The sequence below is a fragment of the Panicum hallii genome, chromosome 1 (genome assembly GCF_002211085.1).
Source record: "Panicum hallii strain FIL2 chromosome 1, PHallii_v3.1, whole genome shotgun sequence".
NCBI lineage: Eukaryota > Viridiplantae > Streptophyta > Magnoliopsida > Poales > Poaceae > Panicum > Panicum hallii.
In genome coordinates, this window is record NC_038042.1 from 4987109 (window position 1) to 5116291 (window position 129183).

At 46.1% G+C, this 129183-nt stretch overlaps 15 protein-coding genes across 25 annotated transcripts in view; 6 read left to right on the forward strand and 9 right to left on the reverse strand.

The window, feature by feature from the left end:
• The window catches only part of LOC112878766 (zinc finger A20 and AN1 domain-containing stress-associated protein 8), a 1775-nt gene extending 1381 nt beyond the window's left edge, over positions 1-394 (reverse strand). Inside the window, exon 1 of one of the 2 annotated variants that reach the window (XM_025942983.1) lies at positions 258-394. The gene's annotated coding sequence lies outside the window, so the exon portion shown is untranslated. Of the gene's footprint in view, positions 1-19; positions 232-257 lie in introns of those variants that run through there. The other variant, XM_025942984.1, reaches the window with a different exon arrangement.
• An 18554-nt stretch (positions 395-18948) lies between these two features.
• Positions 18949-28960, forward strand: LOC112885270. Its single transcript, XM_025950928.1, has 21 exons — positions 18949-19257; positions 20603-20701; positions 20786-20887; positions 20997-21056; positions 21145-21251; positions 21370-21452; positions 21632-21722; positions 21826-22023; positions 22840-23092; positions 23814-24078; positions 24743-24801; positions 24887-24979; positions 25062-25151; positions 25264-25345; positions 25553-25608; positions 26556-26612; positions 27260-27300; positions 27614-27681; positions 27806-27862; positions 27946-28063; positions 28573-28960. The coding sequence occupies exons 1-21, from the start codon at positions 19135-19137 to the stop codon at positions 28616-28618; spliced, it is 2148 nt and encodes a 715-aa protein (XP_025806713.1). The 5' UTR covers positions 18949-19134; the 3' UTR covers positions 28619-28960.
• Positions 28961-29268: 308 nt separating this feature from the next.
• On the reverse strand, positions 29269-33608 carry LOC112885708 (pentatricopeptide repeat-containing protein At4g14850). 4 transcript variants are annotated; one of them, XM_025951326.1, is made up of 4 exons: positions 31987-33608; positions 31336-31877; positions 30275-30686; positions 29269-29998 (listed from the first exon to the last, which is right to left on the reverse strand). In XM_025951326.1, exons 1-2 carry the CDS (start codon positions 33606-33608, stop codon positions 31412-31414), a joined length of 2088 nt encoding a protein of 695 aa, XP_025807111.1. In that variant the 3' UTR covers positions 29269-29998; positions 30275-30686; positions 31336-31411. The 4 variants fall into 4 exon arrangements, with proteins under 4 accessions (XP_025807111.1, XP_025807129.1, XP_025807102.1 ...); XM_025951344.1 differs by lacking the exon at positions 29269-29998 and having other exon boundaries at positions 30011-30467; XM_025951317.1 differs by lacking the exon at positions 29269-29998 and having other exon boundaries at positions 30011-30686.
• Positions 33609-38613: 5005 nt separating this feature from the next.
• On the reverse strand, positions 38614-45782 carry LOC112874975 (outer envelope protein 80, chloroplastic). The gene is made up of 16 exons (XM_025938624.1): positions 45129-45782; positions 44941-45034; positions 44767-44849; positions 44294-44391; positions 44110-44179; positions 43457-43550; positions 43282-43363; positions 42562-42597; positions 41251-41404; positions 41027-41170; positions 40885-40955; positions 40705-40783; positions 40466-40581; positions 40185-40332; positions 39359-39428; positions 38614-39138 (listed from the first exon to the last, which is right to left on the reverse strand). Exons 1-16 carry the CDS (start codon positions 45618-45620, stop codon positions 38984-38986), a joined length of 1986 nt encoding a protein of 661 aa, XP_025794409.1. The 5' UTR covers positions 45621-45782; the 3' UTR covers positions 38614-38983.
• Positions 45783-52836: 7054 nt separating this feature from the next.
• On the forward strand, positions 52837-58309 carry LOC112900820 (copper-transporting ATPase HMA4). The gene is made up of 9 exons (XM_025969617.1): positions 52837-53311; positions 53849-54102; positions 54450-55195; positions 55289-55760; positions 55844-56011; positions 56491-56745; positions 56881-57003; positions 57108-57593; positions 57677-58309. The coding sequence occupies exons 2-9, from the start codon at positions 53851-53853 to the stop codon at positions 58097-58099; spliced, it is 2925 nt and encodes a 974-aa protein (XP_025825402.1). The 5' UTR covers positions 52837-53311; positions 53849-53850; the 3' UTR covers positions 58100-58309.
• Positions 58310-58961: 652 nt separating this feature from the next.
• On the forward strand, positions 58962-60512 carry LOC112874824 (exopolygalacturonase-like). Its single transcript, XM_025938379.1, has 2 exons — positions 58962-59469; positions 59563-60512. Exons 1-2 carry the CDS (start codon positions 58969-58971, stop codon positions 60307-60309), a joined length of 1248 nt encoding a protein of 415 aa, XP_025794164.1. The 5' UTR covers positions 58962-58968; the 3' UTR covers positions 60310-60512.
• A 307-nt stretch (positions 60513-60819) lies between these two features.
• LOC112878894 (fumarylacetoacetase) lies at positions 60820-64451 on the reverse strand. Its single transcript, XM_025943151.1, has 14 exons — positions 64104-64451; positions 63842-63920; positions 63588-63646; positions 63372-63496; positions 62922-62996; positions 62732-62807; positions 62431-62530; positions 62282-62341; positions 62039-62109; positions 61876-61938; positions 61722-61786; positions 61496-61592; positions 61276-61401; positions 60820-61180 (listed from the first exon to the last, which is right to left on the reverse strand). The coding sequence occupies exons 1-14, from the start codon at positions 64320-64322 to the stop codon at positions 61118-61120; spliced, it is 1278 nt and encodes a 425-aa protein (XP_025798936.1). The 5' UTR covers positions 64323-64451; the 3' UTR covers positions 60820-61117.
• A 725-nt stretch (positions 64452-65176) lies between these two features.
• Positions 65177-69469, reverse strand: LOC112878935 (3-oxoacyl-[acyl-carrier-protein] synthase, mitochondrial). 2 transcript variants are annotated; one of them, XM_025943207.1, is made up of 13 exons: positions 69051-69469; positions 68357-68461; positions 68203-68274; positions 67538-67624; positions 67304-67455; positions 66927-67007; positions 66799-66832; positions 66541-66607; positions 66387-66463; positions 66198-66258; positions 65961-66043; positions 65808-65857; positions 65177-65727 (listed from the first exon to the last, which is right to left on the reverse strand). In XM_025943207.1, the coding sequence occupies exons 1-12, from the start codon at positions 69405-69407 to the stop codon at positions 65819-65821; spliced, it is 1215 nt and encodes a 404-aa protein (XP_025798992.1). In that variant the 5' UTR covers positions 69408-69469; the 3' UTR covers positions 65177-65727; positions 65808-65818. The 2 variants fall into 2 exon arrangements, with proteins under 2 accessions (XP_025798992.1, XP_025798991.1); XM_025943206.1 differs by having other exon boundaries at positions 65808-65879.
• Positions 69470-69970: 501 nt separating this feature from the next.
• On the reverse strand, positions 69971-75635 carry LOC112885280 (protein MONOCULM 1). The gene is made up of 2 exons (XM_025950937.1): positions 73957-75635; positions 69971-70322 (listed from the first exon to the last, which is right to left on the reverse strand). The coding sequence occupies exon 1, from the start codon at positions 75633-75635 to the stop codon at positions 74409-74411; it is 1227 nt and encodes a 408-aa protein (XP_025806722.1). The 3' UTR covers positions 69971-70322; positions 73957-74408.
• A 1638-nt stretch (positions 75636-77273) lies between these two features.
• LOC112877123 lies at positions 77274-80650 on the reverse strand. 3 transcript variants are annotated; one of them, XR_003225447.1, is made up of 3 exons: positions 80520-80650; positions 79110-79307; positions 77274-78002 (listed from the first exon to the last, which is right to left on the reverse strand). XR_003225447.1 is itself a non-coding variant. In XM_025941335.1 (3 exons), exons 1-3 carry the CDS (start codon positions 79161-79163, stop codon positions 77339-77341), a joined length of 456 nt encoding a protein of 151 aa, XP_025797120.1. In that variant the 5' UTR covers positions 79164-79413; the 3' UTR covers positions 77274-77338. The 3 variants fall into 3 exon arrangements, 1 of the variants encoding a protein (XP_025797120.1); XM_025941335.1 differs by lacking the exon at positions 80520-80650 and having other exon boundaries at positions 77274-77652; positions 77915-78002; positions 79110-79413; XR_003225449.1 differs by lacking the exons at positions 79110-79307; positions 80520-80650 and adding an exon at positions 78461-78768.
• A 3421-nt stretch (positions 80651-84071) lies between these two features.
• On the reverse strand, positions 84072-84889 carry LOC112901059. The gene is made up of 2 exons (XM_025969887.1): positions 84683-84889; positions 84072-84560 (listed from the first exon to the last, which is right to left on the reverse strand). The coding sequence occupies exons 1-2, from the start codon at positions 84762-84764 to the stop codon at positions 84451-84453; spliced, it is 192 nt and encodes a 63-aa protein (XP_025825672.1). The 5' UTR covers positions 84765-84889; the 3' UTR covers positions 84072-84450.
• A 205-nt stretch (positions 84890-85094) lies between these two features.
• LOC112901044 (ultraviolet-B receptor UVR8) lies at positions 85095-88124 on the reverse strand. 2 transcript variants are annotated; one of them, XM_025969875.1, is made up of 4 exons: positions 87775-88124; positions 86667-86883; positions 86289-86562; positions 85095-85871 (listed from the first exon to the last, which is right to left on the reverse strand). In XM_025969875.1, exons 1-4 carry the CDS (start codon positions 88092-88094, stop codon positions 85387-85389), a joined length of 1296 nt encoding a protein of 431 aa, XP_025825660.1. In that variant the 5' UTR covers positions 88095-88124; the 3' UTR covers positions 85095-85386. The 2 variants fall into 2 exon arrangements, with proteins under 2 accessions (XP_025825660.1, XP_025825651.1); XM_025969866.1 differs by having other exon boundaries at positions 86289-86601.
• An 8542-nt stretch (positions 88125-96666) lies between these two features.
• LOC112878981 lies at positions 96667-102398 on the forward strand. Of its 3 annotated transcripts, XM_025943276.1 has the most exons (14): positions 96667-96991; positions 98003-98084; positions 98202-98305; positions 98564-98690; positions 98784-98878; positions 99136-99259; positions 99634-99714; positions 100353-100451; positions 100601-100774; positions 100882-100969; positions 101054-101124; positions 101210-101278; positions 101568-101702; positions 101875-102398. In XM_025943276.1, exons 1-14 carry the CDS (start codon positions 96951-96953, stop codon positions 102088-102090), a joined length of 1506 nt encoding a protein of 501 aa, XP_025799061.1. In that variant the 5' UTR covers positions 96667-96950; the 3' UTR covers positions 102091-102398. The 3 variants fall into 3 exon arrangements, with proteins under 3 accessions (XP_025799061.1, XP_025799062.1, XP_025799063.1); XM_025943277.1 differs by lacking the exon at positions 96667-96991 and having other exon boundaries at positions 98015-98109; positions 98650-98690; XM_025943278.1 differs by lacking the exon at positions 96667-96991 and having other exon boundaries at positions 98026-98088; positions 98650-98690.
• A 652-nt stretch (positions 102399-103050) lies between these two features.
• On the forward strand, positions 103051-106334 carry LOC112877087 (probable calcium-binding protein CML21). Its single transcript, XM_025941295.1, has 5 exons — positions 103051-103252; positions 103694-103930; positions 104681-104880; positions 105299-105473; positions 106004-106334. Exons 2-5 carry the CDS (start codon positions 103738-103740, stop codon positions 106114-106116), a joined length of 681 nt encoding a protein of 226 aa, XP_025797080.1. The 5' UTR covers positions 103051-103252; positions 103694-103737; the 3' UTR covers positions 106117-106334.
• Positions 106335-109724: 3390 nt separating this feature from the next.
• Positions 109725-111110, forward strand: LOC112885290. The gene is made up of 3 exons (XM_025950942.1): positions 109725-109986; positions 110075-110392; positions 110591-111110. Exons 1-3 carry the CDS (start codon positions 109727-109729, stop codon positions 111108-111110), a joined length of 1098 nt encoding a protein of 365 aa, XP_025806727.1. The 5' UTR covers positions 109725-109726.
• Positions 111111-129183: the final 18073 nt, after the last annotated feature.

The window sequence follows — 129183 nt, forward strand, 5'->3', positions numbered from 1 at the left end:
AACAGAAGAAACCACCAACCTTAGACCAAATCAACCCACGAACCCTGGAAGCGCCAGTCCCCTTCGCGATTCCACGGGCCGTAGAATCCCCCGCACCAACGAATCAACACCCAAAAAACAATCACAAAAAAACCGCGCAGATCGATCAAGGGACGTCGAATCAGGCCCCGGAGGACACAGATCAAGCCTTCCCTAACAAATCGCACATGAAAAAAGAAGGGCAGAGCACGAGATGGGTGAGCAGAGCAAACCCTAACCCTGAGCGAGGCGGACGCGGAGGCGAAGGAGGCGTGCGGGGATTGGAATCGCAAGGAGGAGCCTCGAAATGGGGGCGTCGTCGGGCCAGGGGAAGGTGGGGGAGCCAGATAAAAAGGGCGGACGCGAGGGGAAGTTACCTGCGTGCCCCTGGCGTTTCGAATTATTTGCGGTCGGTGGCGTGGAGTGGCCTGGGCGAGGTGGGGTAGGCGCCGTCCGATCGCGGGGGCGTGAGCTGACGGACGGACGGGATGGGTGCGGCTGCGGATCATTTAGTGAGGTCCTTTTCTTTCTTGATGGGGAAGAAGGCGCGGCGTGGCGTCCTTTTTCTTCTCCTAAATGGTGTGAACTTGGCCGTTAATGCTGGAGTAATCGGTTTCAAATCTTCAATCTTATCGCGGGGCAAGATTTGGCATCGATTGAATTTTGAATGACCGTCCTGTATGACTCGGATGAGTTCACAAGCCCCTACCGCGTAACAATATGATGACGTATCAAAGTTATTATAACTCCTCCTCCTCTCAAATTTATATGTATTATCGTTAGATAACAGACATTCCTTTTCTTTTAAAATTTGGTGTTTCCATTTAATATCATGTTTGCTGGAACTATTCTTTTACGAACTCTCACTCAAATTTCTAGTTGATTGGTCCTTTGAGCTCTTGCTTATTCAAAAATACATTATCATGCATGTAAAACTCAAAATGACACTATGGATTCTGATATTGCTGTGTAGCATTGCTGCACAACAACCATAAGTTAAGGTAGTTCCCTGAACAGAACATCAAAGTAAAATGCCTGGGTTATCTTAAAATTATATTGTCTCGTTTAAGGGCTATAAGAGCATGCTGCCACTTGCCACCTTGGAGTCGTCTTGGAATTTAAATACTGAGCAATTTGTCAAGACCAAAAGGGTACCTATGGAAAAGGCGGGGAGATAATGCGTGGACACGTATTGCCGTGTGAAAGAGAGTGGAAAGGGAAGCAGATGGTGATGGTAGGCAGCCGGTTGCCTGGTTGCGGCACGGTTCGGTCCACTGACGCTTCTCTGGCGCTGCAAGGCCCACACACAGGCCACGATTTTTTGCACTTTCGAAACGAAGTTTAACGCTAGTCGGTGGCGGCAACTTTAACGCGTCCGGCAAAGGACATAGAAAATAATAGTACGCGTATAATGTTACTAGTGTAAAACACGAGTATGATCTGAATTCAACTAGTGATGTTGGACCTGTAGTATGTTTTGCAATGCATAGATCTTTAGGGTAAGAATCTTTTGCTATATTTTAGAGAAAGTTTGATAACCTCGAGTTAGAAAATTGTTTTAGGTTATGTTCGGTTTCATCTAATTCTATTATCTTTTTTCCTTGGTATTTGATATCTGACCTAGAGCTCATGGATTCTTCATGCAAACCATCATTTTTTTCTTGAGCAAGTATATTAACAAATCTTATAGATTAGCGAAGTCATCACAGCCACATGTATCATGCTGGTGACAGGCATATTATCTACCACTAGATAAAATAAACGTATTAATAAGATATACATGATGTCAGACTTGAAGTTTGATCTTTAGTGGGTACAGAGTGCAACCAGCCATGCTAAATTATGAAAGCGGTTACTTGGTTTTTCCACAAGTTAGGGTGTTTGTTGTTCGTTTCTATAAGATTTTTTTGGGAAGATATATATTTTTAGGGTTGGGTTTTATATCAAATATTTGCAGTTCGAACCCACCTTATGCATTAGTGGGGTTCGACGTCCCATGATCAGATTTGAGAATGATATGATGTAATTCCAGTCACATTTATCCTTAAAACTGTGATGCGTACAGCCATTGCTCTGACTATGAGGCCTTGTCCAACGGTAAGAGCCAGCAGCTAGGAAACTTCCCCCCGCATCGCTCCCACGTGGGCGACACGGGCGGGTGGAACGCCGCCGCCGCTGCCCCTTCCTCCCACGTTTCCCTCCGCCGCACCGCCGCTCGAGCCAGCCGCCGGAAGACCCTGCGGCTCGCAAGGACAGTGGCGGCGGGGTGGCGATCCTCTCCCTTGGATCCAGGCGGGTACGGCCGCCTCGATCGTTGGACATGGCAGCTCGTGGCGGCGTCGGCGTGGGTGGTCGGATCTAGCGCCGGCAAGCGCGGATTCGGTGTCCCCGCGGCTGGATCTGCCGACGGGCGCGGTGGCAACGGCGTCAAGCAGGAGCCGGGAGCGGGTGCGGAGGCGTCGTGTGCGTGCGAGCATGGCCGACGAGGCCCAGTGTGCAGGTGCTCGACAAGTAGGCCGCGCGTGATGCAGAGCTGCGTCGTCCTCAACGAGGTGGGCGCGCGGCTACCGCGGGAGGCCAGGCGGGAGCGATGTTGCGGGTGGAGGCCAGGCGGGAACAATACTCTAGCGGCCGGCGTGGTCGGATCTGGGGCCCTGGCAGCTGGATCCGGTGGCGGCAGGACTGGATCCGTAACCTCTCGCGGTAGAGGTGGAGTGGCAACGACGTTTAGCCATGCTGCGGCGGGCTAGTGCCGAGGAGGAGCGGGAGCGGTGATCTGTCATGCGCTGCAGGGGCACTGCGGAAGGACTGGCGGCGGCGTGGTGCTACAGCCGGGGGTTGGCCTGTGCATGGCCTCGCCAGCGGCGCTATGGAGGCACGACTGGCGGCGGCCTGCTTGGGCGTGCTAGTGGCGCCATGGTGGCGTGGTTGGCAATGTCGAGCCACCTACTGCGTTCGCTTGCTCCGGCGGGGCGCGCCGGCCGAGCCAGTTGAAAGTGCATCTAGGTCCCTAGTAGGTTTTGGTGAATAGAATGATACCGCAATTAAAGAACTAATGATCTTGTTGAGTATATGAGCAGGAATTGATTGTTATATCGATGCAATATTTATGATGAAAGATATTGAAAGTAAAGATAAAAGACTCATATGATAAGATATTTGACTAGACTATAATTAAAGTGACAATATTGATAAGCAAAGAATATTATATGGATTGAGTCATGTGTTTGATGACAACTATTTATTCTCATATCCAAATGAAGCATGTTGACAAAGTCATAACACTAGAAGGGAATTTCTTGTGAAGAAATGAACAATCTATCAATAGAAGATATAAGTTGCAAAGAATTATAAAGAATAGATTTGATTGATGATTTAATTATGATACAAACCTATATGGAACTTTATGTGATGCAAGGATGAATAGTTGGAATTCGGGATAGTGCTTCGAGGGACTAAGCTTGGTGAAGGACAATTAGTTTGTGCCGAAGTATCAATGCTAGAGCGAAGAAACTTTCTTTAGATTCAAGTTGAAGATTCTTAGTCATGTATGATGTTCATAGTAGCAAGTAAGTATCAATCTTTCTAGAATCTTATGTGAAGATTGTGGTTTGAATTAGAAGTGAATTTTATTCAAAGATAATGGTTCAAGTTACTAGCTCAAGAAAGTTGTGCTCAAATTATAGAAACCAAGTTGGATGCACTCCTCAGATTGAGAATGATCAAGCCACAACATGGTACACTTTTAAAAACTCAAATGGTTGAAATGTAATCTATCTTTAATCTTGAGTATATGTGTGCCGTACTATTAAGAGGGATGCATCATATTATGTTTTGGTTTAGTCTCAATGCTCGAGTAGCTCAAGTAAGTTGAGAGAGTCATAAAAGCCTCAAGTGCACGTTGGGTGGAATTAACAGGGACAACCTAAAAGTTCCGAGTTTCCCAACTCGGAAGTTCCGGGTTTTGCATACGTGGCACTAACGGCTATTAGGTTTGAAAATCTAAAAGTTCCGAGTACGAGAATCCGGAAGTTCTGAATTCTAACTGTCATATGATGGCTAGTTTCGTTGGACCTAGCTATTTATACCCTTGAGCCTCCTCCTTGGTGGGCTGTTGTTCCATGCATTTTTCTGCTGCTTGCTGGTCGTCCTAAGAAAGCTTAGTAGCCTTGCTGAGCTCTCCCAAACCTCTCTTTGTGAGATTGTACGATTCTTGTAATATCTTTAAGTTGGGTTTGAGAGAGTGAAAGCTTGAAAATACTAGAGAGCATAGCAAACCTTGAGCACTTGAGTTTGGCCCAAATCATATATTTGCATTTTTTACTCTTGGAGCTTTGGCTCCTAGACGGACGGCTAGGTGTTGTTCGGTGAGCACCCAATTATGTGGGCTGTCGCAGGAAGTTTGTCAAGGTCGGTTTCCACCTCTGTAAGGGAAGGGAATCAAGATAGTGGAAGACCAAGGTGTGCTTGTGTAGCGCCTTGGCAGGGAGGCTTCGCGGAGCTCCTCAACGGAGAGTAGGATTCACTGAGTTTGTGTAGTACATGCAGTGAATTCGAACTTCGGTAAAAATCCTTATGTCAATTGTGTTCAATTTTATCTTGTGGATTTGAGGAGCTCTCCATTGAACACTTGTGTTCTTGGAGAGATTGTTATTTTGTAATTACAGGGACTGTGTGGACCTACTCTAGAAACTCCACTTAGCCTACTCTACAGCTGGGGTTTGAACTTGTATCCATTTACTCGCACTAGATTTATTGTCTTCACTCTGCTCTGGGTGAACCCGGAAGTTCCGATTTGTAGAACCTAGAAATTCCGAGTTTATCTATTGCCTTGCGTAAATTTGGAAGTTCCGAATTTGATAACTCGGAAGTTCCGGGTTTGACAGGCAGTGAATTTTATCCGCTGCTTTGGAGTGAAATTTTGCAGGTACGCCTATTCACCCCCCCTCTAGACGACATCATGGTCCTTTCACTAGCACGGGGGCGTGTGGCCAGCGCTTCTAAGCAACGAGCGTAGCGGAGGTGGAGGTCAGCAGCATGGTGCGTAGAGGCGCAGCGGCGAAGCCGCTCCGGATGGGCTACTGTGGCTGTGGTCCAGGAGTGCCAAGCCGTGAGCGTGTAGCAAGGGGTTGGAATGCTCCGGCGAAAGTCCTTGCTAGCATTCTTGCTTGTAGAGTTGACGGCAGCACCCTAGGGCATCGCTTTTCCCGTTGGGGGCGTCATCTTGGAGCTAAAATCTTGTTGCACGGGGCTCTCTGGTGAAAACCCTATCCAAATTCGGGACGAGCAACGGTGGTGCCTTTTGGCGTCGTGTCCTCCTTGGAGGTGTCGTCTTTAGAGACCCATCTAGCTTGATGTATTTCTTGTCCATTGGTCATCTACGGCATCGAGTGGTTTGGCTATTCCACCGCATGGCAAGCTAAACTGGTGTTGTTGAGCCCTCGTGATGGCGTTCATAGCAATGGTGGCGGCCGGAGGTTGTTGCATGTCTGTTGATTGTGCCTGCTTGCGCGGACCGCGGCGGCTGGCGTTGCTTGGTATCTGTCAGTGCGACGCGGGACTGCATCGAAGGACGGCGCTTGCAGCATCGGCATCTTGGGGCGACTTGGCTTCTAGCGGACCGTGGCGGGTTGCTGTAACGCCCGCGTTTTTATCTTATTTAAATTGCATTAGCAATCACTCGCTTAAAAATATTTTAAACCTTTTCCGCCGCTCGAGCTGCCGAAACCCACCCCCGATTTTCCGCCATCCCGACAATCGCGCAGTCCTCTTTTTCTGCGGAGCCACCCGTCCCTTTTCCTTTTCCACCGGCCCCGCCATCCCGTCGCATCACCATCATGTCGCAGTCGGCCGCGTGCGCCTGCCCGGCCGTGATCGTCGGTGCCGCGCGCGTGTCCCCTCTTTTCTTTTCTCATATTTTGTTTAAATCTATTTTATTTCTCTCTTCTAACTCTTTTTTTCATACTTTTTTTCCTTCCTTTTCTTTCTTTCTTTCTCTTCTCCTTTCTTGTTTTCTCCCGGTGGTGGCTTCCTCTTTCTTTTTCTCCCCTGTGCTGCCTCGCCTTGCTACTTGCGCTAGCGTTGCTGCTCCCTGCTCCAGCGCTTAGCACTGCATCTCCTTCACGCAGGCACGCACGTGCTGCCTGCTCGAGCTGTAGCCCGCTCCTTGCGCGCACGCGTGGGCCACCGCCCGACTCGCCGCTGCCCCCGTTGCTGGCTGTGCACGCGCGCTCGCATCGCGCCGCCCGCGTCACGCCACGTCCGCTGCTGCTCGCTGTGCCGCTGCGTGCTTGCTGCCCGTGCACGCCAAGCCGGCGTGCGACCCGCTGCTGCGCCGGCCCGTCTCCATCCAGTCCCCTCGCCCTCGCAGCTTGCGCCTTGTCCTCGAGCATCCCGACCGCCATTAATGGCAAGGTTCCTGTACTGCCCGTGACCCTCCCATGCCGGTCATCTCCCCTCTCCCTCTCAGCCTATAAATCGGCCCCCGAGCCGACCCTCACACCGCCCACGCCGCCCCAGCACCTCCCCTCCTCCACCTCGCGCTGCATCTCGCCGCCGCCGCTCACCATTGCCGGCCACCACCCATCTCCGTGAACAGCCCTCCGTAGACCGTCTATGCACGAGGTGAGGGCCGGAATCGGACCCCCTCGGCCTCCTCTCCTTTTCCCCTCCTCCCCGGGCGTCGCCATGCACCAGGGGACCGGCGCCCATGGCTTGGCCGCCCCCCCCCCCACATCCTACTGTTCCCCTCCCCCTCCTATTCTGTCTCGAGGAAGAAGAAAGGCAGACTTGTGCATAACCCCCTCCACTTTTCCTTCTTATGCAGTCCGCAGCCCTCCACCTCCCTCTCTCAAATATTTAATCAGAGCTCCTTCTATCTCTTTATTTCATTACAAATAGATCCTCGTCCTTTTAAACTACTCCCTAAATGACCTTTAACTCATCAGTTCATGCGATATTTTGTTCCGAATCGATTCCAAACTCCACCACGCATCATCTCAAAATATTTTCTCCAAGTCTCAGGATCCACATCCGACAAATATAATAGTCTTCTCTATATTTAATCGAAGCTCCCTATTTCCCTCTCTTTTTTTAAGCTCGTCGGCGTACTTTGTTTTTATTATGTGATTGTTTGTGTGTCGTGGCCGACGGTGTGACTGAGGAGGAGCAGTACCGCGAGCCGGAGCCCGAAGACCCGTACCTCGAGAAGGAGCTTCCGGAAGGCTTTGAGGATGGCAAGTCCAATCCCATCCTTTGATGCATATTTATCCCAGTTTTATAAACACAACCTATTGGCCTGTTTTATAAAATGCATTGTCTTATTGCAAGACATGGTTGGATAGCCACCCCTTGATTGCTATGACTATTCCTTGATGACCTTGGTTAATGTCTATATAGGATTTGCTCTGTCGGACGTTAACTACTGCTCGAGATGCTTAGGAACTTTTATTCCCTTTATTATATTTTAATCATGATCACAACGCACTTTATCGAAAATAAAGGTGTGAGTGTTTTAAAAGATAAAATGGGATTTTGGGAAAATAAAAGAAAGATATAACCTGATGAGATGGACGGTGTTTCCTGTGTGAAATGCCACTAGTGAGTTTGTACCTTTGTGGTTGAGCATGGTTGGGAGATGTCCGTCTTGTTAATGTAAGGATGAACTGAGGTGTCATCTTTGTAAGCATCTAGGCCCTCAAGGTATGTTTCGATGATTAATGACAACCATTATTGTGACTAATGAGTTTGTGCAGCTTAATAGATCATTATCGCTCATTTGGTCATATGTCAAAAGAGGCCTCTAATTTTCGTTATTCAAAAAGGCGATCTCGGCATTCAACTCAAAAATATGTCAAGACTAAGGATCTTTCTAGTCCTAAGTGTCATAAGGTTGAGAAGGACACTTAGGTTAGTATAGGTTTTATAGTTTTGTGGTGATCGCACTATTAAGAGGGGTTAAGGCTAAGTAACTTGAGCATGGACATGGTCATTTGAAAATGGATGCACACAATGGTCACTCAGGTTTCTAGAAGTTCAAATAAGTGGTTCTCAACTCATATCTCAAGAATATTTGGATTTCATTCAAGACTCAAATCAGAAAAGGCAAAATCAGGAAAAATCTTTAACACCGGATCAACCGACGATCTAAATTTTCTATACGTCGGATAAATGAAGTCAGCAGGTCTGGACAAGTCAATACACCGGTTAAACCGACGATGTTTGAAATGGGACGTCGGTGCAATTGACCAGTAAGATAGTTTTTCCAAGGATTTCAGCAGTTGTACTCACCGGTTAAACCGACGACTGGCTTGAGTTAACGTCGGTGCAGTTGTCCAGAGACTTGGTTTTTCAGTTGATCAGTGGACAACTACACTCACCGATTAAACCGATGATACATCGGTTAATCTGCCCAAGTTGTAACGGCTAGTTTTCAGAAGGGGCAGTTTACATTCACCGGTTAAACCGACGATGACTATTGGAGGTACGTCGGATTAACCGGCGCTACGCAGTTGTCTGGCAGCTTTTTCTCCAACGGCTCTATTCGTGTGAGCTGCCTATATATACCCCTCCAATGGGTCATTTTGTTACTCTTGACATCAGGCAACATTCAAACACTCATACTATAGTCAAGAGCCACCTTGAGCTTCATCATTTCACATACTTGTTCATTCAATCATCAAAAAGCAAGATTAAGGACTTGAGTAGAGAGAAGTTTGTGTGCATCCGTTCTTGGTGATCGGTTCTTGCTCAAGTGAAGACCTTAGCTTGTTACTCTTGGTGATTGGCATCACCTAGGCGATCTTGGTGATTGATGTGTTTCTCGCGGAGCTTGCCAAGGATTGTGGGAGCCCAGAGAAGAAGATTGTACGTGGCTTGATCTCCACCACACCGGGATGGTGAACGGAGACTCTTAGTGAGCGCCCTCGTCTCGGTGACTTGGGAGGTGACAAGACTCTTTGTGAGTGTCACAACGTGGATTAGGGGTGTGTGCCAACACATCGATACCACGGAAAAAAAAAATCCGGTTGTCTCTTGTCCACTTTCTTTATTCAAGCATTTTTCTTTCATACAATTTATTCATGTGCTTGACTTAGAGATCATCACCTTGCTCTACCTTGCTAGGCTTTACTTCTCTTTTATCTCTCTTAGCTTGTGTAGGTTGCTTTGTTATCCGGTTAAGTGAATTGGTGCCTTACTAGCATTGCATAGGTTAAGGTTGCTTTACTTTGTTTTAAAATTTGAAAAAGGCCCAATTCACCCCCCCCCTTTTGGTCCATCGATCCTTACAATCTTGCCTAACCCACTTATCGTACAACCACTCGACCGTTATGTGGGCAACAGCTTAGTATAAACCCCACTAGTTGTTCTGCTAGCCAAAAGGAAAGCTGGTGAGCAATGGGAGATCATGGAGAAGAAATACGATCTGTGTGAGTTATGTCCCGGTTATGACTTTGTTGATAGGTCATTAACCCCATGGTTGCTTCCGTGTTGGCTAGTTAGATTCAGTTAAGGTGGGTAATGGCTTTGTTAGGATCCGCAGCGATACTAAGGTGTTCGTAGTGCGGTACCCTACTTGTGGGTAAAGTGTACAACCTCTGCAGAGTGTAAAATCTATTCGGATAGCCGTGTAACACCCTAATGTAATTTCCCCTAATTTTAATGAATTTAATTGGGCTCAAATAAAATTTTCAGGGTTTTCTCTAATTTATCTCGCATTTAAAGTAATTTTATAACACAAGGATATAAAATTTATCATAGGATTAAATTGTTTGTGCATTCATGCTGGAGCATTGGTTTTATTTGTGTGGAGTGTATAGAGTTTGAATTCAAATTTATTGAATTCAACTAGATTTGTTTGAATGGTTGGAGTATAGAAAAAGAAAAGGAAAGGAGAAGGAATAAAAGAAGGCAGCCTAAATCTCCTTCTTGGCCCGGCCCAGCTTTCCCTTTCCCTCTCCCTCTTCCCGCATGGGCCACGCCGGCCCACTCTCCTTTCTCCCCCTCGGGCCCCCTTCCTCCTTTCCCCTCCCCGCGTGGGCTGTGCGGCCCAGCACGCTCCCAGCCCGTTCCCCTCTACTTCCCCATTCTCCTCTCTCTCCGACACCTGGGGCTCACGCGTCAGCCCTTTCCCCCTCCTTCCTTTCCCCCTCCTCTGTTCCTCCTCCGCCGGCTGGCAGCTCGGCCACTGCCCGTGGCCCCGCCCCGCCGCACCCCTGGGCTCCCTCCCCCGCGCTCGCAAGGCCCCACTGGCCAGCACTCGGGCTTTCTCTCCCTTCTAGAAGCTCGCCCGCGCTTGGGTTAGGCCGAGCCGCAACGACCCGTGGGAAGCGCGGCATCCGTTGCCGGGCGATCCGCACGCCGAGGCAGCCAATTCCCCCCCTTCTTAGCCGCGACAGCTTCCTCGCGCTCTCCCTCAGACGCCTCTGCCCATCCCAGTTTTCCCCGTGCCCTTGCGCTCGCCGAATTGGGGCCCGAACCGTCGCCGCCGGTGAGCCGCCTCCGCGCAATTGCCAGCCACCAGTGCCTCTCAGGCCGTGCTGACCTCTCCATCCCCTTCACAGGACCTCCACGCGTCGGTTTCCGTTGAACAGGAGCCCGGAGACCCTCGGCGGCCGCTACTCCCACGAACCCCGACCTCCTCCGCCGCCGGTCGTCGTTGTCGTCCTCCTTCCGCCGCAGCTCCGGCCTCCGCAAGCCCCTGGTGAGCATCGCATCAAACCCCCGAAGCGTATGTGCTAAATGTCTAAGCTCAGGACCCTTCCTAGCTCCCGGAACGCGCGCGCCGTCGTTGCGCCGCCGCGCCGAGCCGCCCCCGCCGTCGTGCTCGTCACTCGAACCCCTCCCGTGCCTCGCTTTAGCCCTAGGTAGCTCGCGCGTGTCACGCGGATCACGCCCGACCCAAGCCCGAGTCGATTTGACCCCCGGAGCGGCGGGAACGCCGAGCTCCGGCGAGCCCGAGCCGCGCGCCACCACGGAACTGGTCACCGACGACCAGCACCGCCGCCCCGAGCGCTCGAGAGATCCCAGTCGTCCGATCTAGAGCCAACGCCCACGATTAGATCGAGCCGGGGAAGATCTGAGCCGTGAGATCGAGATCCAAGGGATCCAAGCAACGCGTACCGTTTCGCCCTTGTTTTAAATCTGAGCCGTCCATCTTAGATCCGGCGCGCGGTATTAGATCTGTTTAAGTTTGGATGCTGTCCGTTGGATCCAGATCTGTGGGTCGTTATTCGTGCGTACGCTTTCGCTTAGTGAGTCTAATCTCAGCCGCCCGATCCAGATCCGAGCGTCGAGGATAGAAGGTACCGGTTCAGCCTTGATGTTTTGATAAAGAGTCCCTGCCCTTTCGGGAAATCAACCCGCAGTCCACCCGTAGTTCAAAAATAATTACGGTTAGGTCCTATTTTATGCTTTTAGGCCCCTGAGCTTCCTGGAATTAGTGGCCGCAGTCCATGCCTTGGGTTTTCACGTGCTAGCCCCTGTGTCTACCCTTTATTTGCGTTTAGACCCTCGGTTTTTTGCGCAGAACCCCTTAGAACCTCCAGTTTTCTTACAAATAGGTCCCTGGATCTTGTTTCAAGCATAGTTTTCGCGTCTTAGCTTCGTTTTAGGTGTTCTTTATGTCCACGCGATCGTTGTAACGCGTAGAATAGTTCTAGGCCAGTTTTGTGTGCTGTTCTATTATATTGGTGTACTGTTTTCTTATAATTTGCTATTGTCTTTGCATGTGTGTATGTGTGGACCATGCTTGATGATCGTGAGTAGACGCGGAGCCTTTGGACGAGTACCAGGAGCCACCATCTTCTGAAGCTTTTGAGCAGCAGCAAGAGAACTTTGAGGAAGGCAAGTATAACATGAACATCCTACCACTTTTAAATACAATTTCATACTGTATTTTAATACTGTATGCCTATAAGAACTTTCCTAGCCACTTTATATCCTATATATATATATATCCTTTGGGTTGCATTATGGTTAGTTGTGCTAGGTTGCTGCGCTATAACAAACTTGGTCCTTTTTAATTAAATTTGATTAATGGTTTATGCAACTTAATCCTGAGCGTGGCCCTCCATGCTGTGTGCTTGAGTGGCTCACGTCTCCGTAAAAGATATTTTGTTAGAAACATGGTTTAGGGGGCCAGCACGGTGCTTAGTGCTTGGTTGGCCACTCTCCATAAGGACCGGTTCATAGAGCGACAACCTGGGACTACCGCGCAACCACAAGACTGGAATGGAACGGTCTTGACTTACTAATTAGGTCGTGTTGGTTCAGGAGTAACTTACCTGCGTGGGCAAGAGGGGTGGTAAGCTTCAATGGTCCCTGCTCTTCCGGCTTGGTCTGTGCTGTGTGTCTTGTACCCCCGGAGGTGGGCCCCATCGTTGCTGATCCAGAATTCTTAGCGGTTACACCTTACCAACGTGATCCTTTGTAACGGTCTCGTAGTGTGCTTGCTAGCCATCTCACCTAAGGAAGTGTGATGAACAACTAGCGTAGCTCACGACTTGTGGGTAAAGTTGTGCAACCTCTCGAGAGTGTAAAACTGATATATCAGCTGTGCTCACAGTCATGAGCGGACCAGGTCCTCCTTTTGATTAGTGGGGTTATCAACCTTTGATTAGGGAGATTCCCCGGGTGGTTTCGGTTTGGATGGTTCTCAGTAGTTCTTAACTAATATTGATTAATTTATTATGCAATATGGGTTTATGGTAATTCATCCACTTGTAGTAATAGCTTTAATAAAATTTGCCAAGAAAATGCAGTTGAGTCAGCTAACCTTAGAGCCTCATACTCGTGTTATACTTGTTGAGTACAGGTTGTGTACTCACACTTGCCTTTTCCTCTCTTCTGTTCTATTTCGGATATCTTCGACTGCTACTCAGTACCAGGCGACGTGGAGGACTACACCAGCGGACTCGACGACTTCTAGGCGTTGTCTCCCAGTTGACGTCCCTGTGGTGCCCCGCTCTTCATGTATTTATTTTACGCTTCCGCATTCCTTGAACTGATTCTTGATTCAGTTGTAATAAAGATATTCCTTTTATAATTTATACGCTTTTATTCGTGACATGTGTTGTGATATCTTGATAATCTGTTGTATATATGCGTGACTTGATCCTGGCGCATATATGATTGCTCGATTCATGTTCTTATAAATCGGGTGTGACAGCCGTGTCCACGGTATTGGACGAGTTATGGCATGGTCACTTCAATAGATATTTTGGGATGGTTGGTTTTGTGGCGTGAGTTGTTTTGAAAGTGTCCGGCAGTTGTGGCGTGAGATACTGTGGATGTGGAGTCCGGTAGCATTAAAACTTGGATCCTTTGTGTAGGATCAACCCCACTTATTATTCGATTACTACAGAAATATTTTAAGAAAACTCTTTTATTAAATGAACCCTTGCATGTGTAAAATCTTGCTCTATCGCCAACGAACCCTAGCCTTATCCTTGATATATCCTGTGCATGATCTTTATTATCCCCCTCAGTGGGTGTGGTTGAACTTGTTGAGTATGTATGTACTCACTTTTGCTTAGTTTTTACAGAGGAGGATCCGAACTTCGTTCCTGAAGACGTCGAGTAAGTCGTCGTCCTGCAGCCAACCTTGCCTGTGGTTTAGGGTCTCCACAAGAAGCTTACCATGGCGCAAAACTCTGATGTTATTTTAGATTTTGTTGGCACTTTAGTTTAGCTTTTAGTCCTTATGTTGTCCCTCAAGATAGTGGTGCTTCAGTGCCCGCTACCTCGACAGTTTGTATGGTAATGAACCATCTGATGTAATAAATGTGTTATCAGCCTCCTGGGACTGATATTTGTATCACATTTGGTCACCTCTGATGAGGGAACGTTTCAGCTGCTCAGCTTGGCTGGCTTTCTGGTGCGGTACATCGTCGGAAGACGGCAAGCATGTAGGTGAGGTCATGTGCACGAGTGAAGCATGTAGCTGAGGTTGGCCTTGAAAGGATCTTTATAATGCCTAAGGGGGGTGAATAGGCGTTTCTGAAAATTCCTGAAAATTTTCACAGCGGTTAAATCTGTCGGAACTTCCGACACAGTTTAGGAAGTTAAGATGGGTCGGAACTTCCGGCACTGAGTCAAAACTTCCGACAATAGGAAAGTTATTAAACGAAATTCAAAAAGAAACTTGAAACTGCTGAACCTGTTTGAATCAAAAGTTGTGCGATGATACTAGGAGACTTCTGCAAGTGATCTTTGCAAGTAAAACAATATGAGAGAGTAGATCGGCACAAAACGAACTCTAGATCAATAAGAGTCAGTAAATACAATAAGTATGAAACACAAGAGATTTATTACCCAAATTTATTTGCACTAAGGAAGCTACGTTTCCGTTGAGGAGTTCACAAAGAGCAGGGTGTGCACTAACCCTTTCCTCCCTCAATCAACCGCAAAGAAGGATTGACTCACTTACTATGAAATCCACAAAGTATAAGGTAATACAAACTTCCCGAGGCACACACACGAGAGGATGCTCACCGGGTGAAACCAAACCGTCCAGAAGCAAACTTCAAGAGTAATAAATGTGAATCGACAGATGGAGATGCTTCAAGTGCTCTTAAGATGAACTTAGCTGCCCTCACACTCAAATGGTTAAGTCTCGCACCTCAATCTTGCTCTCACCTAAGCCCTAGCTCAAATCAACTCAAGAATTAGGTCAAGGAAGGAATTGGGGAGTGGAATGAGTGTTCTTGGAGGTGTTCTTGCGTGTGAAGTCAGCAACAAATGAAGGAGGAGGTGTGGGGGTAAAAATACTCGATCCTCCAAAACTAGCCGTTAGTGCCTAAAATAAGTGATTGTCGGAACTTCCGACACAGGGTCGGAACTTCCAACCCAGCTAAAATCAGCTAGCCGAGAAACCCCTGTCGGAAGTTATTGGTGTTGGAACTTCCGACATAGGGTTGGAACTTCCGACCCAACTAAAATCAGCTAGCCGAGAACCCCTTATTGGAAGTTACTGGAAACTTCCAAGGGAAGTTCTGACCCCTAAACCCCTTGTTGGAACTTCCGACACACACTGGAACAGTCAGAAAACTAGGTACACAAGTGTGTGATTTTGTGTCTCTCTTTAATGGTTAGCATCTCAAATAAGCACTTTGATACCTTCATGCTATCCATTCGCATCCCTCTTAATTGTACGGTATTTTCTATACTCAAATTTAAAATAGAAAATATTAAAAGATCTTCTTTTAAGCCCAACACCGTTCTTTAAGCAAATTTGGTGTCTTTTCTTACTCTTTTTTATTTCATTAAATTATAACCTGTCCATAGCTCGATACACATATTAGCTCTTAATTATGCATGTCATCAACACCAAAACCCACTTAGGGGCCAAATACACTTTCAGGTCTGCAGCGGTGGCTCGGCATTGATGTAGATCTAGGGATGTGGGGCAACATTGCTCACCACCCCGACGGTGACAAAAGAAATGGAACCGTGGCATGGAGTAGTGTGGCAGGCATGGTGAGGCCCCGCGCGTAGTGATTCTTTGAGGCGACGAGAGCGAGGTCCAACGGCGGAAGTGGTGAGGCCCCCGCGCGTTGTGTTAGCGTGGTGGCGACTGCGAGGCAGCCTTCATGAGTTTGGTTTCGGTGGTAGCACTCTGTCAGGTGGAGGGTGGTGTTGCTGTGGTACGGCGGCAGAGGGTCGCACATGACGGTGGTCTTCCCGGTGCGGTGCGGTCTACATCTTTCGGTTCCCTATCGACGCAGGGTCATGCCTGGCGGTTCTTAGCGACTACATGAGTGTGGATGTTTTGGTGGGTGCTGCGAGCTCCAGTTTGTGCTGTTGTTGTCGCGTGGAGTATTCCCCGACTAGGCAGAGTTGCCTTTGGAGACAAGTTGTGCGGCTTGTGTTGATGCCCCCATCCAACCGGTCTAAGTTGTTGAGTAGTATTGAGTTCAGCGCGTATTGATGCCCCAATCCAACCCGCCGGTGTTGTTTCTGTAGTTTTATTTTTTCTTTTTGTTGCCTGATTATGGTCTCCGAGGGATATAACCTTGTATTTTCTGCTATATCAATAGAAACGCACTCGTCAAGTGTTCTTCGTTCAAAGAAAAAAACATTTATCCTTAAATTATGCAAGATTTTGTGTGAGGTGTTTTGGTTGCTCTGTTGATGTAAAAATACTCGAGATACAAGTGTGTATTGATGAGCCGATATGATTACCATGTTGATGCGGAAAAATATCTAGTGTACAGGAAGTATTGATGTGAGATACATACAAATTTTTATGTGTATTTTGTCCAACCCATTTAGTAAAACTTTGAATGGAAGTCACCAACCTCTCATATACGTGTCTTTTTATTTTGCCATGTTAAATTTGACAGAAAGCGTCTATAAAGGATTAATTATCTGCCTTTTTTCATGTATATCGAAATTATAGGTATTGTCGCATCAATCGATGGTAGCTCAGCCTGTAAACCTCGTTGTTTCTTATATGCATTGAACGTGTGCTTGTGTTTAGACTGTTTTATGCATGGTGCCATCTATCCACTTAGATTCAAGTCATTTTAACAACTGACGATGCTAGTCTTTCAATGGTAGATTTGGAAGGTGTTGTTTCCATCCACGAATCCATACATACCGAGGCACTGTGTGCGTGTATACATGTGCCCTACAAAGATTATATTATATTCTCTCCATCCTAAATTACAATTTATTTTAATTTTTTCTATATATCTAGACATTATGTATATCTAGATGCATAGCAAAATATATCTCTCTAAAAAAATTAAAATAAATTATAATTTAGAACGAAAGTAGTATTATCTAGCCCTATGAGTTAGTTTTCTTTTGATTTTCTATTATCTTGTTCCGGCCCCAAGGATGAAGGTACGTGAAGAATCCAAGAAAAAATGGCAAGTCAATATGACAAATATAGATGAGATAGAGATCTAGAGAGCCAGGGGCGAAGCTACGTGGTCTTTGCCCATGCACCATGGTTCCCCCCCCCCCCCCCCCCAACACCCCCCGCCCAAGTAGTTAACTAAATTTTACCATATAAAGTATACTAGCTTCCTTGTTATTTGCAACGAAGAGTGCACCAGGGTCTAGATCTTGGCTTCGCCCCTGTAGACAGCTATAGTCAAATGCTTAAGGGAGAAGATAAATTCCCGTATTTTTTTAAATGGATAAACTCTCAGTTTATTAGACATGCTGCTAGTAAAATCACTAGCAACAAGAGTTATGTATAGAGTCTGGAGCTACATGAGACATGCGTAAATAAATAAATAATATTTGCATCATCAACCGCACCACCATGCGCTGGTACAACATGAGCTATGCTATTACCGCCTCCTGGACAATATAAGACTTCAAAGGAATTAAAGTTCACAGAACCATGATACCATCTAATTAAGATGGTGTAACCGTGCTTTGATAGTAGAAATAGACGAGTCCCTATGGTCAAGCCAGCTTGGAGAAGTGGTTAAACTAAACCAAAAATTCCATTGATGGCTAAACTAAATCAAAAAATTTCCTTTCTCTCCGTCACAGTGGTCCTATACTAAACGCATTCCATGAAAAGTCCATGACTCTAGCTGATGCTTCGAGTCATATGTGAGAAAGAGGAGTGATTTCAAACCAAAAAGAAAACATTGAATTCAGTGACCATGAACCAAATAAAATAACATAATACTTCCTTCATTTAAAATTATAAAGACTATTTCATTTCAATGGATAAGTCTTTAAACAACGGTCACTCTACTAGTACATAATCTTTGAGACATATAAAAGTGATACCGCTAAAGTCGTATTGAAATATTTTCTTATAAATAGTCCCAACATTCTAAATTACAATTCAGTTCGCCTTTGTTCCGAGTTAAGTCTTTTTAACTTTAATCAAATTTATAAAAATATAAACATCTACAACATCAAATTAGTTTTATTAAATCCACTATGAAATATCTCATAATAGTATATTTATTTTATCTATAAATGTTATTAAATTGAGGGAAATTTGCTATAAATTTGATTAAAGTTAAACGCATTTAACTTAGAATTTAAGTAAAAAATAATAAAACGGATGGAGTATGCTTTACATGACGAATGAAATATTTGAAAAAATTTATCATACCTAGAGATGAATATAAAACTATGAATATCCACCGTGGCAAACTTTTTCGCCCAGCTAGCCTGCCTCCATCCCGTCATTGCGGTTTAAAAAGATGGCAACGGGCATAAAGTGCCCGCGTACCCGCGGGTTCGTAACCCAATAGGTGCGGATTTGGGCGCCAATTTGTGCCCGCGGGCAAGAATCCGGGTACAACTCTATACTCGACGGATATTTGATAACGGGCGCGAAAGATCGATATCCTCACCCGTAAACTCACCAAACCCGCTCCATCACAAGTTAGGGTTTTCTCATCCCGTCGTCCACTCCCCGAACCCCACCCAGCCGCCCCTGCCCCCTCCCTCTCCCTCGCACACGCCACCGCCTCCAGCCCTCTCCCTCACGCTGTTGTCCCCAGCTCTTTTCCTGCCTCCCGCTACCCCTCCTCCCTCGCGACATTGCCCGTCCTCCTCTCTCGCGACGCCGCATCCTTCTCCCACATCCTGCCGCCCCTCTTCCCTCGCGCTGCCGCCCGTGTCCTCCTTTCTCGCGCCGTCACACCACCGGCGGTGATCCTCCTCCCTCCTCCCACTGCCCCTTGTCCTCCTCTCGCGCCGAGGGCACGAGCAGTGCCCCTCGAGCCCGACGTGGCGGAGCTCCGTTCGGCCCACCCTCTTGCTCGCCGGGCACACATGTACGTCCGCGGCATGTAATACCCGCGGATGGAGGATACGGGCATAGCTTACCGCCTATGACGGGTGATAGCCGTGGGCACGGGTAAAAAATTTAGCTCGCGGATGTGGGGTGACAATCCTGTATTTGCGGGTATTTTACCCGTTGCCATCTCGATTTGTTCGACTGATCGACTCCGACGAGAAGCTACCAAATTTCCTCCCAGCGCGCGACACCCAAAAGGGCGGGAAAAATTCCGCGTACCCGCGCTGCCTTCCCCTGTATAAAGCCCCCAATCGCCTCCACCATTCTTTCCGGTTCCCCAATCCCCCATTCCTCACCGCCCCAGCTACCGATCCACCACCGCCTACCGTCAGATGGGCCGCAAGGGCAGCAGGGCTAGGGTTTCGCGCGACGCCGACGCCGACGCCGACGCCGACGCCAGCGAGGAGGGGAGGGCCGCCGCTCCGGCGGCCACCGGGAGCAAGAGCCTCTACGAGGTAAGGCGCCCTCAGAACCATAGCTGGGATCTCGGCCAAGCGCGGGGCGGAAGGTTGCGTGCTGGGTCGGGGTTTAGTTGCGGCGGTTTAGTTGCGGCGTTGGTGCGGCGCGCGAAGCCCGTGAGGGAGGTTTAGGGTTCGAGGATGAGAGGGCCCTCCCTGTGTTTGTTCGGTCAGAAGGCTTAGGATTAGTCTGGTTAGATGTTCGTGAATTTGGTGGATCTTGCGGATTTGCTCATTTTGGTGATGGCATCTGAGGACTTGGGGACAAATTGTTTGCGGATTGCAAACTATTGATTGCAATCGTCGGGGGGTTGTTTCTGTTAATTCGATTGGATTGTTTTTGTACATGGTACGCCTGCTGGTAATTTGTGGAGTGTTAGCTCGGCATGAGCAATTGAAATGTACACATGTGCCACTGCTTATAATTGAAATAATGTTTAAGCATTCGGGGTTCAGCAAAGACAGGTGAAGATTAATATGTAGGGAAGCTGTAGGAGTGCCAAGAGAGAATTACACTCACTGGGATTTTCTTCTCTCTTTATCCCGTGCTATGTTGTCATGCTTTAGTTAGCTCGTTGGTATATGCTTGTCTTCGAGCTGTTTCTGTATGACTATCCAGTACCCTGCTTTGGGGGAAGGAAGAGGAAGGTATGCAGGCACGTTTGAGTATTAATGCAAACAATTACCACAAGAAGTGTTAGAACTGTCAAGTGGTTATGTGCCTGTATGTGAACAGGCTGACATTTTCTCACATGCCTTTATTTGTATGCTACTATGTTAATTCAGGGGCGAGTACTCTTCATTAATACGCTGTAGTTAAGTTCAAAGTGCTTGTTGTTTGCCAGGTGAACTGTTTTTCTTCCAATAAAAAAAGTCTGCTCATCTGGTGGACCACACAAGGCCCTGGCTATTTGTGGTTCATGCCTAGCAAATTCACCCTTTTGTTTAGACCAAGAATAATAGAGCTTGCAATCTACATTTACTTGTATCTGCTGAGTGCTTTCACTGCTTTTTTTTCTTGGCCTGCACTGTCACTTTAGGCCTGCAGCTAACTAATGCTTACTACTTGATTGCACTTAACTATGCCTTAACATGCAGCTCAAAATATGATGAAGCATACTCATTGCAAACATCCTGTTTGATTGCTGGGGACTCTTTTGGTACCCGTTTAAGGTGTATTTGCAAACATAAGTCTGTCAGCGATCTCAAATGAGATAAAGTCTGAACTTGTCCAAGTGTAAATGTGGAGATTATTATGACATATTCAATTTCTCATTGTTCTCTTTGCAGATCAGAAATTACTAATTTGATGTCTTGTTTCCTTTCCTTTCTTCGTTTGAAGATCCTAGGGGTCGAGAAGACTGCTTCACAACAAGAAATAAAGAAGGCATATTACAAATTAGCTCTTCGTCTTCACCCAGATAAGAATCCTGGCGATGAGGTAGGATCTCAACCCTAAACCATGGATATTATCCTACAGTAATTTAGTGTATTGTTTCTCAAGTGGAATGTTATGCGATGCCAGGAAGCCAAAGAGAAATTTCAGCAGCTGCAGAAGGTGATCTCCATTCTCGGAGATGCAGAAAAGAGGGCATTATATGATGAAACAGGCATCACTGATGATGATGTGAGCACCTCTTTCCTAGTACTTAACTTTCTACTTTTGAGATTGAAGCAATATTTTCTGAAAGGAAATCCTTCGGGTTGGATTGCTCGTACCTTTTCTATCCTATTAGGCACTGGTTGGAGAAGCTGCAGATAATCTCCAAGAGTACTTTAGAACAATGTACAAGAAGGTATGTTTCCTTCTATATCAATCACATGCTAATGTTGTCTATGCATTTGCAATGGCTAACAAATCAATCGTTTAATCATATTTCCCAGGTCACTGAGGCTGACATTGAAGAATTCGAAGCTAAATACAGAGGGTCAGATTCTGAGAAAAAGGACCTGAAGGATCTTTATACAAAATACAAGGGCAACATGAACAGGTGATTTCTGTGAACTAATGTCCTTTTAAGCTTGATCAAACCATTACCCCGAAGGTTGTGGACCAGTGTCAAACACCTTTGTTTATTTTCTATCTTGACATAGTTCCCTTCTATGCAGGCTTTTCTGCTCAATGATTTGCTCAGAACCAAAGCTTGACTCCCACCGCTTCAAGGATATAATTGATGAGGCAATTGCTGAAGGTAAAACACTTAGTTGTAGATGCTGCTCTGTATTTTCCATTATCATGGATCAATTTCACTCTGTTCCGTTGATACAACAATGCCAGCTAATTGCCCTGTTTATGCATGTTTAGTTGTTTACTGAACCTGCTGATTGAAATATCTTTCTAAAACCATTCACTATTTCCTTTCTATACCAGGTGAGCTAAAATCAACTAAATCGTATGAGAAATGGGCTAAAAAGATCTCCGAGATGGAGCCACCAACAAATCCATTAGAGAGGAGAGTGAAGTAAGTTTTTCCTCACAGAACATTCACCTGTTGCCTGGCACGCTTGCATGTTGCATGTAGCTACCGTTTCCTCCCAACTCATTATTGTTGAGCTTCGTGGCAGGAAAAAGAGGAAAAGCGAGGAGAACGATCTGATCCTAGCCATCTCGCAGCGCAGGGCGGAGCGGAAAAACCAGTTCAATTCCATCCTTTCATCCATCATGTCCAAGTGCGACCCCAAGGCGAGCAGCTCGGAGCCCACGGAAGAGGAGTTTGAGCAGGCGCGGCAGAGGCTGGAGAGCAAGAGGGCCAAGAAACGCAAGTGATGCTGCTGCCAGCCTTCTTGCCCTGTGCGGCTGCGCCGAACCATCATCTGGTTATAGCATCAGGAATTCAGGATGTAGCCCAACTGATTGCAAAAGGATAGGGTAGATTACCGTCTGGGTGTCTTCTCGTCTCCTCCTGCCTAGTACAGTAGGTTTGTATGTTTATCGCCATTGCCGGCAGGGAAGCTTAGCTGGAATCTGTTAGTCCGAATTTCGCAGCATCTGGCAATTGGATAGGTTATTTTGTACCGAGCTGCGTGCAAGTCGTCTGTTATGAATGTCATGCTTGACACTGACAAGTTGGTCCCACGTGGTGGCCTCAAAGCCCTCAATGAATAGCAATTGTGATTTGTGAGCATGCAATTTATCGATTCGCCATGGATTCGCGAGCGCACAATGAACCGTGACACGATGGTCACGCAAATGATGGGCCCGCATGTGGCCAAGATCAAGCATGTCCTCCCTCCAGTCTCCAGGTGCCACAGGCCACGCCACTGGTGATTGGTGAATCATCCTCCCACACCCGCTGCGCACAGCAAAGCTGCCACGCCATGGCCACCCCCCCAAAAATGGCAAACCAACCAGCTGATCACCCGCCGCCGCTAACCGCGCGCGCCACCCTATTCCCGGCAATCCACACGGCCCGCCCGCCCGCCCGCCAACCGCCGCCCTGGCTTCGCTCGCGGCCGCTCGCGCCCGCGCCGCGGAGCTCGTATAAATCGGCGCCCCGCTCCGGGGCGGCAGAAGCAATTGAGAGATCTCTCACGCCGATCGTCGAGCGAGCAGTCTCCCAATTCCCCCCCAATAAAAAGACCACCTCGAGCGCCGAGGCAAGGAGGGCTCCGTTCGATCCAGCGGCAAGCAAGCGAACCAGCGATGGAGATGAAGAAGGTCCTCTGCGCCGCGCTCGTCGCCGCCGCCTCGGCCACCGCCGTGCTGGCCTCGGCCTCCGAGGCGCCCTCCGAGGCGCCGGCCGGCGCGGTCGGCGGCGCGGCCGGGCCCTCCGCCAGCGGCGCCGCCGCCGGCGCCGTGCCCGCCGCGGGGGCGCTCATCGCCTCCTTCCTCGCCTACTACCTGCACTGAGCGCGGAGGGCGCTGCCGGCCGCGCGGGCGGGCGGGAAACCGTCGTGATGCGATTTGTGTTTGGTTCATCTCATAAGTTGATTTTGCTTGTTCTTTTTTACGATTGGTTACTTGTGTGTTTGGTTGTTGGTTGTTTGTTTGTGGTCGTTTGAATTGTTCAAGGGCTTTGTTCTGTAATTGTGCCTGATCGATGCTAATAATATATGATCCCAATTTGATTTGTGATTCATTCTAACATTGTTTATGCTTGCATTGTTTCAAATATCACCACCGTGAGCCCGTGGCACGGTCCTAGCAGGTACACCAGCACATCGCGCCATGATTCATGCCGCAGATCTTGACAACTACTCCTCGTGACCGTCCCAAACTCCCAATCCGTCGGTTCTTCGGCTTGGAGTTGAGCACTAAGATTGCAACCTGTACGCAGCATTACTTTTAACTTTAAGCGCCTTTTTTTCTTTGCCTCTTCAGTGATTTAGGCGATCTACCGAAGACATCTTAAGGTTAGGGGCTGGATTCTCATAGGGTTCGCACTTCCAAGCATATCTCGCGTTGCTTGGACGGTGGGATCATCAAAGCCGGAAAAAAAATTACGCGAAGTATCCAAGCATGCGATGCCAGCAAGAGGGATTAGGAAAAGTTAAAAGTCCCCCACCTTTTTTTTTCTTGAGAATAAAATTCCCCACTTGTCTCGTGACGGCAGCATAAGTACGCGACCGCCGCCTCCCCTTTCTCCTCCAACGATTTTCAGTTCAGTTCAATCACTCCCCCAGCCATCGCCTCGCGCAGGCGCACGCCGAGCTCGCCCTCCTCCCTCATTTCCCTTCCGCGCCCCGGCCTCGGTTCCCCCAAGGCCCAAACCCTAGCGAAGGAGGAGGGAGCTGGGCGGGGGGCGAATGGACCGGCAGGTGTTCCACAGGGCGCTCGGGCTCTCGCTCGTCGGCGGCCTCAGCACCGCCATCGGTACGGTACCCCCCGCCTCCCGGCTCCTCGGTCGCTGACTCCCCGCCTGCTTGCCGCCGTGGGGGTGGTGCGTTGCGGTTCCTAGGGTTGGTGGAGCTCTAGCGGGAAGTCACTTGCTGAATTTTGGTTCAAGTCCGATTTCCTAGCTTGGGCTGCGGCATGAAGCAGTGTACTCGATGCAATTGGGTGTTCCGCGTTCGCAGGGGTTTCTCGCGTGGATGGGTTCTAGCCTGTAGGTACTGTGGGCGAGTAACTGGTTGTTCTGGCATAAGCTTACGTCCGGTGTCTATCAAGCAAATAAACCCCTGTTTTGTCTGTTGAGATACAGGAAATCGCAGAGCATTTTAGTGTATAGTTTGAACCACACTGCACCAAGTGATGGGAATTGTGCCTCAACATGGGAAAAATGACTAATTTTCAAATTTAGAACTAGACCCCAGGCCCAGGTAGCGTAATTGCATAAGTTAGGACTAGCCTTACTTGGTTAAACCATGCATATAGCTAAAATTGGTCCACATTGTACTTTATTTTGATTGATCTGGTGAGCTACCCCAAGATGCCCAGCCTCACTTTTTGTCGGTCAAATCGTGATGGTGACTCGTCGTGTATAGTGGAGTTTTTTTTAAGTAACTTCACCAACTTCAACTAAGTTTGGATTCTCTGTTTCAGGTGCGCTGTTTGTGGTTTTGAATCCAGCCCCTAACCTTAAGATGCTTGGGCTTCTACAGGTAAAAAATTATCACTAACTTCACTATCTCTTTTAGTAAGTTGTTTGATTGCTAATGTTCTATATGTTGCTCATGCTGACTACAGGGTTTTGCTGCTGGGCTTATGCTGAGCATCTCCTTTCTGGATCTGGCACACAATGCAATAAATTCTATTGGCTTCTTGAAGGGCAACCTCTGGGTGAGTCATGTCGTGCTTACAATTCTAGAATGCATGCTCATGCAATGCTGATATGTCTCTTATAACAAGGAGCAACCTGCAGTTTTTTGCAGGAGTTCTTTTCTTTGGTTTCATTGTCAAGTTTATTCCAGAGCCAGCCTTTTCACCACAAGCTGATCCAAGCGAGAAAAAGGTTGGAATGAACTGCCCTTAATGATTTATTTGGAGCACCATATCTTGTTTCCTTGCTAAAATAGGAAAACTGAATAGAATTTAGTTCTCTTTGTTTGGTTTGAGGAGAGCAGGCTGATGATGGTGGGTCGGGCAAAGATATGATGAGAAAACATCGCCGGCAAGTGTTATTCAGTGGTATTATTACTGCTGTTGGTAAGAAATTTAAAACGCTTCTAAATTATTCAATGCCCTTATTTAACTAGTAAACAGCACATGCACTCCCTTGAATTTCTTTCAGAATTCTGATAATGTAAATATTTGGACTGTATCATGTCATGAGTATCTTGGTGCCATATCTTTTCTGCAGCTTTGCTTCCTTGAAGCTACAGTGATTTGAATTGGCAAATATTCTGATTGCAGGAATTAGCTTGCACAATTTTCCAGAGGGAATGGCTGTATTTCTTGGGTCTGTGAAGGTAAGTATTCCCTTAGTATAATTATGTCGGTATAAAAGCTCAAATCACTGAGTTGTGGTGCCATTCCTGTTATTTAGTTGTTAAATTATCGAACTAGTGAAACTAGCTCCATTCATCGCAGTGCTAATTAAACTGTATTTTAGAATGTTTCAGATTCTATATTTATGTTAGTAAGTATAATAGGCTCAAACGAGTAAGCTGTAGTTGAATTATCTCAATGACTTAACAATCCATTTAATAACTGAAGCAACATTTGTTTGTTCCTGTAGCATGTTGTCCAATTAATTGGTTCTTAGACAGTTTAATTAGTGATACTTTCTGAGTTTCTGTCATTCATTACTATTCAGATTCAAATGTGTGCTAGAATGTTCAATTAATACTGCATGACTTTAAGTCTTAGTTTAGTTTGTAAAAGAGTGCTGTGGCAAAGCATTCCTGCATTTCTATTGGTCAGTGATTCCCTGTGGTATTTTGGTACTTACTGATGATCAGCTCAGCATCATCCGACATTTTAACCACCCATTCTAGTATGTATATCTGTTGTGATTTTGTACCATCATCAATCCTTGCAAAATTTATAGTCTGACATAGTCAATGTTCTATACCTGCATTTTTCAAGGATGGTTTTTGAACAATCGAGCATCATATCAATATTGTTGAAGTTACAGCACCCGTTGGCTATAGCCTGTAGGCTACTTTCAGAACTACCTGATCTTGCTTCCTTTGATGCTTGCTTGTCTTATTTTCTTTTCCATGTTCCATTTTTCGTTCGCAGTGGCAAAAAGTGGGATTTGATGTTCTTCTAATAGAACACTGTTTTACTAGTGCGTACCTTTGTTAGTTCTGGAAGGGCTCTGCCTGAAACCTCACGTTGTGTTTTAAAGTTCTTTTTTGTAATGACTGGTTTTGTGCTTGAATTGATTGCTCTTTGTTGCACTAAACTGCAGGGTCTTCATGTGGGTCTGAACTTGGCTGTTGCTATCGCTTTACATAACATACCAGAGGTACAGAAAACAACAATTTGGCCTTTCTTGTTAAATGAGAGTTATCATCTATAATTTGATATGAATTATTGCCACCAATGATAACACTTGGATGCTTTTGCGCAATGCTTTAAATGCCACAAAATTTGTTTCTTTTAAAGCTTAAAAAATTCCGTAGTCTATGAATGCCCAATTTATGGTTACCTTTGTATGTGCAAATTAACGTGTAGAATGATAAAGGGTTCATGATGATTTTTTAAGTTCTGTGTAATGTCTATCAATAGCTATCCTCTTAAATTTTGCTAGGTATCAGCAGTAATCAAAGTATATTCCTTGTACCCATCTCTCTCAGTTTGCCAGAATCGGGTAGTCTCAAAAGATACCAGTCTAAAGAAGAGTATGTTTGCAAATAGCATTAACAGAGTATAGTGTAAAAAAAAATAGCACCTAGGATTTTTCTTTTTAATTCCATGGAGAGAATATATGCAATGTACATAGAAATCATATAATTTATAAGTGGGGATACATGGCATATTAGTGATATCATTCAGGGTATATTCTTCCGTGTATTTGTATCTTTCCTTTGGATCAGTTTTGAGTTTTATTCAGTATGCTTCATTTTCCTCAGTTCAATATACTAACTACTCACCACTTTGTTACCTCTTCAGGGGGTTGCTGTAGCTCTTCCAATCTATTTTGCTACCAAGAGGTACATGTTCTCTCATGTAGATATTCATGATGAATAAAGTTTATATTTCCCAGCAGCCTTTAGAAATGAATCCAGTGTCAAATATATATGATTTACAGGAAAAAATTTCCTCTAAAAAAAAATCCAAAAATGGTATCCGTTCAAATCCATGTTTTATATGTCTGATATATCCATGCATGATGTATGAGTTGAGAACTTGAACTTATTATAGATGGTGAAAAAAAATCCAAAATGGTTGTTCATTCCTTTATTTTTTCCAATCTTTATTTTTATTCAGATGATTTATCAGTCCATGTTTATTTTTGTGTCACAGCAAATGGCAGGCATTTTATATGGCAGCAGGATCTGGTTTGGCTGAGCCAGTAGGAGTAATTGCTGTAGGTATGCTTTTTCATGAACCCTCCTTTCGAAATGATGTTCATTCGATGGAAACTATACTAAAATCTATCTGTTTTCTGTCTGTTACTCTGCCATCCTATTTAGCGCTGATATGATTTTACTGCAGCTTACTTGTTCCCAAGCAGCTTGAATCCTGACATTCTTGAAGGCCTACTTGGATCTGGTTAGTTTGTTGAGTAAATTGAATACTAGTTTTGAACTTTTGATATTGAGTACTCTGTTGACTTCCTGTGTGTCTCTATGCAGTTGGTGGTGTTATGGCTTTCCTCACTCTGCATGAAATGCTGCCTCTTGCGTTTGACTATTGTGGCCAGAAGCGAGCTGTCAAAGCAGTATTTTTGGGAATGGCATGCATGTCTGCAAGGTTTGTTGATTCTTCGAATTGAATAAACATGTTCTCATAGTGACAAGTATGGATTTGCTTTTGGCAGGAGACTTTCTGTGTGGTAATGTGGTTTTTTAGAACACCTGCAATATGAGAATATGAATTAGTATTTATCCTCGTAGGGTGTTTTATTGAGTTTTCACAAGGTATGAGTAGGGTTTGAACTCATATGTTGTTAGCGTCAGGGCGCTAAACAAAAGAATAGCCTACCAATGCCATAGTTCATCATCTATGAAAGTTGACCATCCTGCAATAGCACAGATAAAGACTGACTATGTTGAAACATACTGGCCTAAGTTTATGCAGCCATCGTCAATATTCACATTTGTAAAGTGCATCCACTGGGGCCTTTGTAGTGTTGTCCAGTAGGGTTGTGAAAGTGGTGAATTTGATATTAGACAAGATCTTGTATCGTTGTACACACCTTTATACATCACTTCATTCTATTCATTACAAACCTAATTGATTTTCATTTTTCGTATTGACAGCTTGTACTTCTTGGAGATCAGCCTACCAAAGGAAATAAGCTTGTAGCATCACATCTGTAGCGCCACAAGTGGTCCACAATGTCATCTGAATTCTGGAGCTGAGAGTTTGTCAGTAGATCCTGATTTCCGGCAGGGGAACGTTTGTTCCTGGAGGATTCATCGATCATATGACCATATGTTTAAACAGTAGGCATCACACCAAAACATCAGAACGAAAGCAAGAACAATGGCTAGATGTGTCGGAGGAGGGGAAAACTGCATTTCCCCAGGATGTGAAAGCCAGATTAGTTGTTCAGAAGATGCGTAGCAACTGAAAACAATCGAGAAATTGTATCCGTTGGTCGACAATGAAAGCTTCAAAAGTACACCAATCACACTATTTCTTCCAAAAAAAAGGGACCATTAACGTCGACCTTTTGAATCTTTGGTTGCCAACCACGTAAGTTTTTTGCTCCACATACGTCATGCAAATCCTAAAGTCATCAATATCTCAAAGAGAAACTGAGATGTTGTCATTGGACTAAGTTTTGAGACTGGAGATGGATCTGGGGTGGGATTTACCTCTCCCGAACGGGTCGGTGGATCTCATCTTTGCAATTTGCATGCATGGGGACAATTCCATCATCGTACGGCATTACAATGGTATGGGCAGACATAAGCAGCATCTCTCTTCGTAGCACGGTAGCAGCATGGGGTTCCTGTCTCTATGGTTGGCTGCGAGGCTTGATGTTTCATGCTTGTGAACCATCTTTGCTCTATACTTCTATCAAGGTTAGGAAAGTTTGGGTATTGAATTGTACATGTGGTTGTAGAATCGTGGTTGTACCCATGTTGGGTCTATTTGGCGCTACCGCCGAATCGTTCACGAAGGACGGCGTGTGAGCCACTCCGTTGAAGCTTAGCTACTCAGGAAGAACAGGGAGACCTAGCTCAACGTTGAAAACCAACTACTAGCAATACTGATAGCAGGAGGTAGGCGAAGGGAAGTAATAAGCATCAACGACAACCATTGTAGAGCTATGGTCCCCAGAATCTGTGTAGACACTTTCAAACTTAGCTAGCAGCGCATCATCATAAGCATTTCCACTGCAATGCAATGAGATAAACATCAGGTAGAAATCTTAACTCGACAATTATATTGATTGTGTGCCTGGACATATAGGATCTTTCATGTGAAATCCAAGAAGGAAATAAGACAATCGGAATGGAGACCTGGCTGTTACAAAAATCTCTTATGCCAATGCCAGGATTGCCTTTGTCATGACGAGCACCAGCAGGCTGTGCAGAGTGCAGACACAAAAGCTCAGCGCCATATCATGTGGCTAATCCTAAAACGACAAGCAGCAAACAAAAACTAATCCAGGCTGTGGATTCAGCATGTAATGGAACCTTTTTCTTCCTATTAATACAATGACATGCAGCTCTCCTGCGTGTTCGAGAAAAATAAAATTGTAAGCAGCGGAATATTTACCTGAAAAATTAAGCTGATGATTGTAGTCGTACTTCCTAAACATAATGTGTCACTGTAGTACATTGTGCATTTACAAGCTTCAAAAGTCAGTAAATTTCCTATTAGCATTTCTACAGGTTAGAACTATGTCACCCAGCACCCTCAATCATCAGTGTTTCAACACCAAGCAACCTCAGTCGTCCGTGTTTCAAGACCCGAGGAACATCATGGGTGGCTGAGATGAGACAGTACCCGTGCAGCATTCCAACACCGTGGAACATCATGGAAGGCGGAGCTGAGAAAGTACCACAGTGTTTGAACATTGGAGGAATATCATGGATTTCTGAGCTGAGCCGAAAGCACCCCTCTTGTCCCAGAGTATGAATACACTGAGCATGATGTGCGCTTCATTTCTTCGAAACTGCTCTCCAAGATACCTGCAAGGCTGCAATAAATATGCTGGGCGTTAGTGCTCCACAGCCAATGATTGCACTTCCTCCCTCCACCATGCCAAATGTTGGAACCGAGGATATTGCTAGTCCCTTGTTCTGATTTGCCAGTCTATTTTTCTGTGGTCCTATTTCCCATCCTGATAGCATTCGCCAACCACAGCTGAAGCTGAAACCTGAATAAATTTGGCCAGTTGGTCTATTTCCATCTGATTCTGCATTTTACATGTTTGATGTCACACTCTGCGCGAACTGAGCAACCAAAATAACTAAGTGAAGATAAATTTTAACCAATACTGCGCTTATAAACAATTTCTAGAATAACTATGGAGTGTCTAAACTGGAGAAACTGACAATACATTTAAATCTAAGTAAACCACCAGTTTCTATCGTGGAATAACTGAGGTACCAAATCCATTTCCACGATGAAATATAGAAAAACATATTATCAGAAGATAGATTGATGAGAATTGTAGTTATCAATTGAATTTGCTCTGTTTGATCCAGTGGATATCACCATTAATGAACAAACAATATGGAAAAAAATATCTACTGCAAGTATTGTACCTTTACAATTGAAAATTAATAGGGTAACCAAATTAATACAGGATATTTAAAAATAAATGTAATTATCTGAACCGTTATGATTATTATAACAGAAATATCATATTCTCTGGGAATAGGCACTCTGTAGCTTCCAGCTGAACTAATCTCTCTAACATCATAGTAATCAGTTACCGGTACCTTTTTTCAAATTTTAGAAGATCAAGTCAATGGTCACAACAGCTAAAGAAGTTGACTAGAACAAAATCCATGCTGGCGTGTGATAGAATACAAATCATACACAGGAACTAAAACAGATACCTTCTTCTATATTTGCAGAAGCGGTTCCAGAAATGCCCAAAGAAGCATGCATCACTAGATCCTGCAGATAAAACTTTCACCAATAATCCTTGCATAAGCACTCATAATCTTTGAAGTGATGAAACCTATTGTTGTCTCGCACAATTATCTCCCTACCAACAATACCAGATATGAATTTAAAAGCTCGGTGACAATCTACACAAATTCGCAAATTCTTCATGATCCTTATAGGTACACCAGGTGGTATACAGATCAATCCAAAAGCCAGAGCAAGCTTTTCGCTGTGTTGAAACACCTCCGATTCCTTCTCTTCTTCCTCAAGATCATAGAGAGCGTATTGTGTGTCTGGCATGTATCCAGCAGCTTGCATTTGACTTTTGAGCTTGGCCAGTAACGCCTGGATCTCATTATTCATCTCATGTTTTGTGTCCTTAGCCTGGAAAACATGTACAACATTTTTCCAGGTAATCCAGCTGCGCCCTGGGTCTTTCTTGATTCCAACATTTTTCATCTCCTTCCTCACGTCTGTTGCTTCTGTCCATCTGGAGAATTAAAAAAGATACAGTAAATCCACAGCACAATTAATGAGCGAGTGTAATTTGATTGCAAGGCATTTTTTTGTAAGAAAACACATTTTTAAGTTATTTTTACCTGCCAGCAGATGCTAACATGTTAGAGAGCAAAACATGATTGCCAGAGTCCTGAGGATCAAGTTCAAACAACTTCTCAGCAGCAATCTTTCCTAGCTCTGTTTTACCATGCATCTTGCATGCCCCAAGTAGCGCTCCCCAGACAGAAATGGAAGGCCTCATTGGCATACCCTGTATGATCTCATAAGCTTGTTCTTCCATTCCTGCACGACCAAGCAAGTCCACCACACAAGCATAATGCTCAATTCGCGGCTTAATCCCAAACCTATCGTTCATTGTCTTGAACAGCTCATATCCTTCTTTTGTCAAACCTCCTCTGCTGCATGCTGCGAGGACATTGACAAGTGTGATGTAATTGGGTGCTGTTTCTCCACACTTTATCATATCATCAAACACTGCAAGTGCATTCCGAGCGTCACCAATATGGGCATAACCTCCTACCATTGCATTCCATGTAACAAGATTCCTCTGCGGCATATCAAGAAAGACCTGTTCAGCATCTTCGATACCCCCACACTTCCCATACATGTCAACCAAAGCACTTGCAACAAAAATGTTTGCATCAATGCAAGAACGGACAGCAACTGCATGCAGAGCACGCCCTTGGTCAAGGCCTAGCAGTCCCGCACACGTGGTGAGCACACTGGAAACCATGAAATCTGTTGGCTCTTCCCCAGCTCTTCTTGCACCCAGGTAGGCCGAGAAAGCTTCCTCCTCTCCACCGTTCTGCGCATATGCAACAACCATACAACACCAGGACACGCTGTTCCGAACTCCCATGCCATCAAACACCGCCTTGGCCTTCTCTACACATCGACACTTCCCATAAAAATCGACCATAGAATTGGAGACGGAGACATCCATCTCAAACCCACACTTCACTACGAAGCCATGGAACTGCTCCCCAAGGGATAGATATGTCGCCCCAGCGCACGCGTTGAAGAATGCACAGACCGAGACCACATTCGGCATACCACCAGCCTCCCGGAGCCCAAAGTACGCCTCCACCGTCTCAACGGGCCTTCCGTCAAGCACCGCGTTGGTCATCACGGCGTTCCAGGCGACCACGTTCCTGTAGGGCATTTCCTCAAACAGGCGGCGTGCCAGCGCGAGGCGGCCAGTCTTGAAGTACATGTCCAGCGCCCCACACGCCACGAAGGCGTCGTCGGGGAGGTACCCGAACCTGAGCGCGAGGGCGTGTACCTGGGGCCCGATGGTTGACCGCGACGGCGCGGACGCGGCGGCCTTGAATGCGGATGGGAAGGTGAAGTCGTTGGGGTGGAGGCCGAGCCGGAGCATGGCGGCGAAGGCCGAGAGCGCCTGGGCAGGGCGCCCGTGCTGCGCTGCGCCAGAGATGAACGCCGTGTACGACACGACGGTGGGGCTCGGGTCGGATGCCAGGGCGGCGGCAGCGGGCCCCGGGAGGTCGAGCTTGGAGTAGAGGTTGACGAGGTGGGCGCAGATGAAGGGCGGGATGGCCGGGGCGAGTAGCCTCAGGGCACGCGCGTGCGCCGCGCGTCCGAGTCGCGGAGAGCGGGAGGCGATCGCCGCCTCGACCGCCGCCGCCAGGAGCTGCGGGTCCGTCGCCAGTGGCGCCGCCACGGCGGCGGCGGCGCGGCGCATTTGGGCTGGGTTGATTTGCGATTTTTGGCGCGACCGCGGAGATGGTTAAATTGGGGCCACGTGTACATGGAAAGTGGGCCGGGCTGGTATTGACTAATCCTGGGCTTGACTCGTAACCTTTTAAAGCCCAGTTGCTCACGTGCATACCTTTTCTCTTGGGAAGCAGATGCGATTTTTTTTAAAAAAAGGGTTTAAAAAAAATTAAAATTCGAAAAAGGGGTGGCAGTTGAGAAAAATTTGAAAAATGGGTGCCTCCCGCCCGATCATCGGGCGGGAGGCGTGGGGCCGGGGACATCCCGCCCAACCAGCGGGCGGGATCCTCAAAAAACTTTTTCCAGGCCCCCCCGAGGGCCCCTTCGCGAATAAGAAACTTTTCTTATTCGCGAACGGGTCCCTGAGGGAGCATCCCGCCCGGCCAGAGGGCGGGAGGCATCCCGCCCGGCCAGTGGGCGGGATGTTTAGCGCCATTTTTTTTTGTTATTTTCCTTTGGAATTTATGATTTACAATCTATTATTTTCCTTTGGAATTTATGATTTACAATCTATTTGAAATTCAGACTGTTTTCAAATGCAATATTGATTCGCCATATTCTTTTGTGTACATATAAAATTTTAATTCAATTTTACGAAGAATATTGCTCTATCTAAAATTCGTATGAAGATGGTTAAACGATAACGTTTTGCAACGTAGAATCCGAATATTACGACAGTACGATAGATCAACCGATTAAAAAGAAAATAGTATCATACAAAAACAGTTCAAATATAAAAAGTTCACCAAATCAGGAGTATCTACTCCGCATGTCCCGGACCTCGCGCTCTCTTGGGCCTCCCGCCCCTAGTCCTAGGCCGTCGGCGTATGTGGTCCTCCGAGTACGTAAATGCATCTGGAGCACGGTGAGGACGAGGCGGAGGAGGTGCAGGTGTGAAGGGGTCATCCTGGGACTGTGCACCTGGAGCGTCATATGTCTGGGATGGACCAATGATGTCAGGCTCGGCGCCGCCGCCCACCAGCTCTGACCAAGTGGCGGAGCCGCCCTCCCAGTCGTCCCAGTCCGGCACACCGAATGGACCACCGTATGCAGGAGCTCCCGTCGACCATGCATGCTGAGCATAGCCATAAGAGTACGGTGCAGCTGGCCTCGAGCCTGACGGGAGAGACGTTCCTGGAGCATAGGCGCCAAACGTCTGAGGCTCCATTCTTGCAGGAGGAGGTCCCATTGCCGTCGAGTGCATGACTACAAAAAGAAATGAAATTAGTCGTGTAAATCATAGGTGATTGAAATGGCAATTATGAAGAACTTACAGCTTGAACTAGCGGCAGTACCGCTGGACGCTGCGTGCGGTGCTGTAGAGGTCGACGGGCCAGCTGTGTACACGTGGGCGGACGCATGAGATGAACTGGAGGTCCCCACGTCATCTCTGCCGCGACACGTCAGTGCACGTAACGCTCGCGTCAAGCTGTCTTGAATCTTACGGAAGCTGTCCTTGTACTGTGCCTCCGGTACACGCACTCCACGTTCAATCAACGTGATCTGAGATGTAGCTTCGACCTCCGCGAAGTTGATCAGATCGATCTGCATACGTAATGGGATGCAGATTACTATTGGTATCGATCTTTTAGAAAAAATATTTAATAATTCAAGTTGCGAAACACGTACCGCGCCACGGTGGTCCTGATCACGGTACGAGGGATACGTGTCAGAAATGGTCGGCTGGTGCTGATCCTCCGCGTCATGAATACGTGAATGAGTGACGTACGGACGCGTACGAAGGAGATACCAGCGGAGGTATGCGCTGTAAGACGCCTCTGTGTGTGGCTGCGGCTCGTCCCACACATCGTCAGGTGCGTCTAGCCACCCTTGCACGTACTCCTGCATCTTGACGACCCAGTTCACCTCGTTGGCATGATATCCCCTGCGCGAATATCTGTTGCGAACATTTGAAATTCAACATTGCTTTATGATAACGAATATATAAGTCATACAAAACGTGTTATCACAAACTTACTCGTGTACGTTGCGCGGCACGGCCTGGAACGCTCGAGGTACGAGAGGAAACTGCTGTCGTCGCCCGAACTGTCTCATCACACGCTCGACGCAGTACGGCTCGACGAGAATATCGAACACTAGGTTCGCCTTTGTCAGCCAGTACTCCTCGTCACGCGTGCAGAGGGAAGACAACCCATGCGGCGCACGTGTCTGGATAGCCGCAGCGGTGTACGGTGTCCAGATGACATCCTGTGGCCGCATCCGATCAAATTCGGACACGAACTGAGGGTATGCTTTTCGGACCTGCCGATGTGCCCAGCTCATCTGAAAAAATTACACAACTGCATCGGTACTCCTCGTATACAGAAATGTACAACAGTAAATTAAATAGCTTAAAAGAACTTACCCGTCGATCGGTCCAAAGCGAACCCATCGTGGGGCTATCCTCGTCCCACATCCCGTACATCTCGGGTGGATAAGGCTCTTCGCTGATTAGGGGACGTGCTATGGCGAATCGCTCGTACGACCATAGCTGCAGCAGAAGTGGGCAGCCTGTGATGACGGCAGTCCTCTCCGTCTTCAAACAGGCCTGGCAAAGACCTCGGTACGTCGCAGCAAGCACTGCCGATCCCCAGCTCCACCCAGGTACCTGGCCCGGCTCCGCATCCGCAATCGCGCGCGCGTATTGCATGAGCACCTTGTCCACGTAATTGCCGGTAGAGTTGCAGAAAAGAGTCCAGCCGAACAACCATAACAGATACGCCTCCAGGTATCGTGACACCTCGTACTGCCCAGCCAGAGGGTGCAGATCCTGAGCCTGTAATATATTTGTTCAAAACATAGAGGTACTCACATATGATTCAATTAAATTAAATAAAAAATAACTGGACGTACCCTAAATTGTATTACCCAACTCTTGGCGGGGCCGGGCAAATCAGGTACGTTCACAACAAGTGGCGGGTTCGCTGGACCAAACCGCTCCTGCAGCTGCACCCTCCAGAAAGGTGGCACGGCAACCGGGCCAACAGCTTCACCCGCAATGGGAAGCCCGAGCAGGTACGACACGTCCTGCAACGTGGGGGCCATCTCCCCGCACGGCAAGTGGAACGTGTGCGTCTCCGGACGCCACCTGTCCGCCAACGCTGCAAGTAGAGAGCGGTCCAGCTGCATCCGCTTCTTCGCGCCACCGTCTTGGCCGTCGCCGGCCTGAAGCATACGTGCGAGTGGCAGCAAACCAGCCTCACGTAACCTGTATATTTTGCATTGTGGTTACAATTATCTTACACGCTATACATTAGTTTCGTAAAAAAATATAAAGTATCACCTGTCAAGCCAGCGGTCGTCCAGGTGCAACAACTCCTTTGCTACACGAGGGCGCAACTCGTGAAGCTCCTGCCCCTCCACCGCAGCCAGGTACGACCTGTGCCGTTCATCGATGTGCGCGTCAAGGAGCTCTGGTGTCTGCGCCATATCTGCATGAAAAATATAAGTACCGTAAGACACATTCCTACGAACAATTGAAAATATTATAAACTATTTATAATAGAACTAACCTAACATATATTTGTAAAAGCTATTCAAAATACTGAAACCTATTCAAAATATAACTACCCTAAAAAATATATCTAAAAACTACTGCAATTATAAAAACTATTCAAAATATAATTACCCTAAGAAGTATATCTAAAAACCACTGCAATTATAAAAACTATTCAAAATATAACTACCCTAAGAAATATTTCTAAAAGCTATTCAAAATACCGAAACCTATTCGAAATATAACTACCCTAAAAAATATATCTAAAAACCACTGCAATTATAAAAACTATTCAAAATATAACTACCCTAAGAAATATTTCTAAAAGCTATTCAAAATACCGAAACCTATTCGAAATATAACTACCCTAAAAAATATATCTAAAAACTACTGCAATTATAAAAACTATTCAAAATATAACTACCCTAAGAAATATTTCTAAAACCTATTCAAAATACCGAAACCTATTCGAAATATAACTACCCTAAAAAATATATCTAAAAACTACTGCAATTATAAAAACTATTTAAAATATAACTAGCCTAAGAAATATATCTACCAACTATTAAAATACTCAAAACTATTTAAAATAGAACTATCCTAACAAATATTTCTAAAAACTATTGAAAATACTGAATTCTACGTATAACTACCCTAACAAATATTCGTAAAAATAATTAATAATTATACGATTATAATACCTCCAAACCGACGTGTGGACAGGGCTTCGCCGCTTCGTCTCCTCTCTTCCTCTCCTCTACTCCTTTTCTTTTTTCTGATTTTTGATGAATTTTATGAGAATTAGGGGGTGGGTGGGGGCTTAAATAGTGGGGGGGGGGGGGGGACATCCCGCCTGTTGGGAGGGCGGGACGTGGGCCTCCCGCCCGTTGGGGGGGGCGGGATGCCCCTCACCAGAACGCCAACGGGCGTGAGGCCCACGTCCCGCCCTCCCAACGGGCGGGAGGCCCCTCGGAGGACATCCCGCCCGTTGGAAGGGCGGGATGTCGCCTGACTTTTCGCAAACAGGCCCCTGCGAAGAGGTTTTCCTCCCCCCGCCGACCCCCCGCCCGTTGGATGGGCGGGATGCGTCATCCCGCCCTTTCATTGGGCGGGAGGTACCCATTTTTCGAAATTTCCCAAACCGGCACCCTTTTTTTGAATTTAAATTTATTTTTAACCCTTTTTTAAAAAAAATTCAAGCAGATGCTGCCAAAGATCATTCAAGTTTTGGTACTGGATCGATTTTGTCCTCAAAAGAATACAAAGATCATTGTTCCATGGATATTTTGTCTCCAGTAAGCAGTTGTGGCCATAATGATTAACATGAGGATAGAAACTCAGTTACCCAGAATGTAACAGCTACATTTGTTGTTAGATCCGTGAGCATGTAAATTTAAAAAAGGGACTCTGCGAACCATTCGCTGCCACCAAGAAACCTTTTTGTATTGTCCGGATATATCATCTGTCATCCATGTGATAAAATAAATAAATCAACTACTCAGATAATCAAGTTGTGCATAAATACGCAAGGAATGTGCAATGCTATAACTGCGTATTCATCCCTCGTTCTTCGCATCTTCTGTTTCACCGCCGGGCATTTCAGAATTCAGATACCAGAGGCAGGATGAATTTGCCAGATGAGTCTAGGGTCAACTTTAAAGTTCTCTAGCACGAGAATGCTTACAACAGGAGAAAGGAACTATATGTTACAAAACGAAACCTGATCTAAACAAAGCTTTCTCCAAAAACTTGCGTCAACGTCGCCAAAAAATGGGAAGGTATGTACCACCTCTCCTACCAGCCAAAAATGCTAAGAACGAAGCAGATGAACGTGACGAATATACATGTTAATTTCTGTAGCCAACAGCAAAGTGAAATCTCCTCGCTTGTTTATCGTTGAAGGCGTATTCAAGTCGCAGAGGTCCCAATGGGGAGTCCACACGAACGCCAACACCATAGCCGTACCCGCTACCTGGTTTCCCACGAGCTCCTGCTGGGTCACCTGAACAGCGAAATACCATGGATGGCTCATGTAAGAACTGTGTATATTGCCTAACAGAAAAAAAAATGCCGACATGTATTGATGATGTAATGATTGCATAAGTGCAAGATCCCCAGCTGTATTAGACTTTCATTGTGTCAAATGTATCCTACAAAAGTATAAGACGGGACTGCTCACTTTACTTTCATGTTGGGTAAAATGTGAGTAGAATGTGAATTACCAGGAACTTTAGGACCAGAACCGAGATCACTACCATAGTCGCCAAAGACAACACCTTCCAGTGGCCCAAACTGCATGCAGAGCAATACCAGTAATTAATCACACTATCACAGTGCTGATTGAATACCTTCATTTATTTATTTAAGAGACCACAGAGTAGGTATAATATGATATGAATTTCTTCAAACACATGATGACATTTGCAGAGGACAGCACTCAAGCTGTCAATCTATTCAGACATGGGAACAGGGCTCCAGATTCTCAGTGCAAAGAAAAAATAGCCAGGAACAGCTGCTGTACCTCTCAGCAAATATTCTATAAAAAAAAAACGTCACAGCATCCATCTATAACAGTACTGCTACTTGGGCTAAATATGAAAGTAGAGCAGTGAAAAAGTAAAGCAAGCAGGCCTCAGTTAAGCTACAGCAGCCAATCACTAGGTGATGATCCATCCAAAGAATACTCATTTGAGCAAAAACAATACAAGACTGGTCCTAGTAGTAGCAATAATGTTGTAAATGCATATTGATACTGGTTTTGCTAAAATATTCGTTGCGAGATATTCATATAGGTATTCCAGGAATGTGTTTTGAACAGAGAATTCTGGGCCCTATTCCAGGGTCCGGCACCTATAAGGCTATAAATGGTTATAAGTTTTTTTTTGTTAATTATGTAGATATGTAGAACCCTTGTTGCCAACACAGTATTCTGAAGTTACCATACCATTGTGTCTGGATTTTTGTCAGACTAGTGTCACATAATTCCATGTGGAGTTGATTTGACAAAGATAAGAGGCCTATAAGGTTCAGGAGGAGGAGGAAGCCTACCATGCGGCACGAGACTTCTCCACTTCCTACAGCGTAAGAACGCCCGGAACCAACAGCACCCTCTTCGTATCCTCTTACACTATTTGTCCCACCAATTGCAAATGCTTCATGAGGTGGAAAGTTTCCCTCCACGTGACCTCCAGAAGCACTACATCAAACAAAAAATTATACAGAAAATAACAGAAATGGAAACAACTATCAGTGCAAGTTAATATGCAGGGCTTTCAGTTCATAACAGTTTTTTGCTACAGGCCCAGTACAAGAATTTGATAAAAGCAAACCTCAAAAGAAGCCGAGCAGGACCAATTTCATAGCCCTGCCTCAAACGTGTTGTCACTCTGTTGAAGCTTAGCCACTCAGGAAGAACAGGGAGACCTTGCTCAACATTGAAAACAAACTACAAGCAACAATGATAGCAGGAGATAAGGGTCTTTCAAAAAAAAAAGAAAACCGGATAGCAGGAGATAAGCAATTATGGCTGTGAATATTGCTCGGGGAAGGAATAAGCATTAATGCCAACCATTGTAGAGCTATGGTCCCCAGAATCGGTGTAGACGCTTTCAAACTTAGCAAGCAGCGTATCATCATAATTATTTCCACTGCAATGCAATGTAATAAATATAAGGAAGAAATCTTAACTACATTGATTGTGTGCCTGAACATGTGAAAACCAAGGAAATAAGACAATGAGAATGGAGACCTGGCAGTTAATTGGCTGTTATAGAAATCCCTGATGATAGGAATGCTTTTGTCATCACGAGCACCAGCATGCTGTGCAGAGAGAAAAGGTCAGCGCCATACCTTGTGGCTAGTCCTAAAAGGATAAGAAGCAGAATATTTACCTGAAAAATTAAGCCAAGCGTCCCACTCCATTTTGGCCTAAATGGCCTGCTGTACTCCACACCGGCAGTAACACGTCCAATCGTTATAGGCCCATGGTCAGGATGATCGCCACCATGGACAAGTGTTCCAGGAGTCCTTGAGTTCTGGTAAGAGAAATAACTATAAACATATGTATGAAGCTAACTAGCGGAAATAAAAAGCGATTCATATTAAAGCTAAATACCTGAACCATAACAGTTCTAGAGGTTCTCTTGTTGTCGCCATCGATCCATGGGTCAGTAAAGTTCAATCTAAAAATCGAATCTATTTGCCCCCTCTCCAGTGAGAGGTTCAATTTCTTGTTCCTCCCAAAAACGTTCCGGTGTGAATATGCAAAGCTGCACTCAAGTGATAAAATTTTTAGACTATGTGCATCTTCAATATATCCAGATAAAGATGTAGGAGCTGGTAAGAAGTTGCAAGCCTGCAACAAAATGATTTATTCTAGACATACTACCACAAGTTCAGAAATCAGAATGTTGGTTTTAGTTCGAAAAAACTTGTCACTTTGTTCTTGAGGCGGCATTTTCTCAAAAATGGAACCATATCTTGTCAATAGGGCAGTGTCTTTAGAGCGAAGGCTACACAATCCTAGAGAGGATTCATGTAAAAAATGAAACTAGTGACTCTTCCCTGTTCCATATACATGGAGCTAAAACAACAATTAATGTGCTCCTTATAACGATACTCCAAATTACAGATTATTATGGTCATAAGAATTTCAGTGTAAGATTAGTTGACCATTGAAGTTTCAAGACAACTAGCAAGCAGATTCATACCCAAATGCTATAAGTGTTGGCAAACAATTGCTAAAGGAATTTTGTGAAGCGGGCACATGCTTGTAGCCAACTAGTAAACAGCTGGTCTGGGGTTTGAAGCTATATACATCTGATAATAAAACAAAAAGATCATCAACATGTTCAAATTAAATAATTGACGGATTCTACAATACAAAATGATAACTCTAAATTTCTCGGTCCATATGGCCTGCTCGGGCTTTGGAGGATAAGCTCTTTATGCTAAGCTGCTCCAGATGTTGTAGCTGCAGGGCAATTTTAATGATAACCATAGAAGTCTATCCATAATAGTGGATTTTTGTTTCAGCCCTCCAAACATTTATTAGAACCCAGATAATGAGGCTTCGTGATAATGTTAAGCCCAACAAAATTAGGGGAAAAGGCCATTGGGGGCCTCTTTGGAAGAGGGGTATAACTCCAGATATTTTCAGGACTTAACTCAAATTTGAATTTAGTCCCTAAGGATTTGGAACACAATACACCCTTTCAAAACAGATCCTAGTTTTGAGCGCAGGGCCACACAACTAATATACAGCAAGAAAAAGTTGCATCTCTGGAACTATTGAAGGACCATGAAATATTGAACCTATGTGGAGAGTAGGAACTCACAGGCAGGAATAAGCATTATATAGCACTAGAAACAGAAACACAGTAGCTGTATATATACATCTTATCCTGTGAAAGAATAACATACCAACCTGCCAATAAGTCCAGAAAGGGGTCCATTGGTTATCCTGCAGAAAAACAGCATGTCATATAATAAGCATTGAAGAATAGCAAGTTCAACTGCACTTTGTGCATGTGCACAACTGGAGATTAAAAGAGAAAAAAAAAACAGTGCATCTACAGTTTTTTCAGCAGTAGTGAATCAGAACAGAATTTCTTAAAGCATGCAGGTACTAGCTACGCCCACAGTTCTTAAGACCGGACTGGACTAGCGGTCTGACTGGAAAAACCAGAGCCTCCGGTGGCCCGGTCCAGCTAAAAGACCGCCTGAGCAATCGAACCGGTATAAACAGGTGAAAACTGGTTTACTGCCTGGTTTTTAGAGGAAAAGCATTAGGAAAACCGGCACCAAACCGCTGGTGACTGCTCTGTGTTGGGGCACATGCGTGCGGAAGGGGAAAAATGGGAGGCGGGAAGGGTAAGATGAGAGGAAAGGAGCTGAGCATGGGGTTCGAACACAGGAGACGCATGAGACTGAACTATCACCACCAGGCCATGCTTTGCCTTGTGTTAGTAGTGTATCAATATCTATTTAAGAGACATTGAACCGCTTTGAACCACTGGTCCAACTAGTCAAACCAGTGAACCAAAGACTTTGCCTGTTCAATTGCCGATCCGTTCCTAATAACTATGGCTACGCCGTTTTATACAATCTTACACAGCTCAGCTTACAAAGCACCATTTGTACTCACCCACTTGAAATGCCACCACCAGCAGAGAAACCACCCGAAGGGCGTTCAACAAGATTCATGACAAGATCAACTTTATTTGAATCTGCAGATAATTACAAAGCACATGAACACTAGCACCTAACAAGAGAATGGATCAGCTTCAAAAATAATGATAGAGAACTTAAAGTTAGCTTACCTCCAACTGGCTGTGGAATTATAGTAACATCCTCCATGATTCCCATGGTAAGTATTGTTTCAACATCCCTTTTGACTTGTGCCCTATTGTAAGCCTGTTTTCACCATTAGTAGTTTAACTAGCTACGATCAGTGCCAAGTTTAAACTGACAAGTAAGTGTGAAGTTTAAACATACAACATTAATGTCACAGCATAAGGCAACAGGACATGAGTAACAAGGTAAGAAAAGCACCAGCCCCCCCCCCCCCCCCCCAAATCTACATATTATTGATATTTTTATAGATGATTGCTAATATTTAGTTATTTATGTCGCAGTGCTCCTTTCATAATGTTTTAAATCAGAACCACCCAACCGGACTTCAAATATTACTGTGAATAGAGCCAGAATTTACACAATAAAGAACAAAGAAAGAGGGGCTTAGTTCTATGTGCTCAAGTCTCCAACCAAATACACCTCTATTGTAACAAAAGCTGGTGACTTTGGTATAAGCCTTTGCCTGAAGACGAAAGAATGAGCATTTCATGCAACATCTAGAAGAACATAACTGAAGGATAATATTTGCATTTTAACATATCATCAATAGTCCTCCTGAAGTATATAAAAAATAAATAAAGCAATTGAGAAAGATAACTTTCGAAAAAAATGCTCTGACCTGCCCTTTCTTGGAGGTAAGTTGTCGAAGGATGGTCTCTGGCTGTGTCTTTCCAACAGTTGGTTCACCACTATGACAACACAGAAAGGAAAGAGAAGGGTGGAAACCATAAGAAAACTAGAAACTTACGCAGTCTAAAACAATAATTGATCATGAAAATATCAGAGTAAAGATAGGTCCTTACGTTTTCCTATCTAGAAAGCGGATATTAATGTTATTAACCTCAGCTTCTGAAACTTGCAGCCTCAAAATTCCTCCAGAAAGTATCTCAGCGTATGAAACCTGAATCCAAATCAATGGCTCTTTGTGATTTATTATTTAGCAATGTAGCATTGAGGGTCCTTATTTCTATATGCAATGAACAACAAATGAATCATATGTTGTATGCTGAGTTGGACACATATTTAGCGTTGGTGAGATATATACAATCATTACTGGGTTAGAGAAGAAGGAGCATGACAAACTCAGTTGCTACAGTTGTAGCTACTGGATGGTCAACACATCGCAGAGAATTACTTCAGGATAAATGGCCTTCAAGCACCTAGTTTAGCTAATCATATTAAACATATAATGATAACCCACCAAATACAATAAAATGATAAGCAGAAAGAAAAAAACGAGATCGAGAAACATGAATTCAGATTAATGATGACCTACCAGTCCAGTTAGACCCCGCTCCTGATACCATCCATTAACAGACTTTATCACTTGATCCAGATGTCGAATGTTTATGATTTTTCCTGCACATTGTCACACCAAAAACTCTAATTTAAGACACCACATCATCACATAGCAAAAGCTTAAAACTGTTTGAAAAACTAACACGTTTACCATGGCGATCACGAAATGCATCTTCCAGGAACTTGGAAGGCAGCATGTTGGCGCCCTCGCAGACCAACCCATGGAAGTCCTGATTGGGCTCCACCTAAACCACAAAAGAACCGGAATTGTGCATCCCTCAGTTCCAGAAATAAGCCAGTGGAAGGAAAATGGGGTGAACAAGAGGATAAAACAAGGACCTCGAAGACGAGGCGGATACCGTCGCGGGTGTCGACGGCGACGGGCATGCACGACCGGAACAGCCCGCTCTCCACGACGCGGTGCACGTCCTCCTGCACCTCCCGCACGGTGAGCGCGGCGTTGGGGCGGCACGCGCGCAGCGCCGCGGCGGCCGCGGCCTCCAGCTCGGGCCGCTCCAGGGGCTCCCCGTCCTTGCCCCGCACCGCGACCTCGCTGATCAGCACCCGCTCCTCGCCGCCCCCTCCCGCGTCCTTCCCGTGCCGCCGCACCGGCGGGGGCGCCGCCGTGTCGGCCCGCGCGACCGGGACCCGGGGCAGGCAGGCGCCCAGGCGGCGCGCGGCGGCGTCGAAGGCGCGGCCGATGTGCGCGAACGGGAGCGCCGCGGAGAGAAGCGCGGGCGCGGGCGCCGGGGACGGTGCCGGTACCGAGGCGGAGGCGGACGGGAGCTTGACGCCGGAGGAGACGAAGCGGACATCGCGGCTGCGCCCCATGGCGGCAGGAGCGGAGGGTCCGATTAGGGTCGCGAAATGGAGGCGGGCTAGGGTTTAGGGTTTTGCCGACGAGGCGGAGGAGGAGGGCGCGAGGGATTCGTCCGCCATGGGCGGGGGGAGGAGGCGGAGCGGAGGAGATGGTGGATGGTGGGTCGGGGAACGGGTTCCCTCCCTTTTGTCTCGAGGGACAATGAGAGCCGTTCGATGTGGTCGCGAGCCTGTTCATGAATCTGGTCCGTTGGCTGGTTAACGACGCCTTTTACTTGCTGAGAAATTTCGATATTTAATATTGAATTTGTGCGCCTACTATTGTTGACACGCAAGTCTTTCAAAATATAATACTACATAAATTCTTTTAATTTGGGAATTTCTTCTTTTCTTAATTTGAAATTTTTTTTATTTTCATTTCACAGCGCACGTGAACGGAACTGTTTTACCCATGCTTCCTTCGCTCGTCCCCGTCTCTCTCCTCCGTTCCTCTCAATCGCCGGACTCCTCTGCTCAGTCGGTTCTTGGCCGTTTGCCGCTCGCAGGGTCACTGTGGACAACGACTCCGACATGAGCGTGGAGGCGGAGGAGCAAACCACCATCTGACCAATCTGAAGTTGACCGTCAAGCGGGAACACATTTCCTCCGACGACGTGTGGTTTATGGATGGTGAGTGCCGCCTGCAGCCTGCTTTGCGACCTCCCTGCTATGTATTCATGGACAGCGTGATTGATTTCTGTTTCAGTCCCTGGGAGCGGGATCACTGAACTTCCAGAGGCGTCGGAGCGACCCGTCGGTCAGCTCAGAGGCGGAGGAGGAGGAGACCACCAACGAGCTGATCGGGCGCGACCGGCCGAGCATGCTGTTTAGGTGTTCGCGGTGCTCACAAACCTACAGTTTTGATGGGATCCAATCAATATGGATGGATAAGCTAAGAGGAAAAACCGTCAGTTCACATGTGCTGAAATAAAAATGAAGAAAAAATCTTGAAATTAGGAAAAGGAGAAGAAATCCTCCGAATCAAAAGAATTCGCGGATGAAGGGTTATATTTTGAAAGGTTTACAAATTGGATGTCAAAAAGAGTAAGGCACGCGGATTTAATGTCAAATATCGAAATTTCTTATATGTTGTACTTAATTGACCATCTTCCGCTACTCACTGGACCCGAGATAAGAATCAGCAATTTTACTAAATTGATACTATTATTTCTAAAAATATTATTGTCGTGCAATTGTTCAATCCTTCTACTTAATCACCATGTCACCCTATCATCTCCATGTATTATCCTTCTTTTCCTGCAGTTGGCATGCCACATTACATTAGCTAAGTTCGGAAAAGTTCTAAATCAGTAAAAGCTGCAGGAGAAGCCGACTGGGGTTAATGGGTTATTGGGGTAGCAGAAATTGGGTTTGTTTGGTTAGATCATTAGACACAGTGCCAGCAGATCGAATCCCAGCCCGAGAGGTTTTGAGCCCAAAACTGGAAATATCACGGGCCAATTTAGGCCTAAAAGGGCCCATCTGAGATTTTGGCTAGGAAACTCGAGTAAAAAATCATGTGCGATTAGATTAGTTAGCGATCTGAAACTCGAGTAAGAAATCATGTGAGATGAGCAAATTTCCTCCTATCCCCTCTTTTGAAGTAAATTTCAGGATCACGTTGGCAGAAGTCCAAACTGCTGTCTGATCTTTCTTCTGTTTACGAAAGGGAAAGTCTTTGTGTGGTTTCGATCGTTGTTTTCAAGATCGCTTGTGATTTGAATCCTTGTTCCTGCTATATTGACTGGGATCTTGAGCTACCTGATCAGACCGTAAGTAACCGAGAGAATTCTAACTGGAAATTAACCATCCATCTCAAGCCTGTCTGGGTGAGTGAATTATCGATATTTATCGGGCCATCAGCATATTTTCATTTACACTTGGCTTCTTTTACAGGTTTTCTTTTCTTGTCTCTTGAGAGTAAGCTGCCAAATTAAAAGGATTAATCTTGCGGTAGATCAAAGTAAATAGTAAACACCGTAATTGCCAAGGATTCAAAGTCAAACGTGACAAAAATTCACCGTGGTGGTTACGGCACGGTGACAGAAGACCGATGAATATTAATTTTCTTTACACGTCTTTTGGAACCTAAAGAGATAACGATATGATATGCGAGACCACATTGGTGGCATATTTAGAAGAGGAACATACAATACAAGTCTTGAAACATCTCCTTTGTTTTGTGAAAAGGTCGTCGTGCGTTATACTCCATCTATTTTTTTATAAGAAATGTCATAATTCGAGAAGATCAAGCTTATAGAGTTCGATTCATCATAATTATTTATTTTGTGCAAAAACACAATACAAATGCAAACGCTCACATAGAACACGAGTACGCACAAGCTATTCTTCTGAGTAAAACATATGACAACTCTTAAGATTATAAAGTCACCACGAGCGCTTCCCTAGCTAGAGACGGGCGGCACATCGTCATCAACAGGCGCATCTCCTACTACCGAAACAAAACAACGTTTGTGTATTTCTGGAATAAATGTAGAAACATGCGAGCACGAGCTCGTGTTAAGACAATAATTATTTAAATTATATGCGAGATTTGAATCACGGATCTTTTCAGCGTATTCATATTTCAAAAATTCACTCCAAATTTGACTGAAAATTAGGTGTATTTCAGCATATTCATATTTAGCAAACCTTTTAGTTCAACATTGATTACACATGGCTGCTGCTAATGGAATTTGAATTGAAAGTGTCACCCACAAGAAAACGAGTGTGGCATAATTGGACCTGCCACCTGTTTGAAGTACCTTTGCGCAGCTTTTTCTCAAGTCCCCCGTGTCCCACAACCTTTTCTCTTTAAAGACGAAAGGAAGCAATAATGTAGTGGATATGTGACGAGGAATGGTGCCATCCCTAGTGCTTGGATGTTGTCCGGAGATAATGATCGGTTTTGATACTGTTTCTTGTGAGCGCCAAACCGGACAACTCACTAGTCTTTTTCCTTGAGAAGACATAAATTTGGGCCCCTACTTTTCTTGGTGGAGACTGCTTGATGTCCCAGTTTTCCTTGTACGGGCATGTGGATTATGGCCCCTTCTTCAAATTTAGGGAAGCAGTCAATCACAGTATTACCTGAGAGCAAAGACAAGAAGCTAGCAGTCAGCAATCTTCCATGACCCTTCTTCAAATGCCATTGGTGCTGTTCGAAGGTAGCCAATGGATTCAGAAGGGGGAAGAGGGGTTTACGGTCGCTAACCACGCTTCTGTGACTCTCAGAACTTGTGCTTTCTTGTACTATAGCGCTTCTGTTGTTTGCAGTGTGGCTGCTTGAACTCGCGATCCAATTCGATTCACTCGGACTGTGATTGTTGCAAGTCGCACTCTATTCTCCCTTTTAATGAAACACTGCCAAGGCACATCTGCAAAAAAGAAAATGAAATCAGCAATCTTCCTTCGTCCAGTCTATTATCAATGAAATGATGGCCAAACTATGGAGGTCGAATTGATTGTCTAAGACCATTCCTAGTGCAAGTTTTCATTAAGTTCTTATCAAAATGCAGTGGCGGAGGACGCGACAAAATCAAGGTATTGCCGAGAACGGAGGCAGGATGGCGGCAGGGCGCTGGCACTCAGCAAGACGGCAAGGACGGCGGCCGGAGTGGCGCCAATGTGCGGAGGCGGGCTGGAGCCGGACTTGCAGACGAAGGCGCGGACGCTCCTGGGAGGCTGGGCTCCTGCCCTCAACCCTCAGCCCTCCGCCGCCGTAGCCCGCAGTCCCGCAGGCCGCAGAGGCGCAGACGAGGCCGCGTGGACCAGGGACCGCAGCAGCGCAGCTCCTGCTGTAGCCACCGCCGCCTCTGCTCCGGGTCGGCGGGTCCTCGAGGTCCACAGGCGCGGCCACGCGGGCGTGCCACCGGGCACCGCGCGGGCGGCGGCGTCGTAGCCTCATAGGCCTGGCCTCCGCCGGCGGCATTGCTCCGGAGGACCGGAGTAGAGGCGGGCGGCGGGCGGCGGCGTCGTAGGCCCGGCCTCCGCCGGCGGCGTTGCTCCGGACTCCGGAGACTGGAGCAGAGGCGGGCAGCAGGCGGCGATGGCGTAGGCCCGGCCTCCGCCTGCGGCGTTGCTCCGGAGATCGGAGCAGAGGCGGGCGGCGGCGTGCGAGCCTGCGAGGTCGGGATTGGCCGAACTCGGGAGCAGCCAGCAGGAGTCACGGTGGGGATTGGGGAATTGGATAGGGTTAAGTTTTTTTTAGTTGGGCTGGGCCAAGCCGAGGTATTGCCCGAGCAATACCGGGCCCTTCGCCACTGTCAAAATGTATGGCACGCCAGCATTTTCTATGACATGATAGGGTATCACCATTTCCAACAAAAATTGATCTCGATAAAATCAGCATCGGGTTTCGTTCATCCTCGCATGGTTTTGTCGATCAAGTGTGGCGTATGATCATGATTCATGCATCTTCTTATTCTAACTTAAACAATTGGATGGGACTACATAATTCATGCGGTACATAAATTCCTAAATCATGCAAGGATTATGTGTTGTGGCTAACTTATGAAACCATGCAAAAAGATCTTGCACCAATAGACCTTGTTTTGTTAATAAACAAAATATCCTCAGATGATGTGTCCGTCCATTTGAGTTGCCTGAGTTGCCTTCGAGGAAGTATGGACGGATATGGCTCTCGGAATCTCTTTAGCACAGCAGGGATGGTTCTCTTTACGATCTAACTTAGCTCTTAATCATTCTTACCTCGAAACATATAGAACACGAGTCTAAATTTTTTAAAACCGATTCTTAAAATTCATACACTAAATTTGTAGATATTCTATTACCACCTCTAGCCATAGCATCAAACGGAAGGCCGCAGCAATTGGCAACCGGCCAATCACAATGAGCCCTGACACCCGGCACCGCCACCTCGGCGGTCGGACACCGCTCGCATCCGTACGCTCTCCTGACAAAAGCTCAGCACCTCCACCCACCGCCGGTCCACCCGCCGCCGCAGCGAGTGCGCCACGCGCCTCCCGTGCCCCCGCGGTGGCGGGCGCGCGTCGGGACGCGAGCCGCTTTTGGCCGCGGCACCGGCACCGAGTGGCGCGACCCCTGCAGCTGCAGCCCGCGCCCTGCGGTGGCGCTCGACGTGCGCGTGCAAGCGACAAAGCAAGAGATGCCGCCGAGGCTACCGAACCACCCGTCCCTTTCCTCGCTGGATCATTGGAGATTCGGAGTGGAGCGGAGCTGCAGCTGCTGGCCTTTCGCCTTTCGACGACCCCCCAACCCCCACCCCCCCCACCCCGGCCCTGTCGCCACCGCACGCGCCGCGCCGCAGCGACTGCGCCGGGGTCCCGCTCGCCGCAGGCGCGACGTGGTAGGCACGTCCGGCCGTTACGTTCGTGCCGTTCCATCCCGTGTTCTCATGTCGCCTCTGCATCTCATCCAGGAGTAGCTCCCTCGATCCGCTCCGTCCTCGCTCCAGGCACACGGTGGAGGCCGGTAGGTACCAGCAGTCTCGGAGCAGACCGGAGCGGCTCGGCGATGCGTTCCCCACGTGCGCGTCCGCCTCGCCGCCGACGGCGTCGGGCGGCGAGCCGCTTTGGGGCGGAGCTAGCCAGCACGTCAAGTCGTGGGCAGTGGAGCGGCAGGGCCAAACCGCCAGTGGCCACGCCGCACCGCACCAGCGACCCTTTTCCGCTCTCATCTCGACCTGTTCGCGTCGCAAGCAAAGCAGGCCGTGCCCACCGTGGGCCGGGGCCCCGGCCACCCCACCCCACGCACCCACGCACGCGCGTCTCGCAGGGACTCCCGGTGTACCGGGCCTAGTACCGTCCCGTCCCGTCTTTGTGCCGAGCTACGCTCTGGACGCTGGCATCGTCAACGTCAGCTCGTGGAGTAGGATGCGGCTCCAAAGGCTACTGTACTGGGATGCCGCGACCCGGCTAGTCCGTGGACCTGGTCCACGGGTGCCGTGGTGGCATGGCCTTCTCTCGTGCTAAACTGGCTGGTTTGCACACCAGAGCGTGTCAGGAATACACTACCCTCTCCGCTTCAAAAATCTTTAACATTAAACAAATTTATAGAAAAATATATGAATTTTCTCTCTTTGGAACAGTACATATTTCATGTTAGATTTTATGAAACTAATACGATGCTGCAAAAGTTGGTGCTCTTTTATATAAATTGGATAATAATTAGATAAAGTTGACTTAGGATAGAACTAAATTGACAAGTAATTTGGAACCGATGGAATATCAAGCTTAGGTCGTCAATCTATATAGAGTCTTACATATTAAGATTAAAATTATGCGTTTTCAAATAGGCTCACTCGACCTCAGGAAAATTATAATCTCAACACAGTAGCGACAATGTATGTAAGGGAATGCGAAACAAAGGATCATCGATATATCATAAAGAGCCATCGATCTGATGCAGGAGCATCGGGTTCCTACGGTGGAGCCAGTTCACTCGGATTTAAGTCCTCGAATGCTTTAAGTGTGCATGGACTGGTGGCGATGTCGATGTGAATGTGTTTTGTTTAACTATGTCAAGTCAAGCATTTTTTGGAGGTGGTAATAGATGTAAAATAGCCATGCATTTCACTCCAGTTTTGTGAAACTGACATGCACAACTCGCATTGTTTCATCAGGCATTCAAGCACAACATTTGTGTAGCTAATACGTGGGTACCAACAACAGCGAGCAAAAACCGTCTAATTTCCTTTTCTTACTCCTAGAAATATGTGCCTCTAAAACATTGGGTAAAAGATGTGCAGCCTTCTCAGCGTAAAGTCAGCTTCAACGTACCGTATCGGGTAACGTAGTACAATAGATTTCGTTAGATGTCGGAATCAAGTCCCAGTCAACAGTTCTTAATCGCAAACTTTTTTTTTTGAAAAGGAATCGCAAAGTGTTTGGCCTGCAGTACGTGACACGCGCAAATGGTTCAAAAGTCAAAACTGTCTCCAAACAAGTTTGAATTTTAAAACCGGCTATGGCTATTAAATCCACGACGTCCCAACTTCGATGATCCATGTCTACGAGAATCGAATAAATTTAGGTGAAATTTGCGGCTCATTTGGTTGCACACGTTTGGAGCACGCGTGGAAAACTCTAGAACCATGGAGGCCGTAAAAGAGGTCCAAAAATTCGAGCGGAGAAAGCGAGCGCGCACCGGGCGGCCGCCGCACTAGGGGGGAGGAGGAAGGGGAGGGAAGGGCGAGGGAATCCAAACTCAAATCAAACTCGTCCGAATTTTCAAAAGGCACCCGACAAAATCCGTCGCATTCCCTTCCAAATGCGCACCGAATTCCCCACGAAATATAAACAAACCCGCCGCAACGCGACCTCGCCGTCTCCACCCCCCGCCCGCCCGCCCGCTCCGCGCCGCACCGCCCCGAGGCGGCCCGCTTCACGCCGCCCCTCCCCTCCGCATCGTCCTCTTAGTCTACTACTACGCCGCCCGACGAGGCACCCACCCCTCCTCCTCGTCCGTCTCAAAACCCCCCCGCAGCCCGCGCAGGCGCCGCCACCGCCACCGCCACCGCCACCGCCACCCTCGCGCGCTCAGTGGAAAGCCGAAGAGGAGGCGGGGCGCGCGAGCTCATCGCCGAGGCCTGGGACCGAGGTGAGCGCCCGCCTCCGCCGGCTCGCGTGCTTCCGCCCGCCGCGTCCCCGTTCCCGGCTGGATTGATTGATCAGAGGTTTCAGGTTTGTGTTTGTCCCCCCTGTATTTTCCAGTCCCTCTTCGTGGCGTTTGGAGTAATGGAGTCGTTCGTTGGCTGATTGATCGGCGATTGGTGCGCGGGGTTCTCGTTAGCAACGGCGCACGAAGCTGCCTTTTCTGGTGTTCCTCTATTGCTTTCTGTTTGAAAATTTTAATTGGGGGAAACGCTCGCTGTCGTGGTGTCGTACGTTGTTCCGTGCGTCAGTGGTGGTTGAGTGTGCCTTTTCCGGGCTTGTGGCCTCATTAGTGATTGTCTCTGATGCTGCCGTTGCATGTTTCCATCATTGCACGATGATTCAGCAGTTAAAGTATGGTTCCTGAATTAGCAATTTAGCGTGACCTTTAACTGTTCAGATAATTGAGGTGTGCTGTTGCCTGCAGTCTGCTCGCGGATCAAGCTCTAGTTGCAATGCAGATACTGCTGCCGAGCTAGTGAATTAGCAGTGATTTTATCCAGTTACTATTAGCTTGTACAGTACAGACATCTAACTTGCAAATGATCTTTGGTGTTCCTGGGACAGGCATGGAGCAGAATGGAGAGAGCCACCTCAAGGAGCCGCTTCTCCCGGCGTCTTCTGGAGCTTCTCCAGCCAGGGCATCTCCAAAGAAGGAGAGGAAGACGAGGAAGGTCATGTTCAGTGTCCGCGGCATCTCCTGCGCTTCCTGTGCCGTGTCGATAGAGACCGTCGTTGCGGGCTTGAAAGGGGTGGAGAGCATCCAGGTCTCCCCGCTTCAGGGCCAGGCTGTGGTTCAGTATAGGCCGGAGGAAACTGATGTAAGATTGTCATGGCCTGCTATCTTTGCTCCCTTTTTTTCCCATTCAGTGTAGCATGAAATGTTTTTAATTGTGCGGGCCAGTCTATTGATGACAACATATAGGACACCTTGTACATGTTGCTGTATCTGTGTTTTACATGCTAGGGAGATTGTTAGAAGTTGTGTCCACAAATGAATTGTGAGGTAGATAGAAAAGGAACTATGCATCTGTCACCTAGCAATCCGTTCTGAAGTAATTTCCGATTCTTGTCATTAATTCATAAAAGTAATGAAGTAATGACAAATTTGTAGCGCATGAGGGTGTTATTTGCAATATTTTCTCAGTTGTGATTCTTATTCTCCCAGGCAAGAACCATAAAGGAGGTTATCGAGGAGCTCAACTTTGAGGTAGATGAACTTCAAGAACAAGAAATTGCCGTCTGCAGGCTTCGGATAAAAGGAATGGCTTGTACAAGCTGTTCTGAATCTGTTGAACGGGCACTTCAAATGGTACCTGGAGTTAAAAAAGCTGCGGTAGGTCTTGCTCTAGAGGAAGCTAAAGTCCACTATGATCCAAATGTCACTAGTCGTGATCTTATAATTGAGGCTGTTGAAGATGCTGGATTTGGGGCTGATCTCATTAGTTCTGGGGATGATGTGAACAAGGTGCATCTAAAGCTAGAGGGTGTGAATTCTCAAGAAGACACCAAACTCATTCAGTCGGTTCTGGAAACTGCAGAAGGGGTGAACCATGTTGAATGGGACACAGTAGAGCAGACGATAAAAGTTGCATATGACCCTGATATCACTGGTCCAAGATTACTTATCGAGTGCATTCAGAATGCTGCACAGCCCCCTAAATGCTTTAATGCTACCTTGCACTCACCACCAAAGCAAAGAGAAGCAGAGCGCAATCATGAAATTAGGAATTACAGGAACCAATTTCTCTGGAGCTGCTTGTTTACGGTTCCTGTGTTCCTGTTCTCCATGGTTCTTCCTATGATTTCTCCTTTCGGGGATTGGTTGTCTTATAGGATCTGCAACAACATGACAATAGGCATGCTATTACGGTGGTTGCTATGTTCCCCAGTTCAGTTTATTGTTGGTTGGAGGTACACTCTCAAGTCTCCAGCAACTATGCTTGTTTTATCAATTCCTTAATTGCATTACACCTTCTAATTTTCTGTGATTTGTTTTACCTGCAGATTTTACATTGGAGCCTATCATGCACTGAAACGAGGATACACAAACATGGATGTGCTGGTTGCTTTGGGAACAAATGCTGCCTACTTCTATTCTGTGTATATTGTTCTGAAAGCGCTAACATCAGCCTCATTTGAAGGACAGGACTTTTTTGAAACTAGTGCTATGTTGGTATCTTTTATATTGCTGGGAAAATATCTGGAGGTGGTGGCAAAGGGAAAGACATCAGATGCATTGTCAAAATTGACAGAGCTTGCACCAGAAACAGCTTGTCTTCTTTCTTTTGACAAGGATGGAAATGCCATTTCAGAAACAGAGATCAGCACTCAGTTACTTCAAAGAAATGATGTCATCAAGATTGTGCCTGGCACAAAAGTCCCTGTTGATGGTGTTGTCGTCAAAGGTCAAAGCCATGTCAATGAAAGTATGATAACTGGGGAAGCGAGGCCTATTGCAAAGAAACCAGGAGACAGGGTAAATTTTTTTTTATTGTGATTGTATTTTTTTGGGTTTGTGTATAATCTATTTGTTCTGATGCTTTAATTTGTTTTTAACAGGTTATTGGGGGAACTGTAAACGATAACGGTTGCATAATTGTTAAGGCCACCCATGTTGGGTCAGAAACAGCTTTGTCGCAAATAGTTCAGTTGGTTGAAGCTGCTCAACTTGCAAGAGCTCCAGTGCAGAAGTTGGCTGACAAAATTTCACGTTTTTTTGTTCCAACTGTAAGTTACCTGTTATTTTCTCCTGCAAATTTCTTTCCTGTTATGTTTTATCAATTTTTTCTCATTCAAAATTGGAACAAGGCCTGATCATCCTACATGCACAGGGTCTCATAATTGGATCACCACAGTGAACTTATCACATTAAAGTTCTGAACATGATAAATATGAGTAGGTGTCCGATACTTGGGCAGAGTTCAGCTCGAAACTGTCTAGAGGCTACTGCATAGCCATTTTATTTTCTAAACTGGTGGGGACTTTTTTCCCTGTTCGGTTAATGAGGGCTGCTAGCATCTGGGAATACCCTCTGAACTAACTCAATTAGTTCAGGGTTCATTCCTACTCATTATTTGACCAGTTTCCAGCAGTAACTGATGGATTAATTATGGGAAGCTGGACATGCAGATGTTCTGATGTATGCCTCCTATGAGGCTTTCTTTATAAGTTTATTTTTGTCTCATATTGTCCCTTCTCATTTTAAGGTGGTGGTGGCTGCATTTCTTACATGGCTTGGCTGGTTCATACCCGGACAATTTCACCTCTACCCAAAGCAATGGATTCCAAAGGCCATGGATAGTTTTGAGCTTGCTTTGCAGTTTGGAATTTCCGTCCTAGTTGTTGCATGCCCATGTGCTTTGGGGCTTGCTACACCAACTGCTGTTATGGTTGCCACTGGGAAAGGTGCTTCTCAAGGTGTTCTCATTAAGGGCGGAAATGCACTCGAGAAAGCTCATAAGGTAATGCAAGACATGGTTTCTTTTCCAGAAGACTGTAGTGCAAAAGGCACATTATTTCCTTTCCAAATGAACTCTGCTGTTCAAATTTGCATACTGAACTAATCTCTCATTTTTCTTTCATCTATCTTATTGCAGATTAAAGCTATCATATTTGATAAAACTGGAACACTGACTGTTGGTAAACCTTCTGTCATTCAAACAAAGATCTTCTCGAAGATACCGCTTCTAGAACTCTGTGATTTGGCTGCTGGTGCTGAGGTTGGTTTCTAAACCACAAGATATCTTCCCACACAAATGTTATACTGAACAGTGAGTTTCCTGATATATTAGACCTGTCTCTGATGCGTCTCTACCTTTGTCAGGCGAACAGTGAGCATCCTCTATCAAAAGCTATTTTTGAACACACAAAGAAGCTCAGGGAACAATATGGATCTCACAGTGATCACATGATGGAATCGAGGGACTTTGAGGTGCATCCAGGGGCAGGTGTCAGTGCCAATGTAGAAGGCAAGCTGGTTTTGGTTGGCAACAAAAGGCTCATGCAAGAATTCGAAGTTCCTCTGAGCCCTGAGGTGGAGGCATACATGTCTGAAATGGAAGAGCTTGCTAGGACCTGTGTTCTTGTTGCTATCGACAAGATTATTTGTGGGGCTCTTGCTGTGTCAGATCCTCTAAAGCCTGACGCCGGCCGTGTCATTTTGTACCTCAAGTCAATGGGCATCTCCTGTATCATGGTGACAGGTGATAATTGGGCTACAGCCAAATCCATAGCCAAGGAAGTGGGGATCGACCAGGTGTTTGCCGAGATCGATCCAGTTGGAAAAGCCGAAAAGATCAAGGACTTGCAGGTACAATCTCCTCTCCTTTTGTGCTGGGATTACTTCTGCATTGCACGCTAGTAGTAGTCCTGCTTACATTATTTTGTTCATAGATGCAAGGGTTGACGGTGGCAATGGTCGGTGACGGGATAAACGATTCACCAGCCCTGGCTGCAGCAGACGTGGGCATGGCGATTGGCGCTGGCACAGACGTTGCCATCGAGGCCGCTGACATCGTCCTGATGAAGAGCAGCCTCGAGGACGTGATCACCGCCATCGATCTCTCTCGCAAGACCCTCTCCAGGATCCGGCTCAACTACGTTTGGGCCCTGGGCTACAACGTTCTGGGCATGCCCGTCGCTGCCGGCGTCCTGTTCCCGTTCACTGGCATCCGGCTCCCCCCCTGGCTCGCCGGCGCCTGCATGGCGGCCTCGTCGGTGAGCGTCGTCTGCTCCTCGCTGCTGCTCCAGCTCTACAAGAAGCCGCTGCACGTCGAAGACGTGCCCAGGCCCACGGACAGCTCGGATTTGGTCTGACGACTGATCCCTTGGTCTCCATGTTTGCTGATGTGTAACTGACTAGGGATGAAAGTGGTATTGCTTATTGCAAACGGCCTGTTTGCTGATGCGTTTCACCAATCCTGATTGGTTTGTGCATAGAAAGTAGCCTCGTGCATTGTTTTACCAATAATTCAAGACATGCTCATACTATTCACCGATGAATATATGTGAAACGGAATTCAGGCAGATGTCGACTCACGTCCTGGTAGCATTGCGGTTTTATATTTTCTTTCCAAAAAAATTACGGTCTTACGTTTCCACTCTGAATTTTACTCAGTTAAGAGGGATGGACAAGCGTTTGGTCGTTCATAGTACTTTGGCATTCACACAAGAAGATGACATCTGAAAGATTTTTTAGGGCGACGACATCTCAAAAATCCAAGAGGCATGTTTGGTTCGTATTCATAATAATCTTTCAAATTTGACTAAGATTTGATTCATGATAGTGTGCTGGCAAGATGTCTCGACGCAACTGTGCGGCTTGCAACAAAAGCTGCCTAAGCCGGTGAAATTCGTCTAACCTTAGCCGTTGCAAACTGTAGCAAGTCGCGGCTGCAAACCAAACATACCGAACCTAAATTCGAACGGTGGACAAGCACGCGATTCGAATTTCGCATGCTCAAAATTAGGAGGACTGGAAATCTCTGACCGCCCGGGTGTCTCGTTCGCCTCCACACCCCCCCCCCCCCAAAAAAAAAAGCAGAGGACGCCACGGCTCGCCGGCCGCGGCATGCACGCATGGCCGAACATAGGACGCCTCCCCGTCGCCATTTGCGTGTATATATACCCGAGCTCGCGGCCCACCAATGGCGCCCATCAACCACGCACCGTACCTCGACGACGAAATGGCCCCCAGCAATGTCGCGATGACGGTGGTGGCCGCGGCGGTGGCGCTGCTGCTGCTGGCGCCGGCGCGCGCGACGAAGGCGCCCGAGACGGCGGACACACTGCCTGCTGGAGGGCCGCCGTCGGTGCCCGCGGGCCCGCTGGACATCGTGCAGCTGGGCGCCAAGGGCGACGGCAAGACGGACAGCACGCAGGCGATCCTCAAGGCGTGGAAGAACGCGTGCGACGCGACGGGGACGCAGAAGATCGTGATCCCGCCGGGCAACTACCTGACCGGCGCCATGGAGCTCAAGGGCCCCTGCAAGTCCTCCATCATCATCCGCCTCGACGGCAACCTGCTCGGCACCGGCGACCTCAGCGCGTACAAGAAGAACTGGATCGAGGTCCAGAACGTCGAGAACTTCGCCATCAATGGCCACGGCACCCTGGACGGGCAGGGCCCCCTCGTGTGGAAGCAGAACGAGTGCCAGAAATCCTATAACTGCAAGATCCTCCCCAACGTACGTACATGAGTCTCTCTTTCTCCATCTCTCTCTGGAAACCATTGCAATGCAAAGCTTATTTGAAATGTCAACGGCGGATGATGCATGCAGAGCCTGGTGCTAGACTTCGTGAAGAACGCGCAGATCCGCGGCATCACGCTGCTCAACAGCAAGTTCTTCCACATGAACATCTTCGCGAGCGAGAACGTGCTGGTGGACAAGGTGACGATCACGGCGCCCGGCAACAGCCCCAACACGGACGGCATCCACGTCGGCGACTCCACCAACGTGACCATCAGCGGCGCCACCATCGGCACCGGCGACGACTGCGTCTCCATCGGGCCCGGCAGCAAGACCATCCGCATCCACGGCGTGCGGTGCGGGCCCGGCCATGGCATCAGCGTCGGCAGCCTGGGCCGGTACAAGGACGAGAAGGACGTGGAGGACGTGAAGGTCACCGACTGCACGCTCGTCGGCACCAGCAACGGCCTGCGCATCAAGTCCTACGAGGACTCCAAGTCGTCGCCCAAGGCCACCAAGTTCCTCTACGAGGGCGTCACCATGGACAACGTCTCCTTCCCCATCATCATCGACCAGAAGTACTGCCCCAACAACATCTGCGTCAGGTCCGGCGCCTCCAAGGTGGCCGTCTCCGACGTCATCTTCAGGAACATCCACGGCACCTCCAACACGCCGGAGGCCATCACGCTCAACTGCGCCAACAACCTGCCGTGCCAGGGCGTGCAGCTCGTCAACGTCGACATCAAGTACAACAAGTCCAACAACAAGACCATGGCCGTCTGCAAGAACGCCGCCGGCAAGTCCATCGGCCTCGCCAAGGAGCTCGCCTGCCTCTGAACCATCTCAATTGATTGAATCCGTCCGTCCGTCCGTTCCTCCACGCAAGCACCCGTTCATCCGTGCCGTCCATATTACACAAAACTAATCAGTCCGAGGTTTGATTGATTGATCTTCTCTTTATTTTCCCCCTCTTCATTTTTCTTTAAATTTTGGGCTAAGATGAGAGAAACCAATCAAAAAGAGAAAAAAAAAACCAATCAATAGGCACCTGACACAATGTATGATTTTGCTGATTCTACTGTATATCATTCTATATATACATCCTGATATACAAAAAAAAAATCATGTTAAATCTGTGACACCCATGTACTTGTTTACCAGCACTGCTGTGGTTGTGTTACCAGATAGCTAGCTACCACTAGCCAGAATCCTTGTGCAATCTGGACAGCGTGATGCTCTCAACTGACAAAACCAGATCACTCAGCTCCATGATCAGGTACCACGGTTAGGCAATCATTCGGACTGTCGTAGAACAAATTTAGCACATACTTTGGACTGCCCGGCACGTCACGCACAATGGTTTGCTTTCGGTTTCGTAATTAGCATAACACAATCCTCGTCGCACAGGGCATTACAAGTTTAAAACAACTCCCAGAGGGAAAAAGATGTATAAAAAGATGACTTAGCATCAATTTTATTGCACTAGATACTACAGAGAGGGACCAGTTTCCTCTTCCGCATTCAAGAAGCACAATACCTAATATCCAATTACCATCACTAGGCTTTAAACAGACTAAGGAGCTTGCTAGATTCAGCGCATCAACTCCTTTGTGATCATTGAGAACTGAAGTGAAGATATGTTGGCTCAAGGAAGCGCCGGCAGAACCTTCCCTGTGCAGGTTCCAAATCCAATGTTGTAGCCTTCACCCTGCAAAACCAGTAGAAGGGATCAGAATACTGCGGCATCTTCATACATATCTAAATACTGAATTAGATTGATCAGGAAAGATGAGTTCACAGTACCTTGCAACAGCCGGTCAAGATGACTTCATCCCCATCTTCTAGAAACTTGCGGGTCGAATTTCCAACTGGTATCTCCTTCTGCCCATTCCATGTTAGCTCCAGCAGACACCCGAGAGATTCGGGTTCCTGAAATGAGACACATTAGAAGATGAGGATTCATACAGATAGGTATCTCCTAATTGGCATGTATATGATGATAGTTGGAATGTTTTTTCCATACAGGTCCACTGAGTGTGCCGGTTGCAAATATATCCCCTGGTCTCATGTTGCATCCATTGATAGTGTGGTGTGCTAGCTGCTGCGTCAGCGTCCAATACCTATGGGAAATCACAAGAATGTGCCAAGGTCATACACTAAGAGCAATAGATGCAAAACATGGATGAAATATCACATACAACTAAAGACATGAGCATTTCTTGTGACAAAGAAAGAACCAGGGTACTTACAAATGTTTGAAATTAGTCTTTGCGACAATTGAGGCATCACTTTGATCTTTGGGCTTAATCCAAACCTTTCAGAGAAACACAGTACCCCAATTAGTTTGATTTCAATAAAATTAATAATAGCAAAAAATGAAGCTTCAATGCAGCAACTCTGTACTTCAAGAGGAATATCGTAGTTCACGTGATTCTTTTCAGCCAAGTAAGGCAAAGGCTCAGGTTCCTGCAATGCAAATGAAATTAGTTCTCCCTGGATTGAAATACTACAAAATGCTGATAAGAAATATAACGGATTTGATTGGTGCTATACACTATTTCCTCACCTGCTTAGGAGCCTCACAGGTGAAAGGCTTTAAAGCATCCAGAGTGACAATCCATGGCGATATTGTGGTACCTAGAGAAATTGTAAAAGTAAAAGCACATTAAAGTTTCAGGCCGAACCCAAAAGCAAAAATGGAAGCACATATCTTAAGCGAGATATGTGCAAGACTCCCAGTTTTTTATAAGGCATGGCTCAATTTTTCCACCAAAAAACCCCTAAATTTCGAGGGTTTCAGATGCCTTACTGAAGCTTTTTCCAAGGAAAGGTCCAAGAGGTATAGTCTCCCAAGCCTGGATATCTCTGGCTGGTATATTACATGCGGTTCAGTATAATCACATATTCACATCATGAAACATTAGCTATAACAAATGAAAACAGAGAAGAATGCAATACCACTCCAATCATTCATCAAAGCTAGGCCAAAAATATGGTCTTCAGCATTATTAATATCGATAGGTTTGCCCAATTCATTCCCTGGACCAACAATGGCAGCCTGAAAGCAACAAGGATTGTGCTATTATATATTTAATCAAGGAAATTATCACTGATTAATGCACAATTTATCTACACACAATTTTCTCTGATAATTCTATACCAAAAATAACTGAAACTCTGAAAGTGAGTTGACAGCTTAGGAAGGTACATTGATTACAGCCACAATAACAAGTAAATATAAGATTCATAAGAAGCTAACCATCTCAAGTTCAAAATCAAGCTTCTGGGATGGACCGAAATAAGGACCGGAGTTTCCTGTTGGATGTCCCTGTCCTCTAAAAACAGGGAGAAATAATCAATCAAAAGAGCAGAAGATGGCACACAAAATAGAGATTTCAAACTGGAAACAGCAGATAAAACTCTTTCAGCAAGTATTTGGTGATGCACACCTGGGTCGAATGACATCTGTTCCAGACACAACTACAGATGATGCCCGTCCGTTGTAACCTATGGGAAGATGAAACCTGAGAAAACCAAATGTACATTGAAAGATAGTTACATGAGGTCCTCATCTGTGTAGTGCTGAAAGCAGAAGTGTGCAAGCAACAACATGCATCAAAACATCAAGAATTCTAATTATTAGGTATCCATGAAGATTTAGCACAGTAACAACTAACAACCAGTGCTGTGGATGTTCAGAATTTAGTCTTATCAGTCAGATTAATATGATCTTGGCGAGAAAATCCACGGCAAGATGTCTTGCTCCCACTTTACAGATAAGTTAATTGCTACCATTATACAACTTAAAGAAAAAATACACGACAATCTCTACCCAAGCTCATCTGATTAATACTTTTTTCAAATCTCAATGAAGCCCATTGTCTAAGAAAATGCATTACCAATTTGGATTGACTGGAGTCTGCGGCCCACGGAAGATAAACCCGCAATTCCTGGCATGGTGCACGGAACAAAAGAAGTCTGTGTAGCCTCCAACAGTGATTGGCAGAACCATCTCAATATCACTCTGCATTATCAAAACAGAGCATTAGCGATCTGATCAATGATCCTGTTGCTACCCGCAGAAAGAGACAACAGTGCAGGCTCATGAAGCTCACCATTGGAACAAGACACTTGTTCCTGAGGGCCTCGTTGTCACGCAAGACTGGTTCATCAGCTGCAAAGCAACAACAGAAGAAAAGTGAGAACAAGTTTCATCCTGAATTGGTATTTTGCAGGGAACAAACAGTCACTTCTTTTTAAAAAAAATCTTAACAGGAACCTACGTATTATCGCCTAATAAAAACTGCCAATTTTTATAAAAAATTGCAGACCTATTGTGGCGCAAAGAAGCAAGAATAAGAAAAGAAACCTGAGAGGATTTTCTGGAGCGTGGCGCGCGCCTCCTTCCACGCTGGCCGGCCCATCCCCAAGAACATGTTGAGCGTCTCCTGCGCAAAGCATCAAGGGCGCCAATTATTTTCTACTCTACGCACCACCAGAGCTAGTCACTGGAACCGTCTCAGTCGCCTAAATCCTCTCAATCTCCGCTTTCGCGCAGCTAAATCAAGCTGATCAACCCAATCCACCATTGGAGCAACCGAATCCAGGTTCCGAGAGCGTCGCAAGAGCACCTGGTGGAAGCACGGGGAGCCGGCGAGCGCGGGCCCGTCGAAGAGCCCGGCGTCGGCGACGGCGGCGAGGTCGAGCGCGAGGTCCCCGATGGCCACCGCGGGGCGCGGCGGCGCCTGCGACCCGCGCCGGCGGAAGACCCCGAAGGGCAGGTTCTGGATGGGGAAGTGCGAGCCCGCCGGCACCTCCACGAACGACCGCAGCTGCTCCGCCCGCGCCATTGCTCTGCTCCTCCTCCCCTCTGCTCTGGTGTGTGCTCGTGTAGCTAGCAACTCGCTCTCGTTGGGAGTTGAGACAAGGCGGGGGGGACCCAACCGTGTCCGGCCGTATAAATAGACGGGTTGGGATGCCGGAGCCAGGCGTGGCGGCACGGGACACGTTGCTGTTTGGGTTGGAATTAACCTCGGAGAGAAATTCCATCCAAATTCTAAAATCCACGGGCGTCGAGATGAAACCGAAACGAAAAAGGAAGAACAAAGGATTTGATCTAGGATCAAGTTTTGGAGTCTGAGTTTTTCACGTTTTGTTAGAAAAAAGAGCTTCTAACATCCGAGAGCGAAGTCTTCAGCTCATGGTTCTAGAAACGAAGCAGTAAGCAAGTCGTGCTCATCAAGTACTCCGTTGTTTGGAGCGAGTAGTTCTCGTGCTGTGCTGGTGCGAGGAACTCCTTGCGTGCAGAGCACTGACACCTGCGGTTGGAGCTTCGCGCCATGTCTGGGGACTCTGCTTGGTGGTAGCTAGCACGTGAGGTCGACAACCAACCCGCCCCCAATGCGGGCCATGCCTCACTGCCCTCCGCACGGCGCGCCGACCGACCCGCACCGCACGGGTGTCCAGCTGGATGCTGACACGTCGGATTCCAGAAGATCCATGGAAGGATAAAGCAAGTTTAAATTCTGAATTACTCGTACGAGAACAGCAGAGTAGACTGCAACTGTATGCATATACGGTACTCTGTCCGTTCCAAATTATATATCGTTTCTAGATAAATAGATTTTACTAATCACTTAGAATATACGCTATATCTACATACATAGCACAAACTAATATTTAGATTTGTCGAAACAATCAATAATTTGAAACGAATGGAGTAGTTATCTTTTTAATTTCGACCATATTTTTCTCTAAAATATCACCAAACATGTAACCCTAACGGGATCCATCGTGTGGTACAGACAAAACCACGCGTGTGGGTGTGTGGCGATGCAAAATCCAATGGAAGACACGCAACCGCAGGTGCCTCAAGTCTCAACAGTCACCGTTGCTAACCTAGGAATGTTCGGTAGCACAAAGCGGGCACAAGAGAGAGGGGTGGGTTGGTGAACAGAATGAACAGAAGGGTCAGCCAGAAAACATCAGCTTCAGCTCAACGCGAATGGTGCCTTCCGGTGTTTCCTCAGAAGAATCTCTGAATATTCTGGTGCAGCTCTTCAGGCAAAAAAAAGGGCAGTGCTGTTCCGACTAGGGCGGGGACGAGAACAGCAGCGAGGTGTTGGTTCCACCGAACCCGAAGGAGTTGGAGATGGCCGCTCGTATCGGCATCTTCCTTGCTGCAGATAATGGCGTGAACGCGCCTTCAAACAGTGGGTCCGGCTGCTCCAGGTTGAGCGTAGGCGGGGCGACTCCCTGAAAACAGCAGATGATGTTAGGCCCAGGAGTTTTTTTTCCCGAATTGAACTGATGATCGCTAACAGTAGATGGCGTACATGGTGGATCGCTAGCACGGTGAAGATCGCTTCCACTGACCCAGCTGCCCCTAGAAGATGACCAATTGCTCCCTGAGAAAGTCGTGCGTCGGCATAAAGTGGGAAATGAAGGGAATATAGGTAGTTTGGTAGCTGCACGGAGTGGGGAGCTACCTTTGTTGAGGATAATGCAAGATCACCAGATGCTGCGTAATCACGGAAGATGGTTTTGATTGCGTTCGCCTCCACAGCGTCGCCTGATTGTGATTCAGATCCAAATTAAGTATCAATTCTTTTATACTAACTCCATACATATAGCTCACAATCCGAAACGTAAGTTATTCCCACAGAAATCTTCTGAAGCCAGTGTATCCAACCACATGTCTTTGGCAGGTGATTGTGAGTACTTACCGAGAGGAGTTGATGTTGCATGTGCATTCACATAATCAATTTCACTTGCATTAAGTCCTGACTGAAAAAAGGAACAAAATTATATCAGAATTGATGTTAAAAACAGTCATGTAGCTTCCAATTTCTTGACACTAACAGAATACCTAAAATATGCAAAGCAAAATGACAAAGGAACATATGATTTTGCACCTGATCTAAAGCCCGCTTCATGGCTAAGATAGCACCTCTACCATCGTGTTGTGGCTGAGTTATGTGGTGTGCATCACCTGGAAGGAACTGAGCTTCACAATACACACATATTAATGACAGAGGAAACAGTTTACTTTGTGAAATAGGAGGGTACCAGACATTCCGTAGCCTCGAATTTCAGCATAAATTTTTGCACCCCGTTCCTTAGCATGATTCAGTGCCTGCAGATAAGTAAATGTTGATCTGTGAAGTAAACAAGGTGCACTAGGACAATTTTCCAACTGTATAGCGAAGTAAGCAAAATTCAATACATAACATGAGAAGAGCAAGGAAATGCTAAGTCAGTACTGTGCTGTGGGTGTTGCTGGAAGTAATGAGTGGTTTTAGACAACAATACCCAACCCAGACTCACCTCCAAAACCATGACGCCACAGCCTTCACCAATCCTATTGACCATTTTAGAACAAAAGATAAGAATATGGAGAGAAAAGCAAGCCAACTATGGAAACAAAGGCAAAGTCTACTAGTAGCATGACATACACAAATCCATCTCTACCACAATCAAATGGCCTTGAAGCTGAACATGGAGATGAGTTATATTTTGTAGACAATGCCCTTAACCTGCAAACAAATAAAACGGAACCGATAAGGTAATGCTGGGTATACTAATAAGTAAAGGAGCTACATATCAATCAGGAGCAAATATGCCTTCAGAAGATGTAGTCTGCATAGGATATTTATGAGACATGTTTATTTGTGAACATAAAAGTGGATTCTCTATGGCTTCCTACAATCCTCACACTCAACAGTTGCTCCTGATTACGGTACTGAAGCATTCAAGCCATTTTCCAGTCACCAAAGTATACAGACTACTATTTTGGAAGACAAATAAAACAAAGCACCAAGAACATACTTGCCTAGAAAATCCAGCTATAGACAAAGCATCGATACTGGACTCTGTTCCACCAACCACCATCACATCAGCATCTCCAAATTGAATCATCCGTGTAGCATCACCAATAGAGTGAGCACCGGTGGCACAAGCTGTCACAGCAGCATGGTTTGGACCCTAAGTTAGAAGCATAACTATTCCTATTAACATCCATTTGACAATAACCATAGCTATGCCAAATGGTAACAAGGAAGTTCACCTGGAAACCATATCTCATGCTGACGTGGCCTGATGCCATGTTGATCAAAATCTTTGGTATGAAGTATGGGCTGAGGCGACGCAAACGCTGAGATAAAAAGAAAACACAAATTTCACATTTTTGCACCAGAAACAACTGGGGAATGCTGTCATTTTATATTGCAAGGAATGTGTGTCATTGCAAGTCAAACAAAGCATGTCAACGAGATAAAATGTATGTGTGGAATTGCATGTCTCATTATATGAAATCAAATTACCATAGCGAACGGGCCTCTAGCTGAGTTGGTTAGATGGCTCTAGTAGCACTCCTAAGGTCCTCGGTTTGACTCCCCGTGGGAGCGAATTTCAGGCTGATGTTAAAAAAATCCCCTCGTCTGTCCCACACCAAAGCACAGGTCTAAGGCCCAGCCCAAGTCGTTGGTCGTCTCACACGGGCTACGGTGCCGCTATGTAATTGTGGAGCAGGGGTTCGGGGGTTTTCTCAGCTTGCGTGAGAAGGTCTTCTCTTAGCAAATACCCGGGGGCTGTCTTACACCCCCCCCCTCCCCCCCCCCCCCCCCCCCCCCCCGCGTGCAGGTCGAGTTTTTTTTATAGTCACTACAATGAATAGCTACTAAAATAAAATTAGCAATCAGAAAAGATAAATGCAGGAGTAAGGATACAAACATTTTCAATGATCATTTGTGATGCATCTAAAATGTCGGAGATGCTTCCAATCCCTCCACCAATAGAGACTCCCTGATATAGGTTCAATCAGATCCCAGCAGCTCATAAATACATATATAAAAGAAAAATGAGCTTCAACAGAAGGAAATGATACCGTTCTTTCTTTCTTGTCATCTTCTGAAGGCAACCAATTTGCATCTCTCAAAGCCTCATCAGCTGCACAGAGAGCATAGGATATAAATCCTGATATAGATTTCTCCTGGCAACAAGAATGTTCAATCAATGGTTCAGAACACGAAAATGAAAGTTTGACCAGACAAGCATTTAGTATGAGCAATACACATTTATAGTCAGAAACAAATGACTTCTGATTGGATTACAGAGAAACAACAACACAACACAGGAAATATAGAGCACACATCTTTCCTACTTAGACCTACTTCTCAAAGCATGCGCATGTCTAATTGGAGGGAGGTGCAACACACGCTAATTTAGTAAGGACTGCATACATGATGAAGGCAACAAGTCCATAGGAAGACTATTATAGTACTGCATGATGTAAACTGTCACATTTCTCTCATGCAAATTATATAAACTCGAGACAAAACCATGACACCAGGCATGCAATTTATCAATGCCTACGCGTGGTCACCTTGTACATGGCCGTAACATGGTGGTAATTTGTATATGATTTAGAATTGGGGCCAAAATCTGCACTCTTAAATCCTAATGGCAAAGTACATTGCGTAGACATGCCCCGCACAGGGACTAATTCAGCTTCTCATACACGCAATGCTTCACTTCTCGCACATGGTCACAATTAGAAACGATAGGAGTAAGCATCAGACCTTGGTCCACGCCTCCTCGTCGAACTCGTCCTTGCCCTTCCCGCGCGGCACGGCGGCGACGACCCTGGACGGGAGCTGCTCAAGCGTCCTCCCCGCCGTCTCCGCCGGGAGGCGGAGGTCCTCCGCGGCGAGCGAGCGCACCGCGCACCTCCCCGCGACGAGGCGGTCCCAGGTGGCGCCCACGCCGCGCCCCAGTGGCGTGACGGCGCCCAGCCCCGTCACGACCACGCGGCGGCCCGCGGAAGGCCGCGGCGGAGGGAGCGCCTCCGCTCCCACCCCCATCGCCGCCGAGGAGCCAGAGAAGCCCCGGCGGAGGCGGAAGAGGGGGGTGTGGCGAGTGCGGCGGAGGCAGCTCATCAGGCGCCGGGCAGCGGCTTGAGAACGGACGAGACGAGGCGGCAGTAGCAGCCGGTGTAGCAGCAGGGGTCGCGCCGTCGCGGGTGAGTCCGGCGAAGCAATCGGTTTCTAGTTGGGCCGCAGATGGTTGGGTTCGCCAATCTTGTTTCCAAGTGGGCCGAGACGTCGTAGAGGGCCTTTCGGCTTTTGTGCATGTCGGCTTTGTGATGATTGAACGGCCTCTCATCATCACGAAGCCGACATGGAAGGTTGGGCCATGAGCACTTGGAAACTAGATTGGCGACATGTACAAAAGCCCATGGGAGGTTGGGCCATGGGCTGTTGGATCGAGATTGAACGCCCCACAGATTGACTGGCTTACAGCGTTTGCATTTATTTGAGACGCAGCAGCTGATGACGAAGCTCTGCTCAAGGCCGTGCCAGCAGCAGTTAGTGTGTCATGGAGAATTAATATCTCAACTAATTAAGAAACTCATGGTCAATCAAAAAATAATATATGCATATATATCCATGAACAAATGGCAATACTATTATATAAACTAAATTAAAAGAACCGCACCTCCTTGATGACCCCAGTTATTAATTACCCCATTTGAGGAGGGCAACAGTTAAATTAGCCAGTACGCTGTTCCAATTTGCACGGCGATATTTGATGCACACACACAGAAATTCGAGTTCGAGCCATCCATGCCATGGCCGCCATGCATGACATGCCAAATCAATGGGAGAGTGCATGCATGCAGCCTACCAGAACCACCAGAGAAGCCTCTTCTGGCCTTCTTCTTCCGAGGGTTGGCAAGCAGATGTGTCATCACATTCCTCTGCCCGTTCCACCAGGACGTACGCCGCTGCTGTTCGTCGTCAGCTAGATAATGCAGGCATGCCGCTGTACGTTCCTGCAGAATTCGTGTGGCACTGCATAAAAAAGGATCAGTAACTCAAGCACGGTACCTTTATTTGTCAAGCATGCATAAAATCCAATAAGCCGTATGCATTCGATGATGCAAAAGGTCGGATTTTTATCCTTTTTCTAAAGAAAAATCTAAAAAAATCCAATAAGTTGCCTGCATATATATTTTTGGGCGAAAGTTGATTCACACTTGTGACAGTGTGAGCGAAAACCGTACCAACAGTTCAGAAAAAGAAAATCTTTTAGAGCAGTTGCCATCCAAATTTCAAACCCTAGATGATATAGATATATAAACCCAATGTATAGAGTCGACACTTCTACTAGTCTAGCAATCAAACGTCAATGCAAGCGACAGAGACGCAAGGTGCGGTGAACGCGTATCATCAGCATATGCATTGCATTGTTTTTGCTCACTCCGTAAAGCAACCATTCATAACAATCCAGAAGCCGGTCGAGTGAGGGCTAGCTCTACACGTCTAGGCTTAGCTGGAGTCGATCGATGTGATATTACATATGATGATATGAACATTATATTACGCCAAAACTATGGTGTAGCATGTATAATTATTCAGATTTGCTCCTCGTCAAGTGACTGAAATTCTGCATATCTCTCGACCGACGCCACCCGACCTCGTCTTCCTCAATCTCAGCAAACTCCGGTGAGCTTTTAGGGTTAGGGTTCGCGATCTTTAGGGTCCAGAGTTTGGGGGAGATGGTGTACCTGTATCCAACGATCCTAGAAGGAGCTCCGGGGTGGCATGGTAGCGGGTGGTGGCGGCGGTTCGTGCTGGCGGGGCGGCGAGGCGGCGCGGACGGCTGGTGGACAGCCGGTTGCCCTGTGGAAGCGGCGGTGGCGGCGGTGGCGACAGTGTGGTGGTCTGGTGGAGGAGGTAGTGGGCGGCAGGTGGCTGCTGGGAGTAGAAGAAGATAAGGAGTGGGATTTCAGCCCTCTATTCCAGATCCAGTGGCTATAATAAGTGATTGACAGATAAATAAAATTTCAATCAGTTAATAAGGAGACACACCCATAATTGTTAGGAGAACTGCCGATTACTGGCTAATTGTTTGGTGCTTTCGTTTTCTCCCGTCGTTTTCTCGTGCCATACTCTTTGGTTAAAAATACATGTAAACATGCTTTAAAATGTTAAAAATACAATCAAGTACGTTATGCAGACCAAGAAGATCTATCTACCTTATGACTTTCTGATAGGGACACATATACTCTATTTTCATGCTTGGTTGATTGGGTGTTTTTGCAACTTATAACCTTTGATCCGAATGACATGTTCACGACTTAATTGGTTAATTAGGACAAAGTCAAGTAAAGCTCGATATGAAAAAAAGGCCTACTACTAAATCCTGCTAGGTATATGAACATTAATAACCACATCAACAATGGATTTCTCTGAATTGCATGGTAAAATGTGAATATCGTTAGCCGATGACCAAAAATCTGTGCAAAATTAAACCAAGCAAATAGGTAGCAAAGAAATGAGGAGTGGGCATGCCGTGTTTGCTAATGCATGCATGACCGAAAACCTGTGCAAAACCAAGCAAATAAGTAGCAAAGAAATGAGGGGTGGGCATGCATGCCGTGTTTGCTAATACATGATCTCACTTTTTAATTTATGACCCAGTGGACTAAATCATAATAGCAATACACTAATACACAATGAAGAAACTGCACCGACATCGATGCACGCTGTGTAGGGGCATTGCAAACAAATTAAAACTGAAAAAGGATAATGAAAAGAATAGGTGAGATAAAAAAAGTATCATAGCATTTACCTAGAATCACCTCCCCATCTTCCTAACATTATATATTAGATCTAGTGGTATTCAATCTTGTTTATTACTATAAGCTGCTGATGTCTTTTCTAAAACAACTAAAGTGATCCTGACGAAAGAAAGCTATCAACTGATCTTATTCCTAGAATTTCCCCACTTTCCATTTAGCATAAAAAACAATGTATAAAGATACTTGGATATTTCATAAAATTTTGAAATTTTATTTCAGAACCTAAAAATTTGTCTGCCAAGGACTGATTCAGGAGGATGTACACATATCTAAAACATCCACAAAATATAGAATGGACTAATAAAGGTAAACCCCAATGTTCTAATTAAATATATGTTCTTGTCATCTCTTAGATAAAGACCAATGCAACTTTGTCCCTTTCATTTATCATTTCTTTTCTTTCCATGAAAAGAAAAAGAAAAGGATGCAATTGTCATATATAGTTCGAACTAAATAACATTCAAAAACAAGAGAGAGAGAGAGAGAGAGAGAGAGACAACATGATTGTCGCCTTTTTGCTCTCCCTTTTCATCCAACCGAATGAAGTGGCCGTGATGCAAGAAGAATGATGCATATGGAGCCGTTAGCAAGGTCACATTGCACATATATTTTATCCAAGCATGAAAGCCAAATGGCTAGCCAGCCAGCTAGTAATCTAGTAGTATCAAGCATAGCTAGTGCTTCGTTTCATGGCCCGCTTTGGGTTAGGTGCCAATGAACACGGCATGCACGGAAAGATCCCAATGCAAGTCAAGACATATACAGAGGAAAAGCTAGCTAGACGAATGCATGCATGGGTCCATGTCATCCAAAAGAGAATGATCTCTGCTGAGAGAGGACGAGGAGGCAACTCAACAAGAGAGAGATTAAGGATCGCAGGCTGGCCAGCAAAAGCGGGTGCTTTGTTTTGAGAAGTCCCATGATTTTGTTCCAGGGGGGGCAGCGAGCAGGAATTAGGGCAGCGCCGGTCACTGATGCATGGGATCATGCCATTTCTGTAGTGTGTGCTGCTCTCCCAAGGATGGGACAGCTTGCCAGCATATCTGGGACATGAGGCAGGAAACAGGCACCACATCCTCCTCCTCTTCAACATATGAGGGGACAAATGATTATTTTTTAATTTTTCTCTCTCTGCTTACAAGAACACAACATACTAGATAGCTAGGATATATTTATATATATATATATATACATACATACATATAAACATATGTACTATATACGTAATGTATAACTTTTTTTTCGACCTTGACTGAGCATATTTTTTATTAAAAGGGAAGAAGCAAAGTGTTTACAAGAGAAACAACAATGAACCAAAGTTCACGCCACCAGTATATGTAATGTATAACTCTAATGTATATATATGCTAGTAAATGCACTGGCCTTTCGTGGCACACAAGAGTGATCATTACCCTGAGTAAAATAAAAAGACCAGCCAAATGAGCATTAGTTTATGTCTAGTGGAGGGCCAAAGCATGATTAGTTATAATGCAAACAACCGCATCAAACAGCAAGGAAGGGCAAGTGAAATTTCAGGATAAACTTTAAAAAAGATGGACCCAATCCGATCCACCGAGGCATAGGAACTTCAAGATCCTCTTCATCGTTTGGGATTGAGCAAATCGGTTTTATATGCGACTTGACCTAATTTTCGCAGGAGCATGCAGTGAGCATATCCCTTTACCATTACAATATTGTCACCATTAGATAGCCCATATCAAAAATGATGAGCAAACCATAACAACTCCACCAAATATGAGAGAGAGAGAGAGGTGTGTATAATCAGAAAATGAAAAGCAAAAGAATTGGTAGTAGCTAGTGGTAGAAGAAGGACGGCTTACCAAGTTGAGCAATTGAATTATGCCAAAGATCCTCGCATGGATCTCCCAATGGTGCGTTCCCATGCAACGTGTCCTTTACGCACATCCACCGCATCTTCTTCCTCCTTCGTCCGTTGCTGTACACCAAAAGTAGTAGTAGCCTTCCACGATTGAGCACCCGCCATCGCCGAAGCTTGAGAATGGAAGCAAAGCACCTAGCTTTAGCTAGGACCATGTTTCTTTTCCCCCAGCTAGATCCTTGCATGGTCGCATGCATGCGCGGTCTTCTTCTTCTTCCCTCAAAACCTTACCAAAGCCATCTCTTCAACCACGAGATCACCAGCTCGCTTATGTATCATTGGTTGTGGCAATGCGGTGGTGCAGGTGGCCTGCTTAGCTAGCGAGCGAGAAGCCATGGATGGAGCAGGCGCACCCTGCCGAGGTCGAACATCGCTGGCCTCTTGACGATCGATCTACTGCCAAGACGAAACCGACATGAGCGGTCGCGTCTGCCAGCCGAGGAAGCATGCGCCGCGGGCCTCCTCGGCAACGAACCCCTCCGACGGGTAGTGCAGCCGCAGCAGCAGCCGTGCCTGCGACACCGCGAACGCGCTCAGCGGCCGCGGCGAGAGGCCGGCAGCGCGAGCGGCGGTAGCCCAGGACTCGAACCCTCGGGCTCGCCGGCCGGCGTGGCCCGGCGCCACCACCGCGTTGATCTCCTGGCCGAGGACCTCCTGCTCGACTGCGAGACGGTCAGCGCTGCCCGGCGGCGCCGTCGCCTCCAGGGCATCGAACACCGCCGAGTAGTAGTCCATCGCCGCGGCGACCCGCCGGTGAAGGTCCTCCGGGCAGTCGCTGCCGATGCTCGCTTCCCTCTCGGCGAGGGTCACCACGGAGGGGTTCATGGATTTGACCCAGTTCAGGAACGCCGCGATCTCGCCGTCGCTGCCGAGCTTGTGCAAGAACAGCACGCAGTTGACGGCCAGCGTCTCGTCCGGGTGCAGCTCCAGCTCGGTGGATGGATCAGCGGCGAGCTGCGTGGTGCAGGGGAGGAGGAGAGGATGGAAGCGGAATGGGAGGTTAAGGGTGCCGGCGAAGGCGCGGAGACGGTCGCCGGTGCGGAGGAGCACGTCGCGGTCGGGGCCGGCGCCCGTGATCCGGACCTCGGGCGGGCCGAGATCAGGGTCCGCGCGGTCGGCGATGGCCTGCAGGAGCGGCGGCCACTGCACGCCGTGCGCGGCGTCGAGGTCGACGATGTGCAAGCGCCGCGCGCCGCCGCTAGCTGCGGCATCCAGGATCGCCTGGTTCGCCGTCAGGTGCGCGAACCGCAGGAACGGCGCGATTTGGTTGTACGCCAGGTACGCCGTCGCCGACGGCGCCCCGGGGCCCGAAGAAGGAGCCGCTCCGCCCGCGGGCGCAGCGACGCCCTCCCCGCCGGCCTTGTTGCCGTCCGCGCGGCGGGCGAGCGCGCGGGCGAAGTGGTGCGCGAGGCGGTCGGCCGCGTCGCCCCGCGGGTCGGCGGTGGACAGGACCTCGGCCGCCGCGCGCCGGGCGCCGTCGACGTCGCCCCGTTGGAGGAGGCCGGCGCACGCGAGCACGAGCCCTCTCGGCGAGGAGGGCCCAGCGGCGGCGTCGGCGTCCTGCTCCTGATGGTGCGCGCGCGCCGCGGCGTCGCCGTCGTGGCGGGGTGCGCCGAGCATGGCGGCGGCGTCAAGGCGCGGTGGGCGCAGGAGCGCATGGCTCGGGCGGGTTAATAGCTCCGGCCGGGTAGCATGTGCACGGGCACGGGCAGCAGCTTCCGTGACAGGACATGCTCAGCTGCCAGTAACATGAGATTCAGACACACACTCACACAGGTGCTTCCGTGCTTGTGCAGAGAGAGAGAGAGAGAGAGACGAGCTAGTTGTGGACTTGGTTCCTTGAGGTGTCTTTTCTCTCTCTAGCAGATGGTGAGAGGAAAGGTGGCATGGCATGGCAAGCTGCATTTGTATTCTTTTACCCAGTGGACTTCGAGTGAGAATGGTCAAGCTGCTTCTTTTCTTTCTTTTGTAGAGAGAGAGAGAGAGAGAGAGAGAGATTAGCAGGGAATCTAAACTCTAAGTGGTCGTATTACACTAATACTCTACAAAGTATGTGTTAGAGTGGGCCAGCCAAAATGAGGTGTAGTATGCATCATCATCATGCATGCATGGAAGTAGATGGGTAGACCGTAGGCGTAGGTGTAGGGCTAGCCTAAGAATACATAGCACCTACGGTCTACCGCGTACGAATACTCGGTCGCTGCCGGCCGGGCAATCACATCTCGACGTGCAAGCTAGCAGTAGCTCTTAGCCCCGATCGGGAACCAGGGCGCATGAGTTTTGCAGGAATTTCGTAGGAACACGATATATTCTCTTCATGATGTGTTTTTTGAAAAATTCTCACCCATGTAATAAATAAACATTGTCCTCATCCAGCGCAGGTATTTTGACGTGACAAACAGAAATCATGGGCTTTTGGAGCTGTAGGTGTGTAGTGATGGTCTTTTTTTTAATTTCAGAGATAGCGTGGTTTAAAAATTTGTTTGTTTTTAAGTTATGTTTTTGGCAACATGCCAAATTTGATTTTCCGAAACGAATGAAGGGAATAAAGGGAGATTCTTTCATTCTCTGTAGATTCCTCTTGTTGTTTAGTCTTCTCTTGTGATTCTTTTTTTTTTGTGTGTATACAAATATACACTAGATATAAAGTTCATAGGAGCAGATAAACCCCAAATTTCTGCTTGGTTATTAAAGAGAGACTAATTCATTTGACATGTACTTCCCTGTTCGTAAATAATGTATGATGATATAAACATTGACATGTATAGTCCCCAATACATACTACCTTTGATGTTTGATCACAACTTTTAACATTATACAATGTCACCCATTTACATACTATTAGGCTGGTGCCAATGGGGGCAGTACCGCCCCCTGTCGGCTCAGCTCAGGCGGGAGCAAGGAGAGAGGCGGGCAGGAGGGAGAGAGAAGGCGGGAGCGGGCGCTATCGTTCTACTCTCGCCTGCGTTGGCAGGTGGGAGGCGGGCGGGAGCGAGGCGGCGCGCTGGCGTCGGGCGAGAGGAGTGGGGTGGGAGTGACGTGACGCGTTTCTATTGGTCCACGCGGAGGTTGAAATAATTAAATTTGGAAAAGAAAAGCTAACGTGGAGAGGAGAGAAGTGAGAGCTGGTACTATAGCCTGCACATTGCAGGGGTAGGATGAGAGTAGGGTGAGAGTGATGGTGAGAGCTGACGTGGCGGGGAGATATCTCCTCCCACCACTGGACTCAGCCTTGTAGATGTAATGTGCATTGCAGGATCCAAAATTCTTAATTTTGACCATTAATTAAATTAAGACTCATATCATGGTTCCAGAGATCACATCTAGCCAAACCGTAGCCTACATCTAGCCAAAAGATGGACTACACATCTGTGATCATCTCTGCGACGTCCCGGTCCTCCGGCCGGCCCTGTGTCTGTGTGCACACCGCACAGTGCACGCACACACGCAAAGGCAAAGCTCTGGGGCGACAGGGACGAGACAGGGCCGACTTGGCAATCATCCCTCCTGTCCCGTTCTGCATGGCATGGCTGGATCTCCTCCCTCTCCCCCACAGATGCCCAAACGCCCTGCCAGGCTCGCTGCTTCACGTGCTGTGCCCCCGCCATCTCCCAGCTCCAAACAATTGGAAGCTTCCCTGTAAAAAAATGTCCATGAGAGAGCACAGACACTGGGCTGAGCTCTCACATCAGATGGGAGGCATCTTGATAGGGGTACACGAGGCACAGAGCAGCTAGGCAGCCAGCAGCAAGCAAATGGAATATTTCAGGGGGGCAGCCAAACGCTTGAGCTTGAGCTGCAGGGCTCTGGGCTCAGGCTGTGGATGGATGGAAGGGCTCAGCTGATCTGATCTGCTCCCAGTCCCAGATGGCAAAGTCTACTATGATGATCAGCCCTACCTGCAGCCACCTGAATTGCACTGTTGCACATCATCCAAATCATCACCCTGAGAGATTTGCAGTTTTGCGCTGCTTCCAGTTCCGGCCCCTGCAAAATAAAAGGTAAAGATAAAAGAAACTAAAAGGAGACAATAAATAAAATTACACAGCTGCGCTGCATCTGCATATATCAATATATCAGTGACATTGGGTCATGCAGGGTCTAGAGTGGGGGCTCAAGGGAGATGGACTGAAGGAGCACGCACAGCCAAGGACATGTGGGGCCAGAGGCGTGTGATACTATAATGCCAGGCAACACATTAGATAACACAAAGACGAGACAGAAGGAGGCACGGGTTAGTTAACAAATGAGGCAGACAAATCCAATCCACAGATTAAAGGCATGCTGCTCCACTCATATTGCTTGTTTTTCTGGCTTGCTGACCTTTAGGCACTGCTTTTGTTTTCTTTATTCGATTTGATTTCCCTCATTCAAGTATTTATTTTATTTGGTTCTCCTCATCCGAATCTTTATTTCATACAGTGCGTCAATATGGATGAACTCACCAATTGGGCAGTGCAACTGGTGCAACAGCCCCCATGCTGTTTTTTTCTCAGATGCGAGAACCTTGCTGCCAAGCTCTTTTCAGTTCAGTCCCATCAGAGTGCCCTCACAACTACTCTTGCCCGAGTCCCAACAACACGACATATCATGCAAAAGTCAAACACAAATCTTTCAGATCATATTCGCCAAGGCACTAAAAGGGTCAAAGGTCCAAAGGATGCTCCAACGAGGTCATGGAGGCACATTCTCTGATCCAAAATAAAATGCTCTTTCAACGACATTCGTGGTCATTTAGGACATCAATGTACAATCTCCAAGGTGGAAATTTGAGTGGAAATATTCTATGACATTATGTAATTTCTGACATGATTATATATGGTCGTATGTGTTTACCTAGTGAATACAGTAGCATCAATCTATGTGATTTTTATTTACTAATGATCAAAACAAAAAAAATTGACCAAATAGGATCTTAAGATTACTTAGGTTGGAGTATTTAAAGAAAAATATGTGCCATGAAAGAAAACCCGAGGGTGAAAGGAGGAGCTTGGTGATAAAGTTTACCATGGTTAGGTTGGAGTATTTAAAGAAAAATATGTGCCATGAAAGAAAACCCGAGGGTGAAAGGAGGAGCTTGGTGATAAAGTTTACCATGGTCTGGGTCACTTGGATGGCTGGATTTGGGTCTTGCCTCCCCCTGCCCATCTTCCATGTCCTTCGCCAGAGCTAGGAGGACCACCTCCTCAAGTGTTTCCAAAAGTGAGCTTTTGCCTTGCACCTTATAGTATTATCTCGGACCTCTTGTTAGCCGCATCTTCTCTTAAAAGTGTGTGCCTGTGGTCCTCATTCCTGTGACAATCAAGTTAGTCATGTCATTGCTATGGTAGGTTTAGTATAGCCAACAGAGAAGCTAAGCAAGAGGCTTTACAATGTTCACTAGCAACAGCAATCTGGCGTTCTCACTGACATAGAACCAGAATTGACAAGACTTGAGAGAAAATGTTCATCACACACACAAATCCAGTGAGAATTTACCAGAGAAACTGGTACTGTAATTATTTAATTTGAACAGCCACAAAGGATCAATGAACTTCATTTTGGGCGCCAACAAATGTGATATAATCAGTACAGAAAAGAGTCCATGACAAGTTACTGCTACTCTGTAAAGTGATAGCTCTTAATACAACAACATTATAATAACATATCTAGCTTGGGGTCCTAGTATAGAACAAACATGTTTGTTTAAGGCAGCCCAGTTTTAGCAAATCATCATATCACAGGGGTACATCAAGAGAACAAGTACTGAAAGGCAGTCAGGCACACAAGGTATAATTATTGAATACGTTGGATCTAACCTACTGGCTAGGACGTTCAGTTGAGCCAAACGCTGTCTAATTGCAGGACAACATAGGCCTACAACATCCCATTCAGTAGGCCAGATTAAAATTCTAAGTCCAAGTCAGGTCAAACCTGTAAAATCATGTTACAGCTAGCCATGCACTTTGGTACAATTGTGGCCAGGTGGAGATGACAGCCGATTGTTTGTATCCACTCTCTTTTTTTTTTTGCAATTATTGCCTCTTTTCCATGTCTATCTAATCTTCTCCTCAAGTGATTTATGCAAAAAGTTGACTTATTTTAAAGGGACATGTCTTTGGCAAATTAGGAACTAGTGAAATCATGCAAACTCTTTGGTTTTAGGCACCAAATTAACACTAGATCCCAATGAACTTAAGTCTGAAGAACCATTGTAGCATTAGAATTTAAAGTTAATCAAAGATGGTAAAAGTTTCTCTCTCTCTTTTTTTTTTGGCCATGACTTTCACCACAGACGTGTGGTTTAGTATAAAACTGCAAGAAGATACCCATGCTTTTTCTAAGGGCAAAAAAGTCAACCTGCTTTTGCAATTTAAAGACGACATAGATCAATCCAAGATCTTGTCCTCTAAAAAAATGGTTCAATGAATAAGTTTCTCCTGAACTTGTCGGCCTATTTTCTGCCAGCAACCACAGTTGGTGATTTGGGATTGGTTGACACATAAACATCCTGCCTGCTCATACCTTTTTCAATTCTTGTCCAAAATAAGCAATTGTGCAGAGTGTATAATTCTCCAACAGAAACACCCCCAATGCAAGCGTGCAACATAGACCCCAGCACAGTGGGTCGACATAGCTGTAGTCAGCACCAGACCGGGTTGTTCCAAAAAAATATGTACACAAAACCGGTCAGCAAGTCTTGCAAGTCAAAATATACCAGTTTAGATGAATAATATAGAAAAAGAGGCAAAGTGAATGTAGAGAACATTGTTCAGAAACAATTATTTCTGTTACAAACATGATGAAGAAACAATTATGCACATCTAACAAAATGTAAGGATTTGGACCAACACTTGGTCGTGCAGAGTTGGCAGATATCATATCTTAAGGCTAAGACAGACCACCAAAAACCAACACATCTGTGTAAAGATTGGATTACAATCTGTCACTAACTAGGGCACTTAACAAATCAACATAATATTTTACACGGTTAATGCTTGGCCACTCATCACTACTAAAGACACAATAGATTGCAATATATGCAAGAAATAAACAGGTAGATTGCTACACCATCACCCTACTTGTAGGTTTAATATATCTAAAGAAATATAGGAAATATTAAATATGCTAAACAGTGCTTACGATGGTCCAAGGAGAACAGGGGACCTATGAGGCTATGGCTATGAAAATGTTCAAACTAAAGAATCTGCCCTCCAATCTAGCCCCACAGGCAAATCGCTGAACATTCATTGAACTTCTGGAAATAAGCAGTTAAGCACTGATCTTTAGCACTTCAACTGTTCCTTTCCGTTCACTGATCATATAATTTATTGCTCCTACATCTTACTGGAATGAAAGCAAAAACCCTAAGATGCTCAACTAAGCCACCAATTAGAAATTTTATAGCTTACAAAGATTCCCTCATCCGCCCTTACCTTTTCTCAATTAGTTAACCTTTAATGTCCATATCGTAAATGTACCCATCATTCTTGCACTTTCAAGTTTTCATGCCTGATCTTGACGTGCCCGCCTTGGATAATTTACAGGAAAAGCTAAACAGTTTTAATGGGTATTATTTGGTGGCCCAAGGCAGTGTCCAAGCAAAGAAGATCATGCCCAAGATGCTCTGCATCAAGTTGATTGTGACATCAATCTTTGTGGTTCAATAGTGAGGAGGAGAAAAAGAGGAAGGTTGGACAAGAAAAGCACTAACAGCATCTGGAAGGGTGGAGTGCACATAACCGCCATCATCGCAATGGCAACTTTTGATTAGTGACTGTTACAAACACAAATAGATAAAGCAGCACCAATTGAGTACCAAACATGAATTCTTCTCTAGTACATCGATACCATTTTGGTGTCAGATATGGTCATGAAAAAAAAAGAAAAAACAAAGGAAGCAAAAACTATATGATCAGCTAATAGTTTTTTATCATAATATATTTCAGCTTATTCACAGGATATAGTCAATAAAGCTCAAGAAAGACGCGTTATAGAAAAACAACAGCATCTTGTGATCGAAAAAGTACTTTTCAAGATTATGGATGACCAAGACGGATGATGGGTTTTTGCATCACAACCCTGTAATCCCCCTTCATCAGTGGGCTGTGCGCATGGAAGATTCCTCACAGTTTCAAGCTTTCATACTTAGTAGCAAAATAAGTGGACAAAAGTTGATCATTAGGCCTACAATATAGCAATTATTTAAATGAACACTTGCCATTAAGCAAACGGTAAGCACAGAAGCATCAAATAAAGGGGGTCCATAAAGCAAAAGAGAAAAGGGAATAAGAGTTCTAAGTCTTAGCACAATGGTTATTAAAGTAAAAGGCCTATGTGAACTTCTCAAGCATATTGCAGATTGATCAGATCAAGGTCCGGTGCTAACTGAACAACAAAGCAGGTAGCTTAATAATCATTGTGGTTTCAAATTACCAAGCTCTGTTATGTTTTGTATTACTTAGTTTGATACAGTAAAAAGTTCAGAAAGATAACTGCAGATTCCTAAATTCCATTAGTTTGCACTGTCCCCAGCCATCCATCTACCTACCTTTTCTTGGATGACCACGTACAGCCATTGCTTTCATCCAATACCCTGAGCAACTGCAACACAAATAACTTAAAGACAGAAGTTGTGTTTGATCCTCCCAGAAAGTCCATAGATAATAGGGGTGCAAACTGGCGACCCTTATGTGCACCTCCAATCCTCTTTAGTTCAAATATTTGTGCTAATTTTCTAAAATAGGACCTCATTTTAGAAAATTAGCACAAATATTTGAACTAAAGAGGGGGTCACCACTTTGCACCCCCTAATAGATAACAAAAGATGTTGAAACAATGCACCTTTCAAAGGTGGAGCGCTATTATACTTCTCAATAGACACACTAACCAAGTGACTATATTTTACAAGACATCTGCTTTGGGGGAAAAAATGAGAAGTCGATTCTATTAATTTCGATACTAATGTTACCATCGACAACTGCTGAAATTTTCTATGGGTACCATGCCTTTATGTTACAAGTTTTGCATGTGTAATGAAATATCAATATTCAGAACAATAAAAATTATGACCAGAATGTGGATCCTATATACAACATGAACTGAAACCAGAGAGCAAATAACATCATTTCATAAATAGATTATTTTATGCCTTAATGAAACAAAAAGGAAAAGGGAATGTTTAGCATTTGATTTAGCCAAGGACATATAACTAAGAGCCATGAACAAATTGTAACCACCTTTTCAAATGTAAGTTACAAGGAACCTAACAAGCAAAACTCATTTCTAGCATAAAGAAATATAGATGACATACTACTTTTAGATCAAACCTTATATGCCGAAATATACTATCTATAAGGAAAACAAGCAAAAACTTCAGTTATTCTTAATAGATAAGGAATACTACATAAGTAACTAGCAAACTCATTTCTAGCATAGAGAAATATAGATTACATGGTTCATCAACTTATGAACAAGCCAACAGATTAGAGAATTACCATACCATGGACATCAAACAAATGAAAGATACCCCGAAACACTACTGATATTGATGTCACATTCTTCCTGAAGTAGTTGATTCACCACAGGTGTCTGGAACCAACTTTGTATTTAAATAATTACTATGCTTGCCTTCTGCACTTGTTGCTTGCTTTCTGTGTCCAGGCAGTAGAAAATATTTTCCATCTGATGTGATATTTCAATCTGCATGGCAGCCCTAATTGCTGTAGGGTTTCAATGTGTAGACATAGGATAACTAAATAAACCTACCTCAATTCATATTCAACTAATGATGAAATCATAGAAATGAATACAAAACATTCAATTGCTAGACCAGGTATACATACAAGAAAGAGTTGGTTATCCAGTTTAGAGTGGTAGACATATGAAAGTAGAAAAGGCACTTGACATGGCATTGTAGCACTCCTACAAATGCTGATTTTTTTATTCCAGATGAAAATTGGAAGTATGCAGAACTTCTTTGCCACTAGAATGCATGGAGCCATTTGCTTACCACACAAAAGATGATGCGCAATAATCTTATCACTAACTGAGTGAAGTAGAAATGCACAACAATGATAGTGTAGGAACATTATCCATCAGAATTATCTAAACAAGAGCTTTCTGCCTTGGTTACATACCCCATTCGCTTCAACAGTCATAGTCTCATAGAAATACACCTTAATAACCCTTACAGGAATAACTGGTGTGAAATGGGAAAACACTCCCATCATTCAACATTTCTGCACGGCAACAGTGGCTCAGATAATCGTGTAAATTATGAAAACACTGACACTAATCAACATTTCTTTCTACAAAGATTGTGCACGGATGTTTAGTACATTATTGGAAAACTTCTGTAGTTCAGTGAACATGACGCAGAACAGCAAAAGTGACCCGTCTCAAGATCTAACCAAGAGAGGCACTCTCCACGGTGCGCCCGCCTCCAAGCAGCGCCTCACACGTCCTCCCCGGCGGCGCCGCCAGCGCCGTCGAGGGTCTTGAGGCCCTCCGCCACCGCCCGCGCGCGGTTCTGCGCCTGCCTCTCCACCGCGACGAAGTAGAGGCCTGTGCACGGAGGCGCCAGCGGAACGAGGCCGCGGCAACGGAGAGGCAATCAGGGGAAGCCCGGGATGGAATGGTACAGAGCAGAGCAGCAGGGGCTTAGGGATTTAGGAACGAGCGCTTACTCGCGGCGCTGCCCAGGGCGCAGATCCACAGGATGCGCTGCGACCACCTCTCTCCCACGACGCCCCGGCCTCCCAGCCCCATCCTGTGGTCGACGCCGCCGCCGGCGAAGCCGCTCGCTCCGACCTGAGCTCTGTCTTCTCCGTCGCCCGCCGACCGGTTCGCGGGCGTGTCAGTGTGCGCGTGCGCCCAGACGAGTGGGCTCTACTTGGAGCGAGTATGTGAAGAAAACGGTTTCTTGGGCTGGGCCGTAGAGATGGGCTGCTAAGTAGGCTGATTGGCTTAAATTGCATGTGCTCCATTAGCGTATGATCTCTGCCTCGAACAAGTTTTTCTTGGGCTGAGGAAGTTTTTCGTGAACAAGTATCAAAACTTTGCTGTATCGTTGTCATAACTCAGATCACGTATCAGCAATTCAGCACATCAATTAGCATGCTCATTTTCTTTAGAAAGCACATAAATCAGATAACGTATCAGAACATTCAGTGGCGTGCCCAAAACGATGGCACGGAGAGCAAGGTACATCATCTTTCCACAGGTCAATGGTGCCCAGATGAATGAGAGGCCTGGCATGGGCAATGCACAGAACGGTACTGGCCGGACTCTTCGCGAAAGGGAAGCGTTGGGTTTCAACCACCTGACAGCCATCGGTTCCAGTGACCAGATGAAAGAGCAAATACATCTTTCAGTGAACCAGCATGCCAACCTAGTCGGCGACCAGGAGGAGATTGTGGTCCATCCCTGCTGCAACTTGCAAGACTTCTACTCCTTCCAATGTATCCACAAGACACGGCTCTGCCTCATCGATTGAGCTGCCCAGACCTAGCCTGCCGTTCCGGCCAGATCCCCACGTCCAAACTTCTCCTCTCGATGTGAGAACAGCCGAATGAACTCGGCCAGCCGCGGCGGATACCGGCCTCTCCCCGCTCAGACAGTTGACCGGTGCTGGGATGTCTTCTTGGCCGGATCGCCCAAGCTGGGAACTACAGTTCCATCCCCATGAGAGGACGCCCGTTTCCACATCATCAATGCCTTCAGTTGATGTATGGCAGAGTGCGAGGGAGTGGCCAACACTTGCCGACACGGAGAATGGTCTATAGCTCACGTCAACAGGAAGCAGCTTGGATAGCCCTGCCTTCCTGCCCAGCTGTCCATAAGTGTTGTCACCACCGCTCAGTAGAACGCCATCAGCTGGGAAATTACAGAAACCATGTGAGGCAGTCGAGTCAACAATCAATAGGATGCAGTTATAATGATGACATAATTTTGATGGTGATGTCTAAAAAACCAGTAGCATCCTAGCAGAACAAGAGACTCGCTGCACAACTGTCCTGCTAGATTGTATGTTAACTTTTCCACACAATGAACTATAACACAACCAAGCAAGAATTGTCAAAATGTGATAATGGATCTTGGATAACCCATGATTATCTGACATATGTACTATTTGCATCTACAGCACAAGGTACTTTCCAATGTTGGCCGCATGACAACAAATATAAGAAGTATGACATAATACAGAAAACAGCATGGAAGCATGTGAAAGTCATTAAACATCACAAATGTGCACAAAAGGGGGGTCGGTTTGTAGCAGAAAGAAATACTCACAGAAGAGGATCAGGGAATGATCAAGCCCACAAGACACATCAGACACCTCAAGACGACTTACTTCATGAACAAGGGATGGTTCCCAGATGATGGGCATATTGTCTTCGCTCCGAATTTTCTCTTCAACCATCTTTTCAACAGCCTCCATCATTGAACTAGAATACTTGTCTACCGTTTTGCCTATGTATTCCTCTGCAGAAGGTACCTTACTGCTTTGACCCATTTCTCCTAATCTTCCATTTTCTGAATAGCCCCAACCAAATAGCTTTCCATCCTGTGTCAATGCCATGGCATGCCCCCATCCAAATGATACCTACAATTCCTGCAGTTATTGTCATTGCCCATCCAGTTATTTAATTTCTGGGAGAAAGTTAGCACCTCAGCGATGTCGTAGCTAGCAAGTGCTTCCACTCTAGATGGTACTACAGCCTCTACAATGTCCTTCCCAAGTCCTAGTTGGCCACGCTTTGACCTCCCCCAAACCCATAAAGAGCCATCAGATCCAATTGCTGCTGAAACAACACCTGAAGCAGATACAGCTCGAACTTGAACATTTTCCAATCCTCTGACCTGTTCTGGGTTGCTCCAAGTATTCCTGACATTTAATGAAACAACTAGATAGTTTTGTGATAATCCAGTAACGTTGCATATGAACAAGATAAAATAAGCTCTATAGTTGAACCCATGAATCAAATCATGTTTATTCACCACTAGCATGGACCACTAAAATATGATTGCATATGTCCTGTATGAACATTTTTTGTTTTCTATATTAGTGTTTGAGTTTCAAGGAACTGGAAACCAATAGAGGAAGTTTAGCTGGGTATAAGGCAATGGACAGAATTTTAATATCCTAATAGAACATATTCAATAAAAACGAAACTGAGATCAGTAAAAGAAAGCAGTGTCACACTAAAAAAAAAGTATAATCTTTCACTCCTCCATCACCTATTCACCTTCTGTGTTTCTTTCAACAAATGGTCGTGACTCCTGTTGTTCCTAGTTCCATAATTATCCTTGGCTCACTTAAGTCCTGGTATGTTATCTTCCCGCAATAAACATTTTCTCCTTCAACTGTCTATCAGATGAAGAAGATATTTCTATAAATTAAAGGGGCTCTTTCTTTTTTCCATTTACTTCTTACTCTTCCTATAACTCTGATGTTGTCTCCTATTAGTGTGTAGCACATACATAATTGACACCGCAACCACACGATGTGTGTTTTCTGCTTATGTGTATCTGTTTTTCTTCCTCCAAATCCACATATGCGGTGTAATCATGTGATTGCGTGAGTATCAGGAGGAAACCACGTAGCTTTCACCTAGTGAATCATTCTTGTGCTAGTATGGAACAAACACATCATGGTTGATTACTAATTTACCGGATGCGTATCAAACTAACTTCTGGCATCTAAAAAGAGGGAAAAACTTTTTGAAGAAAAACTGTGGCTAAAAAGAGGAAAGTTGTTTGAGGGCTTTTAAATCACCTCGGGGAATGAAGCCCGCGACCGAGCTGGCCCTCGTCGTTGCGCCCCCATGCCCAGACCTCCCCGGCGGCGGATACGGCGAGGGAGTGGTAGTGACCAGCGGCGACGGCGCTCACCGACGGCGGGAGGGAGGGCACGGGCGTGGGCACGTAGGCGTCGGCAGCCGGCGGTGGCTGGCCCACCGCGCCGTGGCTGTTGTCCCCGAACCCGAACACGGAGCCAGCGCGCGAGGCCCCGTCCCCTCTGCCGGCGCCGGCAAGCGCGGAGAGGGGGCGCCGCAAAGCGAAGGCGCGCGTGCGGGGAAGGAGAAGCGAACGCATTGCGCTCGCGATCGGAGTTGGGAGAGACGATGGTACGTGGGTTGGGCTAAATTGTATACTCGTGCAGAAAATATGGCCCAATCAGTGAATGGGCCTTTTGGACTAAATAGGCCCAGGTTGGCATCTTCGGCCTTCCACCACAGTAGACAAACTCTGGGTTCTCTCAAAGGAAAGGTAAATCATGGGAGCTTCATTTTTTGCTCTAAAAACCCACCCTCTAGGCTCTAGCAGAAATTAGTACAATAAACAAAGAATAATAATGTCCAAAGATAGGTTGAGCATAGGCGAGAAGGTCCATACTGATACTCATTGCAATTTTCGGTTAACAAATAAACAAAATATGCCCAATACAGGCACAGTAATATCTACAGTAAAATACAAGCGGATCATGTGCGTATGCTTTTAAGCCATCAGCCATGAGGGTTTTCACAGTTTCACCAGAGAGCCCATTCCCATAGACCCTACAAAAAGGCAGCACAAAGCGGATAGCCGCTATGACAGGATCGACGCCAGTAAATAGAGATCGGTTTCGGAAGCGGATCTTTGTACACAACAAATGGGTCCTCTTTTACATAAATATCCACCGTCACGTACCTGAAGGAAAGGCTGTCAGGAATGATCATTTAAGTAAAGATGACTGCTATTTGATAATCAAGGCTTAACTCTTTTCTCAAAAATCGTGCACGGAGCTGTTGGTTGAATCACATTTCAAGATTTTCCTCCCGGTCTGTGAAAGTTTTGTTCAAGATTAAAAGAGTGCAGTAGTTACAGAAACTTGATGTGGAGATCGACAGTAAAACAAGCTCTATGTACAAGTTGCGTAAAAAAGACTAGCCACTTGAAAATCTAACATTTTCCAACAGACAGCTTGCCAATCTTACCATAATTTTGATATTTATGTGCGAATTGACACAGGACTTTCACAATGGAACTGTATTTCATTGATTTCAGTGGTCCCATATGCTTGTGCAACAAATATAGAGATTTTATAGCTGCCAATTGAATTGGTAATATTCGTAGTAACTCTCCAACGAGCACACACACCAATCATTCTTCAGGTGGAACAACCTTGCATGTGATTGGGGCAAGAAGCGTGCAACAATATTGCTTGCCATGAAAACTAATGAGGAAGAGAAATTAGACTTATTGGAGGAACACTCCAAGGTGCTGATAGGTAGAAACAACATAAAATGTTGAAGGAACCACTTCAACGTGCTGAGCTTGATATTGTTCTAGAGATGATATAAACTAAAAGGTCGAATCCGTATCCACGAATAGCAAGAGCTTAATCCAAAGCATAAAGAAGAGATCTAGTTCAAGATCTATAATAGGAACATCAAATTCTATTGTTCTATTTATAATGGAAAGAGTACATGTATCAGTTACAAAATTGGAGGGCATTGCCTCTATTTATAGGCTTTGAGACCTTGCACAACTTGTATACTTCTAATATGACAACTAATAGCCAACTAGATGACAACCTATATGACAACTAAGATACAACTCATAACAACTATATATCAATAACACTTAGGATACAACTTCTAGAACAACCAAAGTAACTTCTATGATATATATTGTGACATCACTTCCTTCTTAGCTAAGTAACTCTCTATGAAACATAGAGCTAAAACTCAATTTGAATTCTTGATCTTAGTAGTAAAATAAGATTTATCTTCTAAATGTTAATATCAAAATCTAGTTTGATTTCACATTCTTTAGGATACTTAAATGTTCATGATACATCTATATGATGTCCCTCATCATTCTCCCCTACTTGATTGAAACTCGACCTCAAGTTATCTTCATAAAGTGTTTTTTCTTGATGATAGGGTGTCAGATCTGCCACATTAAAAGTGTTGGAGATATTCATTTCTCTCGGTAGATCAACTACATAAGCATTATCATTTATCTTCTTCAAAATAAAAAATGGACCATATCTTCTTTGCTGTAATTTTCCATGTACTCCTGTTGGCAATCTCTCTTTTCTAAGATATACCATCACTTGATCATGCACTTCAAATGAAATTGGCATTCTCTTCTTGTCTGCTTGTTGTTTGTATTTCTGGTTTGATGCTTCCAGGACATCATGAACTTCCTTAAACAACTCAGAATAATTGTCAGCAAAGGCTATTGCTAATCTTGAACTCTCCCTTGATGGTAGTTTCAGTAAATCAATCACATGCCTTGGAACTTTTGTATAATTAATGGAAAATGGACTCTTACCTGTAGATCTGTGCTGGGAATTTATTATAAGTAAATTTAGCAAGAGATAAGGCTAAATCCTATTATCCTTTTCATTTTGACATATGCAGCGAATTAAGCTACCCAAAAACTTATTCACTACTTCAGTTTGGCCATCTGTCTGTGGATGAGCTGTGCTTGAAAATTTCAGTTTAGTGTTGAATTGCTTCCATAATGTAAGCCAAAATGCAGCTAAAAATTTGTTGTCTCGGTCTGAAACAATAGACCTTGGAACACCATGTAGTCTTACTACTTCTTAAAAGAAAAGATTAGCCATCTTACAGAATCTGTCTACCACAACATAAACTGCATCATGCCCACGCCTTGTTCTTGGTAAGTCAAGTATAAAGTCCATTGATAGATCATCCCATGGTGCACTTGGTATTGCTAATGGCATATATAAACCAATGTTTTGAACTTGGCCTTTGTAGGTTTGACTCACAGAACATCTCTGCACGAACTTTCCAGCATCCCTTTTGAGTTGTGGCCACTAATAGCGTTCCTTCAGATTGGCTACGGTCTTATCACGCCCAATATGCCCGCTAAGATCACTTGAATGTAGTTCTCTAATTAGCTTGTCACATAGAGAACTTCTTGAAATGCACAACCTATCATTCTTAAAAAATAGACATCTTGCATAATATATTCACCTAGTGGTTGTCCTTGTAGCTATTTTAGCTATATTTAACCAAAATCATCATCATTCTCATATAATTCCTTAATTTGATCCATACCCGGAAGTTCATCTTCGAAATAAGTTAGGAGGCAAGCACACCGACTCAATGCATCAGCCACACGGTTGGTTTCTCCAGATTTATGCACAATGAGATAGTTAAATCTTTCCAGGTATGCTGCTCATCTTGCTAGCATACGGTCTACATGCTTTTGTGTTCTAAAATGCTTCAACGATTGATGGTCAGTATAGACAATGAACTCCTTAGGTAATGAATAAACTTCCCAAGTTTTTAAAGCTCTAAAAATTGCATAGAGTTCTTGCTGATATGTATTCCATTTCTACCTTACTTCACTTAGCTTCTCACTAAAGAAAGCAATGAGTTTTCTCTCTTGGGATAGAACAGCCCTAATGCCTACTCCACTTGCATCAAATTCTAGCTTAAAAATTTTGCTAAAATCAGGTAGAACCAAAACTGGAGCTTGTGAGAGCTTCTTTTTAATCTCTTTAAAACTTGTTTCAGCAGCTTTATTCCATTGGAACTTTCCATTCTTTAAACATTCCGTAATTGGTGCTATAATAGTGCTGAAGTTCTTCACAAATCTTCTATAGAATGTTGCAAGACCATGGAAGCTCTTTTATTGCGGCAACTTTAGAGTCATTAACATGAATACCCTCACTTGTTATGATGAAATCCAAGAAAAGAAGTTTCTTTTGTAAGAAGACACACTTCTTCAAATTAACATAGAGCTCATTTTCCTTCGGAACTTCTAGTACCTTTCGAACATGCTCAAAATGTTCATCTTCATCTTTGCTATAGATCAAGATATCATCAAAATAAACCACCATAAATTGGGATAAGAAGGGTCGAATGACTTGATTCATCAAATGCATAAAAGTGCTTGGTGCATTTAAAAGTCCAAATAGCATAACAAGCCACTCATATAGCCCCTCCTTGGTCTTGAAGGCTGTTTTCCATTCATCACCAGATCTGATACGGATTTGGTGATAGCCACTCCTCAAATCAAGTTTAGTAAATATATTTTCCCCGCTCAATTGATCTAACATATCATCCAAACGAGGTATAGGAAATATGTACCTTACGATAATCTTGTTAATTGCTCTACTATCTACACGCATACGCCAAGAACCATCCTTCTTTGGTGTGAGCAAAGCTGGTACAACACATGGACTAATGCTCTCACGAATATGTCCTTTATGCAGCAATTCTTCCACCTTTTCATTCAATATGGCATGCTCTTTTGGACTCATTCAGTAGTGTGGCATATTAGGAAGACTAGCACCAGGAATTAAGTCAATTCGATGCTGAATTCCTCTCATCGGTGGTAAGTGCTGAGGCTCCCCTGGTATACTCTGAAATTCAGATAGGAGACCCTGAACTTCTGCTGGAATTTCAGCAATAGATTGCTTTTCACCCTTAATAATAAGTGCAGCGCATAAATCCGCCTTCTTTAAGTCTTCTAAAAAAACACTTGGAGTATGGGAAATGGTCAACATGTTCTTTTCCTCCACCATAGAAGTAGAACCATCTAGTTTGTTAGGTACAATGATGATTTTGCGCTTATTCCAAATGAAAGAATAAGTGTTCTCCTTCCTTTATGTGTAGCATCCATATCAAATTGCCAAGGTCTTCCAAGAAGAACATGGCTGGCATCCATATCAACTACATCACACAACACATTTGAGAGATAATATTTGCTTAAAGAAAGTGGCACATTGCATTGCTTTGTGATCCTCATATTCACTTCCTTCTTGATCCAACCAATGGTATATGGATTTGGATGATCATGAGTGTTAAGCTTCAAGTGTTTAACTAGATTTTGAGAAATTAGATTCTCACAACTGCAACTATCAATCATCAATTTGCACACCTTGCCATTCACAGTACACTTGCTCTCAAATATCTTCTTCCTTTGTGTGTCGTCAGCTTGTGGTGTGGAGCACAAGAGACGTTGGATTACACATACTACTCCGTCACCTTCCTCCTCACAAAGATGTTCTTATTCCTCAACTTCAACCTCATATTCACAATTACTATTGTCACTGTCATCATCACTTTCATGGCGTGTAGTGTTGACAACCTTCCTCCTAGGATAGTTGCCGGATACATGTCCTTCTTCACCACACTTATAGTTTATAATTTCTTCTTGCTCTACTCTTCTTGGGAACTTGTTTAGGTTCAAATTGCTTTGCTTTTGATTGAATAGTTTTACTATCTATCTTGCTAGGATAGCCTTTTGATGAGCCCTCCATGTGAGAATGTGATTGAGACTTGGTTATCTTCTTTGTCTTCACATGTCTCTCAGCTTTCAATGCTAGAGCTTGAGCTTGATCTATTGAAAGATAATGCCTTGTTGAAAGATATGCCCAACACTATTTACACATTGTGTAATCTTTTCTTTTAAAAAGGAATGCATTGTCTAATTTTGTAGTTTATTTCAATCAACATCTTTGAGGGCTGCACGTCCTTCCAGCCAAAAACTTCCGCTACAAAGAAGAATTACTACTAAGAAATACCAAAACTTGACGAATATGGAGGCTCAAGAAGCATGAAAAAGTTCGCCTCCAACGGCTTATCCAACAGCTGGTAGACCACCATCTTTACCCTGGAGGAGGTATGCAGCTTTTTTGGCTTCCAATTCTCATTTTGGTGAATCCATTGAGGCGCTTTTGGCTCATGGCTGAAGGTACAAGCAAGCATAAAACAAATTGGGTGCAAGGTGTAGGTGTAACAACAACATGGCTGGACCGTGCGGTGTACTTTAGGAACAAAAAAACTAAAGTACAAACTATAAATAGGCAGATGCCAGAAAATAGGGCAAGCCAGCTCGAGCCTAGAAAAAATTGGTACATCCTCGTAACAATCAGATGGAATTAAACATGTCTTCTGCATTTCGCTTTATAATAATAGGCACATACTCCTTTCCTTGATAGTATTTCAGAAAAAAATATCATGGCTCTTATAGTTTTGAAATCATTAAAGACTTCAGACACGAGTGTGCTCTCCTTTCCTTGACAGATGTAATTAAAAGTCGGGTAAAACTAGATACTACCTAAGCAACTGATGAGATCTAACTGTATCTTAAGACGACTTTTACTGACTAAAGTCTATAAATAATTGGAGGCTTGAGTAAATGGTTGGTGGGTGCATTATCATGATGGGCAGCATATAGGTCCAACCAATCTTAATTAATGGCCATCGCGGTCGATGCATGCCAATGAACAGGACACATGCGACACAAACCTGCAACCCATTCAAGCAACGCGATCTTGGGAGTTGAAACTTGCTAATCAAAGCTACCAGATTGGTAGTAAGAAAGGTTTTGTAGTGCAGATAAATGTAATATCAAACCCAACAACCTGACATCACAAAACCGAGAATGTGACCAAATCCGCTCACCACGAGAGGAGAGGATGAGAACGCTGGCGGTTTGCGTGATAGGAGAGGCCCGGACAGAGCCCCGCACGGGGGCCATCGGTGAGGCGCCGGCGGCGAGGGAGGTGGGCGAAGGAAGAAAGCCTTGGAGGCTTGGACTTGGACTCTGGAGAACTGTGTAGGAGTAGTAAATTGGAAGTTGTTTTGATGGGCTCGAGTTTGGACTAAGATTGGCTGGTTTTGTTGGGCTGGATGAACGTCCAAGGAGCTAAGCCATTTTTGGTTTACGTTCTCGATGTTACTTGTGCGGTTGTGCTGGCTGATTGACCGCCAGAGAGACGCCTCGATATTCACACATATTTTTTTTTCTATTGGGGATCTCAATGCGCATTTTGAGTTCGAAATATTTAAAACATAATCATGCAGCAAGAAATAGGGTAAAACCTCCGGCAAAAGATTTTTTTTAAAATATGCATTGCATTACAAAAACTGACAAGATCAAGAATTAAGAAAATTGCCTATTATGTGGACCTCAAATGTCTATCAAGTTGTTTTTTTTACACCCAAATGGACGATGGGCTTGTTGCTTCTATGAAGACAAGCAAATAAGTAGATATTATTTTGGGGACAAAACACTATCAGTAATATATATATATGTAAATATTTTATTCTACTGCTTTGATCGGGAGATGTTGACACATTGGTAAAAAAATACATGAGGGTTTTGTTTCTCTCAAACCCTCCATGTTATTCCGAAGCATGGACAACTAATATTATGCTTTTCTGCCAATAGCTAATGGCACCAATCTTTGCCTAGGAGGCATCAAAAGTGGATGATGTCCATTATCATAGGGCACGCAAGAAAGTGGGCAAAGGGAGAAACCAAGGTGAAGTCTAAGAAAGATGGACGTCCTTTTTTGAGGTGCAGTGTAATACTTTCAACATGACAGCGTGTCGATAGCTACAAATGCTTCTTACATTGCCTTTCTATAATTTTCAAACATGTTACAAACCAGATCTCCTTGTCAACCAAGCAAGAACTTATGCATGATCGGCGAAAATAACCAATTTACCTTATAACTAACATTCAATGGCCAAGCTAAATGTAGAAAATCAAATCGTTTTATAGTTGCACTAAGATCCAAATAAAACATTTTTAGATATGAATCATTTGTCATTGCGGTGAAAAGGCATTCAAATATTTTGTAGAAACAAATTCAGATGTTAAATTTGACAACCCAAAGGTCATAAATTCACAACTACTCCCTCCGTTTTTTTAGATGCCGTATCTCGTTTTTGGAGAACATCGAAAAAGGATGTCGTATTTCTTTATGGCTTTGTAACGCTTCAGTCAACAAGTTGACGTGACTCATTTAAGGAGATGATGCATGAACGCCTTGTTTGTGCAGACGCTTTAACTAAGAATGCACCGTGAAGTATATACAGGTGATTTGCATCCTCACGGAACTCAGCGAAGTAGCCATGGCCGAGCATGAAGGCGAGTGCGGACGCGGCACCAGCGCGAAGCTCGTGCGAGGCGTGGATTATGCGGTTCATGCAAAAGAAGAAGAAAAGGAGGCTCATTAATGGAACCAACAACACCCAGCAATTAACGTATCATTGCTGAAAATAAAGATTAAGAACACAGTATTTGCCCTGATTTCCATCTTCCATTGGCAGCTCCACAGCGACATGATTTGCATTAGAGCAACTCCAGCAGATCCTTTGAACAGATCCCTATCCTAAATTTGGAGGATTAAACAAAAAAGATGTACTCCAACAGACTCTCGATTAAACCTTCTATTTTTTAGAAAAGTTTTCAAATTCTCTTCTCCACCCTTTGCTAGGGGTTCTAGGGAGTCCTCTATCGTAAGTTAGAATTGAGTGTTATTGCTGGAGTTGAAATAAATTTAAAAACCTTTAAAAAAAGATATCCTCTGTTTAGCATTCGGAGAATATGAGTATCGCTGGAGTTGCCCATCACCTGTGCATCCGGTCAAAACGGAAAGAATGCTCAATTTTTCCAGCGCGCGGTGACCGCGAGAGCGCGGGAAGCGCCAGCGCTGGGGCAGCGTCGGGCGGTCGATGGATTTGTACTACGTGGTGGTACGGTACGCTGCACCTGGCCTCCACCTGCAACGGATGACCTGACCAAGACCCGAATTAAACACGACAAAAAGAATTCAAAATTAAAAAATCCCACCCGGTTACCTCCGCTTCATTAACGTTCTAATCATTCCGCTCGCCCGCGGCCATTGCTCCCTCTCGCTCGTCCCTCCTCCCCCGCCTCCCAACCACCGCCTCCCCCCTCCCGGATCCCCTCGGGCCGCCGGATCCGGCGAGGCAGAGGGGCGCGCCCCGCGGCAGATCCGAGGCGGCTCCGCGGAACATTCCTCCGGTCCGGGCGGGCGCCACCTGGCAGGCGAGGGGCGTAATTCCGAGGGGAGGACGAGGAGCCGGGAGGCGCGGGGGAGGTGGATGAGCGCGGGGAGGCCTCGCCGCGGCACAGCGTAGGAGCCCCGCGCGCCGCCGGGAAGAAGCTATGATCGAGCAATTCGTTAATTTCGTCATCCGCCCGCCCCGGTACGTCCTGGCCCCCCGAGCTGCTGCAATCGTTGCTCTGTGTCTATTATTACGCATCAAATATGATGCTGCATTGGACTTGGACGTTGCCCTATTATTCTGGAAATTGGAGCGCCGCGGGATCAATGCCAGCGTTAGGTACCCCTGCAGCTGCAGGTCCGCGAGCGTTATTGAAATGCTGGCGTACTAGCTGTTCATCTAGCGTTGTTGATTGAGGGATATATTGAGGCCGAAATGATACATCCGAATGCACGATTTCGAACTCCAATGGAGGATGGGATCATGCGATTGAGGATATTTACTTACTGGTTTCAGCTGGTCTGCATTGGTTCTTTGTGTGTTATTGCAAATCTGTACCATGTACTATTAAAGCAAGGGTTAGGTATGATTGCAATATTCATTGTGGTTGTCCATTTGTCATGTTATGTGTAGCTGAACTTGCATGAGCATGCCGTGTGATGCTCATAGCTGTAAAGCGCCACTTTCGTGTTAATGCATGCATATAAGAATAACATTTAACTGTCCTTTTAATGTTATCTTCTGCTCGAGTTGCAAATTTTAGATCCTCACTGAGGAGGGATCATGTGTGAATTTTGGGCTGCTAATGCTGTATTTTTTTCCCTTTTGTTGCAACCTTTTTGGAACACAGCTGTAAAGTGTAGCTTTGTTTAGGATGGATGTCTATGATTTTTCTGCAGCATTAATTGGAACATGGCGCGCTTCTTTGTTGCTCACATTTCAAAGCCATATCCAAATAGGTTGCCAGTGCCTTGTATAATTTTTGTTGCAAATATGAGTTTGATGTAATAATAAAATTAGCTGATTGATGGCTTTGCGCCTTTTGCATACCCATTCGTATCGTTTTGTACCTTGTCTTTCTAAAATGTAATAATGATTGGAGCCCATCAAAGTGGGAAATTCGTTGAGCTAAAAAAAGTTAAATCCATTGAACAAGTTAAGAATTCATCCATGTATCTGGTGTATTGGGACTGAATGGACTCTAATTTGCAGGTCAGAATATAATCCAGATCAGTATCTATGGGACACAGAGTTTATCCTCGCTGGACGGAAATACAAACGACTAGACTTGGAGGCAAGTACGGAGCTCAATTATCGAGGTTTTTTCTGTCTTTTATTTGCTGATGCGAAGTTTGATGGCAACTATAAGCATCTTTGTTGATAACCTTATTGTTATACCTGCACCTGGCAGCTTACGAACGCAAGAGGCTATATCTTAAAATGCAGCCACTATGTTCCTGCTTTTATCCCAGAGAAGACTGCCCTCCCATGTGTGGTCTACTGCCATGGAAATAGGTACTTAACTTGTCTTCTCCATGTTTCCGTATGTGTGATGTAGTGATGATTCATTTGGTGATTCCTTCTATTAACATTCTGATTTTGTGCAACTCGCTTTATATTGATACACATTTCTAAGCCTTTGGAAAATCATCTATTGAGTTGGTAGCACAAGTTACAATTTTCTGCACACCTCTTTATTTATATCACACAGCAGCTCAAGCAGTCTCTGTATCTTTTGGAATATTAAACAGGCTTTGCTTTGACTCAATGCAGCGGATGCCGAGCAGATGCAAATGAAGCCGCTGTAATACTGCTTTCTTCAAATATCACTGTTTTCACACTTGACTTTTCTGGGTCAGGTCTATCGGGTGGAGATTATGTCAGCCTGGGTTGGCATGAGGTATATAATCAGTACCAATGTTGTTCTTTGCTTATTCTACATTCATATTTTGGGTGGTCACACACTTCTGAAGTTCACAAAATTTACTTCTAGAAAGAGGACCTCAAATGTGCGGTGTCACATCTCCGGGCCAATAAGCAAGTTTCCACTATAGGCCTTTGGGGGCGATCGATGGGTGCTGTTACAAGGTTATTTGTAGTTTTGGATACAGTGCATGTTTATTTTTTACTTGGTGCAAGATCTCTCTGTTTAACTTCATGTGATTCATTATTTTAAGAAGCCCTATGTATTGAAGAGACTCTTGGTTCTTCCATGCACTTTTCAAATGATATTCTCAAGATTGTTTTCAAGCTTTAAAATTTATTTCAGGGTCAAATATTTCATCACCATTTGATGGATCTTCCCTGTAATTTATTACAATATTTTGTATACAAATGCGATACAGCCTACTTTATGGAGCCGAAGATCCCTCTATTGCTGGCATGGTATTGGATAGTGCTTTCACTAATTTGTATGACTTGATGCTGGAACTCGTCGACGTTTACAAAATTCGAGTTCCTAAATTCACGGTATGCCCAGCAACACCTTCTGCATATGTGTTACTTTTGTGCAATTACAATACTACCATGAGAATGCTGGAAATGTGCATTGCCATACTACTTTTTTGGCTTTCACATTCCTAACTTTGAAGCATAAGACAATAGGACTTCATTTCTTTCCCTTTATATTGAACTTTCACCTATGTTATTGTGTTAATAAATGAATCTGCATGCTCGCCATTGGACTAAATTTGGGGCATTCATCAAAGGATGGGGCAGTTGTTAGATCTAGTGAAGTTCCATAGTATCTTCCTTCCTTACTAGTGCAAGTGTTTTTGCAATCCTAGTGATAAGTGCTTTAGTTGTAAAGTTTTAATGGCTTGTTCTGAACTCCGTCCTTTCAGGTTAAGATGGCTGTACAGTACATGCGGCGAATCATTCAGAAAAGAGCCAAGTTTGACATAATGGATCTTAATGTTTTAAAGGTATACTGCTTATACCATATCTCTTCATAATGTTAATTGGACACCCTGAATCTTTAATATAAAACCATAGAAGAATTCAACTCATGATGGTTGTATAAACTATTTTTTACTTATACAAGTTATGTTTATATTTTGCATCATATACATGACTTACTGCTGTAATAACAGACCTTATAAATGATAACAATAAGCTATTTTTTAGTTGCTTCCAATATGTCAAGGTCATAATGAATAACCACCTCTTCAGATAGTAGAATTGCCATTTTCCAGTTCCCATGTGGGATGTTTTATAACTGTAGAAGTTCCAAAAAATTTCTGGAAACCTCATTTATTTCTTTTTCTTGATTTGGCTCAAGTTTATTGTGAATTTCCTTAGACAGGTCTGGCAGTTTTAGAATTGAACTTTTGCTCTATCGTTTTTTTTATCTAAAAAGCTGCTCAGCTCGATAATTTCCCATTTCACAACAGTGATATTTGGTTATTGCCAGGATTTACATTTTTCTGGTCCTTTGTAGTCTTTATTATTTATTATTGATATCTCTGCATGCTTTATTTCCTGTACAATTCTGGTAACTTTTAAAAGCACCTGCTTATACTTCAAATTGATCTAACTTAAGCGTTCAATTGTTCTTAACCAGTTGGCTCCCATGATGTCTATCCCTGCATTATTTGGTCATGGCCTGAATGATATGTTTATTCAGCCCCACCATTGCGAGCGTATTCACGAGGCATATGGGGTAAGTGTTTGGGTAGCTTGCTTTATAAAGATTGAAGGGCATATAGATTTCACATCTACTCAACAATATGGCATTGCTAGTCGACTATTTCTGCCAAAGAGCATATTAGTCATTCTGTGAAATGTTAATCATCGCCTGGTTGTATGCAGGGGGATAAACGTATAATAAAATTTGAGGGTGATCACAATTCCCCAAGACCTCAATCTTTTTATGATTCAGTTTCAACATTCTTCTACAAAACATTGCGTCCTCCTCTGTTGCCTTCAGCACGTTCGAATAAGCGACTTATGGGTGCATATAAAGTTGGTAACATAACCAATGAGGTAAAAATTCACGAAATACTCATTCCAGTTCCACAACTTATTTGAACCTGGAATTATCTCATATGGTTTGACAAGGAGTCACCTTTGTTATTTTGCTGCTCTTGCAGAGCTTCTTCTCTAAAATCGTCGATGGTCTACAGTCAGCTAACACTGCCACCTGCAGTTCATCGACAGATGCACCTAACATTCTGAATGGTGTGGTACAGCTCCTTGAGCTGCTTCCTTGTAATGTTATAGTAAGTGGTTGTATACTAACCGCTTCACCTGAAATTGTTCCAGCTAAAACACCTGCAGTTGAATTGCTGTCAGAAAGCTTGAACCAGCTCTCTGTCAAGAAAGAGACTGACTTGGTAGGTTTCTTGATGTTTTCTTTGTGTCTGATATGAAGCCTTTTTTCCCCAACTCTTTTCCTTATCTGTATTCTTTTAAATGTAGGGTTCCCTTTTAGATGAAAATCATAGCCTGTCAGAGATGGATGGGGATAGTGTTGGGTTACGTTTGCAGGTAAAGTTCATTGTATAACAACGAGTTGGTTTACCAGAATATTGAACCCTGTATGCCTTTAGTCAAGTTTAGCATTATATACATGTGATACATTCTATTGCCTTCCGCCGGGTCAGGACGACCCCTTGTGTTAATTTAACCTTATCATAAGATATGGTGGTTAGGTTTTAGTCCAAGATGGCTGAGTGAATGCCATCAGAAACCGAATGCAGTGTTAAGAACTGAGGTTTGATATACTTGATATTTGTCTTTTGTGAATTTTCTGATGATAAGTCTTCCTTTCTTATAGGATAAAATTAGTAGGCACAATGAGGAGTCCTGCTCATACACGAGCTCTAACAGAGAAAGTTGGGGCAGATGTTCATCTGTAGGAGCGGCCAGTGATGATGAATCATTCTCAGGGGATAATAATTATAAGCAGGAGGTACATTGCCTCAATTGCTTGACAATTTAGTTATTCACTGCTTGTTATATCTTAATTAAAGCTATAGTTTTCACTAGTCGACTTCTTTCAAGATGGTGGCATTTACGCAACACTTTTGAAATGATCAATGCAATAAAAAAAATTGATCTTGTAATTGATCTATGCATCGTAGAATAAGGCAGTGAAGGCTCTGGCTACGCCTCTAAGACAAAGCCAGAGGAAACCATCTGAGAAAGCTAAGGAGAAGAAGATCCGAGTACTGTGGAAGAAAATTAAGTGCGAGAAGGTGGAGATGGGGGACAGTCTATCACAGCGCTTCAGGATGTGCCTCGGGCAATCTCCTCGGCACAAGAGGAATAAATCATCTGGAGCGCTCACAACTTCATAGCCCTGACAAGCCTGCTTGAACCACTGATCGTCCTGATTCTGACCGACTGTTGTCACTGCGACACTGTAACCTGTAGCCATAGGTGAATATACATAGCTTGACGCCACAATCGCGTGCCAGGATGCTCAACGGCTGAGAGGCGCGCCCTTGTCTTGTATCATCCCCTGTAATTGCCTGAAACAAGTGTAATTGCCACCTCCGCCTTGCAGTTTACATGTAACTTCCTTACCCCACTTCTGCATCTTGTGGATGCAGTGTGGCAACAGCTTGTTGGTGAAATGGAATGGGTTTGGTGCTTTTATCTTGTACCGCCATATATGTTCGTAATTCTTTGGACATCACATCTTGTTCGCTATTTTGTGTTGTTTGAAGGATTAGTTAGTTAACACGAACTGTGGAGCCTCGCCTTGCTTGGTGTGGTGGCGACTGGCGAGGTGAATGTGAGTGGCGGCAAGCACCTAGTTCTGTTCATAACATGAGCATTAAAAATGGTCCATTTAAGCAATTTCATTTTTAAAAATTGGCTATCGAGTTTACAGAAACAAGCGGTTTCTACTGCAATATAATCACTTTTATAACAAAAAACTCTTTTATTAAAAAAATGTGATCCTAATATATGCAAGTAGAGGTCTTATGTTGAAGCTATGTAATCAGAATTTAATTTAGATATTCAATTAGAAATTCTATTTTTTATAAAATTTTAAAAATCAGTTGCATGTACATGAATGCTAGAGTGCGAGAGCATGCACCCCCGAAAATAGCATTTCCCATGTATATTAATATATGCATACTAATAGAGCAACGTGGCATTTTGGGCATTTCCACCGCTACTGTGTTGCGCGCTGACGCCAGCTGCAAGCTGGCGGGAGGGAGGAAACGTTGGTCGGAGTTAGCGCGGCGCGGGCGTTTCGCGCGCCCGCTCTCGTCGGCTCCCCACCGCCCTCGGCGCCGAACACGCATGCTTCACCACCCCATCCACCACCACCAGATGTCCAGATCCCCGCACGGGCGCATCCTCCCCTCCCACCGCAACCCGGCCCTCTCTTCCCCATCCTCCTCCCTTCAGCCCCGTAGGCGTCCACCCCCGCCGATCGCCCTCCTGCTCCGCGGTGGCGTGAGTGCTGGAGGTCCATCCGGAGTTGGATTGGCCTCGTCTTTCTTGGTAAGGCACCAGTGGTTATTTTCCCCCCGGCTAGCTTCGATGGATCGCTCGTCCTGTTCCGCAGAATCTTTCTCTCCGATTCGCTGGTTGTGTGCGGATTTGTTTGCTGCTTCGATCGGTGGAGCACAGCTTTTCCCCAAAATATTTTGGCAACGTTAATTTCGCCCGAGGTTGTTAGGAGATTCTTAGCCTACATCTGGACGTTGTTAACTGTTCTTTTGTTCTGACGTTTAATGCTAATTGAATCTCCCCACGCTAAATCCTTCAGTTTCGTGGAGGGAAATCTCGGGTCAAATATCAGAAATAACCGCTATGTTATTCCACCAGCAGTGCTGTTGTTGTTTTGTTTTATCAAAATCAGAAATGGTACATGTTCTGCATTCGCCACGGTTTTAATCTCCATTGTTCATGTCTCATCCTGAATATTGTTTACATCTCCAGGCACGGAGGTTTTGCCACCATTCAAGATCGTCAACATTGCGGAAATGGGAGGTGTAATTGGTGGTGAGTCGCCAAGGAACAGTTCCCCTGCATCAAAGTTAGAGAGGAAGATGGTTGAGGCCATGCAGCAGAGGGCATTGAAAGGAACTTCTGTGAAATCTTTCAACAGTGTCATAATGAAATTCCCTAAAATTGACGAGAGCTTGAGAAACTGCAGGACCATCTTTCAGCAATTTGGTGAGCTTTACCTTTACATTACCCCTCTGTCTTGATCAGCTCTATGATACCATGTCATTTGAAGGCCAAAACTTGAAAAACTGGATGTAGTTGAACCATGTAACCAGAAGCAGCACTGAAGATATTACATAAATGATAAATATTTAAGAAAACTAGAATTGCCAAATTGTCTGGGTCAATTAAAACGAATTCACATGGATTCATCTAGTTTTTATCCAATGGAAAACAAATTAAAGAGTAATGTCCACGGATGACGCATCTTCCATCCAACCACTCCATGCATGCGCACTGAGTTTGGTCCTAACGAGGCCAGGTCAGTTCAATGCCTTGTAGTATAGCAGGTCTCTTTCTCCAAAGGTACCATGGGTTCCTGTTTCATATACACTGTATTATGCCAACGAGCGAGTAGAGTACAGGTGAAATCAACTAGATGAAACTTAAGGCATTCATCCTCGGTCATGGCTCTACTTGGCAGATTTAGGGAACCAGCTACCCCGAAACCGAAAATCCGCTAAAAAAATTGGGCACAAGATAGACCGCCCCAATTTACTTGCTTTAGCAAGGGGATTTCGAGCCTCGACATGGTTTGACACCCATATGAGGAATTTATTTTGTTATCCACATGAACTGATCCAGAATTACCCTGTCTCAATAGACTATAGTTACTGACCATAATATTTCATTTGAACTTGTCTTTTATTGTTGAGGTCATTCATCAAACCCTTTTTTTATATGTTCGCATTTATGCAGATGAAGATTCCAATGGTGAAATAGATCAACAGGAACTCAAGCACTGTTTCCAGAAATTGGGTATCGAATCTACTGATGATGAAATAAAAGATCTGTTTCAGGCATGCGACATTTATGAACACATGGGCATGAAGTTCAATGAATTTATTGTCTTCCTGTGCCTTGTTTATCTTCTCAATGATCCTGCGGTGTCTGAAGCAGTATCCTTCATACAGTAAAAAATATATTTATTGTTCAAAGTTTTTTTCTTGTTTTTTAGCACAGGAAATCCTCATACGGCATTAATTTTCAGCCTTTTTTTCTCTATTTTGATGGAAAAATAAGATATTTCTCAACTTGTGGTATGTGCTTACCTGAATTTTGGAGCTAATCAAGGAAATCACTTCATATGATGCATATTAATAAAAAGATTTCTTTCTTTGTGAGAATTTCAGTAAAAAAAGGATTGAAAGAAGTAAATAAATAATGATTACCTTCTTGAGGTCATTGTATAATTTTTATATTACATTATATAAGGGCTCTAAGGTGATATGTTAGACCTTTCTCAAGCGTTAGGCATTCCTCGAGCTGTGATCTTATTTTACCTATATCGTTTATGTCCTTGACATGATGCTTTAGAGAAAAAGAATGGGATTAGGATGTCTTGAGCCAACGTTCGAGACATTGGTTGAGTCATTTGTCTTCTTGGACAAGAACAAAGATGGGTACGTCAGTAAGAACGAGATGATACAAGCAATAAACGAGACCACTGCAGGAGAACGCTCCTCTGGGCGCATAGGCGTGAAAAGATTTGGTGAGTTATCTTCTCATGGCACCATCATCTCACAACCACATCCCCCCTAACTTCTACTCTGTTAGTTTGTAAGTATTTTTTTCATTATAACCATTCTATGTTGGCGTGCCAGTACTTTGTCAGTCCACTTTTCTTGTCATGCTATTGCTTGTTTTTTTAGAAATCAATGATCCGATACTTTGGTATGGGTGGATAGTTCTTTTTCTCCTTTTCAGATCAGGACGGGTAATAGGATGAAACTGCTCATAGGTTGTTCTTTTTTTCTCTTTTTTCAGCTATGATAATAAAAATAGTTAGGCATTGATAAAAGATAAGATAGGATCAAGTTTCATGCTTTCAGAATATTTAAATTATTTTGGAACCAGTCCCAAGACTCATCATTCAAGACTGATGCTTACATTTAAAGATTTCCCATATCAATTCAGCAGAGCTTAGGAGTATTCAGTGTTGATTGATGAAATGCTTACCCCAATTCAGTTACTATTGCGTTTATATGTTTGCCCTAACATTTACTCTCTTGGTGCCTCCAGAGGAAATGGACTGGGACAAGAATGGCACAGTGACCTTCAAGGAGTTCCTCTTTGCTTTTACTCGCTGGGTGGGCATCGACAATGAAGACGACGATGATGACGACGATGAATGAGCGTGTCAATTGGCCATGTCAGCCCTCAGGAGGCCTCCAGCAGCTTCCTCCCTGACGAGTACTATATGACAGTCAAAAGTAGCTGTTCATATTTTCTTGGTGTCTAGCTGATGGTAGATGCTTACGTTCGTATTAATAGAGTGAACCCGAGTTATTTCTAGTTGTGGCAAGAATTTGCTGATAAAAGAGTTACATTGTTGAGATGATGTTCAGTTAGGTTACCCTGTTATTCAGATGTTTGGAACCGGTTAAGAAAATGCAGAATTGCTAAGGTTAGTGATGCTCTTTCCTTTGATACTGCCTGTTTCTCTAGGTTTTGTCACTGAGCTCGCATAGGCGACCCACCAAATTCAGTGATTTTTGCACATAGATCTTTTTTTCAAAAAAAGGGATAACCGGCCACAGCTAACACAGGGTGCTAGCTTACAGCCAAAGTTTACAAAAGAGCAGTTCTGAGACTGCAGGACGGGGTCCACCACACAGATACAAAGAAAAAAAATAAGAGAGGGAGGGAGGGAGGGAGGGAGGGAGAGGGCACTTATACTTCAGTTAAGATCCACTGGCCATGGACGAATCTTCAGATACATGATGATACTAGCATGCATGTATAGTTGCAGGCTTGCAGTACAACTCGATAGCATCCAGACCTAGACGATGAGCTGACAGCACAAAAAATTAATGCAATGCTGCATACCACGCCTGCACGCCATGGCCACATCCTCGCAACCATCCACAGCCCAGCCGGTCCGATTCAGCCATGAATCAGCTTCCCGGCCTCGACAAGGAGGTCCTTCACCTTCCCCAGGAGGCCAGGACGAAGAGCACCGCGACGGCCGCGCACGGCAGGACCGGCAGGAACACCGAGGCCGCCCCGCGCCAGTCCTCGGAGGAGCCGGCCGCCACGGAGGCCAGAGGGGTCGCCACCGCGAACACCGCGAGGGAGCACACGAGGCTCACCACCATGAACCGCCTGACGGCGGTCAGGGCCCTGCCGGCGGAGACCACGTTCAGCCAGAACAGCCACCGCTCCATGGCGATGGCCGCCTCCAGTGCGAGGGAGATCGCGCTGATGGACTCGTAGGGGCGGGCCCGGAGCTCCAGCGGCTCGCCGCCGGCCTCCCGAGCCCTCGACAGCCAGGCGGGCGGGTGGAAGAAGGGCCGGGCCTTGGCCGGCAGCCCAGCATGAGCAGCGCCGAGCACTCCATCAGCGAGCCCGACGCCCTGTCCAGGTACGTGCGGTCCGCTTCGTCTTCGTCTTGGGCCCCCGGCGTGTCAGCTAGCAGCCACCTCCGACGCTCTGCCTCCGGTGCGGCTGTGGCGCCGGGCCAACTTCGCCGGCCGGGGGATCCCGCCGGCTTGATCCGCGGCCACCTCCTCCATGTGCTCGCTTCCGCCGGTGGCTTCTCTGGATTTTGGCCGGTGTGTTCGGTGGAGTGGAGGGGAGGAGGGGACTGGAGTCCGGGTAGCTCCGGTGAGTGGTGACTGGTGGCCTGGTGGGTTGCTCTTGCTGCTGGCTGTACACCGCCTGCTGGCTTCTTCCCTAATTTGGTCGGCAGGGAGGTCACATCACATGCTGGTGGAGCCTGAGAGAGGAAAGAACGAAGAGGGACGGTCACCAATTGGCTGGTGCACCTTGGAGCAGGGCTACCATGCTATCCTTCCGTTCGACTGCACCAACTGCTGGGACCTGGGAGCACGATGCATCAGGCGAGCGAAATTTCGTGGGCACATCGCCGTAGCCCGTAGGAGCGCTCTCGATCGTGGAGAGCAGAAAGAGGGAGAGAGAGAGAGAGAGGGGTGCACAGTTCGTTTTTTAGATAATGGGAAAGAAGTTCCCGACCTACCCCCAATCGGGTGACAGCCGTCCACACCAAACCACAAAATCAACTCCTGCCACAGTTCGTGTGATTACATGCAGCAAAAATTCAAAACATTTTTTCTTCTTTTTTTTGAAGCGGACGGCCGGCATTAGTATCCAGCATGGTATTGATATAATAGCGAGTTGAAATAAAATATATAGAATTTGAATTGCACCGTTGTATTTCTGATCAAATTAAATTTGCATTGCACCACCGGATGTATCTTTGTACACCGGATACGACACGAGCGAGGGCTGCGGCAGGGAGACCCCTTGTCTCCCTATCTGTTCATTTTGGCGATAGACACCTTGCAGTGCCTACTGGAGATCGGAACTGAAGAAGGACACTTGACACCCCTGCGTGGACGGCATGCTAAGCTTCGTCTGTCCCTGTACACGGACGATGTTGTCGTCTTCTCCAACCCTTTTAAAGAGGATGTGAGCTTGATCCTGCAGATTATGGACGGTTTTGGAAAAGCGACGGGCCTTAGGCTGAACACAGAAAAAAGCTCAGTGGCGCCAATTCGATGCCGAGATGTTAATCTGCAGGATATTTTGCAAGATTTCTCGGGCCAGCAGGTTGTCATTCCTTTATCCTACTTGGGATTGCCTCTCACGCTGGGCAGACCGCGACTAGTACATCTGCGGCCAATCCTGGACAGGGCTAAGTCGCGCTTGGCCGGCTGGCAAGGCCGGTTGCTGAACCCGGCTGGGCACCTTGAATTGGTGCGCTCTGTCCTTAGCTCCATCCCAATTTACTTGCTAAGGCTGATATCAGCAGCGTTGCTTTCAGCCCGTGTAAAATCGCAGGTGCTCCCTCGTTTGCGTTTTGCCAGCCCAGTCGGAGCCCATCTCAGCAGAAAGTGAAAACGCGTTTGCAAACTTCCCGCGCGCCGATTGAAATTTCCGTGCCTCCCCCGCGCTCCCTGTGTCGAGACCTCCACATCTCGTGCGGTCGTCCTGCCCGAGCGCCGCCCAGTAGATCCTCCGCCCGAGAGCCCCTCCTCGCATCCAGCCCCTCTCCGCCCGGTCAACTACGCCTCATCCGGAGCCGCGGGCGGCGTCCCCTCCCCGCCCGGGCGACACCGACTCCTCCCCTGCGGCCGCCGTCGTCCCCTATCCGCCCGGCAGACAGCGGCTCCGCCCCTGCGTCGGACGGCTCCCTCCCCCTCCCCTCCCCCTCCCCCCCGGCGCGAACCGGCGACCACCCGCTGCTCCCCTGCGGCCTACGGCGTCGGATCCCCGCTCCTCCGACAGTCGCAGCTTCCCCGCCGGTCGACGCCGTCCCTTGCCCGCCAGGCCGGCAGCGGCTGGCGGCCGACGGCATCCCTTGAGCACCCGGCCGCCAGCGGCTCCTCCCCTGTGGCCGACGGCATCCCCTCGTGTCCGTGGCCATCCCCTCCCCACCCGGCCGACTGCTCGGGTACATGCACACTCAGAAGCAGAGTATCTAATTTCTTAATAGAATTAGTTCAAATTTCAATTGCTACTGTAGTGGTTTAGGAGGAAGTAGTTTGCTTAGTTCGGCACAGAAGTAGGGTTGCTTATTGCTACTGCTGCGGTGTAGTAGCAAGTTCAATTTCCCTGCTAGTGTCCCGTCTCTGGTTTAAGCGAACTGAGAAGTATAGTTGCTTTGTCGGCTTTAGCATTTAGTTTAGTGAGCCACTCTATTGGTGTTTGTACGTTTTCCATATTGTTCATGGACTACAATAAACATTCTTTGTCCCATGTATTACAGTTTGCAGCCGAGCAATGGGTCACCATTACCGACGTGCGATGCGCGAGTACCAAGGGCTACCTCCGGATGGGGAGACGAGTGAAGAAGACGAACAGCAGGTTCTCGCAGCATATGCAAATGGCCTACTTGCTGGTGCTCATAGCCAGGCCAAGCGGAGCCGTTACAGTGTCAAACGCATCGTGGTCAAGCGAAACATCCGGGAGGGTTGGCATCGGCTACGTCTTGACTACTTTGACCCCCAAAAAGTTTACCCCGACGCATTCTTCCGGAGGAGGTGAGCACATATGAGCCAATTTTCATTTGTTTCTCATGCCTATGTTGTGACGAGAGTCTGCGTTGACATTTCGTCAAGCTTTTTCCAGGTTTCGTGTGTCACCTAGGCTGTTTTGCCGTGTAGCAGATGCTGTTACTGAGTACGATGACTACTTCAAGGAGAAGGAAAATGCAGCCAGGAAGATGGGATGCCATCCTTACCAGAAGATTGCTGCTTGCTTCAAACTGCTTGCCACCGCCTGCACACCTGATTCTCTGGACCGAGAGTTTCGTATGTCTAGCTCTGCCATTATGGAAAGCTTCAAGCATTTCATCCAGGGTGTGGTTGACCTCTTCGAACAACGCTACTTATGCAGCCCAAATGAGACCGATATACAGGCCTTGCTGCAGGTTGCTGAGGACAGAGGGTTCCCAGGAATGCTTGGAAGCTTAGACTGTATGCATTGGGTATGGGAGAACTGCCCTGTTGCCTGGCACGGTGAGCACTGAGGACACACACAGAAGCCAACCATTATACTGGAGGCTGTGGTCGGGCCCGACCTATGGTTTTGGCACGCCTTCTTTGGTCTCCCTGGGTCACTGAATGATATCAACGTTCTCCATAGGTCCCCTATTTTTGATGACCTCGCCTCTTGTAATGCCCCTGCTGTCAACTTCACCGTGAATGGTCACCATTACGACATGGGGTACTACCTGGCAGATGGCATATACCCGGATTGGGCGACACTAATCAAAGGAGTTCCTAGTCCAGTTACTGAGAAGCAGAAGCTCTTCACTTTAAAGCAGTCTGCTTACAAGAAGGATGTCGAGCGAGCATTCGGTGTGCTACAAGCAAAATTTGCAATTGTCAAATGTCCTGCCAGAATGTTCATGGTAGCAGATTTAAAGAACATCATGAGTTGTTGTATTATCCTGCACAACATGGCAGTTGCGGACGAGCGAGGACTTCCGGTGGCGACCATTGACGACTTCGAAGATGCCACTGCACCTATGCTTCTCCCGAGGAATGTGCCAAGCATACAGACTTTGATAGCAAACCACAAAAAAATCGAAGATCGAGGCATGCATCACCGGCTGCAGGAAGACCTCATGGAGCACGTGTGGAACGAGTGTGGCAGCACCTAGGGTAAGGACAATGGATTGCTCATTGCTTGTTTCTGTTAGGTACATTGCTTGGTTGGTTCAAGTTTTATGCTTTAGTTACATTGCTTGAGAATTGTGGTATTTTTATAGTGTCTTTGTTTTAACTTGCTCACTGTTTATGTTTAATCCCCGTTCATTGTCTCAGCGATTGGACCTGCACTTACTGCAGGGAGATTCAGGAAATTTGAAGCGTTAAAGGTTCTATAGTTTTGCCATGAGACATTTGCTTGTAGAAACTGCTACGTCACATGAGACATTTGCTTTTAACCTTTGTCCAAAATTAACTTTGAAAAGTTCTTCAAGTTTAGTAAGAAAACGTCCGAGAATTCAGCGAGAAAAATAAACTATGTAAATTTGCCTATATTTTTTTTATACAGTTGATGGTATCTATTAATACTTGCTGTACACATATATGTGTTACTTGCGGTTACTTATTAACACTTTGGTGAAGTTATTCATACATGAAGTTATGGCTTAAGGGAGAAGTTATTTATTAGGGAGAAGTTCTCTAGTACATATGTGTGAAAATGTCTGAGAATTCAGGGAGAAGTTACTTGCATATATACATGAAGTTAGCTATTAATACTTTGGTGACATGAGACATGAGACATGAAGTTAGCTAACAGCAAAAGGGAAAGAAACTTAACAGAATCAGCTTGATAGTGTTTCATGCACTACAATTTTCTCACTGACATAAATTAGTTCCATGAGCAAATATGTTTTTCCATTTTGCAGGTGCCCAAGCTTGTGTCAATTAGCTTATGAATTCAGCATACCGAGAATATGCAACTAACCTAGGTTGGAGATAGTTCTCCCTAGGTTGCGTTAAAGGATATTCATGGAGATCTTTATGATAGCTTGCTGGAATATCTAGAAACAAAGGAATGCATTGATATTTGACGGCATCACACCATCCATTAACTCCTGGACCTTCCACTTCGTTGAGGCCAAGCTGCAATCTCATAGACTGGGTCAGCTCTGAAGTGTCTTTCTCTCTGGGGATTGTATCATCCCCATGCTTTGTACGGCTTGTTTTCCTTCTTCTTTTACTAAATTGCCACTTCGCAAATTAATGGTTCGTTTGAGGAAAATTGTTGTTGCTATGTAATTTAAGGGTCCAAATTGAGTGTGTTGGGGCCTTCCATGTTAGCTTAAGATTCGATAAAGGAAGAGTTCCGGCTTGCTTGCATAGCCCAAAAGAGTGACTAGTTGCTTGCGAAATGGAAGAATTGCTTCGAAATCACCCAAGTTCGAAACAATGTACGAACTACCAGGATCCTGAACCATGGACATTACTATTTGCGCATGAAAAAGTTCACATTGGATAGGAGCAGCACAAAACTTGAAGGAAAACTTGAAAGTAAAGTTACCAAATTATCTTGGTTCTTGCTTGCTTCCAGTTCTATCTTTTTACTTTCATCCCTTATCACATGATTGAAATTAGTGAGCTCGGCAGAGTCATCACCATACACCATGTTGATGTTATCCAGGCAAGCACTGAACACGCAGATATATCGTATATTCAAATCACCATTTCAAAGTTGACAAAAGAACATACAGAATAGCAGACCTGCAAGCTTCCCTGTCAAATCTACTTCGTGGCACGCCAAAGAACTCATCGAAAACATGTACTTAGATAGAAAGTTTGCTCTGACAACAGAGTGCATCAAACAGACTTGATCTTTGTCGATTACAGTCCATTCGGAGAACAAACAAACAAACACAGCCATGAATTATGTACACTGGTCCCCGACTGAAATAAAGGTACATGCAAGAAGTACATAGTTCAGCTTGATGTAGGTCTAGTTTCCATTACTGTTGTCCCCCCCTCGCCGGCGCTTCTCTAGGATCTCCCTCTGCATGCCTAAAAAGTACTCACGGGCGACATCAGAGAAGGAGCTAAGATCCATCATCATGATCTTGCTATCATGTTCCATCCTTTGGTACTCCAATTGCTCGCGCTGGATCCGAGTTTGCTCTTCCTGTAATGCAAGCTGCTGCCGAGTAGATTCTTCCTTTAATGCAAGCTGACGCTCTTGCACCTGCTTGTATTCGCTGGCCCACATAGCTTCTTGCTGGTTTCTCAGTTCCTTGTTCTTGGCCATTTGTTGAAACAATTCAATGCAAGCAGATGATTCGGACGATTGCTTGCCTTCAGAACGTCTCGTTTTTTTGGCTTTGTCTCGACCAATAGGCCTACAAAGCTCCCCTGCTACAGCATGGAATTCCTGACCTTCTTCAGCATTCAGTGCTTCTCTATCCCCTGCGGAATCTGCTCCTTTGGTTGCAATCCAATCTTCCCATTTCCTAGTGTTCCTTAGAACAGTCCAGCAATGCATGAACTGGAATGGCTTGCCAACCTGTCCAAGGAATAGCTGAAGCGCATCTTCGATCTGCAGAAGCAAGTCAGCAACTTAAATTAAGTGCACATGTATGATTACGGAATGGTTGTGTCCTGATAAAAGTATGTTACAAAGTTAGTACCCTGTCTTCTTCAGTTTTCCCACTCTCCCTTCGCCGATCAACCTCCGCCTTTTTACCGCAGAAACGGGCTGTGTCCTTGGAAATGTTATGCCATCAGGTTGCCAAAGAGTCGGGTGTGCGGGGGACTCTGAACTTGTTGTTCTCATTGTAGTACTTGGCAATGCGCTCCCAGTAGGTTTCAGCAGTCTGATAGGCGCCAATGATAGGATCTCGGCTCACATTTAGGTATGCGGAGCATAGTGCTTTGTCTTCTGCGGTAGAGTACGACGGACCCCTTGAAGAAGAAGCTTTCGATTTTTTCCTTTTGGTAGAGCGTCGAGGTGGGCTGGCAATTGGCTCATTGGAGGCAGGATGTATGTGCAGGCTAGGTTCAGGAAACACAAACTGTTGGGATGCAGTTTGGTTGGGCCAAGCCTGAGGCGATCCAAGTTGTGGGAGCAGGGGAGACAGGTGCAAAGTTGTCATGTCGGAAGAATACGGTGGCGGCGGCATAGGATCGAGGTCAAAGGGTGGTGTGTACGGTGGGTACTGGGGGGTTTGGTTTCCACCACAGAAGGTGTCGGTAGGCGCATGCATTGGAGAAGTTGAGCCGGTTGAATGATTTCTGTAACATTGAATGTCAACAACGTACATTAGTACAAGTAAGATGAATAAATATATAGCAGTCTATGTAAGTAGTGTTCTAAACTAGCAAATGCTGAGTGCAAATCAGGAACATGTTCAGATGAAGAAAATTAATTGCTTTGACCATTGCCGAAATTAGGTTTAGGTGATTGTAAAGGTCAAGTGCATTATACAAATTAGGATACGAATTTGACGCAATTGTCGCTTTGATGCAACTGATTCAGTACTTCACAGATTAGTTCCTCATAATGATTTTCCCAGGAGTAGTGACCCAATTTGACAGGGCTACACAAGGAACACAGCTGAACTTGGGAAGAGGGAAACTAAAAACCAGGCGGCGGCCACAGCGACCTTCTCCCATCACCGGCGATCACTGCTGCGCGGGGGACACAGCGTGCAGGGGTGCAGCGGCTCTTGGCTCGACGGACGCACGGCCGCCCGGCGCGCCCGGCGCGACCTAGGGGAGCGGCGGTGCGATTCCAGCTTCGGCGAGAACTAGGGGAAATCAAATCAGAGTGCATAGGTGAGACCATTGACATCAGATCCGACGGATATGTGGAGTTTTGGAACATTCCTACCCGGTCCTTACATGAACTCAAATAAAATCATAGCTGCTGAGATAGAACTCGGCGCCGGGCAGGAGGAAGGGGGAGCGGAGGACGTAGATTGCGGCCCGGCATGGCTTGCGTTCCCGAGCTCGAGAGATTTCTCGAGAGCATCTACCGCATGAGGAGAGAGACGCCCTCAGCGAGTGAGACTGAGTCGGATTCGTACCTCGCAGCTGCAGGTGAGGTCGAGGAGCTTGAGGCTGATGGTTGCTGCGGTAGATCTAGGGGAGCTGGTGGCGCCTCGCCGCTGAGAGGCTCCTTCCGCCCGGCCCGGTCCTCCGACTCATCATAGCGGGGAGGAGCTGATTTCGGGGTGCCGTTGAACCCCTCCTCCTGTAGCGACGCCAGGCCGCCGCCGCCGCCGCGCAGTAGCTGCCCGTGTGAAGCCCTAGCCTGTCGGTGGCTCAAGTGGTATGCGTCGGTGGCTCGGTGCGGGCCGTTGCTACGACTTCAACGGCCTCCTATTTTGCCAAAGGGATGCACACGCTGCTGGGGAGCGGGCCGGACCGCTATTTTCAAATTGCAAGGCCCGATAACAACGCTGCTGATAGTAGTCTAACGGCACTGAAAGTGCCCAAGCAATTCCACAAGGAGCTAGACAAGGCGAGGAGGCGTTTTTTATGGGCAGGTGATCAAGAACTTAATGGGGGCAATTGTAAAGTTGGATGGCCGAGAGTTGGCAGATCAAAGGAACTGGGAGGGCTGGGACTTGTTGATTTGGAGAAATTCTCCCGTGCTTTGAGGTTACGCTGGCTGTGGCTTAAATGGACAGAGCCTAGTCGGCCATGGGTTTTTAAGTTGTGGCAATTGATTGAGCAGGTGGTGTTAGTTTGATCTCAATCCGGATCGGTCCAACGACCGATCCGGAATCGGTTACGCGCCCCGATCGGGGGCACACCGCCAACCCAATGGCGGGTGGGCCCCCGTCGCACAGCGCCACAATAAAAGGAAGGGTGGGGGCCGGGGCACGGATGACGAAGTTCATCGCGCTTGCCTGCAACCCCACCTAAAACCCTAGCACAACCCGATCTAAGTGCGGCGCTGAAGTGACGGGAAGCGCCGCCGCCGCCTCTGCATCGACGCCATCTTCTCTGCATTATCATCGCCGACACTGCTCGACCTCACCGCCGCTCGTGCGCCCTCGTCCACGACTCCGATCGGCTTCCTCCTCGACGTCATGGCCAACAACGGCGAAGCCGGGGCTTCAACCGGTGGTGTGGATCTAATCCACCTTCCCCTATCTCTCTGTTTCTTTCTCGATTTGCCCTAAGCTCTATCCTGTTTAGTTAATTACCGAGCTAATTGACGCTTAGTAGATCCTGAGTTTCTATCAATGGTATCAGTTTAGCCTATCTAATCGTAGTTAGTCTCGGGCAAGGACCGGTGCAAAGCATTTAGAAGGAGGGGAATTGCAAGGCAAGTAAGAAGAAATCGAGTCAAACCCTTCGGGGTGAAAGATCCCATCACACCTTGAGCCCAAAACCCTAACCCGCTAACCCTAACCCTAACCGGCCAACACAGGAGGACTCTTACCTCGTCACCGGGAGCTCCTTGCTCCACGGGAAAGTACCACCGAGGCCCAGCGGCTCCGGTGGGCCTCCGCCGTCGATGGGCCGAGCCATCCCGAGCGCGCCATCGCTCGGGGATTCCCACCGCGCCTCGCGCGCGGACTAGTTCACCACCGCGAGCCTACTCGACGGCGGCGCGCTCACGCACAGGCGAGCGCGCTCGCCGGCGAGGGGGCCCGTGGCGGCGCCGTCGCCCTTGGTCGCCGTCACGCGGAGGAAGAGGAGAGGCCGGGAAGAGCGGGCGGGGGAGAAGGACGAAATGACCCTAGGGTTTGCGGGGAGCGGCTGCGACGCGGGGTTTTGACCCGCCCGCAACGGCTGGACGGCCGTCGGATCTGATCCGACGGCCACAGGGAGGTCACGCGCGCGCGGGCCGATTACGGCCCAGGCGGGGCGCTGCTTTGCCGGCCCAGGCCCAGGTTGCGGCCTGGTGCGCGGCCAGCAGCCGCGCGCGCGCGGTTGCCGCATTTGGGCCGGGCCATTTTGGGCCGTTTTGGGCTCGATTTTGAGCTGTTTTGGGCGGGTGCACAGTAAGACTTTGTTATTTTCTCAGAAACCTTTTTTCAAGCACTTCATGTATGATTTGATCTCCGTTTTAAATTTTACCAACGTGAATTTTTCTATGGAGAGATAGTAAGTAAGAATGTTTCTGAAAGTTAGCACTATTTATTTTTCCGCTGCAAATTTAATTAAGTTATATCCTTTAATTATTTTAGACCCAACGAGATATTATAATTAAAGGAGTCAGTTTTCAGTTTTTTCTTCAGTTATAATAATGTTATTTTCTGACCAACGTTGATAATAGCAATATTATAATTTTTCAAGTCAGTTTCATGCATTTGCTCTAATTCTGCCCAACGGTGTTTTAGAATTAATGCAGCTAGTTAATTGTATATCTTAATATTGACCAACGTTAAATTGAGATATGCAATTATTGTTTTATAAAATCAGTCCTCACCCTTCTTGATTTGATTTTCAGGATCTAATGCAATGACCTTTATTAATGCTATACCGCCGTTGGATGGTTCCAACTACGGGATATGGGCTCAGAAGCTAGAAGTGGCTCTTGCACTCTCAGATATTGACCTAGCTATCACCTCACCGTGCCCCGTCAGCCCTGGGGAACTGGTGAGGGAAGCGGATGAGAGTTCTGCCGCTTGGCAAGCTCGTCAGAGAGAACATGTAAGTGTTCAAATGAAGTTCGATCTTGAGAAAGCAAAATGGATCTCTTCCAACAGAAAGTGTTTGATGGTTATCAAGAGTTCCATCATAGATAGTATCAGGGGAGCAATCCCAGATTGCGCCACCGCAGTCGAGTACTTAAAGAAAGTTGAGAGTCAATTTGTTGGCTCCTCAAAAGCGTATGCACAAACTCTGATTCAGAGGTTAGTTAATGATAAGTACACTGGCGGTGGTGTGAGAGAGCACATACTGAAAATGAGCAATATGGCATCTAAGCTAAAACCTATGGACATGGAGCTTTCTCATGCTTTTGTTGTCCATTTGGTTCTGGCTTCTCTGCCAAAAGAGTTTGAGACTTTTATTGTTAACTACAACATCAGCCCAGAGACATGGGACTTAGAGAAGCTCATTGCGATGTGTGTGCAAGAAGAGGAAAGACTCAAAGCCTCGCATGGTGACACGCTCAACTATGTTAGGCACAACAAAAGAAACAACTCTTCAGATAAAAACACGAGGCCACAAGGGAAACCTCAGTTCAAACGAGGTTCCACTTCTTCTTCTTCTTCGACTCACCCAGGCAAGGGTGGAAAGAAAGATCAACCACATATTGAAAAAGATCAATGCATGTGGTGTCACAAGACGGGACACTACAAGAAAGATTGCCCAGATTTTCTACGGCATTTAATTAAGAAAGGTGAGGATGTTATCACATTTATCGATGAGACCCTGTACGTAAGTTATTCTAAATCTACTTGGTGGATTGACTCAGGTGCAACTGTTCATGTTGCTAATTCTTTGCAGGGTATAAGTACAAAGACGATGCTACAAAGAGGGGATAGATGGCTGAAAGTCGCCAATAGAGTTAGAGCCGACGTTGAAGCAGTTTGCCAACTCACGCTAGAATTAGAGAATGGCTTTAAACTTCAGTTACATAATGTTCTTTATGTACCCTCTTTGTCTAGAAATTTAATTTCAGTATCATGCTTGGCAGATGATGGTTATAAGTGCCATTTTGGCAAAGAACAATGTGAGATTTTATTTGAAAGTCAGTGTGTTGGTCTTGCCATCCGACAAGACAAACTTTATATGTTGCCTATGCATGAGACTGTAAATTCTGTTAGCAATACCACGAGTATTGAAGGCATGTCTAACGACGCAAGTCATAAGCGCAAACGATGCGACAACGAAAATTCAGCGAAATTATAGCACTGTTGTTTAGGCCATATTTCGAGGGGGAGAATTGAGAGATTAATTAAAGAAAATATTCTCCATCCGTTAGATTTTTCAAATGAAGAATATTGCATCGATTGTGTTAAAGGAAAGTACGTTAAGAAAATAAAGAAAGGAGACAAACGCAGTTCAGGGGTTTTGGAGATAGTGCACACAGATATCTGTGGTCCATTTCCCATAAAGTCCGTGGACGGTTATGATTCGTTCATAACGTTTACGGATGACTATTCGCGTTATGGATATATTTATCCAATCAAAGAAAGATCAGAAACGTTAGATAAATTTAAGATTTTTAAGGCTGAAGTAGAAAATCAGCAAAATCTTAAAATAAAAATAGTAAGATCTGACCGTGGAGGTGAGTACTACGGTCGTCACACCCCATATGGCCAAGTTCCTGGACCTTTTGCAAGGTTTCTACAGGAAAATGGAATAGTAGCCCAGTACTCTACACCGGGCGAGCCTCAGCAAAATGGAGTCGCTGAAAGACGTAACCGTACCTTAATGGATATGGTGAGAAGTATGCTAAGCTACTCCACGTTACCGATTAATTTGTGGATGGAGGCGTTAAAAACCGCTATTCATATTCTTAATCGCGTACCGAGTAAGTCGGTGCCTAAAACACCGTATGAGTTGTGGACAGGGAGAAAACCCACACTAAATTATTTACATGTGTGGGGCTGTCCAGCTGAGGCGAAAGTGTTTAATCCAAATATCGGAAAGTTAGACCCTAAGACAGTAAGTTGCCATTTCATTGGCTATCCAGAAAAGTCGAAAGGTTATCGTTTCTACTGTCCTAACGGATATACAAAGTTCGTAGAAACGAGACACGCTGTCTTTTTGGAGGATCAGATGATGAGGGGGAGCACGGTAGCTCGAAAGATTGACCTTGAGGAGAAGCGGGTTTTCGTACCTACTCCGATGATCCAAGATCCATTCTTCGTGTTGCCTGTTGCTGCTTCACCTGTGGTGTCAGCACCAGTTGCTGCGTCACCTACGGTGCCAGCACCTGTTGTTAGTTCTCCTGCTGCGGCGACGAGTCAGAATCAGGAACCTGTCCTTCAGGATCCGACAGAACCGGTAGCCGCACATCAGGGGGAGCAACAGCAGCCCCAAGTTGAAGAAGTGCCGATAGATGAGGCACTGAGAAGGTCTCAAAGAACGAGAAAGCCCGCTATTTCGAGTGATTATCAAATCTACAATAGCGAGGAAATTCAGATGGAGAGTGACCCCACTTCATTTGAAGAAGCCATGAGAAGCGTTCATTCATCTAAATGGTTGGAAGCCATGAAAGATGAAATGAAATCGATGAATACCAACGACGTTTGGGATCTAGAAGAAATTCCTAAAGGAGCCAAAATAGTAGGCTGCAAATGGGTCTACAAGACAAAATGTGACTCCAAAGGGAATATAGAAAGATATAAAGCGCGACTTGTGGCGAAAGGTTTCACGCAAAGAGAAGGGATAGACTATAATAAAACATTTTCTCCTGTTTCATGCAAGGATTCCTTCAGGATTATAATGGCGTTAGTGGCACATTATAATTTAGAATTACATCAGATGGATGTAAAGACGACGTTCCTCAACGGGGATCTTTATGAGAACGTTTACATGGCACAGCCGAAAGGTTTTGTCGTGGAAGGAAAAGAAAAGATGGGATGTCGTCTAAAGAAATCCATTTATGGATTAAAGCAAGCCTCCAGACAGTGGTATTTGAAATTCGATGAAACCGTAAGAAAGTTTGGTTTCAAAGAAAATGAGGAGGACAACTGCATTTATGCAAAATTTAAGAATGAAAAATTCGTTTTCCTTATTCTATATGTGGATGATATTCTGCTTGCTAGCAGCGATATCGATCTACTATTAGAGACAAAGAAATTCTTGTCCTCGAAGTTCGATATGAAAGATTTAGGTGAAGCCTCATTCGTTTTAGGAATTGAGATTCACCGAGACAGAAACAAGGGGGTTTTAGGATTATCGCAGAAAGCATACCTAGAAAAGGTACTAAAGAAGTACGGTATGCATTCGAGTAAGCCAACACCTACTCCTATAGTCAAGGGCGATAGTTATGGAAAATTTCAGTGTCCCAGAAATCAGTACGAAATCGATCAGATGAAAGTGGTACCATATGCTTCGGTTGTCGGAAGCCTACAGTATGCTCAAGTATGTACGCGCCCTGACTTAGCTTTTGTCACCGGGATTCTTGGCAGATTCCAGAGTAATCCAGGGATACTGGAAAATGGTTAAGAAAGCTTTGTGTTATGTGCAAGGAACAAAAGACCTCATGCTAACATACAGGAGATCTGAATCTCTAGTGATAGAGGGTTATTCAGACTCAGACTTTGCGGGAGACAAGGATGATAGAAAATCCACGTCAGGCTATGTGTTTACTCTCGCAGGTGGAGCTATATCGTGGAAAAGCTCCAAACAGACAGTCACTGCATCATCTACGATGTATGCGGAATTTTGTAGCTTGTTACGAGGCATCGGGGCAGGTTAAATGGCTAAAGAAATTTGTACCCGGATTAAGAGTGGTTGACAGCATAGAAAAACCACTGAAGATGTACTGCGACAATGAGCCTGCAGTATTTTACGCTCATAACAACAAGTCAAGTGGAGCTGCCAAACACATCGACATAAAGTTTTATGTTGTTAAAGAGCAAATCCAGGATCATACAATCAGTCTTGAGTATTTGAGCACAAAGAAAATGTTAGCGGATCCGCTCACAAAAGGCTTACCACCCAATGTGTTCAGAGAACACTTAGCCGGCATGGGTTTACGGGAAAGTCTATGATTCCTGGATAGTAAGGGCCCAAAAGTACGGTTCTGTTTCAAACAGAAAAGTGTGTTGTGGCTGTTAATCCAGCGGTAATAACTGTTGAGACGAGGCATGCTCGATGCACTGATCTGAATGAAATCGAACATAAGAAGTGAGTGAGTAAGTTGAGATCAAAGGGGAGAATGTTAGTTTGATCTCAATCCGGATCGGTCCAACGACCGATCCGGAATCGGTTACGCGCCCCGATCGGGGGCGCACCGCCAACCCAATGGCGGGTGGGCCCCCGTCGCGCAGCGCCACAATAAAAGGAAGGGTGGGGGCCGGGGCACGGATGATGAAGTTCATCGCACTTGCCTGCAACCCCACCTAAAACCCTAGCACAACCCGATCTAAGTGCGGCGCTGAAGTGACGGGAAGCGCCGCCGCCGCCTCTGCATCGACGCCATCTTCTCTGCATTATCATCGCCGACACTGCTCGACCTCACCGCCGCTCGTGCGCCCTCGTCCACGACTCCGATCGGCTTCCTCCTCGACGTCATGGCCAACAACGGCGAAGCCGGGGCTTCAACCGGTGGTGTGGATCTAATCCGCCTTCCCCTATCTCTCTGTTTCTTTCTCGATTTGCCCTAAGCTCTATCCTGTTTAGTTAATTACCGAGCTAATTGACGCTTAGTAGATCCTGAGTTTCTATCAGGTGGATTTCAACCCCTCGTCCGAGCAAGATGACCAGATTGTCTGGATGAGAACAGCAACGGGGGAATACTCGGCAAAATCGGCGTACCTATTGCAATTTGAAGGAAGCATTGTGTCAAGCTTTCCAAAGTTGGTTTGGAAGCCATGGGCGCCAGAGCGTTGCAAGTTTTTTCTGTGGCTACTTCTTCAGAACCGCCTCTGGACGGCAGATCGCCTGTTGCTGCCGGAATGGCCGAATAACTATTTCTGTGCTCTATGCGAGCGAAGCCTCGAGACTAGATAGCACCTCTTCCTGGAATGCCCAGTGGCGATCGAGCTTTGGCGCAAGGTGGGGGACTGGTCCATGTTAGGATACAGATCGGATCGGGAACAGGAGAAGATCTCAGTAGAATTGGAGAGAGGAGAGATGGCAGGACGAGGACAGCTTAGAACAAGAAGAGAGTTTGTTTCGTCTGATACAAGTTGACCCCCCTCTCTCTCCCGATACTCACGTTTAATGCACAGCGCACAGCGCTCACCCGTCTCACGCACACCGCTACACATGCCAGCTAGACGGCCCATTCATCTCCCGTGACGCGGCTGCTGGGTCGGCGCGTGCGCAGCCCACGACGAGGCCCATCAGGCGCGGCGTCTTCACTTGGAGTAGTTGCCGTGCCGTCAGCCGTGCTGACACTCCCCCCTCCAAAAGAACCTGCTGGTCCCCAAGCAGGCGCACGCGGGAAGCGGCGCTCCCAAGTAGCCAATGAAGCCGGCCACCCGGACCACTGAATCAGGACCTCAGTGTGAGGAGTACCACCACCAGAAGACAACCTGCGTTGAAGAACAGCCACGGGCACCTGATAGGAATCAGAGGAGCCAGGAACCTGTGGAGTCACCTGGTGTGTTGCAGGAACTGCCCTCTTAAGCTGGGACACATGGAACACCGGATGGATGGCGGCTGAAGGAGGTAGTTGTAGTTTATAAGCGACAGCCCCAATCTTGGCGATGATCTTGAAAGGGCCAAAAAATTTGAAGGCTAACTTTTGATTTGCCCGAGGAGCGAGGGAAGGCTGAACATACGGTCGCAGTTTGAGGAACACTTGATCACCCACTACAAAAACTCGCTCTGAACGATTCTTGTCAGCCTGCCGCTTCATCCTGCCTTGAGCTCGAGACAGATGTTGTTTGATAACAACCTGCATGAGCTCACGTTCTTGAAGCCAAGAGTTCAGGTTAGTAACTGGCTGAGCACCCGAAGGAGAAATACCAAAAATCCTAGGTGCGTGACCATACAAAACCTCAAAAGGAGACTTGGACAGCGCTGAATGCCAGCTAGTGTTATACCAGAACTCAGCAAGGTGGAGCCACTTAAACCATTGCTTCGGGCAGGCATGAACAAAACAGCAAAGGAAAGTTTCCATGCACTGATTTACACGTTCGGTTTGGCCATCGGTTCGAAGGTGATAGGAAGTACTCATTAACAACTGAACACCAGCCAACTTGAACAGTTCTTGCCACAGTTGACTTGTGAACACTTGGTCTCTGTCAGACACAATAGCCATAGGCATGCCATGCAATTTATAGATGTGACTCATGAATAACTTGGCAACGAAGCAGCAGTGAAAGGATGAGCAAGAGCAATAAAATGGCTGTACCTCGAGAATTTATCAACCACCACTAGGATGGTGTCTGTGCTGCAAGACTTGGGCAACCCTTCAACAAAATCTAGTGAAATGATTTGCCAAGCTCCTTCTGGTACTGGCAGAGACTGAAGCAGCCCTGGATATTTGGCTCGATCAGGTTTGGCCTGCTGGCAAATCTGACAGGAAGCCACAAAAGTATGCACCATAGTTTTCATTCCCTTCCACGAAAAGTATTGCTTGAGTCTTCGTAAGGTTACAGGTACACCAGAATGCCCTCCAAGAGGAGAACTGTGCATTACTTCAATAATTCTATGCTGTAACGCGGCTGCTGGGTCGGCACGTGCGCAATCCACGACGAGGCCCATCAGGCGCGGCGTCTTCACTTGGAGTAGTTGCCGTGCCGTCAGCCGTGCTGACAGTCCATTAGCGCGGCGATGCTCCCGGAGAACTGGAAAACCACCAGTTCGGTGATTGACTGGTTCTCTGAACTTCTTCAGCCTGCGCCGAATGCACCGGCGCTGCACACTTTGGCTATCTTGGTGCTCTGGACCATTTGGAAGGAGCGAAATCAGCGTGTTTTTTTGCAATGGTGAGAACTCTGTGGCTAGTTTGTTCACTGTCCTGCGGAATGAGGCAGCGAACTGGGTTTTGGCGGGGGCAAAAGCCCTCTCTTCTCTTGTTGCTTCACTGCGTCGCGAGTAGTCAGTTTAGTGCTTTGCCTGGATGATCGATCTGTTCATCTTGGGGTTGATATTTGCGCAGCTTGTGCATGTAAAACTCTATTCCTCTTATTAATATATGCCGGCAACTTGTCCGGGTCTTCAAAAAAAAAAATCTTTGTACAACTTTTGTCATCTGCGGTACAAACTTTGAGTCGATTCAGTAGCAAGGTGATCAAAGCCAGAGGCGACAAGGTGCTCAGTAGGATAGCATCCTCGTGGCCTCATAGCGTAGGCCATGATTGAAAGCAAGCGCCATGACAGATTGACAGTCACTCCCAAGCTAGCTCATCTTCTTTGGCGCCATTGCCGGCCTGGTGGAAATGGAACCTAGCTTGCCCAATCCGGCCAAACCCTTGATGCACAAGTGCGCCGAGCACGTACGCGGCCGGTTTCAGCCGGGTTGTTTGCCGTGATAAACGCCGCTGCACAGGGCGTCCTCACCGGCCAGTTGCATTCACCTAGCCCCTTGTTGCTGAGCTCGTGGGGTGGGCAGCAGCTGAAAGACTTGTCTCCTTCCCAGCTAGCAGCAGCAGCGAGCCTGCGTGATCTGGTAGGGTAGGAGTAGGAAGCATCCTCCTCCGGCTCCGTGACCGTCCTCTCCTTTCCTCTTCCGGGGGCGGCCCGATGGCCCCCCGTCCATGTCCTCTCCCGGCAACGGGAACGGACGGGGCAGCGCGCCGCACCCCGCCCGGCCGCCCATGCCGGGTTTCGGTCCGGCCTTCCGGGTAACGCCACCGCGTCCTCGCCGAGTCCGTGCCGGGACAGACCCGTGCTCTGTGCAGGGGGGATGGACTGGCACCGGCCGCGCGCCGCGGTTAAATTAATGGCTCTCCTGTCTCTCCCTTGCAGCCGACTCCACCAGCAATCTCTTCGCCTCCGTATCCATAGGCAATAGCATCCCCTTGGGCCTTAGCTTGCTCCGGCCGCCTGCTCCTCCTCCTCCTCTTCCCTCTGAAGAGCTTGAGGTTCTCCCATCCCACCCCACCCGAACGCGCGCCGCCGATGGCCGCCAACTCCGACGAGGGGGTCGCCTTCGACGACTCGGCCATGGAGCTCCTGCTCTGGAGGCTGCCCTTTTTCCTCGTCGGCGCGTGGATCGGCTGGCGCGTCGCGGTCAGGCTCCTCCCGGACCCTGCCCTCCATGCGCAGGTCGTGGCCGCCTTCGCCGCCGCCGGCCGGCTGGTCAAGTCGCTGCTGGCCGTAGTCCGGCAGTAGCACACCATCTTTCTGGGTGGTAAGCTCAGCTGTAGCAGCTCGATCAGTGATGGATGATGGTGCCAATAAAGGAACACTGACCTCCTATGTGTTTAATTTCTCGCGTTTGACAAGACGATCTGTACATGTTGAACTGCACTGCACCTCTCTACTCAAACTGAGTCGCTCGTCTTCTTCCTCCCGACGTGGTTGTGTTTCTGTTCAACAAATTACGCATGGTTGATCCATCCGAAAATGCAGAGCGCCCAGTCATGCATGAGCATCTCACCTTGCCAGGGTTGGGTGCTCACGAGTCACCAGCGACGAGCATGCATTCGATTTCGCGGCTGTGCCTTTCGTCAGAATCGATGCCCTCCGAAACTGAAAAGCAGGCAGCTAAGCTGTTGGCGTCTCGCTGATCATGGCAGTTTTCGTTCTCGTGTGTGGTGGAATGAATCCTAGCTAGTTGCTTCCAGTTGACGCACGAACTTCGCTGATAGGACCGTGTTACCTTCGTGGCATGCTGTTGAGTACTTGAGTGGTCTTGTCCCTAACTTTTTAAGTTTGTTGCATTGTCTTCCGCATAATTTGAAAAGATAATTCGAACAAAAACTGAAGAACAAAAAGTTGGTAGGCTGTCAAAATTGTTGCGCGTTCGTTGCAACATTTGAGTCCTTTGAATGTCATCAATGGTGCGCGGTAGACGACTGAAGAATGAGTGTTGCAAGCTGCAACTGAAGATTTACATGGTTGAGATTATGTTCAGTTCGATCGGTTGTCCTGTCCGGCTGTCAGTCATTGTGGAGATCTCACTCCAACCGGCTCCTTATTGTTTGTCCAGTCTAGGCTTATTCTTCTTTTTAATACAATCAGCTCTCCTGCATGGTTCATTTAAAAAAAATTATGGAGCTTTCACGGTGCCCAAAAAAGATGTAGAACTGCAAAGAGAAGTGACCGATGCTCTTTTCTTTGAAATTGCTTTTCTTTTTCTTTCCTTTGCATTTTTGGGAAAACCTGCATTTTTGGGGAAAATGCAGGCCGTCGACGTTGCAGGACGTGGGAGCAGCACTGCTCCTACGCTGCTACGAGCCTACGACGCCCACCAGGCAGTATCTTTGTAAAACTTTGGTCACTGTCCATACACACGGCTTTGAGTCGCTCCAGTGGCAAAGGTGTTCAAAGCCGTGTAGTAGACTAGTAGGAATGTAGGATACGTTCATAGTTTCACACTCACAGGAGGCCATGACTGAAACCAAAGCTGCTCTGTGCGGGGCTGCGAGAGCGAGCGATGGGCCGGGGATGGAGCAGCCAAGAACATTCCTAGACGCATACGGACTCGTCCCCTATCCTTTCCTGTTCTGGAAGAAAGCTTTCCTAAAAGTGTTGCATGAGTAACGTTTACGTGTAGCAAAAGAGAAAAATATTGAAATGCATAAAGATAAAATGAGACGTTAGTTGGTAGGTCCTGAAAGCGCTACCGCATTTCCATGTAGGGTGTCTTTAAATTTTTGCAGTAACAGTAGAGGATTTAAATTCCTACGTAAACGGATACCATTTGTTCGAGAAGGATTGCAGCACACGAAAAATTGAGGGAATTCTCGTTTTTCCTTGTATCCTTGAGACCTTCCTCTGGAGCAACGGACGCTTTCGCATGAAAGACAATTTAAATCTGTTTTCTCCTTTATCGTTTATTTTACAGAAAGACCCCAAAGACTATGTGAATTTTCCTTTTTCTTTGTATCCCGGAGATCTTTCGGTGGAGCAACGGATGCTTTCGCGCGAAAGACAATTTAAATCTGTTTCTCCTTTGTCATTTATTTCTCAAAAAGATCTCAAAGACAGCAAATTCTCCTTTTTTTGTATCCTGGAGATCTTTCGGTGGAATAACGGATGCTTTCGCATAAAAGACAATTTAAATTCGTTTCTCCTTTATCGTTTATTTCATAGAAAGATCTCAGAGACCGTGAATTCTCCTTTTTCTTGTATCATGGAGATCTTTCGGTCACATGAAAGACAATTTAAATCCGTTTCTCCTTTGTCGTTTGTTTCACAGAAAGATCTCAGAGACTATGTGAGTTCTTCTTTTTCTTGTATCTTGGAGATTTTTCGGTGGAATAATGGATGCTTTCGCATGAAAGACAATTTAAATCCATTTCTCCTTTATCATTTGCTTTACAGAGATCTCAAGGACTACGCGATCTTATATTTCAAAATAATTGGCGTTTTCACATGACAAGTGATAACGAAAAATCTTGTAAAAGGGAAAAAAAGAAGTTATTTGGTAGTGCTAAAGCCTTTCTTTTCAATACTCTTCTGAACTCACTTAGAAGACGATGTCTTGCCAAACCTAATTGTATAGGGAAGTATGGTGACAATGTTCCTTGATCAAACTCTTGTCCCTTCAAAACCAATATTGCATTTCCATTCCGAACCTCTTTAGTTTATAGAAGGTTTTGCAACAAAAAGTAGAGAATTAATTCGAGCTTCAACCTAACAAGTAAAAAAAGAACAACATTTCACTCCAAAATACATGTTTTACTATCCCATACTTTTCATGTGGTTTCCCACTGTTTTGAACTCGCATTCGGAGTTCCTAAACTTAGAGGCAGTGATCCAAAATCAGCTGCGATGGGAGAGGTGCCCGAATTGGCTAGCTGCCGTGGCCGTGAGTGCGTGGTGTCCAGTCCTAGGCTCCCTGGTGGCCAGTGACACTGGCAGTGACACTAGTGAGCTAGCTAGCCCGCGCGGGAATGGAGGAAGCTTCCCTCTCCCGCCACCCCTTTCCTCTTCGGGTGCGGACCTATCCGTCTCCTCCCCCACTCCCGCTTGCTCGGCTCGGCAACCGGAAGCGGACAGCGCACTCGGCCGACCATGCCCGTTTCAGCTCGCGCCCCCGGGCATCTGACGAGTCCATGTCGGGGCCGATTCGTGCTCCGCGGGTCGGGATGGGGGCTGTGCGGGGAGCCCCGGCCAGTCTCGCTCCTTTTTTCTTCCGCGGCCGCGTCGATGGATCCATCGTCCATCCATCCATCGCGTTCCCCACCTCGTTCCAGCGCGGCGCTAGCTGCCTCGTCGTCCCACCTTTCCTTTTGTTCGCGTTCGTCCTCGTCCGGCCCGCGCTTCTGCTTCCTCCGGGGGGTCCGGGCGATCGATGGCGATGCTCAGGGTGTGGGAGTGGGAGGTGGACCTCGACACCGCCCTCGACGTCGCGCTCTGGTGCCTGCCGCTGCTCCTCGTCGCCTGGCTCGTCGGCGGCCGCGTCGCCAGGGGGAACCCGCTCGACCCCGTCGCCGACGCCGCCGCGGCCGCGGCCGCCGCCGTCGCCGTCTCCAATGTCGTCGCGCGCCGCTT

What these genes read in the sequence shown, in the direction of transcription:
- LOC112885270 (XM_025950928.1), top strand. Translation starts at nt 19,135, where the DNA reads ATGGGCCGCAAGGGCAGCAGGGCTAGGGTTTCGCGCGACGCCGACGCC. An exon ending in CGCTCATCGCCTCCTTCCTC is followed by an intron (nt 23,093 to 23,813) that starts GCCTACTACCTG and finishes TCGTGACGGCAG; the next exon opens with CATAAGTACGCGACCGCCGC. An exon ending in TATTTCTTGGGTCTGTGAAG is followed by an intron (nt 25,609 to 26,555) that starts GTAAGTATTCCC and finishes ACTAAACTGCAG; the next exon opens with GGTCTTCATGTGGGTCTGAA.
- LOC112885708 (XM_025951326.1), bottom strand. Translation starts at nt 33,608, where the DNA reads ATGCGCCGCGCCGCCGCCGCCGTGGCGGCGCCACTGGCGACGGACCCG. An exon ending in ATGTTAGCATCTGCTGGCAG is followed by an intron (nt 31,878 to 31,986) that starts GTAAAAATAACT and finishes TTAATTCTCCAG; the next exon opens with ATGGACAGAAGCAACAGACG.
- LOC112874975 (XM_025938624.1), bottom strand. Translation starts at nt 45,620, where the DNA reads ATGGGGCGCAGCCGCGATGTCCGCTTCGTCTCCTCCGGCGTCAAGCTC. An exon ending in CGCTTTCTAGATAGGAAAAC is followed by an intron (nt 44,180 to 44,293) that starts GTAAGGACCTAT and finishes GTGTTGTCATAG; the next exon opens with TGGTGAACCAACTGTTGGAA. An exon ending in CTAGAACTGTTATGGTTCAG is followed by an intron (nt 41,171 to 41,250) that starts GTATTTAGCTTT and finishes TTCTCTTACCAG; the next exon opens with AACTCAAGGACTCCTGGAAC.
- LOC112900820 (XM_025969617.1), top strand. Translation starts at nt 53,851, where the DNA reads ATGGAGCAGAATGGAGAGAGCCACCTCAAGGAGCCGCTTCTCCCGGCG. An exon ending in ATTTGGCTGCTGGTGCTGAG is followed by an intron (nt 57,004 to 57,107) that starts GTTGGTTTCTAA and finishes TACCTTTGTCAG; the next exon opens with GCGAACAGTGAGCATCCTCT. An exon ending in AAAAGATCAAGGACTTGCAG is followed by an intron (nt 57,594 to 57,676) that starts GTACAATCTCCT and finishes TTTTGTTCATAG; the next exon opens with ATGCAAGGGTTGACGGTGGC.
- LOC112874824 (XM_025938379.1), top strand. Translation starts at nt 58,969, where the DNA reads ATGGCCCCCAGCAATGTCGCGATGACGGTGGTGGCCGCGGCGGTGGCG. An exon ending in ACTGCAAGATCCTCCCCAAC is followed by an intron (nt 59,470 to 59,562) that starts GTACGTACATGA and finishes TGATGCATGCAG; the next exon opens with AGCCTGGTGCTAGACTTCGT.
- LOC112878894 (XM_025943151.1), bottom strand. Translation starts at nt 64,322, where the DNA reads ATGGCGCGGGCGGAGCAGCTGCGGTCGTTCGTGGAGGTGCCGGCGGGC. An exon ending in GCTCCCCGTGCTTCCACCAG is followed by an intron (nt 63,921 to 64,103) that starts GTGCTCTTGCGA and finishes TGCTTTGCGCAG; the next exon opens with GAGACGCTCAACATGTTCTT. An exon ending in ACAGATGTCATTCGACCCAG is followed by an intron (nt 62,808 to 62,921) that starts GTGTGCATCACC and finishes CCCTGTTTTTAG; the next exon opens with AGGACAGGGACATCCAACAG.
- LOC112878935 (XM_025943206.1), bottom strand. Translation starts at nt 69,407, where the DNA reads ATGAGCTGCCTCCGCCGCACTCGCCACACCCCCCTCTTCCGCCTCCGC. An exon ending in TGCAACATCAACTCCTCTCG is followed by an intron (nt 66,044 to 66,197) that starts GTAAGTACTCAC and finishes AATCACAATCAG; the next exon opens with GCGACGCTGTGGAGGCGAAC. An exon ending in TTGCATTATCCTCAACAAAG is followed by an intron (nt 65,880 to 65,960) that starts GTAGCTCCCCAC and finishes CGACTTTCTCAG; the next exon opens with GGAGCAATTGGTCATCTTCT.
- LOC112885280 (XM_025950937.1), bottom strand. Translation starts at nt 75,635, where the DNA reads ATGCTCGGCGCACCCCGCCACGACGGCGACGCCGCGGCGCGCGCGCAC.
- LOC112877123 (XM_025941335.1), bottom strand. Translation starts at nt 79,163, where the DNA reads ATGGGCAGGGGGAGGCAAGACCCAAATCCAGCCATCCAAGTGACCCAG. An exon ending in TCCAAGTGACCCAGACCATG is followed by an intron (nt 78,003 to 79,109) that starts GTAAACTTTATC and finishes TTTATTTTGCAG; the next exon opens with GGGCCGGAACTGGAAGCAGC. An exon ending in TGCAATTCAGGTGGCTGCAG is followed by an intron (nt 77,653 to 77,914) that starts GTAGGGCTGATC and finishes ATTTTTTTACAG; the next exon opens with GGAAGCTTCCAATTGTTTGG.
- LOC112901059 (XM_025969887.1), bottom strand. Translation starts at nt 84,764, where the DNA reads ATGGGGCTGGGAGGCCGGGGCGTCGTGGGAGAGAGGTGGTCGCAGCGC. An exon ending in CGCCCTGGGCAGCGCCGCGA is followed by an intron (nt 84,561 to 84,682) that starts GTAAGCGCTCGT and finishes CTCCGTGCACAG; the next exon opens with GCCTCTACTTCGTCGCGGTG.
- LOC112901044 (XM_025969866.1), bottom strand. Translation starts at nt 88,094, where the DNA reads ATGCGTTCGCTTCTCCTTCCCCGCACGCGCGCCTTCGCTTTGCGGCGC. An exon ending in CTAGCTACGACATCGCTGAG is followed by an intron (nt 86,602 to 86,666) that starts GTGCTAACTTTC and finishes CAGGAATTGTAG; the next exon opens with GTATCATTTGGATGGGGGCA. An exon ending in TCATTCCCTGATCCTCTTCT is followed by an intron (nt 85,872 to 86,288) that starts GTGAGTATTTCT and finishes GTAATTTCCCAG; the next exon opens with CTGATGGCGTTCTACTGAGC.
- LOC112878981 (XM_025943276.1), top strand. Translation starts at nt 96,951, where the DNA reads ATGATCGAGCAATTCGTTAATTTCGTCATCCGCCCGCCCCG. An exon ending in GTCTACTGCCATGGAAATAG is followed by an intron (nt 98,306 to 98,563) that starts GTACTTAACTTG and finishes GACTCAATGCAG; the next exon opens with CGGATGCCGAGCAGATGCAA. An exon ending in TGGATCTTAATGTTTTAAAG is followed by an intron (nt 99,715 to 100,352) that starts GTATACTGCTTA and finishes GTTCTTAACCAG; the next exon opens with TTGGCTCCCATGATGTCTAT.
- LOC112877087 (XM_025941295.1), top strand. Translation starts at nt 103,738, where the DNA reads ATGGGAGGTGTAATTGGTGGTGAGTCGCCAAGGAACAGTTCCCCTGCA. An exon ending in GACCATCTTTCAGCAATTTG is followed by an intron (nt 103,931 to 104,680) that starts GTGAGCTTTACC and finishes GCATTTATGCAG; the next exon opens with ATGAAGATTCCAATGGTGAA. An exon ending in ATCCTGCGGTGTCTGAAGCA is followed by an intron (nt 104,881 to 105,298) that starts GTATCCTTCATA and finishes ATGATGCTTTAG; the next exon opens with AGAAAAAGAATGGGATTAGG.
- LOC112885290 (XM_025950942.1), top strand. Translation starts at nt 109,727, where the DNA reads ATGGGTCACCATTACCGACGTGCGATGCGCGAGTACCAAGGGCTACCT. An exon ending in GACGCATTCTTCCGGAGGAG is followed by an intron (nt 109,987 to 110,074) that starts GTGAGCACATAT and finishes AGCTTTTTCCAG; the next exon opens with GTTTCGTGTGTCACCTAGGC. An exon ending in CAGGTTGCTGAGGACAGAGG is followed by an intron (nt 110,393 to 110,590) that starts GTTCCCAGGAAT and finishes CGTTCTCCATAG; the next exon opens with GTCCCCTATTTTTGATGACC.